This window comes from Diadema setosum, chromosome 18, assembly GCF_964275005.1.
Source record: "Diadema setosum chromosome 18, eeDiaSeto1, whole genome shotgun sequence".
NCBI lineage: Eukaryota > Metazoa > Echinodermata > Echinoidea > Diadematoida > Diadematidae > Diadema > Diadema setosum.
This window is the reverse complement of record NC_092702.1, coordinates 24,865,850-25,009,029: the sequence shown is the minus strand read 5'-3', so window position 1 is coordinate 25,009,029 and position 143,180 is coordinate 24,865,850. Positions and strand designations below refer to the sequence as shown.

General features: G+C 38.7%; 1 protein-coding gene and 1 long non-coding RNA gene across 2 annotated transcripts; one reads left to right on the top strand and one right to left on the bottom strand.

Annotated features, from left to right (window-relative positions):
• Window positions 1-22,344: 22,344 nt before the first annotated feature.
• On the bottom strand, window positions 22,345-69,705 carry LOC140241846 (uncharacterized). The gene is made up of 2 exons (XM_072321599.1): window positions 69,642-69,705; window positions 22,345-24,479 (listed from the first exon to the last, which is right to left on the bottom strand). The coding sequence occupies exon 2, from the start codon at window positions 24,424-24,426 to the stop codon at window positions 22,366-22,368; it is 2,061 nt and encodes a 686-aa protein (XP_072177700.1). The 5' UTR covers window positions 24,427-24,479; window positions 69,642-69,705; the 3' UTR covers window positions 22,345-22,365.
• Window positions 69,706-111,697: 41,992 nt separating this feature from the next.
• Window positions 111,698-114,165, top strand: LOC140241965 (uncharacterized). The gene is made up of 3 exons (XR_011902117.1): window positions 111,698-112,059; window positions 112,788-112,924; window positions 113,302-114,165. It is a non-coding gene; the product is annotated as an uncharacterized lncRNA (long non-coding RNA).
• Window positions 114,166-143,180: the final 29,015 nt, after the last annotated feature.

The window sequence follows — 143,180 nt, the reverse complement described above, 5'->3', positions numbered from 1 at the left end:
TGTCCGATTTTCCTCAAACTTTCAATGATGTGTTCTACTAATATTGCTACATTCTCTCAATCCTTATGTTAATGAAGGTGTACTTGTCCTTTAAGTATACAATTACTTATCATTATTTTCCCATAAAGAGCAGTGCGACTTTATTTTTCATGTGGACTGGTGCTATATATAGATTTAAAAATAACCCCAAACATTTGGTTTTCTTCAAGAGCAAATTTGTATTACTTCAGATATTAACCCAACCTTCAAACATGTTCCTGATAAAAGGCTGAATGTCTCGACCTTTAGAGAACCAAAACTGACACAACACATGCTATTCTTTTTATGTTAGTTTTGTACCCTCCTTTTATGTCTTGCTCTTTAAATTGTTTTTCAGTGTATTTGGTATAATTGTGTATGATTGCGGATGATTCTATTGTCGATGGAGGTGTGACATGAATGTCTAGTCCAAGCGTTACAAGCAAGCGCTTGATCTTATAGTGGTCTTTTAATCCTAACCTTTATTTTGTGCCATTTTTCCCAATGTGAAATTCCATTGAAATCTCATGAGATGATCTCATGAAGATGCAATATGTCTCTCTGACAATTCCAAGGCCTTTTTTCTGGCCACAAAAATTTATATCTGTTTTCCCCCACAAAAATCCTTTTTAAATCCTCTCTGAATATCACGAGTTCTTAAAATTACCTTTCTCATCTAGACTGAAGCCTCTTTCCCTGTAGCTGATGATCAAAAATTCATATCCAGAGAAACTAGACCTCGCATATTGAATAAAGAAAGGGATCAAACGTTCACTGAGGCGGTCTCACGGCTCGAAACATGTACAAAGCCATTAAAAGCTTTAATATAGTGACAAATAATTTTGATCGTTGATCTGAATGCACGCACTTTTACGGTTGTTCTTGCGCACAAAAACCAGGTCCCCACTTGCATGTTTAATGAGATTTAACTTTACCACCTACAAGAACAAATTTAACGAGCTCAGCCTCGAAACTTTTATCGTGCTTTCTGACGGTTCCTCGATCATCCCACCTGTACATATATCTTTTCCTTAAAAAACAAAAAAAGGGAGAAGATAAACAAGAATGAATTAAAAAAAATCGTATCGGCTTCTTCTTCTACATCATGATACCCTGGCAGCATCCTGAACAGTGGATTAGCACTCTTTATTTATATTTTTAAAAAAGAGAAAAAAAAAATAGCATACAGAGTAATATTCCGTCAAAAGCACCCGACTATTTCAATTCTACAGTCGTCTGTTAAATTACTTCAATGGTAATAATGATGTAACTTTAATCATTTGACTACATCTAAATACATACATGTGTTTTATATACCCATTTATTTACACAATTACATATATATATGTATATATATATATATATATATATATATATATATATATATATATATGTATACATATATCACCAAAAACAAAACTGAAACAAAGTTCATGGTATATTCACCAAAAGTTTATTTCGGCACAGAAATTTTCGAGCGATTCGTTCTTTCTAAAGTGTTGAGTTTCGTTTCCAATATTCTTCAAGAGACATACGGTTGCTGAAAACAGCTGGCAAGCAAAATTCCCAGTACAGTACGCAGTGAACATGCCAAGAACAACTTGCTTCGTTAGGACTCGTTCGCAAGTGAAGGTCTAAAACTTTGAATCAGCTTTGAAACGTGAGTGAAATACCACATACGCAATAATTATTCCTAATCTAAACCAGAAACAAATGTTATAATACGCTTCGTGGGATTCCCGATGCCAAAATGACGCTTTGTCTTAAGTACTCAATACTTGCATGTATGCGGAGTATCACTTGAAAGATTTACATTTCCGGGTTTCTGTCTGAATAATGTCATGCGTTTTGGGATGTGATCTGAGAGCTAGCTCTATTCCTGGTCCTATGTGGAACGCACGTGATCACAATCATTCTTACCTCATCGCAGTTTCAGTTACAACAATTGAAAGCGATATAACCTTTGAGGTGAATTGATTCCTTGAACGATCTCCATAGATTGGAGAAGACACTGCATTATAAAGTAGAAAGTCTTAAAGGGTGTATACAGTTCTTGTCGAAGTGAGGATTTAGCTTTTAACGTTTTGCGAGATATTCAGAAACCACTCTATGAGATGTCAAAGAGCATGCAATTCTAACGGGTATCAAAAGTTTATTTGATGAAAATCAGTTCTGAAATGGCTGAGATATCCAAAAACAAGGTGAAACAAAGAGATCCTAATAAAATGCGTGGCCTGTCGCCTTTTATTATTATCACTTTTTCTTTTTTTTTTTTTTTTGGATAGCTCAGCCATTTGAAAACCAATTTTCATCAAATAAACGTTGAATCCTTCTTAGAATTACATGCTCTTTCATATTTCATAAGAGGTTTCTCATTATCTCATTCAGGAATGTTCAAAACATGAACCCCCACCTCACCAGTACTGTACGGTCCCCTTAAATATGCCTTGGCTAACGGAGAGCAACGTCAGAAAACCACATGGTATAATTTCATTAGATTAGTCCTAACAGATAGCGATAGCATTCCGAATAGAGTGTCCAATGATTTCACGAAAATCCCCACACAGTAATATCGATAACCATTACAGTGCAAATAAGATGGGTAATTATGATGACGTCACTTCAATTCTCCGATTCGCTCTGAGTGAAATAATACTAAAATCATATTTTACTGATGATTTAGTAACTACAATACCAATTTTAAATCCACCTTTGTCTAGTTATTACAACCCTACTATCATTATTTTGATTTGATGGATAATACGGCTCGAACATCAACAATTTGCGAAGATCAATGACTTGTTGGGGGATGACAGCATCTGCATCTAAGAATATGTACATATTATGAATGTGAACAATGTTACATGTTAGATGCAAAGCATCTGCATCTAAGAATATGTACATATTATGAATGTGAACAATGTTACAGTTTGATAAAAGGATGTAAAAGATTACACAATTATCTTATTTAGTGTCATTCTTTTGTGCAAACAGTATTTGCTTCTACGTTCGACGGGAAAGTAAACGACTAAAAATGTGTGAAGAATAAAATTTTATAAGTACAACAGTGGAAATTTGATCACAATCAGATAAAATCAAGGAAGTCACGAATTTGTAAAGTTTTGTTAAGTTTCACAAGACTCTTTTTGAAGAGCCGATATGAATGTAAGCTGAAGATGCTATCACTTCATGGCTTGCCAAATTAATAGCTTGTACGCAAAATCTTAACATTTTCAGATTATTTTGCTTTTGTTCAAACGCAACTATGTCCAAGTCTCAAATGATAAATAGATCCGACTGATCATAATTGTGATCTTACTCAACCATGAGTAACAACGTTTACACGTTTATAGCAGAAAAGTTCATTCTTTCTTTTTTTTTTTTGTACACGATCAATGAAAAATGTAGGGTGATGATATTATCAGTTGATATGATATTCATATCAACTGTTCGAGAACCGCTTTGGAAAAAAAAATAGTGATACAATGTACTTCACAATTTCAAAATTTCCCTATACTTTCTGATATAGATAGAATTGCACTGTTGTGCTACCAAAATTCTACTTCCTTTTCAGACCAACTTTTAAGTGCAAGGTCCAGATTATTTTGAAAGGCGTTTGATTGCCACTCTTCTGAATATTAGCAACTAATTTGACCATTGCAACAGATGAAGAATTCTTATCGGGTCCTGGGGGCCCGCTGCAAGCTAGATTTAGTATTTGCCACATGGTATGTACCTCAACTATCAAAGCTATTTTATTGGCAGAACCTATTCATTTCATCAATTTTCAGTTTTCACAGATGTTGGTACGTTGTATCATTAAAGTGTGGACCACAACTGAAGACAGTTTTGTATGCCTTTCCTTTTTCCTCAAACACCATCGTATTTCTTCGTCTTCTTCTTCTTCTTTTTTTTCTTTTGCATCAGCTAACTTTTGATAGAAACCTCCAAAACTATTCGTTCTCGCAATTTTTATAATCGTCTAAACTTTGAATCAATGTTTGTAACATATTTACCGGATATTATGCAATAGGTTCATATTTCTTTACAAAAGATCCCACTCCCCCCCCCAAAAAAAAAAAAAAAAAATCCCACCTATTATCTTGCAATTGAAGGTTATGTTTCTTTAACAAAGCATCAGTTGCTTGGAGTACCGCCGTTGATTAGCCACCCAATGAGAACTCTTTGTGACAATAACTGAAGTAAAAATGGAATAGTTGTATCCATGGGAGATTTTTATTTTTATTCTATTCTACTTCTGTGTGTGGCTGTCTTCTGGTCAATAATGTGTCAAAAATTGTTTATAGACCCCAAAACTCACACACGCACACGCACTAACACACACACACACACACATCAGGGGCATTTTCATTTTCTTCCACCACGTATACACCAGCTGGCGCATTGGCAATCGAGACCATCATGTGTGAAATACTTGCAATCACAAATTGCATTTTTTTTTTTGTTTAATAAAAAACGATAAAGTTCTTTCTTTGTTGAATTATATTATAGTGTTTGTGAGTTGATGGCTAATGAGAATGATAAAATGTACCAATTATGTGGATTTGATATCATCAAATAAGAACCAGAAGGGCCTCGTCGCAACTTGGGGAGTTTAGATTGAGTTATTGGTATCATGTTGTAGAGCTCGATCTCTACATTATGGTGTCAAGTTGGAGTTATTTTTATAATCAGTAAACTGTTCAAAATCAAAAGCACTATTTTACCCTAAATTTGGAACAATGGTAATAAATCTACCCACTTTTGATTACATGAACTTTCTTTTTCTTTGAAAATGATGAAAATTGATTGTTCCTTGTTTATTTATGCTCAAATCTTAGAATGCGTAAACGCCCTTCTGGTTCTCAGATGACGATTATTATGTTAATTGAGACAGGGCTGCCAACGTTCACACATCATTAGCAGTGAGACTTCAAAGCAATATCAGGAACATACTTGTGTGTTATATGCATCTCACTGGGCAATACAATACAGGTTTTCTCAGTCATTTTCATTGTTTTGTCATTAAATCTCATAATAGAAGCATTCATTTTCGTCTAAAATGCTCATGCATCGATACATCATCATTCATTACTATTACTATTGTTCGTCCCTTAAATTAACTAGTATGGCAATCGATTTTGCATTTGCGCATTCAAATCAATGGAATGTGAATACATTTTTGGGCAATGTTTTTTTTAACTTCATCTCCACCTGTCGCCAGCTCATTCCAAATATTCAAATGTGCATACAGGCAAACTAGTTCACAACAGGAGCATTTAAACTAAATCTGTAAAGTGTCCACTGAAAAAGTAAATTACTTTTCATTGTTTTGTCATTAAATTTCAAATTAGAAGCATTCATTTTCATCATGTCACATACTCTCATGCATGGATACATCATTATTCAAGATTGTTTTCAGCCTTGAAATGAACTACTGTGGCAACCGATTTTGCATTCACACATTCAAATTAATAAGCGCATAAATTTTTTGGCAATGGTTTTTCAACTTTGTCTCAACCTGTCGCCAGCTCATTCCAAATATTCATATTTGCATACAGGAAAACTAGTTCATAATAGGAGCCTACAAGCTAAATCTGTATATAAGGTGTCTATTTCACTGTTTTGTCATTAAATTTCATATTAGAAGCATTCACTTTCATTATATATGCTCATGTATGGATACATCATTATTCAAGATTGTTTTTCCTCCTTAATTAAAGGACAAGTTCACCTTCATAAACATAAGGATTGAGAGAATGTAGCAATATTAGTAGTTAACATCATTGAAAGTTTGAGGAAAATCAGACAATCCATTCAAAAATTATGAATCTTTAAAGTTTTTGTGCAGTCACCGCTGGATGAGAAGACTACTGCATGCAGCGTATGATGTCACATGAGTACAACAATACAAGGAAAATATACAGAGAATTTCACAAAATTTCATCTTTTGAAAAAAGTACACATTCCCCTGACTCATTACTGACATATGTCATCGGTAATATTATTCCCCCTGCCTTTAGAAAGAGGCAAGGCAAGAGCTCTTTTATTATGCAAAAAAAGTGGAAATATGATGAATTCTCTTTACATTCTCTTTATGTACTCATATGACATCACGAGGCTTAGTAGTCTCCTCATCCAGCAGTTCCAACACAAAAATTTTTTAAAAATTCATAACTTTTGCATCGATTGTCCAATTTTCCTCAAACTTTCACTGATGTGTTCTACTAATATTGCTGCATTCTTACCTATACTTATTTGCATCTAATTCATGTGTGATCCACAGGTAGATGATTTTAATATTCAGTTTAAAGTACAATACAGAGTACAAGTATGTAATTTACTTTTTCATCGGACACCTTACATATTTAGCTTAAATGCTCCTATTACGAACTACATGTAGTTTGCATGTATGTGAATTTGAATATTTGGAATGAGCTGGCGACAGGTTGAGATGAAGTTGAAAAACCATTGCCAAAAGTGCATGCGCATTCAATTAATTTGACTACACGAATGCAAAATTGGTTGCCACACTAGTTAAAGGACAAGTTCACCTTCATAAACATTAGGATTGAGAGAATGCAGCAATATTAGTAGAACACATCAGTGAAAGTTTGAGGAAAATTAGACAATCGATGCAAAAGTGATGAATTTAAAAAATTTTTGTGTTGGAACTGCTGGATGAGGAGACTACTACAGCTTGTGATGTCATATGCGTATACAACAGTATAAAGAAAATGTAAAGAAAATATTTCCACTTTTTTCGCATGATAAAAGAGCACTTGACTTGCCTCTTTCTAAAGGCAGGGGGAATAATATTACCCATAACATATGTCAGTGACGAGTCAAGGGAATGTGTACTTTTTTTCAAAAGATGAAATTTTGTGAAATTCTCTTTATATTTTCCTTATATTGTTGTACGCATGTGACATCATACACTGCAGTAGTCTTCTCATCTAGAGGTGACTGCACAAAAACTTCAAATATTCATAACTTTTGAACGGATTGTCCGATTTTCCTCAAACTTTCAATGATGTGTTCTACTAATATTGCTACATTCTCTCAATCCTTATGTTAATGAAGGTGAACTTGTCCTTTAAATACTATGGAAGTTATTCAATCCACAAGGTTTTGGTAAAATTATGGTTGCCATGGCAACGCATTGTCCGACAAACACAAAAAACATGTCTTGCACATCTATACCTCAATATCATCATTTACCCTAAGTTTCATTTAAATTGCTTCAAAACTGTAGGAGGAGTTCGCGACCCAAGATCTTGCAAAAGACCGACTGCCCGCCCGCCTGACCAACATCACGGTGATTCCTATATACCCTCTTCACACTATGTGTGGCGGGGGTATAATGAAAGAGGCAAATACCACCAGCAATATAACCAGATAAACACCACCTACACATTCACTACACACAGAGAAGCCAAAGAAAGGATGACGACACAAGCTTATCTTACAGAGTATCTTTTGATTTTAATGTGTTTCTGGTCTGTACAGAAAAGGTATCGGCACTTGCACTGTATAAATATATAAGTTACATCTCCTTATTCGTGCAATAATGCCAACACCTTTCAGTACATGAATAGACAAAAGAAAAAAAAAGACACAAACATGATTCATCAACTTAGCTCTCAGAAAATGAAAAATACAACAAATGTATAACAGGAATAAATTCAGAATCGAAAATGCACCAAACGCCACACCTACCCGTCCTGCATCTCATCGCACATAACCATCTCCCCTTGCAATGATTAGAACTCATTCCTAAGACGGAGTGCGGAATAGTGCGGTCACTAATAGTGTGAGACGCAAAGTCTGTACACAGTCCTTTCACCACTTTCCCCTAGGCCTGCTGAAGGAGCCAGGGAGAGTCTGAATGACCACAATGTATCTGGCATGTCTCCTGACCACAAGCTTTTGATTGTGTCAGAATTCCTTCCGACTCTCCTTGCTCAGGAAATTAATGCTCCTGATAAAAATACTTTAGCAAGGTGGTAATCCATATTTCCTCACAATCTGTGAGTAATGAGAGGAATGGTGATAACCACCACATTTCCTGTCCCACATGGACATACAACTCTTTGCATCTCAAAAAAAAAAAAAATCATTTTTCAATGCAGATTTGTCTTTTTAAGGTTGCAAGATTAGAAATCAAAAGAACAATCCAAATCTTCGATTTTTTTTTCCTCGACCAGCTGTTTAAATATGATCAGAAAAGTCACAAACTCAAGAGACATGCCAAAATCAGTGACAGCAGCGAGACACTGGACGTTGGTGGTGTATAAACTCAAGTGGCAGGTTTACGAAAGTTACAATTTTCCTCACAACCGCTGATGTTACCTCTGGTAGAGGGGGTTATAACAATAACGTGAAGAGAGAGAGAGAGAGAGAGAGCTGTGGAAGATAATTATCAACCAATAGAGGGCTGTGATAAATGGTGTACGTAAATATTTCCTCCTGATTTGGGGGGGGGGGGGGGGGGGGGCAAGTGATAAATCCCTGAGAAATGCCATTAGTGAGCAAGTAGCTCATTATCTGGGTGAGGGCCCCCCTAAGATGAAGAAGGAAAGTACTAGTGAGTTTGGTGTCCGCCACTGGAGTTTGAAGCGTATGAACCTCAACCCACAAAGATAACATGATCGCTTGCAGATACACTGGCACATGAAAAGTACATCGTTATTAGTTATGCTACAACTATACACAGCATTGATTTTTTTTTTTTACATTCCAATTCACAATCATAATCTCTTCAATTGAATCTGAAATGTTTTAATTCTTTAGTTTCTTACATAATATTACACTACTAATACATGCTAAAATGTATTTACTCAACAACTGTATAGTCACTGTGGGACCTAAAAGCACTAAAACTGCAAGAAGCTAGAAAATGAATTAAAGAGAAAGTGGAGAAATGGATTAGCAAGCAAGTTACACAGTATAAAATCGAATATATTTAACAAATGTACATTTACAATAGAGAAAAACCAAAGGTTCTGTGCTTTCTGACCATTCAAGCACTGCACCTGAGCTAAATCCCTGATAGTCTCCGTTCCACGCCATTTCGTTCTTCCTCACATCTTGACAATGATGTGTGAAATAAAAGCATGCATATTACACACAAAACAAAACACAGCTCAGGCTTTCTTTGTTTGTTTTTTTTCTTTTTCTTTTTTACTTAAACATATATTTGTATTCCCTGAGAATAGAACGATGTGGGGGAGGGGGAGAGGGGAATGGCCAGCTTAAACACGACCCGTCATATTCCCGACACACATTTGTATTCGTCACGCACATCTATGCATCACCGCCACCCACATTCCAATAGTAGTGTACATACTTGATAAATGAAGCTACCATCTTGCTACATTCTGACACGAAAAAACGGTGCACAATCAATCTAACACATGGGGCAATCACCCTACTACAGACAGTCAGCAGAATTTGCAGAAATCTGATTTTACTTGTCGACACCCTTCACCACAAAATGCCCGCTCAATGCGCCCCGATTTTGCTCACACGGCACATATGAGCAAGGGGTGGTGCTCACACGGCACATATGAGCAAGGGGTGGAGGAGGAGGAGGAGAAGGAGAAGGAAGGGGGAGGGGTAGGCATTGAAAGCTTCCAGACATACAAAGCCCCAGATGATGACCAGAGTGAGGGAGGTGGACCTCCTCAAGCCGCACCTTACTCAGAGCTTGGTAGACAGGTTTCAGATGCCATATTACTATTCCAACCATGAGTTGGGATAAAATGGATGTTCCACCCCACTCCAAATAGCTGCTTCAAAATCATCTGCACCCCAAGTCTCCTCATTTACTTATCATTCAAGAGACGACACAGAGGGCGTCTCTGAATACTTTAAACTCCTTCATTCTCCTGCAGAGAAGTCTCTGTATGTCCAGCTTGTGAGTGCCCTTGAGAGCTTGGCTGCATTAAGTTTTGATCATAAATGTTTACATTCTTGTGAGAATTTGTGTCTCTGAGTACTCGTTCAAACTGGCAAAGTTGTGTACAAAATTATTTCCGGTAATCCCCATGACAAGGACACATGAAATGGAATAGCAGCCAGCTTTTCGGGTGGTTCACATTTTGGACGAGTCAGTGTGTAGGGCTTCACTTTCAGATCTTCATCGCCTAGCTATAAAAGCTCAGTTTGAGGGTAGTTCCCGAGACATACATTATATCAGTGTATTCCGATCATTGATGCTTCCACATACAAAGGAACACATTATGGGAATACTAGCATGCTTTGACTCTTGATTTGGACTCAAAGAGAGGTCTTGGGTGCCCCCCTATTGAACCACACCCATACCAGCACAATGTGTGCAGCCACATACATCTGACTACTCTCAAGGATTTGTGCAAACACCAAAGACTTTTAACTGACAATGTTCATGGTTATTTACTCTACGCCTACTCCACATCCAAATACATCACAGCTAATCTACAGTCCACATACATACAATAGCCATATCATACACTACGATACTACTCTCTCAATACATACGATGGGCATGAAAAATGAGGGGAAAATACAAAGAAAAAAATGAGAAATATCACAAATTCATGATGATTATACATATATTTAAAGAGGTTACATTACCTTGCCACTCATTTGAAGGCTTTCATCCCTCATATTAAAGACAATCTGAGACCATCAACCATTCTTACAATCTCTGAATGTATATATGCTATTCAGATACAAAATGCACAAGTAATTTTACAACATTCCCTGCAGGCTACAATGTCAACATTGTCAATACATATAGACCATCCCCGACGAAGACCAATTAGTTTAAGACTCTGCTACATACATACAAACAAATAAACTATTTGGCTGTGCAATACAGTAACACTTGACCGAGGTGTACAACAGTCAGCATCTAATTATTTCTTTTTATTAGTGAGGTAGATACTTTTTCTTTTAAACAATTCCATTAAAAATATTTACAATGGCTTTTATGCAGTACCCACAGGCGCAGGAAAAAAGGAAAGAAATGCTGTAGCATAACATTGTATCGCACAACTCTATATATCTACACTTAGATTGGGTACAGCATGCATATGCATCATAATCCATAAAAATTACAACAAGGGCATAGCTTCATGTACACGAAATTACCTGAATTTGCTTTCTCTTTTCGTTGAGTGAAAAACTTGGCACAGATTTGCAATTCATATTTCACATTGGAGATCTTTCCAAGACCAATTTTGTAGATGACAACAACCACTCAAGTACAAGGCATACCTTCACCAAAATGTACACAGATGCATAATAGCGATACATGCCATGGCTGGATCTAGCCTCAGCAGTGAGGGAATCCGTGAAGTAAATATGGCTACAGCATTTCACTAACCATTCGCAATGCTTTTCTACAGACTGGCACATGTCTGAGGAACTGGTGGGGGGGGGGGGGAATTGAGGAGGCAATTTGGATGGATTATGCAGTCTACACGGGCCATCAGCTTCGACATAGGTCTGACAACTCATCAGTTCTCCCATATCAAGTAGATGACAATGTATTTATTTCTTCCTAAAATCCCATCATACACACCTTCCCCCAACGGGGACAGACCTGCCTGCCTGTCTGCTGGCCAACCAATGGGTGGTGAAAATTGCAAGATGACAAGAGGTAATTAAAACAAATAATGCACGAAACAAACTGTGGCTCAAAGAGAGTTTTCTACTTTTGCCTTACATGCCAACTATGTACAAAGATCACAAGCCTGAGGCACAGAAAATCATAGCGTTGTGGGTTAGTGTCACGCCTCTGCAAGAGAAAAAAACAAACAAAACAACAAGACTCTCTCCTGCCTTCCCTTAACTCTGTATCCTGTTTGAGGTAGTCACATTATTTTCAAGCAAAGATAGAGTGAGCAATGAAGTATTTCTTAACTAACAAAAATAATAAAAGGGAATCCCTTACTTCAAGATATCATAATTTCCTTTCAAGGGATGAGTCAATCAATAGTACTAGGTAACAAATGCAGTTGTCTAATTTGCAGGGTTTCTATTTGCAAGTTTCATCATTGCAACATGGCAATATGTGGGGGTGGGGGTGGGGGTGGGGTGTACATTTCTAAAGGGAGGTGCAAAAATGGTGTGCCAGGATAGCTATCTTGACTCTGCGAACAGTAGAAGTCAATGCACTGGTCATTCATAAGATACTGCAAAAATTAGAGAAAGAAACAGCGTGTGTAATGTGTGTAATGCTCTCAAAGCAAAATGCAATGACCCTAAACTAATTTCATTTGACACTTTCTGTAGAAAGAGAGTGGAACAAAAAACACTAGTTGGATACTTGCACATGACAGCATGATTAGCATCAGCAAAAAATATCATATTCATAAAGATATATTTATGTTATGACCTTGCATTTACTCATTTGGAAAAGCGCTAAATTTCAAGACCTGGGCAAGACACTGCATCCGTCAGTGCTAAAGAATGCTTCAAACCCTAGCATTCTTTGAATACAGCCTCATGGGGGGCTCCAAAACCCTCCTCGGTCTTTGATTTGGCAACTTGTGTAACCCGTTACTTCTCGAGAGAAAGTCAGGGATGAGACAACACTGCGAAAGCCTGCTGGGGTACACGACCTATCCAAAAGTGATTGCCTGTATTAAAGTTATAGGCTGTACAAGAACCTCCTTTCACCCAAGGCATGCCTGCCCTGTCCCACCAAAGAGGAACGGGAGTCTTAAAGCTGCAATGTGTCTGATGCCCATGAGGGGACACAAATCTGATCAGTCTGGGAGAGAGAGAGAGACATTTGCCAGCACCAACAATCATGTGCGGTTACATACAGCTGAGGTAGATCATCTATAGCATGACATGCAGTGCTAGAAATGCAAGTCTCTTTTTTTTTCTCTCTTGCTTCCTTTTGTCACATATTGGTACTCGTTGTAAATATTTAACAAGACTAGGTTAAAGGTATAGCATACTTTATGATAAAAATAAATACACCTAATATCTGTTATGAGGTATCACAAAAAATTTTCTTGCTCTTGTTTTTTTTTTTTTTTATTTCACATTCAACAACATGACAGAAGTTTGGACAGTTTGACCCATTTTCGTACGAACGACATTTTAATAAAGAACCTGACAGATTGCCAATATGAGGCGTATGAGGTCATCAAGAAAATTGGAACACAAAAATAAGTGAGGGGAAGAACGGACAGTGAGCTACATTGCAAAAAATGACACGGGTACAACCAATATAACATCAGAAGTCAAGCCTGTTTGTAAGTTCCCCCTCCACTCAAAAACTTTGAAAAAAAAAATTGCGATAGTATTGTCTACCCTGATGTAGAGCATAGATAGCATCTATAGATGAGGAATGTCGCTGGTTTCTGTCTCTCTGTGCTACTCAATCAATACGAAGAGGTGGATATGACGGGGTCATCCCACTAAACTGACACCCGTGAGTCATACAGCCCACGAGTTCGACATTGAAAACAGGACCATGAGTCATAGTACAGCTCACGAGTCATACAGCCCATGAGTTCGACACGAGGCAAATAAAGCCCATGAGTTCGACACTAGGTAAAAACAGCCCACGAGTTGGACAGATACAGCACGGGGCTTAATGTGTCGGTCTCGTGGGCCTTGTTAGCTTAGTGTCGAACTAATGGGCTGTATGACTCGTGGGCTGTATGACTTGTGGGCTGTATGACTCGTGGGTGTCGGTCTCGTGACATGCACCCGATATGACAAGTGGTCAGCAGGAAATAGTACACGTCACATTGCAGACAAAGTCCCAAAAAAGTTTCAGAAAGACTTTCAGACAGCGCTTTTATGTCCTGTTCAGATAAAATCAAATCAAATCAAATCAAGTAAAATGTTGCAAGAGTGTATACCCACCACATACAACACAGAACATTACTGAAGTGTCCCTGTCTTTTCTCTCTCTTGCTCCTGCCTGTCCAAATAAGTATCTTCAAGTGATGGATAATGCCTCACTTCCAATTTACCATCCTTAATTGCAACCCATAAAGATGTCATTTTTGGGTTGGGCGAGTAACTTTTTTACCTGGTGGTCTGTTCAGGCCACCAATATATTTAAATTTGATATTTTGGTAGCCGGCAAAAGTAGTTACAGGCATAAAGTAGAAGAAAACATAACAATCTATTTTAAATCTCAATTGCCCAATGGGCCACCAAAAGATAACCTTTCTGGAAATATATAGTGGTCCAACATGAATATTTAGTGGCCCTTGGCCCTGGGCTCTGGGCCACCAGACCACCTCTAATGTCTCACACTGGGTTGAGTTGCAATTTGTGGATGATCACAGGAGGTAGACATGTAGGCGAGAGACTGCTTTTGCCAGAAATGTATTTTTGGCGTGACGACTCGCAGGTGTTTGGATGGTTGCTGAGAAAATAAGCAGCTTTGGAATACACGCATGTGCAGAAAAAAAAAAACTGCAGGGATATGCAAAGCTAGGTAAAGATGGAACAGTTCTTGCAAGTTTCTGACATTCTAGGAGCAGCATGAGGACAAGAAGCTTTTCCAGACACAGGCACAAGAGCATGAGGCGTACCACAAAGTATGACCAGAGGAAAGGGCAGGGTTTTTTTTTTTTTTTTTTTCTTGTGTGTGTGTGTGTGTGTGTGTGTGTGTGTGTGTGTGTGTGTGTGTGTGTGTGATCATTATATGAAGTTACAGAAGGGGGATAATTTCTGTTAATGCAGAGATAAGGAAACGACATAGCTGAAAGAGGTTATGATAAACCAAAGCTGTCTTAATAGTTATGGAGATGTCTCGTAAAAAAAAAAAAAAAAATAAAAAAAAAAAAAATATATATATATATATATATATATATATATATAATATATGGGGGGGGGGGTGGGGAGAAGAACTCAACCAGCACTCCAGAGGCAGTTGGCAATTCGTAGCATACTTGCTTTGTGATGCACTCATCTGAAATGGCACGTATCCCCTGCAGGTACCCAGATCGGAACATTTTAGCAGGCGGAAGGATAGATTGATTATCATCTTGGCACATTCGGGGCATGATTCTGGAATCCATGTATTTGCTCATCCGCCCTGCATGAATCCATTATCATCCAGACTTGAATAAAGTAAATTGGGAGGTGGGGGGGGGGAATCAATGACATCAATGACCATAATTATATCAATATCAGGACAGGACTTTTGACATCCCAAATTTACCGACTTTACCAAGTTATTCTACATCTACCTCACCCCCCCCCCCCCTCGGACACTTAATAATCTAAGCAGCAAATAGAGTGCATGCAGCATAACGTATATTTCCGATTCATAACAATGAAAATGCAGCTAAACAAGAAAAAAAGTCAACAAAGAATATCTAATGCATTACAGAACGGTTGGGGGAATGCAAGACATTCAGGTTCCAGTACATTTCCTGCAAACTATCATACACAATACAACTTAGACCTTCACACCACGTGATGCTACATAGCTTTCGGATGACCCAAGTGGCCATTATTTAATGCAAAGTGCTTTTTAGCATGATGGCCCCCAAAATCCATGCACATTCTGCCATAAAATTGGCCAAACCCTCCACCCCCTCCCCCCCAAAAAAAAAATCCAAAAGGCAAAAATGAGATAAACAGTGAAAAAACTTATCAATTCTTGACATTACTCTCCATGTATCTACATTCATGGAGAGTCATACTTTTGCATGAGAATCACAATTCAGGGAGTTCTTGGGTACTCATATCAACAGAATTTGCATCCAAATGAGAGAGTGGAGGAACAGAAAAAAAAGAAGAAGATATACAATCAAGCGGGATATGAATTCACAACCAATTCTGTCCATTTATATCAGGCTTGCTACTGAATAAGAAGAATGCAGACTTAAAATAAAACAATCACTCAGAGGCTGGTCCTAAAAGTGGTGCATCAAAATGCAGCCCCCAACACGTATTCAACCTTCCTAGCTACAATATATCCCTCCGTAATTCCCTTTGTCATCTTAGGTAAGGTAGTCACAGCTCGCCCTTGAGCCTGACCAAGACCTCTATGATGACCACTGTCAGACTGACCATACATGCCCTATGGATTAAATGTCTCATACTGAATGTTGTATATGGCCACCCATTCTTATCCCTTGGCTTTTGGGGTAGGTCTGAAGTATGATAGCATAATGTGGCTTGTAACTCGACGTTACCACAAAGAAGAGACTGAACAACTGTTTTTAAGTGTCTGCATATCATTCTTTCTTTTTTTTTCACTGTCCTTTCTAAGGCAGTATCCCTCACATAGTTATGGGGTATAAGGGAGAAGGGAGAAAAAAAAAATGAGGGGGGGGGGGCTCACTATGAATTAAAGCGATGATTCATAAAGTGAGTATGTCTAAACATTCATTTCATGAGTACAATGCTGCACTTTGCACTATGGCTTTGTCAAATTGTTCTAAAGGAACTACTGCAGAATGATGTCTCCGACATTCAAACGAGAAGGGGAAAAATTTGTGACACGCTTTCGAATTCTCATCCGGCGATAATCGCCAGCAGAAGTCTGCGACCACAACTTGATTCATAACGTTCTTCTATTACAAAATAGCCACTCAAGAAACAAGTCCTGTAGACATTAGAACCCTGTGTGAGGGACACTGACTGTGAAATGTCAACATTTTTATGGTGACGTAAATCATGTGAATGCAAGGGAAAAGCAAACAAACTAACAAACCGCCTCCGATTTCTTTGAGCTGTCTTCTTTGACACGAATCAGAGGATAGACTTTTGGTATCATTCCTAACAGCTATGTAGCATCCGAAACATGCAGTAAAGCCTTATTAAGAGACAGGGATTGACTTACATTGACCCGACAACACACCGCAAAGAGATATGACAAAATCCTAATAGCTTACTGTGTCGTCACAAATCAAAATCACATACACATTTAAAGTTCATTCAAGAAGTACTTTCAGAAAAAAAAAAAATCTCATCTTTCAACATTGGCGAGCCCAATGTCAACTTATCATCTATACATACATATATAACATCAAATAAATTTCTCTTCCTCTGTCACTCACAAGAAAACATCATAACTCAAATTTAGTGAGAATACCATTAAAAAGGTGGTGGTGGTGGTGGGGGGGGGGGGGGGGGGAGAGAGTTGGGAAAACATACAGGGCACCCCCAAAATAGTAATTGTATGACCTGTACCCACTGATAAACTTTTCAGATCTATTTCTTTAAAATCAAAGATACCACCTGGATGTGGGGGCAGACTGTGTTCTGTGCCCATACCATTTATGGCTCTCACACTTGGGAACTTATACTTTATATTTCAGTTCTTTTTGCAGCCTGAGAATTTGTATGGGGGTGAGATCTATAAGGGAACATCAATATTGATATAAGCAATAATCATTACTATAATAATAAGCAGAAGATTGGCTTATGTGGTACATCTTTCAACAGTTTGGCCCAAATTGCATTAAAGACTCACTACGATGATAATAACAATAACAACAACAATAATAACAATAATAATAGTAATGATAAAAATTCACTACCACAGCAACAGCAACAAATTATGAGAGCTACTTGGCCACCACCACTATATGGATTGCTGGCATGGTGAGTCACTGTCAAAGCAAGTACTCTGTACAACAGGGCCTGTATCCATTATCGTTTCAACATCATTACTATTGAGGCTGTCCCATAACGCTGACAGTATCATAATCACACAGGGATACAACAATTACAGACTATCAAAGTCATATCATGTGACTAACAGGTAGCCATCTGAGGTAGAATGAACATTAAACTACACATAGCATCAGTATTACACACCTCCGAGAACCAAGCAAATCCGGAAATGCACGACTATACACTATTTGCAAACATAAAGTACAAATATAACTATCCAATAAAATTGTGGTAAGTTTGATTTAAATTGGCAACAACAACAAAAATCAATCATTCATGACGCAGATTTACACATCATCTGAAAATTTCTCAGAAGATTTAAGAGGTAGATTTGTTGTTTTTATGTGAGATTCCATTTTTTTTTAAAGAGAGAGAGAAAAAAAGAAGAAAAAGACTGTGATAAGTGAGTTGGGTTTTGCTGGATGGACTAGCAGTCGAGTTTGAAAGGTGGACAACAGTCAATACACCTCACAATCCCAACCACTCCCCTCAATGGGACTGTTCATTGATAATTCAGTCTTTTATTCAAGGCTCTTTGTACGTAAACAGCCATTAAGTTAGATTCACTCCAGTTTTCTGGCCTGATGTAATAGCTCTGTCTGTTACTGGGAGAGACTACGCTGGACACTACACTGGTCAGGAATACCCTGCCCCTGGGCACCAGCTGGACACCTAGGTGGACTACAGGTGTGATGAGTGTCAAGATTTTTGCAGACACACTGACCCCAGGACCAATCAGCCACATACTGTTACCCTCATGAGCAACGAGCAGTTGAGAAATAATTACAGAATATATGCCACATATTTTCGCTGTGGTTCTATCGATTCCAAATTTCGCCCATGAACTGCTACTTGCAAAATTAACGACATGCCAAAATGTTATCTCCCAAGAATAATCCTGAAATGACTACTTAAGCTTTGATATTGAAAGGGAATAATGCAGGCTTTCTCAGCATGTCCTTGATGTTCTTTATCCCTAAATTTCACTGCTGGTGAAATATACGGTTCTCTTTTGTTTCTCGCTGCGGGAAATGCAGGTCTGTTTTGACCTCCGTTGGCCCTCCCCCACTCCCAAACTCCCTTTCCATAGTTTCTCTCACACGTGACAATGTACATGGGCTTTAATGATGCACATCTGGCTGCATCTGCCGTTGTCGTGGAAACTAAAAGATGAGTTGGTGTTAAAAAGGTGGAGACACGGTTAAGAGGTTATCTCCCCTACCAGCCTTTTTTTTTCTTTTTCTATAAAGTGAGAATGCACTCATGATTCAATTGTGAGGGCACGAGTTAGAGTCTTCTCTTTGGTCTGAGGTGATCATCCCAAGAGGAATGAATCGGGGTGAAGGAATGAAGGGAAACATAATTATGGGTATGGTCAATATGGCCGGAAGAGAATGGGAGTGGACAATGGATGGACAGATAGTGGAAAGGAAAGGAGGATGGTACACCAATGGAGCTGAATAGAGTATAATATAAGAAGGTCATGGTATCAGACACTCTACACTAATTAAAAAAAAAAACCAAACAAACAAACAAACAGCTCTCATACACCCTGCCTTCACACACTTGAAGTTGATATATCAACTACAGAGCATGATTTGGAAAAGTGACATATTTCAGTTGACTCAACGGCAAATGGCAAATGAGCTATTTGAAGCAGAACAGAAAACTGGCCAGTTTCACAGTACTCAACATGACCTTTCTTGCATGAGGTAGTAGGTTAGCTTTATACTGGGCTCGATTCTCTTTATAGTAAGTAGCAAGGTAGTTTGACGAGGAAGAAATTACGGCCAATCGAGGAGGTACCCTCTCAAATCAATGTTCTACTTTGCTGGTGGTCAAATCCACTCTCTTTCCACAAATGCTGGATGCTTAAAAAAAATATTCTACGCACAAAGAAAGCTATCTTTGCTTGTTTCTATATGAGTGTGCTATTTGTTTGAACAATGGTGAGCCTGCATGGGGGTGGGGGAGGGTTGGGGAACGTGTTGTTGTTGTTGTTGTTGTTTTTTTAATTATCTAACTCACATGAGTTAGATGTGAGATTTCATCATCAACTGCTGTTTGGAATGTCCACTGAGAAAACATGAATAAGAAACAATGCAAAGAGTCTTGAGGTAAAGTAGTAGCTTACTCTCCTTTTAACCAAGTGCTGATACATTACTATAAGCTATTCCCTTATGACAATCCTACCCCCCCCCCCCCTGAATAAAACTGATGCATGCCCATGATCATAACCTTTAGAGCAAGAGTACGTTTTGCAAAACCTTGGGTTGGCATACAGAATGAACACAGAGAAGCGCACAATGTCTAAACAGCAGCACCGCCGTTTTAGTTTAGAAACAACCATGCCATAAATCAAATGACATTTTGAGGTTGCAAATCGTGGGAAGATATGTAAATTGTATGCTGAGCTGATATACCATCCCCCCACCCCACCCTCCCCACCATCACCACCTCCGAAGATGTGGATTTCAATCTGATGGATTCAGCATCCCGAATTATTGATGAGAAATCACTTTTGCCAAACCTTACTTCTTAGAGAGCTTATGCACTATCCTCAGGGGTAGCCGTGACAGATATATTCTTAAAAACATTTTACGACATATGCATTTGTACTAACATTTATTTCTTTTTAGCACCATAGCAATAGGAAAGGAGACAAAAAGAGAAGAAATCTTTACCCACCCTGCCAATAATCCAGTCAGGAAATTGGGTTGAGGACTCAATCTCCACAGTAAGAGGATTAGGTATCTGGGATCTGAGTGTTAACATGCCCATGAGCATTGAGAACGGGGAAAAGAGATATTATGCATGCATATATATGCAAAGCCCACAGATCAGCAATGGATTGCATATCTATGCATATATTATGAACCCACTCATCTTGGGCCAGGATGAGCGGAGTAAACGGGAGTGAGAGATGGAAAGGGGGTTTGCGGGATTGTCACGGTTTAGCCGAAAACCACAATGATGGTTGAACATGATGAACATATGACGAGGGAAACGCATACATTTAGAGCAAGGGAGGGGGAAAAAAATGACAAATGGCCTGCATCTGGGTGAGAAGATTTAAAGCAGTACAGTGCACAACTTCTTGACACAAAAAAAAAAGGAAGAAAAAGGAAGAGAAAAGAATACACTGCATTCTATCTAACCCAACACTGTATCAAGAAAACCTGAATTTTTTCTTTGTTTGTTTGTTTGTCTGAGGTAAAAAGTAGAATTTCCTCCGAAGCCATCCCAATTGTTGTTTTTAGATTGTTCTGCATATCTGGCATTTGTCGTGATGCAAGAAAGGCTCTATAAAATTGTTTTGTTCAGGAATGCGTGTTAAGATGAAAAGAGGAGGGCCTGAAATCCATCAACACAAAGCTCCTTTGTACATGAAAAAGCCTGAACTTTGAGACTGCCAGGACTTTTGCCTGAAAACTGGCATCCCTGTTTGTTCTTTATGAGAATCAACTAATACTTCAGAGTCAAGTTTGCAGGCATTGACCAGAGCAGAGTGTAAGCACTTGGGACTCTGCAATAGATACCCAGGCCTTCCGACCACAGCATCATTACAACAAAGTGAGTACATCCAATCCCTCTCTGGCAAACATGATGTTGCATCATATATTGTGACATTGAATATAATGAGGGGAAGAAAAATACTGGCCATTATAGAACAAATATAGGCACCATCCAATGACAGAGAGACATAGAGACAGAAAGACAGAAAGATAGATCAATAGATAAGTAGTAGATGGACAGATGAAATAGAGAAGGAGAAAGATAGATATATATAAGATGGAAATGACTTACGAGAACATGAACGATATCAGCAGTGTCGGCACCTAGACAAGAAATCTTTTTTTTTTCTTTTAACAGTCAAGTGGGCTATTTGGTTTGAATTGGAAGCAGCAGGACGAGCAGAGTAATAGACAGAACTACTACAGGACAGAAAACTGAAGTTTTCATCGGGAAATCAGTCTTCCTTGCAAGGCATATATATCATTCTGTCCAGAGATCAACTTGTCACTTCTCATAATCTCTCTTATTTTTTTTTTTTTTGGCAACAAAGATGAATGTGAATTAAGTCCATCCTTAAGAAAGAAAGAAAAAAAAAAAAGACACCACATATCTAAGGATAGAAATCTATGGAGACACACTACTAATGACTCCATAGATAAACTGTACATGCTTAATACTACAACAAGATGATAATATGTGACTGGCCTTGTTTGTATGAATCAATGAACATAATGAGGGAAATAGTATTCCTGACTGACAAAATTGTGTAGATGCACTCATCATTCCCCTGATTTCAAAGTCTCTCATTTCTGGATATAAAAGTATAAAACTATGATAATTTCACAAATTCTAATGATATAAGCTTTAGGTTGAATGAAATAAATGCACTGCAAGTACAACTTTCTTTTGAAACTGTCAGAACATTTTACAGCAACAATCTGACTAGCTCACTCCATAGCAAAAACAGTTTGTCGTATAAGTTTGTGCTCAGGAAACAACATGAAAATTTCAACACAAAATACTTAATAACACTTATATTTCAATATATTTTGCACCCGCATCATAAAGTGTTTTGAGTTCAAAGCTTCAACAGCTACTTTCAGTTTTGAGAGGAAAAAAAAAAAAAAGAAGAAGAAGAAAGAAGCCCCAAACATCCACAAACCTTCCCTGAACACATTACCTGATGTGCTGGCTTCGGGTCACATGACAAGTGAACTCGATCTTGTCACGGCACACATAGCCACAAATGCTACACTGGAAGGGGTGCCGAGCCCCATGGCAACTCATGTGCAGGGTGAAGATGACGTGGTCTGTGAAGAAGGTCTCGCAATGGGGACACTTGACAGCCTGGTGGGGGATCCCAACCGGGTCACCTCCGATCCACTCCGTCTGGGCCTGGCTGTCTGCCTTCCCGTCCTCCTCGTTCGTCCTACTCCCCTTCTCCGCCTGCTTGGCCGTCGGGAGCTCGCCGTTGTCCGTGATCTGGTTGCTCTCGTGCGAGGCCTGTTCAAAATAAGGCCTGGAGTGCCCTGGGTTATCGTCGGAGTCGTCTGGCGTCATGTCGTCCGGGGATTGGGCATTCTGGACAACTCCATGGGCGTACTTGTACATGGCCATGTCCCGGGGTGACCCAGTCATGTCCATCCCGTTGACAATGGCTTGGTGTGGGAAGGGGGACACCATCTCTTCACCTTTGACCCCCATGGGATGAATTCCGCCAGCATAGGCTGCTGCACCCTGCCCTTCTACCAGGGGAATGTCAGATCGTGTGTCGATCCACAGCTCTGTCCCATGGTCGCGATCTGGTGAGAGGAGCAGCTCGCGCTTTGGGAACGGGGTTCTCTTCCTCTTGCGTGCCCCACCTTCCTTTTTACGCCTGAAGATTGGGAAGTTGGCCCAGTGGGTGGATCTATCGTTGGGAGGCAGGGCCTGTTGAGGTGAGATAGGTGTGGCATTGGTGATACTGTTGACAGAGTTACTGGAGACTGCCAGCGTGCTGGCAATGGCAGGGACTGATCTAGAAGGAACACTTTGGTTGGAATCTCCGCTGTCATGGACGTCAGGGTTAGAAAGGTGAGCTACAGCGCTTCCAGAGAAGTCTAGTGCATCATGTGCTGGTGCTTCGTGGGGATGACCACCTGTACTGGAACCTGGACTGGCCTTTTGAGGGCTGAGTGTGTCTGATGATGCCATTTCTGATTGAGGTAGTGATACGCTTGAATGTTGTGCTATCTTGCCATTACCCATCTCCGATTCTCGGCCGGCGTCGTCCGAGCCATCGTACGGACTGCCTTCCCTGTTGTGCAGTGCTTGGGTTAGGGTGGGAGGACAATTTTCTTGGCTTCCTGAGGTATCTGAGAGAGATTTGCTGTCATTGTTGTAACGTGGGGCCTTGTAAAGCCCATCTTCTGAAGGTGCAGAGGTATTATTGATTGAGTGGAGGGTGGGTGAACTGTCACCTGCCATTGAAAGCGGGGGCAGGTTGGCATCAAGGGTGGAATGGCGTTTCCTGCGGTGAGCTTGAAGGTTGCATTTGTACGGCGTCTGGTAGTGGCACTGGTCACACTTGAACTGCTTACTGGTGCCCGTGTGCACGATCAAGTGGCGCATGAGGCTGCTACGGAAGGCACTACTAAAGCCACAGACCAGGCACTTATAGGGCTTTTTACCTGAGTGAACATTCATGTGTTCATTTAAGTGGGTCTTGGTAGGGGAAATGTGAGTGCAGAGCTTGCACTGATAGACCCGTCCATGTTCGGAGAATGGGGGTAGGGCACTGAGAGAATTGAGGCTATCCATGGTTGGGATAGGGGCTGAGGTAGCTACATGCACGGGCAAGCCGCGGCTGACTTCTGGCAGGAGAGGTGGGGGCAGATCACGCACTTTGTTAATGTCCGGCATATGACGGTCAAGCAGTACAGAGCTTGTCATGTCGATCCTGTGAATCGCTAGATGCTGCTGAAGTGTGCTGTGTAACGAACAACTGAAGCCGCACTCTAAACACTGATAGGGCCTTGACCCTGTATGAATGTTCATATGTTCGTCGAGGGCGCTTTGCGACGACGCAATAAACGTGCACAGTTGGCACTGGAAACCAGAGTTTGGCTTACGAGGAGGACTTAGGCCAGGAGAGGTAGCTGGTGCTTCTGGGGTCCCTGTGGAGTCCTCGCCAACACTGGAGTTACTTGAGCTGCTGCGGGATGACCCAACTGTTCGTGCTCCGTCTTTATCAGCCATTCATGATCCAGTTCAACGCACAAACATTCGAAACTAGGATTGCAACAGTATTCCTGCAGGAAGGGGAAAAAAAAGGAGACAAACAGAATGGAAGAGTGGTTGAGATTCAATTAATTTCAAAGGGGTGAAGAGATTACACTTTTATCAGCGTTTTCAATCAAACATGATGCAAGCTCTTGATTTGCCTGAAGCAAACTGATTTACAAGAGATATACTGACCTAATTCCATATCAGCAGTACACAGGATAAGCTGACGTATTGTGTATACTCTGACAATTTCGAACTCTTTTGACATTTCTTAAAATCATGCATGAACTATGGGCAGTGCTCAACTTCTGTATTTCTTTAGAAAGAAAATCTACAATAAAGAATACTAATCTAAATTGTAATACTAACATTTTGTATTAGGTAAGAAGTTAAAGCTGACATAACCTTTACATTTCTTTTCATGTAAAAAATGTTGATTCACATAAACATTATGTTGTGTTATCTATTTTCCACCATATCACATGCACACAATGAAGAATTGAGTTTTCAAATCATACTCAATATCTTGACAAATTTTTGGTGAATTCATTTTCGAAGTGAGTTCAAAGCCCATCAAAGGTTCAATTGTAGCTATCTATTGCTCATCTTCCCATAATAATGATGTCATTTCAAGTACTTTCTGCCAAACTCATCATGGTCATCAGCAAAAATTTTCAGTTTATGCTCTGTCTGGCTAAACTGGTTTGCATTACCAATGATGTATTCATGGGAATTTGTGCCATCAATCATTCAGAAATCAATTTGATGAGCAATGTACAGAAACAAAACGTCTTCCTTCAAAAGGCCATTTTTGGTGTCATATTCACACAATAAGAAATCACTTGTGAAACAAATAATGGCCACATCCACTCATTATCAGGTGCATGTTGTCACATGCTGGTATACATTTGTTAATTGTGGGTTTTTTTTTTTTTTCATTTACATTGTGGAAAGGCAGTGCTTCAGAGCGTAGCTTACGATACCGATCCTCACATGATACATACTAGAGTAGCATGACCTTCAAATCTTTCATTATTCAGCCCCTCATCAAAGATCTCATTTCAATGAATGCTACCGAGAGTGTCTAATGATATCATACTTTCAATAGTCACAGATTCCCCCCACCCCCCCCCCACAACACTTTCACTACAAAGTGTGGCTATCCACAAAAAGTGCAACATATTATGCTGAGATAGCAAAGCCCTATCAATTTGCTATGTCAGAACTCAAAGAAAGCAAAATGTCATATATGCAGCTTTTTTCTTTTTCTAATGTGGTATCTGACAGTTCTTGCAAAAGAGATCTACATGTATATACTGCACATTGTTGCTGTTTTTTATATACCCAGCAAAATTAGCACACTAAATATATCAAGCAAGAGGAACAAAGGCATTATGCTCCTGAAATATTGGTGATCTTGCATACATTCATCCCCGACCGTGACCGAATTGATGAAACAGCTGGCACAGGATAGTAGCCACAGCCAGTACTGCACATTCAAGGAGGTGACTGTGAGTGCCATTGAGATTTTACATGTATTATAGACATCCCTGTGAATATAGCCCTCGAGGTCCGCATACAAACAGGGCTTGGCTATATCACTTAGGGTACAGCCTGAGCCGCTATGATGTGGTGCATTTAGTGCAGAGATACAAGATTAAAGGCCATCACATTATCATTCAAAGTTCAACCTTGGTTTGCATAATGCCTGATGGGTCACACAAATGGTCCACCAGTAAAAGATAACACAATGGCCAAGGTGCTGTAATCAAGTCAATATACAGATGTTGTATGACTGCCCCCCTGCCCCCCCCCCCCCCATATACTCAACAACAAAACCACAAGCAGAAAAGAGATATATTGTGGTCATAGTAAAAAAAAAAAAAAGCAGCGTAGAAACATGTTGTAAGCAGCTGGATTAGATGACTCCAAAGTACATCCATACTATATGTATAGGCCTACTTCATTTTCATGGGTAACGCATGACAACTCAAGAACTTGCCACTAAGCTTCAACATATAATTTCAACTAGAAATGACAAGGAAATGGCTGGGAATGGGAGAACATAGAATAAAAAGTACCTCTGAATTCTAAAAAGACATTGCTACTACATTGTAGCCTTGCAATGGCTATAATGTCATGCCAATGTATGTTCACTTCTGTCTAATGAATTCATATTGCACGGTCACTCGCATACGCACCACTAGGTTTGAGTCTGAATTGATTTTCTGAGGCCTTTGAGGTCTATGGAAGCAATCATATACATATTTATAAGGGAGGTAAGCATGAAGCTTGAAGTCAATGGCTATTAAAGGCTAAGGCCATGACGGAGATACAGTAAATATATTCTAGCTAACAATCTTCCCTTATCTTTGTACATCATGCTAGTAAGTGTGGTCTCCTCTATCATACCTATTCTTCTGCTCCCTTTTTAATGGTACCGAGTGTTACTTATCAATGAGTGGGTACACCATGGTCAAAGTGACGCTTCAAGTTTGCACACCACTTGACCCCCAAACCCCCCAAGCCTGGGGGAAGCTGCAAACTTTCTGACAACAGAAAACGGAACAGTTTAACCACTAACATATCAAACCCCATCATGTACTACTGGGAACATACATAATGTGAAGGCAAACTGCATTGACATTTTGACAATGGCGTCTCAAGCATATATATTAGCTGCCTTGGGAGGGGACAACTTCTACGGCAGTCCATAATCAGCAGGGTGCAGAGATATGCAACATTGAGTAAACAATGTCATTCAAACATGACTTGACAAGAACATGAGCTTGAAGGTTTTGTGATTTAGATCTAGACACCTATATTTACCCTCGTCATTAACTGGAGAGCTCTTTGCATTTTATGCCATTATACACATATGCACCAATTTGAATTTCAGTGCAATGTTGTCATCCTACACACAGCCAGACTGGAAGAACATTCTAGACTTCGAACAATAAGGAGCAAAGAAAGCCAGGTTCCATTTTGCCATTGCAGGGTAGTTTCTCATGCCAGTATAACTTAATTTAAAAAAAATGTGACTACAAATGAAAGCCTCTCCTCAGGATCATGATATTCTCAATTCTAAATCAACCTACCCTACCTTCTAGGGTGCAGTTTCAATGTGGAATGCTTGTTTGGTAATGCTGGGATCCCTAAAAAAGGACTGCATTCTTGTCCAGTTGTACACTGTACATAATTATTAATCATATTACATAAAATCCCAGTGAAGTAAATCAAATGGAAAATATTCCTGTGAACACCTCACACAGGTACACAAGACGTGCATTCATACTTGACGGTGAAATACAGTGGTATTTCAAAATGTAAAAGCAAATACACCACAAACTACCGTGGTATTAAGGGTAGTAATTAAACTTCACACAAAATATGCATGAGAGATTTGAGTATGATTGTATGGTGGTGCATTTCTTGTGTGACTTCACACACTTCGTACAGGGATGCCAACATTATAAACAGCATTGGTATACTGAAGGCAGAAAAGGCATATTTTTGGGTGGAAAAATAGCTTTTCCATGAAACCTGCAGTATTTTTGTCCCCCCCCCCAAAAAAAAAAAGGTGTAAAATACTGCGAAAAAGTAGCAGTTGGCATCTCTGTTCATGTCTTTTCCCATTGGAGGTATGGATAGGCACATGCCCAATGTTTACCAGAAATACATGTACCATGAGCATTTTGTGAATGAGAATGGTAGCAAGTGAATCCCAATATCGTTTTACCATATTTTGCTTTTTGTCAATGAGAAAACAGAGCCAACGCAATAATATGGCATTATACCCCTCTGTTATTCCAGTGTGAATGTACGTAAAGCTATTTGCTAAACTGTGTCAAGTCAAAGGGAAAGAATGCAATTGCCTGATAATAAAATCCAAAATGCTAGTCACATGGATGGGAATGGGGATTGGGACAGAAAAAAAAATAAAAAAGACAACCAGAAAATCTTTAAAAGATGATGTGGTTCCTATGAGAAATCACAACTCATATAATCAAAGGGCCAGGGGATGTTTCATAGTGAATTGAAGTCGATCTTAAAAGTTACGATCGACTTAAAAATCATGGTATGCCATTGGTTTTCCTGCTTAGTTTTATTAGCCTTTCATAACACTCTTCACATCTTTATCAAAATTTACAGAAAAATGTTGATGTCATTTGTTTTCATTTTGTGTATTAATGACTTGGCTCCATGTGGAAAAAGTCAATTCTAATTTTCATTGGGAAGTTAACATTGAATACAAATGCAGCGTACCATAATTCTTATTTGTTCTGAACATTTAAGAATGACTTAAATTCTTTGTGAAACCCCCCTTCCCCCCAGGGAAGGTAGAATACTTCAGTACAACAAGGAATCTCTAATGTGACTCTGAAGTGAAAATTTGGACCCCTCAAATCACAGGAACACCTAAATTGATACATGCAAGTTTAATTTTTTCCACTTCGTAACATCAATACTGCAAACAGTTGAAAGAAGGGTTACTCAAAAATTTGTGAAGAATTTTAGATTTTGTATACCGTAAATATATAGACAGATGCTATGCAAAACAAAAATGGTGAATGATATCAAAGCCATCAAGTCAACAGGTTTACATTTCAAAACTATTGCAACGCTAGCACTTTCACAAAAAGTTTGCACAGCACAAGCTGACTGTAACATTTGTTCATGTATACTAATAGCATCCATTTTTATCAAAGCTGGTGGGCGTGATAAGTAGGTCCACTCCCCCCCCCCCCCAATCTAAAACAAGCTACAGCCTATATCCAAAGAGAAATCAATGGCAAATTTGATAGAGTGGCCTCCCTGTCACACATTTCAAAGGCCATCCTTTGGGACTGACTCATATTCAAACACAGAGAGAGCAGACTGCCAATACCAGAAGACAAGTTCCAACAGGAAACAATTAAGTTACTATGGCAACACATATATTTAAATAGGAAAGATTGCTACCAAATGAGCAGTGAGTCTTGAAATGCCTGCTGAGAAAGCCCTTCAAGTAAGTTAAGCAGTGTGATTTTCCCCTGAAATGCTCTCTAAAAAGCACCAACAAGATTGCAAAGTCAAATGAATGAATACCCGAACATGTTCCACATGTGACCATAAACGTCTGAACACTGTAATGAGGCAAATGTCCACAATTAGTCACTGAATTCCTCTGAGCCCTGAAGGGAAATGGGCCTCATGGTCAATTATATAATGGGATCTAAGACCAGATCAATCGCATATCAGCTATTAGAGCCTTCTTATAGGACAATGGTCACCGACATCCAAAGTCATGGAAATTTTAACAACATTTTGTATATATAAAACTTTCAAGTGGGTTTGAGAGAAATTATTCCAAGTTTTCTATTGATGCATCAGAGACCAATTAATGAATATAATTGTAATTTCATTTCAGTAACCATGAGTTAATTACATCCTTCTTAAATACAGGCAGTCTTCAGTCATCTGATGAGAAAACAAAGTTCTCAAAACTATAAAACTGGCTTTGACACTGCATTCCTATCAGTACTGAAAAAGGAATGAATCATAACATTAGTGGTTCTCGTTTTCAAAAAGTGCACTGTCAAACACAAAAAAGACTCTTGCGAATCAAGCTAAGATATGACAACTTATTGATATATCATTTTATCATAATTATAAAATATCACATACAAGTGTTGCATTGGACTATCATATAAGGGATGTATTCTCACAAAAGAGGTGTGTGAAGAATTTTCTTCCAAATCTGTACACAGAATATGTATACTGATCGGATATACAAGTGTAGAAGGAAAGAATGAGAAAGAATAAAGATAGATAGATAGATAGATAGATAGATAGATAGATAGATAGATAGATAGATAAATGGATAGATGAAAAGAGAGAAAGGGGGGGGGGAGGGAGAGAGAACCATTTCATCATTCACTGAAATTCATCACTAGCTATGTAGTCATTTAACTAGATTTATGCAATTATGTTGAAATGAATTCCTGGAAACTTGTAGGCCTACATACAGAAACGATTACTCATTCAAACTTCAAACAAAGTGAAAGAAACACTACAATAGTGTGAGTCGCGCACCCTGTGCAAACAATGAGCGAGCCCATTAAGAGCCACATGATTTGGTGATTACATAATACCTACATAATACCCAATTCCTGGTCTGCTGATTATTACTGTGTTTTGATTTCCCCCTGTGGGTTTCATTTTACCAATCAAGCCAGGATGTTACCCATCCGCCACAGATCAATTTTATGCAACGCAATACAATTTAGTCAATACCTTATTCCCCCTTTCTTTCCAGATACAGAATAGATAAGACAAGCTTTCTTTCATCCTTGTTTGAAAATGTTATGACACATATTCCACTAATCTTCCAAGAATAAAGTATGAGGTACATTGTTCGGGAAAATAAAATATGGGGGATTGGATCTAATGAATAGTCAAAATTTCAAATAAAAAAGGAAGAAAGCAACAGGATAACTCAATGTGAGAAATGACATCATCTAGGAAAATGGCAGTTTAGAAAAAGAAATATCCAGGCTACATCAATGTTGTCTTACAATGACAAATCATATGAATCCAAGAGGCACCTGTTTCTTTTTTCAGTTAGCCTCATGATGCACTCAAGATACGGGATGATGAAAAACGGAAGAGATCAAGAAACTTGAGAATTGTTCACATCATACATACGCACTGACTAATACTTTGGGTTTGCTTTGCACACGAACATAGAGCACTAATGTATTTCCCAAGAGACTGAAATCTTGTCCTGGACTTTTGTTAAAGGGGATGGCTAGTAGCCGATCAGTGGGAATCAGTGAGAATGCTGAGGGATGATTGTTCCAATCCTTGTGGGATTCATTTAAGAGTACATTATATATCTACTGTTGTGTGAAAATTATTTGCTTCAGAACGGTCTCATATTCAAGTAATGTGCAGATTAATGCCCCGTCACTGACCAGGCACGCTAACGTGGAAACATTAAAGTGCACATTAGTTGAATATGAGACCATTCTGAAGCAAATAATTTTCACACAACAGTAGATATATAATGTACTCTTAAATGAATCCCACAAGGATTGGAACAATCATCCCCCAGCATTCCCACTGATCAGTTACTAGCCATCCCCTTTAAGAAAAGCTTGTTATTTCAAAAGTTTAAACTTGAGTGGTGCTGGATACCCTATGAACAATCACATACTGAATGGGATTCGGAAGTGTTGACAATACTAAAAGGCGCGCTAGCAAAATAATCGGCATACACAATAAAACATTTGTGACGTGAGAAAACATTCCAAATTCCCCCACACACTACAGGTGACAGGTCACAGCTCACCATGAAAAAAAGCATTAACTGAATGGATTCCAGCGGTTTTGACAACACTGAAAGGCAGGCTGGCAAAGGTAATCAGCACACACAAAATATTCATGGCGTGAGAACATTCCAAAGTCCCTCAAAAATGGGCACATGATCCGCATCAAGTACTTTTTGTACATTTCCCCCTCTGACTCAACAAATGAATCCCGTCATGCTTGCAGGATAGCGAGTGACTCGGTCATTGCCAAGCCTGTCACACACAAGGTTTGCCTGCCTTCAAGGCATATATCATCAAGTCTGACCTTTTGCATACAAGTGCACATCATTTAGCAGCAGTACAGCGTATGTAGCATCCCTGCACTTGTACAGCAGGCATGCGTTTCTAACTACAAATGGAATGTAGAATCTATTCACTCCGGGATAAAAAGAGTACACTGGTATTATATGCCTGTGTCATTTCTTTACACATGCTCATCTCTTGAAAAAAAAAAATACAAATGATAACATTACAACAATAGCTTCAGGTATAAGAACAAAATGTAGTATAAATATATTTGCATACATGTACTATACAACAGGCATCATCTAATCTAACTCACTGACATTAAAACTGATGTGACATAATAAAGAAGCCTTACAAAAAAGGGGGTTCTGATATGATAGTCAAAGAAAAATAATGAATTTTTTGTATGTTTGCTCCAAATTGACAATGATATAGTAAAATTGGACCATTTGGATCAATGATGGCAAATCATTATCAAGAGTTTGGACTATATGGTGATTTCCTAGTTAAAAAACCTTACCTTTGCACATGTTATGTGATGTCTTCTTTCGTGTGACAGAGTAATACCAGTATAGCTTTGCCTTGGTTCTGTTTTTTTTTCTGGTGCTTTTGACAACCTGAAGTTGGACTGGCAGCATCACGGTGCCTCAGGCGTGACATGTGAGCCAGCATGGGTGATTCCGCTTTGTTCATTGAATGACATGGTGGAATGCTTGATCAATGTGTACCATGGGGGGGCACTGCCTTGCTTACAAGTTTCAGGGCGTTCGTCTAGATATATGGATAGGTATACACCAGGTCCTGCTGTGGGCTTTTGTTGGTATGAAGGGCACAAACAACGTGGCGTGTGTGTGTGAAGATCATAAATGCTGCATCGCGTCTTTCATGACTAACGGAATACACCGACCACATTTGGCAACCACGAATGGAGGGAGAGATAAATCCTGTTCGTCACATGCGGCAAGCTTCGGTATTCACCCTGACCGCACTGTGGCATCACACATTGGGCCATAATCTCTGCACGGCAAACATTTACACATGCATTGTGCCGAATCAAGAGTGGGCACCTTTAAAGGAGACTTCATGCACATCTAGTCATAGCCAGATTCACGGCAAAAAAAAAAATTAACAGACGACAAAGTTACTGCTTAGTGGCAGTCATTCCTCTGTGCTTCAAATTCAATGGTAAAATTGAAATTCATTTTTCAAGTTCAGAAAAGACAAAGTTTGATCACCTTGAGTCAGTAACTGCGTGGATTGGTTCATGAAAGGGAGCAAGCCACGCGTACAGCTGTGCCCAACTCATACAGTTAACCAAAGAAAAGCACTACTATAGGACTGCTGTATTAGCACAACTCAATGCTCAACCACGGGCAAATATTGACCTGACTGACTGCATCACATACTAGAAGGTTCACATTGAACTCTTTGGGCTGTGATGTGTGGTAAAAAGGGCCTGCAGAATGCATGTGTGAGCCGAAGCAGGAGTGTGTACGCTGATGCGAATGTGTGTATGTGTGTGTTTGCGTGTCAGTGTGTATATATGTGAGTGTGACTGATAGTAGTGACTGTGTGTGTTGTGTGTGTATGTGTGTGTGTGTGTGTGCATGTGTGTGTGAGAGAGTGCGTGTGCTGGTAAATAGGGCTATGGACTTGAGCTATAGACACGCACACTGCATGCTGCATAGAGAGTTGCCCAATACCTGCGCAGTCCACATACAACATAAGCAGCTATGCAGCGGATTGAGGCCCATGGTATCGCCTATCGCGCCTAACGCGTATGTGCATAGAAGGAGAGGAGAGAGAGAGAGAATGAAAGAGAGATAGAACGAGAGATCCAAGGGGAATGGGGAAGAGAGAGAGAGAGAGAGAGAGAGAGAGAGAGAAGGTTGAAAGCCATTGCAGCAACAGATGTATTTCAAGCCACTACTTCGCAACCACATACATACACACACACACACATATATATATGCACACAACACAGTTTACACTGGACGAGAAAATGAAGAAAAGGAAGGGCAGACTGAAAAAGTAAAGTTGAAGTAAAAAATCACAACATACCCTTGTTGTGGCCTGCCAAGAGGCCATTTTTGCTCCGAGAAAAACCCCCGAAGTGGAGTGGACAATGAAACTAGCGCTTGTTTGAGCAGAGCTCTCCTCTGCGTGTTGACTGACTACAGCATTGGCTGGGATGAAGCTGCGGTACTAACCACACACACACATAGTATTCTCATTATATACACCACATACGATTTGTATGCTCACTGGCAATGACCTCACACTCCACTGCTAATGTACTTGTTTTGTGCGCAGCATTTTCTCTCTGTCATTATGGCTGCTTGACCATGCATGCATGGTGGAGGCACAGCCGCATGGTGGGAGGCGCGAATGACCCCAGCCCAGGCCGACCCTCTGGAACAATCGAGACCAAGCTGCTGCTCTTATCACACTATGCGCTTTTTATTGTTGTTCCCTCTTCTTCTCTGTTCTAATTTTTTCTTTTATCTCCCCTTCTCTCTCCCTCTCTTTCTCTCTCTCTCTTTCTATCTATTTTTTTTTCTCTCTCTATATATATATATGTCTCTTTTTTTTTCCTCTCACCTAATTTCAACCATATTTGCTCTCATCCAGTCTCGCACACCGGATACTCCATGCCCAATTCTGAATGTGTTTCCTAATGAGAAGTGGTCAAGGCCTCCACATAATGGTACCAAGGATATATGCTTCAAAAGGCTTTCTTCACTTATTGCACTTTTTTTTTTAATCATTCCTTCTCCACATAGCCTCACTCCCAAATAAAAAAAAAAGAAAAAGAAAAGAAAATAAAGGGGTGGGGGTGGCACAGGAGTCTCCACCCCTCCCCCCCCCCCCACACACACACACACACACACAAAAGGGTTGAAGAACATCACTGGAAAAGAATGAGCTTTTCATGCAGGCAGGGAATGCTATTGTGAGGGACGGCAATGAACTTCTTTGCACAGCGCTATGCTTGTGTACACACTCACACGCTATTTCTATGCATCAAGTGTGTGGTCACCCATCTTCTATTATATCGCTAGGCCTGCCTGAGCCTATGTGCGCATGCCTGACCTATATTGGATATATCTACTTTTTTTTCTTGGTTTTGTTTTGTTTTATCCCCCCTTCTCCTAATTGCTATTACATTTGCTGATTGGATATAAAGCTATGGACAGACTGATGTAAACAAAGGTATCAGCATGAGTTTGTTAACCCTTTGCCATGCTTTCAGATCGAATAACCAACTCCTCCCCCCCCCAAAAAAAAAAAAAATTCTTTTTTCATCCACTAGATGTATACACAAAAATGACATCAATGGCATAAATTTGCGGATGCCCTCTATACAAGGAAAGCAGCAAAATGCGTCATGATAGATATCCACCCATGGGAACATCACGCTCCCGAAGTTTCAGTTTTTGTCGGTAAATGACATGTCATTTGCACGGCGATGGCTAGTTCTAATTTAAATGCGCGATGTCATTCAGAGTAGCTTGTGACTAGAAATGATATTGTATTTCACATGCATACACTATATGCTATCTTGCATAGTCTTCTAATGAAATGCATTGTAACTTGGGATTCTGAATTTAAATACTTCTCGACGCATTCAAGATCAATGACCAACATTAACTGTTTGTATGCCATGGTGGAAACCCCCTGTATGCGACATCATTTTTAGACAGCAATGCACACGTGCCTTTGGAACGCATTACCATTTTCAAAAGCCATGCACCTTTTTTCACACGAGCATTTATGCCAGAAATGCAGTGAGTATAAGTTGTAGAGAAAATTGCAGAGTTTTACTCTGATATAAACTTTATAACAAAGCTATTGACTATTGCTGGTTTTAATGACCTGTGGCATATTGATACACAGATACTATTACGTGTTTGAGGAAAAATATTGTATTTGGCACATATTTAGCGAGTCTAATTTTCCCGCAAATTGAGCCTTCCCAACAATTTTGCGAGTCATTGAATATAAGATTGTGGAGTACACTGACCAAATAGAGAAATGTATGTGTGCACATTGCATTCATGTCGAGATCAAAGTTAATAATTTTGCACGTTCTAGTTCGAGAGTAGCACTCGACTCAAAAGATTGGCAAAGATAAAAGTCTTGCAAAATTTATGGTGTATACAAAATGAAGAGTTGGCAAGCCGTTGACTGAGGTGATACACTGGAGCAAAATGCTGGAATGAGTTGCCAACTTTTATTAAAGAGAGTCCAACACTGTCATCTTTTAAACGTAAATATAAAATGTTATTAATACAAAGTGCAATTGAGTAATTATTGTAATAATTTTGCCACTTTCTTTTTTTTTCTTCTTTTTTTTCTTTTTTCTGTGATGTTTCTTTGTTGTTTTTGTTCCTTGATGTATATCTGATGGAAATTGCGTACTATTTATTGTTTGTAAGGGAATCGGCCTCGATAGGCTTCATACAGCCTTTACTGATCCCTCACGTGCTATGTTGATTGTATATTTTTCTCTTCTGTTTGATTGTGAACGTGATGTTTTCTTTTTAGCATGTGAAATAAATTTGAATTTGAATTTGAATTTGAACACATCACACGGAGAGTTTTTTTGAAAAGACACTGGAAAGAACAAACCTGCATGTCTACTGTCTTAGAATAACCAAAATCCATCATCGGCCAAGTGAAATAAGACTGGCACTTTACTGTTCATTGTGATGGATACCTGCCATAATGCCTCTTTTGTGGAGAAAACACTCGGTAAACTAGAAAATAATAACAATTGAATTAAACCAGAATGCCTGTCACTCTTTCCGTCTGTTAATAATGTGTTCTGTCATAACAGACTGATTACGGGGTTGTAAATCAACAGCGTAATTATGGGTAAGAGCTTTCTTGATGAGGTCTTGAATACTGTTAGATTTAAAAAGACAAAACAGTTGGGAAATACATACCAAAAAAACAAACAAACAAACAAACTTGATTCATGCTTTCTAACCCTCCCTCAAGAGACAAACAAACAGACAACCAAAACCAAGCAAACTATTCATGACAAAACAGTGGTAAAGTAAAATCCTACATCATTCTTCCTTTCTTTCTCGACGATGACAATACAATGATTACCCTAATAATGACATAATCATTGCTGGCATTAGAAGTAGATGTAACAATAACAATTACAATGATAATGATGATTATAATGATAATAATATTAATAACAATAAATCTTATTTATCTAATCAATATTATTCATTATGTAATGCCTAAATAGATCCTTGTCATTTGATTGGTTGTTTGACATTGATCATTCATCCCATTCCACTTTAAGTCATCATCTGTGCAATTGTGGCCCCATTTACTGTGCAATTTCGGAACCATATGATTTGCTCCACTGCATGCATGCTGAGAGCCCCGCACATTGCACATAGTATGTAAAATGCTTATAAATGTTTGCAGTGTGTATGCGACAGCGTAAAAAGCACTCAGTGAGCACTCTCTCGATCTCAGATCCCGCATATTCTCTCTTGTTTCTAAATTCATAAAGCATCAAATGACAAGGATCTATTTAAGGCGCTATATATAAAAAAAAAAATATATATATATTTTCATTCATGCAATGGACAGAATATTTCATTCGCTGAAAGATGATATTTTTGATCCATTTTTGATCCATTCACCAGTTCACCTTTCACCAGTTAATCTTTTACCTCATGAAATATTCTGTCCATTGCACTCATAAACATTCATTATTTGTATATTAACACTGTTTTCAGGACAGCCTTTGACTTAAGAATAATCTTTGCATCTGACGGCGAACTTTGGACTCAGTCCTCGCTGACTATTCGATGGATCAACTGAATCATGTCTGATCTCAGACGAGATACTGCTAACACTACTACTACTACTACAACTACAAATTCAAATGTTGACCTTGATCTGCAACCTTCACAAACCTGTTCCCAAGTCGTACAGGTGAACTCTCGCGAACAAAAGCCCAAACCTTTTCCAACTACATGGGGAAGGAAAAAGAGTGCATGTGTGCATCAGAATGCACTTCATTGTCAGCTCTCAAAACTTTTTTTTTCCCCTTGCTATTCCAAGCAAATTCTACATTTTATCTATAAACTGATTGTAATGACAACAATTCTAACCTCTCTAAAGTTTATGTAACAATCAATACTGTGAAACAGTAGCCATGCTATATATTTCACAGGCCTTACACACACAGAGCAAAACCGAAAAACAGACATGTTGCTCAATAAGTTAGTAAGCAACCAAGCAGGGTGACTTGTGAATGGTCAATCCTATTGACCCTTACTCAGACTAGACTTAAGAGGGCTCACCACTTATTCTCAGTACTGCTGATTCTCAGAGTATGCCTGTTGGTGTAAAACTCCTTCGTCCAGCTGATACGAATGCAGCAAAACATATTCATCATGCAACAACCTATTTAGCCCAATATCCCACCGAACAAGATAAAAACTATTAATTATTTTCAAACTCGAAAAAAAAAAAGAATAAAGTGCAATTCGAAAACTCTAATGTCAGTGTTTCATAACAATAATGCACCTTCTATATGTTCAACTTGAACCAAACTTCTATATCAGCCTGTTAGTGTTAGCATGGACCTACTTCAAATTAATATTCATCACTTGTTAATTAACTCAAGCACCTGACTCCATCAAAAGTGTCACAAAGTCACTTTCCTGCCTTGATCTCATCATCACTGCCAACTGCCGGCCTAGATAAAAACAAGATGGTGCTTTGAGAATCTAAAAATTACATGCTCAGAAGAAAGTAACTCTCTTAAATCAAGAAAAATGCATGTGCTGTTGTAGTGTACACTGGGAATCACTGCTCAAGCAATTTCATTTGTGATATTCACATACTTTACAAGAGAAGGCAAATAATTTGACAGGTTCACTTAAAATTTATCATCTCTGTCATGAGTCATTTGGGAAGCCTTGTCACTGCACAGCTCCACTGAACAGTTTGAACTCTCCATTTGTTTTGTATACAAAATTTTGCCACTTCCCATTTCCCTCCAATATTTGGGCACAGACTGAATTCATCCCCTGAGGAGGATATTTGTCAAAAAGGAATTACTGTTATCATACCAAACAGTTCTAAAGTTTGTTTGTTTTTTAATTTATTTTTCCTTGAAGAAAAATCAGAACTGGTGAATTTTGTGTAGACACTGAATGGAAAGCTGTTCAACACCTATATAATATAGATTTGACAATTTGCCTTACTCTCCAAACTTTAACAGTTCAAAACTTTACATTTGTTTCTGTTTTTGCCCAAATTTTCACTGATTTAATTTTTTTTTTCTTCTGCTTTTATATAAAGCAACATGATATGAGGATGGAATGTCCCTTTAACAGAACAACGCATCCCATTTAGACTTATGCAATGATTGAGTAGTCTGACCCAACGATGTCAGCTGGAGTCACTCAATAAGTCTACCATATCACTGCTAATATGTGGAATGATGAATGCATCCAACATAAAAATTAGAACCATGTATTATGCATGCTGAAAACTATTACAATAATAATGTCACATATAGATATATAAACATACTTGATCAGAGCACTGGGATATTCATTTCACAGAGTGACTTCATTATTTAGCACAAATGCATCGATCCATGAGTATAGTGGCACACTAACACAATCTTTTAGAGTTGTGCATTATTTGGGTTGTATCTTTAGGTTGTGGATACACCTATGCGAGTATACAATATATATCAATTATATATACACACGTGTGTGTGTGTGTGTATGTGTGTGTGTAATAAAATTTACAGGCATTTGCTTGCAAACACAGATATCTAGAAACATAAAAATACCCCGACATGCCATGACCTTGACACTGAAGTTGCCCCATTCTGCGGGCTGTTTGTTGTCAAAGGGGAAGGAGGATGCAAAATGCTATACTTCCCTTGCCTTTGCTATCAGCATTAACACCTCCAGAGAAAAAGGGCTTTTAAGCTTAGACCCCTGCTGCTGTAATGCGTGGAACAGATATTCAAATCACTGGAAGTCTAACCTCATGATTATGAAAGGCAAGAGTTGTATGATTCATTTCTGTCAATAGGGTGGCAGATGACAGCATAACTCTAACCATGCCAACATCATCAAACTTTTTGTTTTTTATTCAAAAAAAAAAGAAGAAAGAAGATCAAGGTTTTGCAGTTGCACATTAGTTCACGCAATTCACATCAATTTGTATCTCAGGTCTAACAGGCATGATGGACTGATCTGGGGTGTATGCTACCTTCAGCTATGCTTTTTCCAATGCACTGCTACCACTGGTGATAACAATAGCATCTCATAGACACAGATTTCACTGAAGGATAAATACCTCTATAGGGCAAGATGACACAAAAAAAGGGATTACGCTACTGCATATAACACAAACATCTCTCTCATGTTTGACGTGCACAGCGAGTCACTTCCAAGGGCACGCTGCGGCCGAGCGACCTCGACGCAACGTGACTTTCATGACGTTGGGGCAATCTTGACCTAAATAATGTGTACTTGCGCCGCACATCGGCATGACAACTGCTGCACACGGCTTTTATGCTCCCGTTGCCGTCAATGTCACCTAAACGCCTGCCTGCTCTCAAAACAATTTCCGCATGGCTGAGTCAGTTTGAATGCATTCAACCAGTCAGGAAGCCAGGATATAGCTCGTCATCTTCATGTATGATTCCGAGTCGTGTCCTGAACGATGATGCTAGTTGTGCTATTTAATTTTTTCTTTTTATTGTAGCCCACAACTGGCACAAAAATAGCCTTCAAAACTACTAAACCAAATAAAAGCAAACTTCATCCATAAAAAACACACACAATCACACACACAATGATAATAAAAGTTTGGGCAGGTTTTCCCATGCCATAAATGCTTCTAGGGTTGCAATCAGGGTGGGGCAAAGAATGATCTGATGTGGCCGGAATACATACCATTCCATCCGAACTGCAAACTCTAAATAATGATGACCAATAAAAATCAGATACCCAAATTCTGCATAGAGCAAAAACTGTGGAGATAAACATTACCAAGATACCATCATGTGCTGGTAGGAACCCATAAAATCATATCATTCTACTTCTATCACCATTTTCTTACTGATATCAACTTTGCTTGGTATGTAGAACAACTGAGAATATCATTTTTTATTCTCACACATAGCTCAGTTGTTTAATTGACTTTGCCAGGTAAAATACAAACAAATCTTTCAGATTTTTTTGTTTTGTTTTCTGAAGAGGTTGATATGAGAGTAGTCATAGATGATCATGAAACCACAGAAAACACACACACACACACACAAATGGCATAGGTTATTACATTTGTAATTGCATATGGACATATAGATATGTATATGACTGTGATAATGAGTCGTCATGTCTCAAGGAGAGAGAACGTGATGTCACAGTGTGGGAAACATAAACCTTGAAATACCACCTGTGAAGTTACTGAGCTGGGGGAAGGCTACCACAAAAGTGGTATGCTGCCCTCTATGGCTACAACATCAACAGTCGCAAGCACTTGCTTCTGTTCAAAAGTTTGTGATTTTCAGGTCGGAAGAGACTTGTGGTTATAAATAAACCTTACATGAGAATCAAAATTGTAACCCAGATCTCTGTGAGTAAATATCTGATTTAAATATAGATGGGTGTATTAGAGTTCCCAAAGTCATATTTACCATAATGATTACATTCTGAGGTTGGTGGTTCAGAAGGAATTTTTAAACTTGATGTGAATACTTGAATTTAGTTGCTGTTATCAGGTCGATTTATTTTGTTTTCTTTGATACACTGTCAAGTTAGATACCTCCTAATTGTACAGGCAAATTTTTCCCAACAGCAGATAATATTTCCTTCTTAAGTTTGTTTCCATTATCACTTCTACTTACCTCATGAACATCCACATTTCTTGCTTTCTATGTTAAATATTCTGTCATCAATCAACATATTTAGTTCTTCTTTTTTTAGGGGGGGGGAGGTGGGTGTGGAAAGGGAGAGGGGGAGGGAAATTAAAAGAATAAAGGATTGGGGGGATAAGGATGTAAGTGACACAACTATTTAAAAAAACATTTTATGAAAGTAATCCATTTGATATTACAAGTTCTTAATGATATTTTGAGATATTCTTATCTTGTGGCAAATTGCACATCATGACGACCTACTTCGCATCTACTCCCACAAACATTTCATGCATGATGAGAGCTTCCTACCCTGGAAAAGCACCACACATTTTGCCGATTCTCAGCGATTCCAATGTAAATGAAGGTCTGCATGCAAGCTTCACTGGCTGGAATTCTACATCCTATATCCTGAATTGTCACTAATGTATAAATATTCATTTATGAATCCTGCTGTGTGCAATTGGACTGAAAACCGACTGAATCACATCCAAAATCTAACTTTCTCTCTCCCAAATTCATCTCTGTGGTATAACCTGCACAAATGTGCCACGGTTGATGGTGTGCCTCAGTAACAGATTCATGACATCAGCACTGAGATGAAAAAAAGAAAAGAAAAAAGGAGAGACCTGTAGTATGAAAAAAAAAAGTATTGTTCATATATCTAGCAGTCATAAAGATCCTAGCCTAGTTTCTATGACAGATAATGAAAGAAATATAGAATATAAAGAAAGTAATAGCAAAAGGCTGTGAATAATTCATTGAATTGACTTTCAACAGGTGGGAAAGTGTTGAAACGTCTCCTCCCCCCCCCCCACAAAAAAAAAAAAAATAGTTGGTTTTTCTTCCTTCTCCTTTCTCCTTTTCTTATTCTCCTTCATCAATTTATCTGATTTCATTTGCATGGGAATTACTAACGAAATTTGTAATGGCTCATTGTCTTGCAATAAACCCTCAACATATGTCGACATTTAACGACATAACAACCACAATGACATTGGCTCTGAATAACACTAAATAGATGCTTCGCTCAAAAAATGAGGACCTTCCGCCTTTCTCAATACCGACCCGCCTGGGTGGTCTTGTTCACATTTAGACAGCTTTGCGGATGAATGCCACTAATTCAAAAATTAGGCCATCATACTTGGAGATTATTGTAGGTCCAATGAGTTCCAGAATATTTCTAAATACACGTCATACTGAGCAGCACAGCAATGTAGCCAACAATCCCTCTTTTTCAGTGAAGAGCTAAAGATGAGTTGGACCCCGTTTACAGTGCGGGGCTGGGCCGCGGCTCGGCCGTGGCCGCGAGCCCTCCTTCATTTCAGTGTAAACGCGCAAAAGGCCAAATGCGGGGCCAAAATTGGCCACGCATTTGGACACGCTCTGGAGGTGGCCTCTGCCGCGGCCAAGCCGCAGCCGAGCCCAGCCTTTTCTCAGTGTAAACGCAAACTGGGCCAAATGCGCGGCCAATTTTAGTTTGGCTTCCAGACCATCTGCCTGCACTATTTCGCTATTCAGAATATTAACCCCCTCAACGTCGAAATGTTGCAGTAACTTTTGCCAAATTCTACCCTGACATTACCCCGACAACCCTTCTGTTTAAACGTTCTCATGGTAACATTCCTCTGATACGCTCAAATCGCATGCACAATAGTCCAACTCCTTCAGGCAGCAGAAGAATTAGGATCCTTGGTTGCTTGGGTGCAGAGCTAATTTCTTTTTTTGTTGTTGTTTTCTTTTCCTTCTTTTTTTTCTTGCATTCTGGGCTACTGCACGATAACAAACCACACAAGAACACTATGGCTGTGTTTATCATCTTTCCTATGTTTGAAATGTGTTTCAAATGCGTTTGTAAAGGCCTTTCTGATTGGGTTTCTCGAATTGTTGCATTTATCATCTCTGTCGTGAGTCAATTGGGAGGCTTTGTCATTGCGCAGCTCCATTGCGCAGTTTGACCTGAGGAGCAGAGATTTTCCCCCAATTCAGACGCATGCCATTTTATACCAAAACTCGATATGGAAACGACATATAAAGAATCATCGTATAGCCGACAGACCGTTCAGACACGTTATAAACATGTTCCAAAATGACTTCATGTTTATCAACTCAACAAAAATGCGTTTCTGGCTCAAATGCATTTGCAATCGCATTTTTTTTTTCAGTGTTTCAGAAACATGTTTCTAACCCTATAATCAAAACAGCTTTATCAACTACCTAAAATTCCTTGAAAATTGTCTGGAAACCTTCAGGGAGTTGATAAATGAATCCATAGTGATATCATCATTTTGCAAGTAAGTGATATAAGATTTAATGCTTGGCACTAGGGGCAGGGCAGAAAACATTCAAAATTTCCATCCAAACAGTACCTTGCCATGCTATAGAGGGATCATATAACCTCCAAGAGATAGATGCCACAGCCCAAGGTTAGACCACTCAAGTCTGTTCTTCCCCAAAACAAAGTTGTCACATGCCATATCATATATCTGAGTCTGAAGCATACCCTCATCTCCAATGAAAGCAGCCATTTACAAGGCAACATCACAAGGACCTCAGCACAGCTCCAGATGGCTGTACCTCATCTGCATAATACATACCCAACTTTGCTCTCTTAATTCTTAAAGGACAAGTTCACCTTCATAAACATAAGGGTTGAGAGAATGCAGCAATATTAATAGAACACATCAGTGAAAGTTTGAGGAAAATTGGACAATAGATGCAAACGTTATGAATCTTTAAAATTCTTGTGTTGGAACCACTGGATGAGGAGACTACTAAGGCTTGTGATGTCATATGAGTACAACAGTATAAAGAAAATGTAAAGAAAATTCAACATATTTTCACTTTTTTTGCATAAAAAGAGTACTTGACTTGCCTCTTTCTAAAGGCAATGGGAATAATATTACCCATAACATACTATGTCAGTAACGAGTCAAGGGAATGTGTACTTTTTTCAAAAGATGAAATTTTGTGAAATTCTCTTTATATTTTCGTTATATTGTTGTACGCATGTGACATCATACACTGCAGTAGTCTTCTCATCCAGCGGTGACTGCACAAAAACTTCAAAAATTCATAACTTTTGAACGGATTGTCCGATTTTCCTCAAACTTTCAATGATGTGTTCTACTAATATTGCTACATTCTCTCAATCCTTATGTTAATGAAGGTGAACTTGTCCTTTAATACACACTGCCTCCTGTAATATCAATCTAATACATTTCCTACACACATCATAAATCACCAGTCACTCAGTTTTTGCTTTTTGTTTGGTTTTTCTAATCATACTGACAATGTCATTGTTTCGTCTTCGAGGTATCATTTTGCCGCTTGTTTGCGCAAACGTGTTCTCCCATGCGAGAACATGCCATCATGTTGTGCCCACGGGAGAACGTAACAAATGATTCACCATCGCATGATCATGTTTATCCAATCACCCACCGGAATTTAACGAACCCACAAATAACATCAGCCCACATGATTTCTCCGGTTGGTAAGTTTCTGCTTTATTTCCCCAGTTCTGTGCCCTTGATCTGCATACTACACTGTAGTCACAGAACAAACACAACTCTCACAGATATACATGTAAATTTAAAAAAAGAAAAGAAAAGAAAACAAAACAAAACATAAAAATGCAAACAAACTGTGTGGAGGGGAAACATGAAACTCATTCATCATTTCCCATTCCGACAGATCAATATTCGCTGGTAATAAACCACTTTCGCTCTTGTTTTTCCTGTGGAAATATACACATATCTGCCTACCATAGTGTTTGATGAAAGGTCATTCCAACACATGTCTTTTCTTAACTCCATGGGGGGGGGGGGGGGAGGAGATAGAGTTGTGAACATTTGGTGCTACTCAGATTACAATGTCAAGCCTTAAAGGATAAGTATGCAGAAAGTGAATGCGGCAATATTAGTAGAACACATCGGTGAAAGTTTGGGGAAGATCAATCAAGCCATAAAAAAAGGAATTAATTTTTAAAATTTCATTGCCACTATCAATGGATGAGAAGACTACAATGGCTTGTGATGTCACATGTGTAGAACGATTTATAGAAAATATCAAGAAAATTCAACATATTTTTACTTTTCTCGCATGATAAAAGAGCACTTGACTTGCCTAGTTTCAGTGGTCATGGGGGAATAATATTACCCTTAACATACTTCAATAACAAGTCGAGGGAATGTGTGCTTGTATTAAAAGAATAAAAATCACTTTGGGAGAAGGGGAATTCTCTTTATATTTTCCTTATATCATTCTACGCATGTGACATCACAAACTGTAGTAGTTCAAATTTCTCATCCAGCAGTGACTGCACAGAAACTTTAAAAATTCATAACTTTTAAAACAGATTGTCTGAATTTCCTCAAACTTTCACCGAGGGTGTCTGCTACTGATATTGCTGCATTCTCTCAATCCAAATGTATACCAAGGTGAACTTGTCCTTTAATGTATTGGTTTTTTAATATCATTAGAAACAATGGATTTATATGGCTAAAATGTGTGTGTGTTGGGATAGTGGGAGTGAAACAGCAGGCAAAAGTACAGCATATATCATGTGACAACAGAGAATGAACTGCGTATTTGCAGCAAGATTAATGTCCTAGGCGTAGCAACATACGGCACGGCTATGTTAACCAATATGCCTCTGTGTGCTGTTATTCAACCCATGTACATTTCACAGCAGCTGTGACAGACAGTGCATGGAATGTACAATGACCATCACAATGGTGTACTTTTTATCAAAAGGCCACTCTCTTCAGTTGGCAGGCCTAATACCTCTCTGACATGACTAAATACAAACAAAACTAGAATTATCACTGAAGGTGATTAATACCCCCGCCCCTAGTGTTGTTTTATAGTATGTGATGTCGTGAGGGCAATGACATTAATACCAAGTTTGTGCATTTGTCGAATTGGAAACAGAATAATTTTAGTTTACTTTACAATTACAGAGTTGACACTGAGTATAAAACTTACAGCAAATGGAAACATGCTTTCCCCCAGCATCACTACACTTAAAGACCATCATACACACCAAATTTGACCTTCATAGCTTGAATGGTTTATTTTGATACAAAAATGAGTGGTTACCATGGCAACACATTTTCCTTAGACTAACACATTGGTGTCTTGCAAAACTACACTTCTAGATCATGATACATACTAAATTTGACTTTAATTGCTTGAATGATGGAAAAGTTATTCGATCTGCAAGGTTTGGGTAAAATTGTGGTTACCATGGCAATGGCTTGTGTGACAAACACAAAAATTATGTGTTCCACATCTATACCTCAGGGCCATAATGCCTACCAAATTTGGTTTTAATTGCTTGAAAACTGTGGAAGAAGTTCACTCCACAGGATTAAAAAAAAAAAAGCGGTTACCATGGCAACGCTTGTCCGATAAAAATACAAAAGACATTTTGCATAACTACACTTAAAGAGCATCATACACACCAAATTTCACCTTCATAGAATAAATGGTTCAATTTGATACAAAAATGAGTGGTTACCATGGCAACAAATTTGTCTTATATTAACACATTGGTGTCTAGCATAACTACACCTCCCGATCATCATACATACTAAATTTGACCTTAATTGCTTGAATGATGAGGAAGTTATTCAATCCACAAGGTTTTGGTAAAATTATGGTTACCATGGCAACGCTTTGTCCAACAAACACAAAAATTATGTGTTCCACATCTATGCCTCAAAGCCATAATGCCTACCAAATTTGATTTCAATTGCTTCAAAACTGTGGAAATTGTTCACTCCACAAGATTTCGAAGAAAACATGTGGTTACCACGGCAACGCTTTGTCAAGTACACACACAAAGAGTGTCTTGCATAACTACACCTATAGATCATCATAGATACCAATTTTGAAATTGATTGCTTAAATACTATGGAAGTTATTCAATCCAAAAGGTTTTGGTAAAATTATGGTTACCATGGCAACGCATTGTCCGAAAAACACAAAAAACATGTCTTGCGCATCTATACCTCAATATCATCATTTATCCTAAGTTTCATTTAAATTGCTTCAAAACTGTAGGAGGAGTTCGCGACGCAAGATTTTGCAACAGACCGACCGCCCGCCCGACCAACATCACGGTGATTCCTATATACCCCCTTCCCACTACGTGTGGTGGGGGTATAAATATGATATTCTTCCTTCGAAATCATGCTACAGTTGTGACACCATGGCAACATAGACGTTTTGAAGGGGAAGAAATTTTGGGCTCTAAAATATATAGGCCTATATATATATATCCCCCCCCCTGAAAATACCAACAGGCATATTTGTCCCTTTTAATAATGTGAAAATTTACAATTCCATTGCTGTGTTTGTTTTGTTACATTTCCACAAAACTTTTATTCTTCTGCTTGTTTGATTTTAGTCTTTCTGATGAAGTGAACTTAAAGGACAAGTTTACCTTCATTAACATAAGGATTGAGCGAATGTAGCAATATTATTTGAACACATCATTGAAAGTTTGAGGAAAATCGGACAATCCGTTCAAAAGTTATGAATTTTTGAATTTTTTGTGCAGTCACCGCTGGATGAGAAGACTACTGCAGTGTATGATGTCACATGCGTACAACAATATAAGGAAAATGTAAAGAGAATTTCACAAAATTTCATCTTTTGAAAAAAGTACACATTCCCTTGACTCGTTTATGACATATGTTATGGGTAATATTATTCCCATTGCCTTTAGAAAGAGGCAAGTCAAGTGCTCTTTTATTATGCGAAAAAAGTGAATATATGTTGAATTTTCTTTACATTTTCTTTATACTGTTGTACTCATATGACATCACGAGCCTTAGTAGTCTCCTCATGCAGCGGTTTCAACACAAAAATTTAAAAAATTCATAACTTTTGCATCGATTGTCCAATTTTCCTCAAACTTTTACTGATGTGTTCTACTAATATTGCTACATTCTCTCAATCCTTATGTTTATGAAGGTAAATTGTCCTTTAACAAAGGGAAGAAAGTGGTGGCATTCTCCTAAAACTCATACAGAGGCGAAGATGCCTTGACAGGGCACATATTTTGTATTGAAAGATAGAATCAACACATTTCTAAACCCAACTTGAAAGTGGTAAGACAAAACTTCTTTTAAGATGTTCACCATTTTCAGTGAATGCGTTTTGGGTGAGCTTAGAAAAGAAAAACACATGAAAACAACAGACACCAACCTTACTGGAGGAAGTTTCATAGAAGGGATTCAATCATCCCCCCTCCCCCCCCCCAAAAAAAAAAAAAAAAAATCCTCAAAACCACACGCATTTTCAGTAAAATTAATAAAAACAGCCTGGAGAGCAGGCTAGGGGGACACAAGAATGTGTTCCAGCTCTGTACCAAGCCCACTGCTGGGTATGTATACTGGTCACTGAGGGGGGCATGCAAAGGGCAAGTGGCCGCAAAAGATTGATGGACCCATTCATGCTTTTATACATAGAAGGAGGCCATGGCCATGGGGTAGAATTAGTCTAAGACAAACAGACCTCAAGCAGACACAAGCATGGGTCAATAGTTGTTTGAAGATTACCAACAGTTGAGTATCGACACCACCAAAAACTATTTTTCACCTATCAGAAAGCAAGGAATATCGCACTATCGCAGCAATAACAGGGATACACTCGTTGTTTCATGGTCTCAGAAGTGCTGCCTGTAGGGCAACACCCATACAGAGTCTGGTTCAGCAGACCAGCTTCATTCAGCAGGGATCCAGAAAAGAGGTCAAGTCCGAATTCATTGTTTCAACACAAAGGAATAAACCATAAATAGACAGAAATGTAGTGAACCATCCGTTCAGTATTGCACTTTGAAGGCCTAAGCTCTACATGCAAACTACTTGATTACAGTGCTAAAGTAATCTATAGCCTTAAATTAGAAGTTTTTGTCATTTCTTTACTACTCAAAGAACTCATAAACCCTTTTGAACTAAACTACAACTCAAACAGCTAACAATTCTTTTCTAAGTAGACTCCTTAAAGAATAATTTCTACGAAGAACAAGGGAAGAATGCAATTTTCTTCTTTTTTTAATGAGAGAGAGAAAGAGAATGATACAGAGAAGCAAAATATTGCATGGGAAAGGTAAATTCACCCTTTAACAAAATCATTTTAAGATATTACAGATTTTTCAGAGTCGGATTTTTTTTCTTCTGAAAAATATAAAAGACAACTTAGCTGCCATCTGAAATAAAGTAGGCCTGCTGTGAGTACATCAATTATCTACAATAAATTTCATGATGAAATAAAAATATGTTGTCTGTATGTGTGAAGGCAAGAAGGAAACTATAATATGGGTCTTTGTGTATGTGTGCATGTTCCAAGGTAGAACAATATAAAACAATATAAAACAATATAAAGCTGTCAGAACTCCACACCAATTACAATTCAGTCTGAAGAGTAACTCTTTACAAGCACAACAGTGACAACTTTATCAAAACTGTTTAAAATTTAGAGAGAAGTTATGGAATTTTTATAATTTCAATAATGTTAACAAAATGGTTCTCAAACAGTCAATATGAAGGATAACAATGGAGTTGATGATATCATTGCCTCACAACTTTGTACATAAAATCTTAAAATTTCTTTTTTTGTTTTTTGTTTTGTTAAAACACAATTATACCCCTGTCTCAAATGCGTGGCTGTCTGGTCATTACTTTGAAAATAAAACAACAACAACTATCAGCCAGGAATAATACTATGTTTTACACTTTTATAGCAGAAGAATTGAATGTTCATATCTTTTAAATACACATAATCAATAGACTAGAAATGTCGCTATGGCGACTGGTATGCCTCCGCCATAATGCATGATTCTCCTAATAGGTCTATAGTACATGTGGACAATGTGTGATTACATTTTCACAAAACTGGCAAAATATCAAAATGACATGTTTGTCACAAAAGTGTTGAATGTTCACCTTCCTTGACATAGGTTTAATTGGACGAATAGGAGAGCACGTATTTGGGGATTGAAGGACTTTAACTTGACTTTGACCCTTTCATAAGTTTATGCCTTGAGTAAGTTTCAAGGTATGGAGAAAAAATGCAATTTCTGTATTGAATAGTAAATTGTTACCATTTTCATCTGGCCATTGACCCTAAAACTCATAAGAGAATTACTGTCAGGCAGAACATGCATAAATATGTACTAAGTTTCATGATAACTTGAGCCACTTCCGAGATATGGAGGAAGAAGCAAGTTCAGCACTTTCACTTGATCTTTGACCTTTTGACCTTTTTGGCAAAAAACAAAAAACAAAAACAAAAACAAAACTTTCTAGAGAATCACTATCAGGTTAAAAATGCATACACCAAGTAAAAAAAAAATCCTGCTGGCATTGCACAAATATGAGGGAAATAGTAAAATTTTGAAGTGTTGCCCTTGACCTTTGACCCCTGACCTTTGACCCCATGAACCCCAAATTCCCTAGCTAATCACTGCCAGTCAGTACATGCATATATACTATGTTCCATGAAGATACCTTGAACTATTTCCAAGATACGGAGAAAAAAGTTAAATTTCACATTTTTTACTTGACCTTTTGACCTTTGACCTTTGACCGCACGATCCCAAACTTTCACTAGAGAATCTTGATTGAGTAATACATGTATACACTAAGTTTCAAGAAAATATCTTCAGGCATGGCATAGATATGGGGGAAATAGTAAAATTTTAAGCATTTGACCTTGACCTTTTGACCTTTGACCTTGAGCATGTGCACCCAAAAGTTGATAGGCACAACTTCACCCCCTAATACACATACATGCCAAGTTTCATTAGGATACCTCAAAAGGTTTTGGTAGTTACCCTGTCCACAAAATTCATTACGGACGGACGGAAGGACGGACGGACGGACGGACGGACGGACGGACAACCCGAAAACATAATGCCTCCGGCACCACTTCATGGCGGAGGCATAAAAACTGGGTACCTACTGATCCGACAGGGACAACTTGGACCAGTAGAAAAAAAATGGGTTATTGTGCAGTCCTGTGTAATACTACAACTACATGAGAATAAGTTGCAAATAGCTATACTCCCTTTCATAAGAAACCCCAACCCCAACAACACTCAATTGTCGACATTGTATGTGCAACACTGGCAGTAGCCACGGCAACATCATCAATGATCAAAAATGACTGGTTTTCACTGCACCCCTGCCAGGATAACTGCTACATTTGAAAAATAGAATAATCACACCCTCCTTCACTATGTGGGCCAAAGGTGCAATAATTGACGACTGACCCCCTGGGCACAAGCATATTTAAGCCTGGGATAAAGTCTAGGCCTATAAATTTCTCGGTGACATTCTACCAGCAGCAAAATGAATCAGCTTGATCGCACATTCTAATCATCTCTCAATACTGGCAGGAGTTTATTAGCAGATGACCTTGACCCCTGACCTCTGAACCTTGCTAGATTTATCCATGACCTGATCAGCATATTGCCTTGTCACAGTCAAAGGTGTTGGCTCTCTTCAGAGACATGACCTGTTCCCTGGACACAGGACAGGCAAAATCTCTCCCTGTCCTACCTTAAAAGCAGAAAGAGCTCGTTCCAACACTGACCAAAGGAGAAATCCTAACCAATTTCAGGATTATAACGAATCTTCACACCCTTCAACCCCTTCCCCCATATGTGCCCCCCTTTTCAACAAAGTTGGCCACTTTGACACAAGACCCATATCTCCTTCTTTGCATTTTTTTTTAAACATTCTCTCCAGATTGGTAAAGTGTCTTTGCAGTGTTTCCAACAACACACATTAACAGACAAATCCCAGCTCAATCATTATTGGCTGCCTCCCGAGACACGGCCATTGCCAAGGTGAGGAGATCGAGCTCCCTCCCGGCTTGCTAGTAAAAAATTTCGCCAACTTGAATGGGTCTCCAGCATTCCTCTATCTATAAAAACTTGACCTATTGACCGTGTGGGGGTCAAGGGTCGTGTCAGGGGTCAGGACATCAAGATCTCATTCAGAATGGGATACAGCACTCCAGAGGATCAAGGGCTTCAGTCTAAAGAATGAGTGAAAATATCCCATTTTGACAGATAATGCTTTTGGAGGTGCCTTAGGAGATCAGTGACTGATTGCAAAAGCTGGACAATTTTGTGTAATCTTACGTATATAACATTATTGAAAGTTCAGAAAGAAGCAACTGAAATTTCCATTCATTAATTACAGTAGGACCTCGATTATCTGGCCACATTGCGACTAGCCTTTTGTCTAGGCCCTCTTGCTGTAATGGCCGAGCGAAGCGAGCCCAGCCGAGAGCGCCAGCGCGAGGGCCTTTTGAGATCTGCTTCATACATTATTATTCATGACACGTGAACCCTTCTGAATACTCATTTTAATGGCTTCCGGTCAACCTATGGAATGGCGCGCTCCCCGCATCCTCAGCCTTGGTGTTGTCATGCCTGTTCGCATGCATCACTGACCACCCGAGGTCGAGGAGGTCTGCCACGGAACTCTTCACACTCTGTGTGTAGAGTTCTGTGAGGTCTGCTGCAGCGGCGCGCATTCGCTCTATTCAAATCGGGTTCGAGCAGACAGACACGCTGATTGGTTGACTTTTGCTCCCGAAATCGGAGAGCAAAAGTCGGTAATTCAAAGGGCTAACAAAAGGATGAGAAGCAGATCTCAAAAGGCTCTCGCGCAACCCCACTCAGCTATTTGCAGCTCTCTTCACCATACAGCGAGAGGGCCTTGACAAAAGGCTACATTGGGACAAGCGGGCCTCCGGATAATCATTTTGGCTGGATAAGAGAGATATGTTCAAATACAGTGCTTTCTAGCATATCATGCTAGGGGTATACACATGTTCTTACCAATTTACTAACATTATGATTACCTGCATGGCATTTCAAAACCTCACTCAAGACTCACATTTTTCACCAGGTATTGAATTGCTAAAGGTGCAATCACACATCGCCGGTTTAGACGGCGGTTCATGGCGGTTCAGCAAATCGCCGTGCTCCGCCAAAGACCGTGTTTACACCGTACACAAGCCGTGGTCATCCGTCACTCATCCGCCATGAACCGCGAGAACCGCGGGGAACCGCGGGGAACCGCGAGAAAAATTAAACATGTTTAATTTTTCGTGGCGGTCTTGGCGGTTTGAAATGGACCGTGTTCACATCGCCGTTCATCGTGTAAAGAACGGCATCCTCCGTGTTTGCACCTCAAGATCCGTGATAATACCGTGTTAATACCGCCATAATTTTCGAGCGAAAAGAAACAATGAACTTAAAAGAGAATAATGGCTCCGGCGACACTTTGCGGCGGAGCAATAAAAATGGAGAAAAAAGCAAAGATGAACCCATAATTCAAGATCGGGTATTATATTTAATGTTACAGTTTCCTTACTTCTTTAGCACATATACAGTAACAAATAAAGTTTAATGTTCAAAAAGTTGTTAGGTATGTTCAATTACCTTATTTACATTATAACCATCATTTCATACGTTGAAAGGTAACTTCATAATTTTACTTAAGCGTAACAGCTTTTAAGATGGCCAGCCACTTGAACCTGATAAGTTATACACAGAAGACTTATGTAAATATGTAATGCTGATACAGATAAAAATATTATGTTGAAACTTAAGAGAGTAGAGGGAAATGCAATGTTGAAAATTGAAAAAAAAAAACACCATTATTATGTTACGTGAACCTGTAAGTAAAGAGGAAACTATGCACACATACTGTATATGCTTGTTTGATAATGTATAATGTACATAAATGTCTTTTTATTGACTGTTGTTAAAGGTATTATTATTATTGTTATTATTATATTATCATCATTGCCGCTCTAATAAAGCGCATATACATTTGGCAAGGTCTCTATGCGCTTTAGAGGGGGAATAAAAGATAAACAGGAAAAGGTAATTTCAGAAACAGCAACATGCTCCTTTAATCATCATCTACAAACACTATGTTATTATTTTAACAGATAAGTTTTTAAAAACATTTTGGACTTATTGATGGAACTTGCATGTTTTATCTCTTGGACTGCTGTTCCACAGTCCTGGAGCGGCGTAAACTACGTTTGCCATAATAGTTTGTTGTAATGGATCGAGGGTATCACATATACAGATTCCCCTTACGATTTAGGAACTCTCGTAGGCTCATATTTCACAAGGAGCACTGAAAGGTAAGAAGGAGCAATTTTGTGAAAACGTGGATAAACAAGCAACAAGATCTTAAATTCAATACGCGAAATAACTATGTGAACACTAAATGAAAAAGAGAGATGTTGAAACAAGCAAGTACTTGTACGTCACTTGATGAATAAACCTGCAAATGAACAGGAAACTTCGGAAACTTTGTTGGATTCTGCTTTGATATGTATATCTTTTTAATGGCAGTTAATACAGATATTTCAAAAATCAAAAGAGAAAGAGAGAAAGCACGTTGAAACTTGAAGATAAATTGCTTGTTGCATCACTAATATCAATCTGTAAAACATAGGGGCTACAACGATTCAAAATTTCTTTAAAATTGCGTTTACCTAACAAAGCAAAACGCTCCTTGTTGAAACCCATTGAGGACTCAGTGAAAGGGCTCTGATTGCATCCAAATACACGGGTTTGGTATGGATTCCTCCACCTTCCGGGGAGATCCGTGTTACTACCGCGTCAATCCGCGTTTGCTCCGTGTTCAGAACGTGTTGAGAACGTAGTCAAAGTGCTTTCCGCCATCATTGGGACACGGTTCACGGCGGTTTGAGAACCGCCATGAACCGCCATCTAAACCGGCGATGTGTGATCGCACCTTAACTCTCTTGGAGGAGTCTGTGCCTTTGAATGTTTCTATAACAGATACATGGCGCTATACAAATGCTGTGGATCATCATCATCATCATTTTCATGTTTCATACATCAATACATACAAGTATAAGTGACATATATCCCTTCATGTCCCTTCATGTATTGTTTGTTTGATTGATAATGACCGACAATGAGATCGATATTGTGACTCGTCAAACACTGCCGCTGCACTGTACTGTAACCACTGCAGTTAACTCATTGTCAGTGATAAGTGTGGCACCAGTCATTGACATCGTCTAACGAACTGACTTAAATATTATGGTTTACTGCGATGATTGAAATATGCCAGTCATGCATTTGCATGATGGTTAAACATGTGTTTGTTTTGAGTGAGATTTGGCACTGAAAATATATGACAACATTAAAAAAATGTCAGCCAGCCGATGTCCACATAGCAGAGAATCCAAATAATCGATGGTCGGACAATCAAGGTCCTACTGTAGTTGTTGCTTGCTTGTTGCCAATAAAAATTGGCCTCCCTTTATCTGTTCTGTGTGTGTGTGTGTGTGTGTGTGTGTGTGTGTGTATGTATATTTCATCAAAATTAAAGGACAAGTTCACCTTCATGAACACAAGGATTGAGAGAATGCAGCAATATTACAGTGAAACCCCGTTATAACGAGGTCCGTGGGACCGGCGACATTACCTCGTTATAACCGGTACCTCGTTATAACCGTACGCATAAAAAAAACAAAGAAAAACATAAGCATGAAGTCATATACCCATCAATGAAACTTAAGAACATCCTTTGCGTTCTTATAACACAATTATGGATCATTATTATTGAGAGAATAAAGGGAAATTATTTGTGAATCACACGAAAAAGTAGGGGTTGAAATGAGTTAATTCTTTATTTTTCTTCCGAAAATCTCTTCGCATAATAGTTGCGCATTATGTTTTTGTGAAGTATGGGCCTGTTATATTCGTGATTCTTTCTACACCTATCTCTTCATCTTGTGTTGAACCACTCTGAAAGAATGATATTTTTTCATTTGTGAAATTCAGTGTAAAATGATAATGAACAAAATCAGATTGTATAAAATGCGTTTGTTAAGTAAAACTTTTTCTAAACAACAGCGCAAATAGAGTAACATACATGCGTTACCGTAACTTGCGAGGTATTTTACGCTGTATGTGCCCAGCGGGAATTCATGCGATGATTTCATGCATCATTTCGGCTGTAATCTTAAACAGTACAATGTACATGACTACGTATGATCGTTGCGCCCGAAGTTATTAAAAATGCGTTCTTTATTTTCTGCCAAAAATCTCTTCGCGTTTTGTACATCTGTTCTTGAAAAAATATGTGACAGGACTGAATGTGGAAGGTTGTGATCCTTTTTATGCAAATCTGTACCTTGTAGATCATTCTGAAATAATAATAATTAAAAAAAAAAATCTTAATTGTGAAATGCAGTGTTAAAATTTTGATAATGAACAAACCCAGATCTATTCAAACTGTTAGACGTGTTTGTTTCTTTTCCTGAACACCAATTAAGTAACTTTAGATGCGTTATTCAACTATTTGTACGCTACTGTCAACCGGTGAGATCGCGATGATTTCAGAGTAACATACAAGCATCGTTTACCGTAACTTGCGAGGTATTTTATGCTGTTGGTGCCCAGCGGGAATGCGATGATTAGGTCCTATATGTTCATGAATCATTTCGGCTGTAATCTTATACAATGTATGATCGTTGCGCCCGAAGGGATTAAAAATGCGTTCTTTATTTTCTTCCAAAAATCTCTTCGCATTTTGTACATCCGTTCTTGAAAAATATGCGACAGGATTGAATCTGTACCTCGTAGACCATTCTGAAATAAAGAAAAAAATCTCCATTATTAAATGCGATGTTAAAATTGTGATAATGAACGAACCCAGATCTATTCAAATTGTTAAATGCATTTGTTTCTTTTACTGAACACTGATTAGGTATCTTAAACTATTTTTATGCTACTGTCACCCGGCGAGATTGCGATGTCATTAATTATTTCGGCTATAATCATACTCATATTTGCTAACCAGCGAAAGAACTGGAAGTCAGAACTAAAAATGGAAAGGACAATGATGAGTTGCACACGCATTCCAATTTTTCATTTTTGGCCACGAGTGCCGCTACATGAAAAGTTTTTGAGTGCGTTATCTTTTTCTTTTTCTCGTTGCGTTGTGGTTTCGTTTTTGACCTAATAATTATCACGCACGCATATCTCGCGAAAAAGAAAATTGAATAATTATGTTCAATAATTTAGTAGGAACATCGGAAGGTATTCCTGTGTCTTATCGCCTGGTTTAGAAGTAAACGTGGAAAGAACGGTTCTCTGCAAAACGGGAAAAAGACATGGATAGCGTGAATTCGGTTTTCCATGTTTCGTTTGTCGCGTGTTTGAAAGCGGTAAGTCAAGAAATGGAACCTCGCTATATCCGACCAAATTGCTTATGTTTTTCTTTATCATGATGCACCGAAACTGTCCTCGTTATAACCGGAATTTTGTTATAACCGATTCGTTCTGCCATAGGTTTGCACGCAAAGGAAAACAGGACCGATGTGATCACCTCGTTATAAGCGGTACCTCGTTATAACGGGGTTTCACTGTAGTAGAACACATTAGTGAAAGTTTGAGGAAAATTGGACAAGCGATGCAAAAGTTATGAATTTTTACAATTTTTGTGTTGGAACCGCTGGATGAGGAGACTACTAAGGCTCGTGATGTCATATGAGTACAACAGTATAAAGAAAATGTAAAGAAAATTCAACATATTTTCACTTTTTTTGCATAATATAAGAGCACCTGACTTGCCTCTTTCTAGAGACAATGGGAATAATATTACCCATAACATATGTCAGTAACGAGTCAAGGGAATGTGCACTTTTTTCAAAAGATGAAATTTTGTGAAATTCTCTTTATATTTTCCTTATATTGTTGTACGCATGTGACATCATACACTGCAGTAGTCTTCTCATCCAGCGGTGACTGCACAAAATCTTCAAAAATTCATAACTTTTGAACGGATTGTCCGATTTTCCTCACACTTTCAATGATGTGTTCTACTAATATTGCTACATTCTCTCAATCCTTATGTTAGTGAAGGTGAACTTGTCCTTTAATTACATATATACATGATGAATGCACATAGTCTCTGACAGTAACTGGAGTTGAGAGCTAAAGAGCATTGGGAACTCCCTGGTGCTATCTTAGCCTCATTAAGATTATGCCACAAAGAAATAGCCCGCAATTATAGGCAATGTTCAAAAATATATTAATCACAAAGTGAAAAAAGCTTATGTCAGCATGTAACTATCATGAAAAGATAGATGCAGTATGACAAATACACAAGGTCCCCTTCTTTTGCTCACTCATTACTTAGCAATATTTTTGACACCACAAAGTCGTGCCCTGTTTTGTGAATTGTGTTTGTAAGCATGCGTGCACCACTGCCTGTTTTGTTTGTTTACCTGCACATGAACGAGTCGATTGTTACACCAAGACCCATCTTGTCTAGTTTTAACCCCACTTTACTTTCTCAATTAACACATGTCCATAAAGCCGCAAAAAGCACATAACACCGCGTTCTAATTACGTGCTCATTGCCACTCATCTAACCCAATCCAGGGGTCCATTTTCAATATCTGATGAGGGAAGAGTATATCTCTACCATCACCTTAATTGGTTCAGGTTGATGCCATTAATACTGCAAGAGTTTACAAGGAGCTCTTCAGGGCCTTCACGATAAAAACTACCAAAATTTGGTGCCAGTAGATTCATTAGGCTTCAATGTCATGCATCGTCCTCCCTCCCTTTCTGGCAATGAAAAAAGAAAAAAGAAAAAAGAAGAAAAAAAAAACAAAAACAACCCAAGCAGACATCTCATATTCACTTTCATTTTCTAGTAACTTTACAAAAGTTTTATGACAGGCACTGCGTGGGGAAGACCCGAGCAAAGTTCTCTTTGTTCCGTTTGGAGACAATCACAGCTTGGAGGAAGTGGTAAAGATTTGGTAGAGTGGTGAATTTAATGTGATATGCTGATGAAGGCTGAATTTCCAGGTACAGTTCTGGGAACATCTTAAACAAAAATCTTTGAAGTTTTTTTTTTTTTGTTTTTTTTTGTTTAAAACTTAAGTCATTCAGATGTCATTTACAAGTTGATGTTTTTTGTCGAATAGGTTTTGACACTTATGAGAGGACTGAAAAAGTGAAGTATCACATTTTTTTCTGAGCCTGAAGTAATGAAAAATAATAGATCTTCATAAAATCAAATAGAGATGTATTATCCATGTTTATTAGTTGTTTTTTAAATTCTCCCATGTGCCTGCTGGTCCACAAGTAACTATAACTCAGTCTAGCAAGTCCAGCAAGATGAATGGGTGCTTGCCTGCTAAACATGTATATATACAAGTCGCTTGCTCAAATATTCGAGCAAGTAAGAAAATCTTTCTTCTACCCCCCTCCATATTGTGTGTGTGTGTGTGTGTGTGTGTGTCTGTCTGTCTGTGTGTGTGTGTGGGTGGGGGAACTGTAATGTCCCATGACATATCCCAACGTGCTCCCTTGCTGATTAACTTGATGTAATTGTAATGAATTAAAAGTTTGAACAGGCTTGAGTGGCACTTCTCCATCACATACTCCTCAAACTTTGCTGTGAATCAGAAATTGAGAAAAAAAGGGGGAAAAAAAGAAGAAGAAGACAGGCTACTGATCTTACACACATGATTGGGGAAAAAGGAAAAGGAGAATGAAACCCCTGAAGGGGGGGGGGGGGGGAGGGGGAGAGAAACAGGCTGGAAAGGGGTGATGGATGGACAGGGAGGGACAGGGGAGAGACCGAGACATTATGATTAAGAGTGTGGGAGTAAACTCCCTGGAACTCACACCGGAAGATCGACTCTCAGTATCCAGACTTGCTAAGGCCCATTTCCCCTGCGTCCCTGACGGTGTCTGGACGACTGGGCGAGCAAACTCTGGGTAGTCATGTTTTCACTCGCTAAAAACAGACCAGAATCTATTTTTGAGCTTTGTTTTCTTCTCCCCCCCCCCCCCACATCTGTGTAACAGCAACCCTACTGTTCTACAAAACTGATGAAAACATAAAGGGGAGAAAAAGCACTTCAGAGCATATATGTTGGTAAAAATTCAACAAACTGTGCTTCAAGCGCAAGGAATATGGGAAAACTGAAACGACATGAAATCAATAAAACAAAAAAGTAATGAGATATGGATAATTTAGGTGGCAATAATAAGGTGCTCTATGTTCTTTAAAAGGTATCTTAGGGGTGTCTAAGTAACTTTTTTTCTTTCTAATCATGAGACAATTAAAGGTACTCTTTACCATTGGGAGCAGTGATTTAAAAAATGTTTGAATTACCACATTTGATGCATATACGTAGGTCATTTGTATCACAAACAATCCTACCATATAAAAATTTTGTAATAAAGCCTAAAATATACGGAGATATCACTATTTTTCTCACTAATCTATAACTGTAGATGTTTAGTCTAGAAACAATTTTACCATAACTATTTTTCACATTTTGTATATTCAACAATGTTTTACATTGATTACATTGATAAACTTTTTACACTAGTTGTTTCTATCCCTAACTCAGAATTTTAGAACCATTTTGAAGAACCAAATCTGGGTTTTTGTTTAATCTGCAAATGGTAAATAATGCTTTTAAGTTTGTCCTCTCCTCCACACATCAAACTCTATGAAAGAGAATTAAGAAAAGAAAATGTGGACAATTACACAAGAAGAGGGGTTAATTGGCTTTAGAAAAAAACCTCATATCAGTTGCACAATTACATTTTGCCCTCTTGTATCATTTTACTTTTTGCATCCCTGAAGTTAATGCCAACATTAAAGGGACTGTACAGTACTGGTTGAGGTGGGGATTCGTGTTTTGAACATTCCTAGGTGAGATAATGAGAAACCTCTTATGAAATATGAAAGAGCATGTAATTTCAAGAAGGATTCAACATTTATTTGATGAAAATTGGTTTTCAAATGGCTGAGATATCCAAAAAAGTGATAATAATAAAAGGCGACAGGCCACGCCTTTTACTAGGATCTCTTTGTTTCACATTATTTTTGGATATCTCAGCCATTTCAAAACCGATTTTCATCAAATAAACTTTTGATACCCCTTAGAATTGCATGCTCTTTGACATCTCATAGAGTGGTTTCTGAATATCTCGCAAAACGTTAAAAGCTAAATCCTCACCTCGACCAGAACTGTACACACCCTTTGATTTTAAACTCAAATGATATCCTTCAAACAAGTGTGGCTGCACTCATCTAATCTCAAAATGGTAACTAAATTTGAAAAATTGCTACTTTGGTACTAAGTAGTTCTCTGATTGCTTTGGTATCCCCTCAGGCAACAGAAACAATGTTCTCCTTTCATATGTTGACAAGTGACAATGAAAATTAATTTTGTGACTACAGTATTCTCCGCTTAATCGAGTAGTGTCTGGCAGAGCATTTTTTTGCCCGATTAAGCGAAGTACCCAATTAACTGGAAAGCATATCAATTCATTTGTAATGCAGATACCACATACTCTCAATGGAGTAAGTTTATTCTTCATTTTTCTCAAGAGCTAGCTTCAGGCACATGTATAGTGACAAGCGTGTCACAGTGTGTTTGTGTGTGTAATGTGTGTGGTGCTAGTGCTAGGGTTCTACACGGCATGCATGAATGCGCCTACTTGTACCATGGATATCGGTCGTACACTGCACATTTAACATTTTAAAACATCAACGCAAGCTCTCTATCAACTTTCAGCACCTCTGAGTTACATTATGTATGTTTACACACATTTTAAAGGCTTTCTGCAGGAAACTACGGAAATAGATCACGTTAATCTGGAAAATTCCTACCTGATGAACGGGTAAATATAACATGCACTGGAAACTCTTTTTCAGCTTGTAAGTTAATTAAGCGGAGTACCAGATTAAGCGGTACCTGATTTAAGCGGAGAGTACTATATCAACCTCTGAACCATGGCAAGATGCTCACCTCTCTTGAAGACGAGATTGAAATAGAAGTTTTTATCCTGCTCATAAATTCTGTGGTACCGAACAATGTCAAACAAAAGGAAGGTGATGACAGCTATCTGGAAATGCTTTTGAAATTATCAAAGTCAAAAGAAAACTCACCAGTGACCAAACTTTTCGGAGTACTGCAGGCTCCAACTCACTGAACTGTGAATACGTATAACAAGCCTTCTCCCTTGACTGAAGTGACCATATGCAAGCTCCTCAACCAACATCTGCAACAGACTTTCACTCGACAGGACGGATGTACGGAGCCATGCTCTCCTTTTTCCCTTGCCAAAATGTTCTATGGAGAATTTCCATTCAATCACCCGTTTAGACATACACAAGTACCAAACATGAGCCATACCAGTATCCAATTCATTGCCACAAAACGGCTTCAGCCAGCTCTGCTATCCCGCCCCTCCCCCCATCCCTCTTGAAAGTGAAACCACTTTGACCACACTTGCCTTCTTTCTGCTCTGTGGTGGTCACAGCAAAAGAAAAGCAGAATGTGTTCACCTTTTCCACGAATTCAATCACATTCTTCTTTTTTTTTCCAATCACATTCTTTTCAGGGATTCATAGGCAAGTCAGGTTCAAAGTTTACCATGGCTAAGTAAAGGTGATGAAGTGGTAGTGGGGGGGGGGGAGGGGTTAGGTACAAAAGGGTATAAAATAGGTATAAAAGGGAGGGTGGGGAAGAATGGAATGATGATTCAGGAATATGACATGCAAATCACAAATACCACCTAATACACCACATAATGTTGTTTGTACAGATCATTATCACTGCATATTTCCCTTTTTTTCTAAGTATGTGCATGATTGAGGAGAAAAATGTGTGGAATCAAAGAAGAATATCAAATTTGGCCTGTTGGTTTATGTCTGGATGCTGATCTGTGATAACAAGCTGAAGTCATGATTTACAATGAATGTCAAATCATTCTACACACACAGAGTATAATACAACAAGAAGGCAAAATCCTGGGTTTATCTTGTTTTGTTTTGTTTTTTTCATTATCTATTGTCTGGAATGACTAAAATTTCTTGCCAAAGTTCCATCACGAATGAAGGTTATACAATGGGAGAGTGTGGAGTAGTATACGGCACAGCTAAACTCAAACAACCCACAGACGCCATATTGTTCTCATTGGTGCATCCTCACTATGCAAACTTACTACACAGTCCCACATATTCAATATCATGCAGTATCACTTATGAAGTTGTTGGTCTCTCGCTTTGCGAACTCTATCCTGCAAAGATGCATACAGAATGTCTTTTAAAGTTTTTGGGGAAAATTCAGTTAAAAGGGGCCTGAGCTTTAGATCCTAGCAGAAACTTCTTCAGAGGAAAAATGCATGACCAGAGTTACTGGACAGGCCTACAGCAAAGTTTATTCTGAACCCCACAGAGGTAAAAATGTTGATGGAACATACTTGTGAGATATAGTAAGATCATGAGAAATTATGGTTTGAACCCAACTTTCCACCCCCCCCCCCAAAAAAAAAAAAAAAAAAAAAAAATCACAGCAGAATGAGGTTAGCAGGGACATACTCTCTAGGTTTAATCAATGTCATTATGGTTTCTCTGGCATTCCATAAGTTTAGATTCAAGATTTGGGGAGGAAATTCCAAACTTTATTTTTCTACAGCTCAGACACTGCGCTCCCAACTTTCACTTTCACAGGACCACCAGTACCTGTCATTGACAGAGTCAAGGGCAATCTCTCAATCTTGGGCCTCTGGAGGTATTCTCAAGGAACATTTCTAGCATGCCTATACATTTTTTTCTTCTTCAATCATTTCCACTGTATTTTCCTCATTTTAGAACCTCTTCCTGTTCTTAAGATCTGATGATATAAAGCTTCCTTACAGGTATCATAAATGCCACTTAAATTTCAGCAAGAATAACATATAAGCTACCTAACAGTCACGCCTATTCCCCCCCCCCTTATTTTGGAAAATTTTCAGCACACTGATACTACAATTACCACATGAACTTTGCATGAAAGTATTCATGTGTATATGAATGTATCTACGTTACCTATCTATGTGTATGAAAGAAACAGATTAGACAACTTCGCTTTTCTGTTACAGACAGTAGTCTGATCAAGCGTTCATGTCTCGCAGCAGGAAATACTCGAGGTGACTGGCAGTGAAGGGTGAAAAGTGTTCATTATGTATAATGTCAGGGCGATGTCATTGAGTGATGCCACCTCCCTTGATGCGAAACAAGATGTTTAATGGATGTGGCTGTGTGCCCAAGGAAGTGTCATTGGAGAGCCATACTTTCGAGAGAGGCAAAGTACAACATTGCACACCGTAACCTTCCACCAATTTTGAATTCCATGGACACATGGACATAAAGGCCCCCCCCCCCCCCCAAAAAAAAAAAAATGACAAAATGAAGATCAACAACAATTGAACAAGCATATGATTTAAAAAAAAAATGCAGTTACACAATCACAACCTTATTGTCCCAGAAATATACTTGATCTTCTGCCAAGGGAGAGGTTTTTTCCAAACATGGAAAGTCCTCATCTTTAAAGGGGCATTCCAGACGATTTTCATAATTTCACACCATGTAGTACATAAATCGTCAGCTCGATTTATAGATTCGTGGAATTTATTGTGGTCCTTGAGCAGAGAAACCAATAAACTGAAAATCTTAAACAAATTACACTGAACAGTGTTGATGACATCAGAGCCTCACATATTTCAGAAATGTAGCAGTGTAATTCCATTACAATAAGGCATGCTCAACAAGTTCACCTGTGAAGAATCTATGCATGCCTTCTTCTTTTGTTTTGCTTCCTTGAGCCCCAACTGATGCATTCTTATGGCGAGGCTGCCATGTCATGATCCTTGTTCATTGCAATTTGTTCTAAATTTTGAAAACATTCTCATTTCTCATCCCAATCACTAAAAATTCTGAAACTCTGTACTCGGTATAACTAATTTATAGTTGTTCAAATGTAAAAGTCTGAAAATCATCTGGAGGTCCCCTTTAACAAGAGTACCAAGTCTGTTTTGTATAAAGAGTTAAACCAATGAGGCTGGACAGTCCAGAGCTGTCAATAAATGCCAGACTAAACTACCTACACTGAGGGTCTGAAAAATACAATATTTGAAAACTTCTGGACATTCAAGTGATCATTTATGCCCTCTGTCTCAGTTTCTATAAAGTCTCATTTGTTTCACTTTTTTTCATGCGAAAAAGCTTGTTGAGTATAGTTCTCACTGGAGTGGTCAGCAAATGCACAGTACATAAAATCTAGTGACCATTTGAGTTTCAAGGACCCATCAACAAAACATACCACTAATATCAAAGAAACCCTTGAAAAGTGAAAGTTTCAGTACAAGTATATACGCATATTGGCTCCTTCCTGCCTTGAAGATCTCTTTGTAAAATCTTTTAATTGGTGTTACTATTCAGACGTTAGAGAAAATGACCACTGCTGGTAAACTGCCATTTGTCTTGACAAATAATTTCCATTGGACAATTGATTAACATTGGACAATGCATATCTCTAGTAGCCCCCCCCCCCCCCCCCAAACACACACACACACTGAGTAAGTCAGGTAGAAGTAGATACATAGGGCTATCACACTTGGGAAAGATTTTGGTTAAAAATGTGTTTAAAACAAGGAAAAGTAGAAATTACGCGATGCGTAATATATGTCCCCGCCGGAAGTAGCATTTAGTAGCAAAATGTACAATATAGGTAAAAACTCAAGGTCAAAGGTCAAAGAAGTCAAAGGTCAAAATTCTGCGTAGAAGTTTTGAAGCCCTCACCTAGTGCCATCACATAAAGCAAACGAAAGTGAAATTGTGTTAGAAATGGCGAAGGAGTAGTATTTTGTAGCCAATGTACAATATAGGTAAAATATCAAGGTCAAAGGTCAAAGAAGTCAAAGGTCAAAATTCTGTGTAGAAGTTTTGAAGCCCTCACCTAGTACCATCACATAAAGCAAACGGAAGTGAAATCGGGTTGGAAATGGCGAAGGAGTAGCATTTTGTAGCAAAATGTACAATACAGGTCAAAAATCAAGGTCAAAGGTCAAAGAAGTCAAAGGTCAAAATTCTGTATAGAAGTTTTGAAGCCCTCACCTAGTGCCATCACATAAAGCAAACGGAATCGAAATCGGGTTAGAAATGGCGAAGGAGTAGCATTTTGTAGCCAATGTACAATATAGGTCAAAGGTCAAGGTCAAAGGTCACAACTGAAATTCTGTGTAGAAGTTTCAAATCTCCCATGTAGTGCTATCATATAAAGCAAACAGAATCAAAATTGGCTCATAAATGACAGAGAAGTAGCAAATTGAACATTTTGATCACACACGGACGCACACACAGACAGACGGACGGACGGACACACGGACACACACATGTACGGAGCCCGTTTCATAGTCCCCTGCTCGAACTCGTCGGCAGGGACAAAAAGGGGTTTTATGCTATCCCACACATTTTTTTTTTCAAGTCTGAATAAAAACAACAACAACACAAAATCGGAATTATGAATTTCTAAAACATGTTTCTAAAATACTGAATAGTCATTCGGGGTCCTGAGGTTATTTCAAATCTATTTCTTTTTTTTGAATTCTGGATGGGCTTCAACACAATAGGCCGGTTTACTAACGCACTCAAATTTATGGATGTTTCTTAGATCCTGACATAAGTTACATTCAGGTGATGATCCTTAACCTCAAGGATAAACTTACTTTGAGGATAAGCACGTAGTTAAGGATGGGTGTCGCATGGTCTTTTTTGTCACAAAATGACAATTTCATGACAAAATTGTTTTTTCCATTGACAAGTTGACAACATCAATTTCGTCAACGAAATGACAATTTTGTGACAACATTGTAATTTTGCAGACAAAATTGTCATTTTGTGATGAAACTGTTATTTTGTCAAAGAATTGTCATTTTGTGATGATAGAGACCATGTGACACATGGCGCCCCATACTTATCTTCAAGCTCATCCTTGAGGTTAAGGAACACTGTCTGAGGCTGCGTTTATCTAAAAACTTTCAAAGGCAGAATCAAGATCCTAAATGCGTTTGAGGCATTTTCAGGGGTTAGATAAACGCAACAGTGTTTTCAAACGCGTTTAGAAATGCCATTTTGAAACGCCTTTCATAGGGCGTTTTGAAACAAGTTTGAGACCACGATCGCAGTTCTGTGAGTAGACAAACGCAATGCCGTTTTGAAACGCGTTTATATCTCTAGGTCAAATCCCAGCTGTTTACGGTTGTGCTCTCTACCCATTACTTTGTGTGTGACTGAGGAGGCATGTTTGGTGGTATGTAGTTGACCTTTACTTCCCGGGTCAAACGGCGCAAAGCAGCTGCGCAGTGACACCACTCGAATCGCGATTGTATGATGGTTAGATAAATGCAGCTTCCCGAGAATCGCGTTTCAAACCACGTTTGCAAACACCGTTCCAAACGCGTTTTGAAACGTGATTCTCTCTCTCAAGTTAGATAAACGCAGCCTGAATGTAACTACTGTAACAAGCATTTCTATTGACCTGTACCTCAAAAACACTTTTCAATAATTGGAATTTAATTTGCATAGACATTAGTTTTTGCTACTTTGGGCAAATGTTGCCATGCTTTCAGGGTTGTCAAGAAGAACCACTGTCACCACTGGTACAGTATTGGTAGAGATGAGAATTGGGCTTTTCACTTTTTGCGAGATACCAAGAAAACACTTATGATATAGTACAGAGCATACCATTTTAAGAGGAATTCACAAAGTTTATTTGAAGAAAAATTGGGTTTGGAATGACTGAAACATCCAAAAACAAAGCAAAACAAAGCGATTGTAATAAAGTGTGGGTCCCACACCTTATTTGAATCGCTCTTTTTGGGATATCTAAGCCATTTCAAAACCAATTTTTGTCAAATATTATGTTGGATTCCTCATAGAATTACATGCTCTTTCATATTTCATAAGAGGATTCTCATTATCTCACCAAAAAATGTTAGAAACATGAAATTAGGTCTCAACCAAAACTATACGATCCCTTTATATTTGTTAGTAAACCTGTCTATTCAAAAGGGAAAACTTAGCACAGCTATTTAGCTCCACTTCCACTGTGATGCAATTTATTCTTCACTTATTTGTTTGTGATGAATACATTTTCATATCTGAAATCCAATTTGAAAACACCGGTTGTCGCTGTGTTCAGCAAGCTTTGTGCAAACTTTCTGGTTGCATCCTTCAAATAAATGGTATGCCTGAATATTTAAATCATATGGGATGTGGTTCCATTTTTTGCCTAAATTCTACTTGAAAAGAGAATAGTTGAAGATGAATTAAAAGTAATGTGGTTATAATTGAATTATTTTGTTGTAACATGCTTCAGCTGCAATATCTACATTTGTTTTTATTGTAACTGATTGACAAATTGCCCTACATCGACGTAAATAAGCACTGAATTGATCAGTGTTTTTGTAGTAGCCATGATAAAAGAAATCATGGGCATACACACTTGAGCAGGATTTGAACCTATTACCTCCTGATCTCCGGACAGGCGTCATCTCCATAAGACCAACGAGCTTCTGCCTGACAGCAAGTGTTGGTTCTAATCCTTATAGCATGCAGCGGGTACTGCGTAATTATTCAAATTCATGAATTTGAATACACTCGTTTTGTTAAAAAAAAAAAGACTTCATTCTGTTCAAATGTGCCTTCTAATGACAAAACGGATGGTACTCCTGCCTGCAGCAAATAAAGCCAGATAATTTGCCTGTTTCTTACCTTGAAATATAACAGCATACTAGTCTTTCGCTTCGGGCCAGTTGGATCATGTAGTTGATACCTGTAAGAGAGAGAAAGACAAAAAAATAAATTATAAATTAAGAAAAAACAAGCGCGATTTGTGACATCATTGTTTTGATTGAACGATTGCTCTTGGAAGGGAATTTACCCCAGACATGTGGAATCAGCGAATGCTGATATATATTATGTAGTCGAACACAATGAAGTTTGAGGACAGTTGGATATGCTGTTCAAAAGTGATGAATTTTTGTTTCATTTTTTCTACCATAATGAAAGATTCAACTCCTTCAGAAGACAGTGGCAATATCATTCAAAACATAACATTATTTTTGCAACAAGTCAATGCAATGAGTCCTTTGCATAAAAAAGAAAGAAATTCTGTGGAATTACACACTTCCTTTTTACTTTTTTACTTTCTTACATTTAATAGAATTAGATTTCATTGCCTTTTATTATGTTTTCATTTTACTTTACATATTCATGCTACCCTACATTTTCTTTATATCATTCAATTAATGTGACATTCAGTCTTTTTTATCCAGTGAAGCTTGCATGAATTTAGCCAAAACTTTAGGATTCATAACTTTTGAACACGTCTTCTAAATGACGTTTCACCTGTACTATTTCTGAATTCATTGGATTTATATGTTTATGATGTTAATATCTATTTAATATAAGGGGGATCCTATGACAACCTAAAGTTTGCCTAGAAGTTTTACAAAGTTTTACAAGCATAACATAGTGTAAGTTTGGTAAAAATCAGATGAAAAGTAAGGAAGTTATGAAATCGTTATGTTTCACTAGTCTTCACGAAACAGCTCACAGAACAATGATTATGCAAATGGTGTAATGATGGTGTCATCCCCTCACAATGTAACATACAGTTTATACATAAATTCCATAAATTTCCAGATTTTTTATTAAACAACATTATGCCCCAGTCCCAAATCCTGATGAATTTGACTGATCATTACTTTGAAGTTGTTAAACCAGGAATAATATGCTTTATACTTTGAGACGGGAAAGGTTTGTTTGTTTGTTTGTTTCTTTTTAATTTTTGGGCGCACAATCAAATGGACATTGCACGCAAATGACATCATCAGCTCACATGCTTACATAATATATCAACAGTTACTGTTTAACAACTGTTGTACAAAAACGAGCAAATCTTTGAAATTTCATAACTTCCTTCTTTTAATCCAATTTTGTGCTTGTTACATTTTACTCTTTCTTTCTTTTTGGAATAACTTCTAACTGGTCTGGAATTAACTTTCTCTATAAGAGACAATTACACACTGCGAGAACTGTTTCATCAGCTCTATGTCTGTGCATGCATGACACGAATGCCTGGGTATGCTATAAATGCCTGTCACTTATGAGATTATAGTGGACACTGAAGGACAACATGTGAATATTAATGAACTGGGAGCAGTCACTGTCACTGTAAAGGTGACACAACCAGTGGCTGAAATATCATTGTGGGAATCCCTCTCACTGACCACTTCTGGACATCCCTCAATTATGGGCTCAAGGGCGCCACAGGGAGGGAGGGGGGCATATATTGGTTGCAAGTGGCTTCAGGGCATTAAACAAATTATAAAAAAAAAACGAAAAAAAACCCGAAGGCATTAAAAAAAAATTCATAGGGAGATTAAAAAACATTTTTCCTGTACGACATACATCACTCAGGTCAAGTTTTTCATTTCAAATTCCATTCACACTACAACTGCAATGCTGACATAGTGATTGGTTATTTCAGCAATCCCACTCCAGTAAGTCAATTTATCAAGCCAAGACATTAGCAGGTGAATTTTTTTTTTTTTTTTCATGACTGCCATCATCACGCTGAATTCAGAGGGATGGACGTTCCATCATTCAAACAAGACCAAAGCGCCACTTTGATGTAACATCATCCAGTGAAAACACACCATCCGGGGAAAACTTTGCTGTTTTTGAGCGAAGATGTGCTGCAACACAGATAACAATATTATAAACAAGTATATAAACCCATTTCTTTGTTCCTTCTCCCTTCCGACCTCATATGTTGCCACTTTTGATTTAAACAAAGGAATATACGTGGTATTTGAATTGTGCATCATGTCGTTTTGCAATTGAATTGTAACTTATGCCGGTAATACATGAATCTGTATCATCAAAAAGGAAAACACAAGCGTCAAGATGTAACTTTATACCGACAACATCTCAAGAAATTCCTAAAATTTGGACTTATGTTCTCCTTTCCCTGGGCATGATGCATACACCATCACATTTTATGTGTGTGCCTTGATGCTGATGTATGGTAGTATTTGCAGAATTCTTTTTTTTTTTTTTTTGGTCCACAGTAATCATAATGCTCACTGTTTACTATTTTGAACTAATTCAATCATCAAATTAATCACCCAAAAAACCAGCCATGGCAATCTACAGGCATGGAGAACAAAAGAAACAAGCAAAAAAAAAAGCCTTCCCAACAAGAACTAACTTGTTCTTCCACTTATTTACCAAGCCTTAGATAGTGTGTGTATTTTAGTTATTGTTATTTCCTTTCCTTCTTTGGGAGGGTGAGTTACTTTTGTTTTGTGTTTCTTTCATGATTATAATAACCAAAAATTGCATGTTAAAGATAATAAAAAGTTTTGGTACCTCAAAAGCTTCCCTGAATTTCCTTGTCTTGGTTTGTGTTTCAGGTTAAAGTACGTTGTCTGTGGGAATTACTCGCCCCAAAGTGCTCTCATGTTTTAGTAATCATGCAATAATGGTTTCGTACCAGAGCCGACGCTGTACAGCGTCGATAAATACTGTACGAAACCACTGACTGCGACCAGCAGCGTGCAGCCCATTGTACGCATAGCTAACTGCAACCAGCAGCCCCATACGCATAGCGTAATGGGGCTTCGCATTGTAGCATTCAGGATCATGACAGAATTAGTATCGCGGGTAAATGTCAACTTAAAATCCAAAAATTTCTTCGATTTGAAGACTTACCAATTAAGTTGAAGTATTGAAAACAGGCTTCGATCAACGTTTGGTTCTGCCAATAGTCCCTTTCTGTTCGAATTGATGACTGAATGTGACTCGGTCGAGAGGACCTTGGGAGAGCTACATACAGTGGATACCATGGCCAGCGCATGCGCACACAAACATCTTATCCATTCATGGATTTGAAATTTGTGTGCATGTGATGTGTTCGCATGCACTGGCTGTAGTATTCAGTGTACTGTATGTAGCTCTCCTAAGGTCCTGTCGACCGAGTCACATTCAGTCATCAATTCGAACAGAAAGGGACTATAGGCAGAACCAAACGTTGCCCGAAGCCTGTTTTCAATACTTCAACTTAATTGGTAAGTCTTCAAATTGAAGAATTTATGGGATTTTAAGTTGACATTTACCCTGCGATACTAAATCTGTCATGATCCTGAGTGCTACAATGCGAAGCCCGATTACGCTATGCGTATGGGACTGCTGGTCGCTATGCGTATGGGGCTGCTGATCGCAGTTAATTGCATGATTACTAAGACATGAGAGCACTTTGGGGCGAGTAAGTCTGACAGTGTTAGTTATATGAAAGGTACTTTAACCTGAAACACAAACTAAGACAAGGAAATTCAAGGACACTTTTGAGGTACCAAAACTTTTTATTATCTTTAATGTCCAGAGCTGGCATAAACCCTACGATGATAAGCTGAGTATGTAACTTATACTTGAAAAAAGAAGAAGATATTTCTATAAAACAAACTTTTACACCAATAAATATGTTTCCATGAACTACCTTAATGCTAAAATTTACAAACAATCTTGTTTTGTTTTTCCCACAATGACTTACAGAAACAGGCTCTGAAATGGCTATTTTACATTCATTTTCTTTTCTTTGAACTCGCAGTATACGCCACTTTTACTGGTATGTGAGGTGGAATGCTTGCTAGCCCTTACTATTCTTTCCTGGCTAACCAAGACATCACTCACTACCATGCTTCCTTAAAGGACAAGTTCACCTTCATTAACAGAAGGATTGAGAGAATGTAGCAATGATAGTAGAACACATCATTGAAAGTTTGAGGAAAATCAGACAATCCTTTCAAAAGTTATGAATTTTTGAAGTTTTTGTGCAGTCACCGCTGGATGAGAAGACTACTGCAGTGTATGATGTCACATGCGTACAACAATATAAGGAAAATATAAAGAGAATTTCACAAAATTTCATCTTTTGAATGAAGTACACATTCCCTTGACTCGTTACTGACATATGTTATGGGTAATATTATTCCCATTGCCTTTAGAAAGAGGCAAGTCAAGTGCTCTTTTATTATGCGAAAAAAGTGAAAATATGTTGAATTTTCTTTATATTTTCTTTATACTGTTGTACTCATATGACATCATGAGCCTTAGTAGTCTCCTCATCCAGTGGTTCCAACACAAAAATTTAAAAAATTCATAACTTTTGCATCGATTGTCCAATTTTCCTCAAACTTTCACTGATGTGTTCTACTAATATTGCTGCATTCTCTCAATCCTTATGTTTATGAAGGTGAACTTGTCCTTTAACTGAACAGCAGGAATCACTATAATTGACCTGTCTCCTTTTCTTTTGGCCATGTGTGGACACCAGCCATTGAAAATCAATTTTCTCATATGTGAATGGGCCTAATAACACACCCATTACTTTGGTAATCAACTTGCACATACTCAACACCTAGGAGCATGTAGGCCTACATATTGAGTTGTTGATTTTTCGGCAAGTGTGAAAGTACTGAAACACTTGCTGGTAGTTAGTTCTTGATTATGTCCAAGTGCAGTGACACAGAATCACATTGTTTCTTTGTTGCATGTGACTCACGAAAAAGAAAAAAAAAATATATATATTTCTAATAGGCAACAATGTAGTCAAAGTCACTGCTGAAGGAGATATAATAATCATGTGCATGGGACTATTAAACAGGCCATATAATCATAAATGTTGCTACTGTTGCAAAGACATTTCATCACCCTCATTTTGACCGTCATGATGATTTCAACATGTGCACTCAGTATGTCCTAAAAAGGAAGTGTAGTGCTCTCCCAATTCCACATCCACTCTTCCTCAAAAAAAAAAATGATAATAATAATAAAGATAAATAAATAAAAAATACACAGTGAGTTTCCTGCCTAGCATTCACATTATGTATGCATTGAGTAAGTGCCCTCCTGGTCCCCCCCCCCCCCCCCCATTTTCCATTTTTACCACATCCCCTCTCTTTTCCTGCACCATGAAGTACACCTCAAACAGGTGGCTTTCTCTTTCTAATCCTGCAAGAAATAACTCTTATCACCCCCCCCCCCCAAAAAAAAAAAACAAAACACAACAACAACCAAAAACTCTGCATATCCACCTTTCCCTCCCATTTCTACTTGTCTTGTATACTCACTTTATTTCTTACTTTCACTTCCTTTTTCTTTCTCATATGCAGAGCTTCAGCTTTAGTTTTTGATTCAAATGAATTTTAAATCATTTTGGTATATGCTTTGTCACCCATCAAGTTTTCAAGGACCTAGTAATACAAAGCTGAGCTTTTAATGTAGGCCCCACACTTTTGTCCTAACTACTATTTTGCATTACCATTTGTCACTTAAGTATATGTTATGGCTCCATCTTAACTTATGAAAAATTTAATTACACTGGATCATTATAATCACTGTCATTCAGTTATGTCTGTTTTGTGAACACAAAGATGATATTGATCCATATGAATGAATGAATGAATGAATGAATGAATGAATGAATGAATGAATGAATGAATCAATCAATCAATCAATCAATCAATCAATGAATCAATCAATCAATCAATCAATCAATCAATGAATCAATCAATCAATGAATCAATGAATCAATGAATGAATCAATTCATCAATAAATGAGTGAATAAATCAATCAGTGATTACCATGGGCAATGCAACGACCATCCAGACTTCATTCAGAGAATGACAGGCATCAATAACAATTCTAGAGCATTTCCCCATTGCGCACATTTGCATTATCTATTCAAGAGCATCTCCTTCCACAGGTTGGTGTGAATAATCCATGCAGATAGCTGTCTATAAGGGTAAAAATCTCTCCTTAGCGTGCAACTATTGCGAGGTGAAAACCAGAAGTCAGGAATATGCATGGTGGGCTTGGGACAATTCAACTTGATAATAGTTTGATGATTTGTGCCCCTGAAAAGAATATAAGGGTGGTTACCTTATCAAAGGTAGGGAATCCCATTTGCATGCCTTAAATGAAGAGTTGTATAAATACAGTGGTATGTTGAAGAGAGTATCATTTTAGAAACTCCTATAAAGTATTGAAAGTGGAAGGTAACATTTAGTACATTTTTATTGACCGTTAAGATTTTGAATTGAATTTTTTTCGGGGCTCACCGTAAATTCCAGGACATTGCTAGGCTACCTTTGCAGACCCATGCACTGCATGTGTGTCCATCATGTATATTTTGTGAAGAAAGTTCATCAAAACTTACAAACATTTCTATATACAGTCTTGCCACACACTCTATATGTTATTGCATCAGCTCTTATACTTTTAGATTTGTGTTTATTGATAAAAAAAAAAAAAGATACAGAAGACTGCAAAAAAAAAAAGGAGTAAGTGTGGCTGACACACAGAACTACTGAGTAGTTGAATTTTGTGCATTATTCAAATTGTAGATAACTGTTGACTTCCAAATTTCTCAGTAGTGGCCTAAACAAGTCCCCCGAGGTTCATATTTAATGTTTTGCTGCATTTTGGGAGGTCTGTAAAAGGTATCCCCTACCTTTAAAGGGATCGTACAGTTTTGGTTGAGACCTAATTTCAGGTTTCTAAAATTTGTTGGTGAGATAATGAGAAACCTCTTATGAAATATGAAAGAGCATGTAATTCCATGAGGAATTCAACGTTTATTTGGTGAAAATTGGTTTTGAAATGGCTGAGATATCCAAAAAGAGCAATTCTAATAAAGTGTGGGACCCACACTTTATTACGATCGCTTTGTTTTACTTTGTTTTTGGATGTTTCAGTCATTCCAAACTCGATTTTCATCAATTAAACTTTGAATTCCTCTTAAAATGGTATCCTCTTAAAATGGTATCCTCTGTACTATATTACAAGTGTTTTCTTGGTATCTCGCAAAAAATTAAAAGCCCAATTCTCATCTCCACTAATACTGTACCATCCCTTTAACACCCGATCTCATTACCATGATAAGTGAACAGAATGTTCTCTTAATATTTCTTATTTGTGTCCTTGTTTGTGACTGTATTTCCCATAATGACCTCAGCATTTATGATATCAATGACTGATTTTGTGTGACAAATCTATTTGATGATGCATATGAGTAAACAGTAAACATGACTCAAGATACTGTTCAAAAAAAAAAAAAAAACAAGTCAGAGCATCGTATAACCTCACAGTAATTCCATATCAAATGAGTCTTTTCTGGTCTTAAACAAAAAGGAAACAAACAAATTCACTGATGCAATATCTCAAGACACACAGGCGTTCAGTCTATCCGATGGCATATTTCTCAGGTGATCAAGAGTCTGCATTTTATGTCAATGTCCATGCTGAACAACCTTCAAACAAACGAAAAAGTAATCACCGATATATTTGGTACCTTCAAGTGATTGTAAATGAGATCTATAGATGCCAACCTATGCTGTCAGATCATTGCCAGTGTGATGCCTATTCCTGTTGAAAAAAAAAAATATATCAGCCAACAAAAAGGACACAACCCATTTTCACAACTCCACTCCGAAGTGACCCTGGTTTATCAAAACACTTGTTGATTTTGTCCTGCGAATGTCAATATCTCTCATCATGCAGTCTTTGATATTATTTGTATCTCTGCCTTAAAAATGTGCTCTCAGTTGGAATGTATTATTACTCTTGTGTATACAGATTCTCTGGGAGCCAAGTAAGAGAAAATGATTTTGCTGAAAAAAAACAAACAAACAACAACAACAACAACATTCTCGGTTTCGTCAAGTCAGCCGAATGGTTATTCTCACGACAGAATCTCACTCAATATGATCATGTGGCCAAATCAATATGGTTTCAGATTTGCATGGTACTACTGACACAAAGCTGATACAATATCATCAACTGAGCAGTGACTAATGAATCTTCATTAGTGTATACTTCACATTTCTTGACTCATGCAAAATATACATGTATATATGATATATGTTGCAAAAGGAAAGCTCTTACCTTCCTGTAACAACTCTTTTTAATTTGTTTGTAGTTCCTCACTCATGTGATCCAATGAAACAAATAATGCACGGATTAAGATTCCATCCCACCACACATCGTAATTATAAACTGGATATGTACAGTGACACAGTCAGCAAAAGAAAGCAACACTAACTTTCCAAGATGAAACCACGGTATCATATTTCATGTCAATCCACTTCTCCAACCATATGATGTCATGGTATAAAAATGACTTCCACAAATTCTCCAAAGTCATGGACATGTCATGACAATAATGTTGTATTGCAAAAGAAAACACATCACCTCAAAATACCCACACTCACCCTTTCATAGGGAAAAGAAAAACAGTCGAGTAATCTAAACATTAAACACTAGAAATATTCCTGGTGACTGACACTCTCATTCCCAGATTTAAAAAATGACAGAGCACAAGAGAATACAACGCCAGTTTCCTAAAGAGAGAGAGAGAGAGAGAGGGATGGGGGGGGGGGGGTAGAGAGAGAGAGAGAGAGAGGGAGATAAGGAGCGGACTGCAATCACAACATACTCACATGGATACATGACACAAAGGAACATGTTTTTCTTTCGGGTCTGTATCAGCACTTGAGCATTACAATGACTTTTGAAACCCATCCATTCATGCCAGCTCCATAAATCCCAAGGTTAACAGACAATGCAGCGTGATGATCTTGCTCCGGTCCTCGTGAAAAGCGCTTGGCAAAATATTGGGATAAGAAGTTACTCCCACGGGACGGCCTGCCGAAGGACTCTGTGACACATCTCTGGCATCATATAACTCGAGAGACAACATAGATCAGGAAATACAGGCTTTTTTCTATTCATGTTGAAGATTTGGGGGGGGGGGGGGAATGGATGGTATAGGGAACATAAGGCAGAGATCACTGTGCTATGTGAAGGAGCTATATGATAAGGTAGAAGAGAGACATCCACCTCCCTGATGATAACCATTGAACGACAGCTCTTTCTGGTATCGAAACACTTCAGGAAACTATTGTTGAGCATATGTATACAGACCGTACTTCGAAAATGACTGAGTCAGAAAAAAAGTTTTTCATGTCCAGAGATCACACGCAGCGGGTAGCATTCACTATCAGCCGTTCAGAGTTTGGAGCTTGTCACCATCACCACAGAGGCATTCAACACGCTATCTCGGCCTGCACATTCCGTTCCCCTCGATTCCCGGAAACCTCATCTTCACGTCGCATTATGGACAACATGACGGCACTTGAGCGATGTAAATGGAACTGCTGCGGCAATTAGCTGCACGGAGAACTTGAACTACCGCGTGACCTTTCTTCTGAGTTCTTTTGCATCCTTCAACGATCGGGAGAAGCGTTTAACACATAATGACAATGACACACTGCCAGGGAGACTCATGTAGCTTCTACATGGCACATTAGATGTATGAGTCATGCCAATAACAATGAGCTCTTATCCACTTCAAACATGTTTTGCAACAAAGACATGTCAGGACTACCACAGGAGGGGGAGGGGGGAGGGAGGGGAGGGGTTAAAGACTAGTGTACACCAGCATCATACAGTGAAATATGTACTGGGAACAGGAAATCATAACAAGGTAATGCCAGTAACAAATTGATAGAGTGATATTGGAAAAAAAAATAGAATCCTCTCTTTATGTCAGTGAAACATTCAGCATGCAATCAGCAAGCTGTGAAACTCTAGAATACACCGGAAAATGCATCTTTTGCAAACTGCATTAAGATGGCATTTTTGATACTCCTTGTGCAAAACCATCTCACCTCAGTTGTTAATGCCTCTGGAAAAAAAAAAATCATATTTGAGCAGATTAGATTCTATCTGCTTTCAGGGTTCTCCACTAGCGGTTTTACCTGGGGGCTCTGCCCGGGTAAAATGTGAAAACCCAGTTTAGCACCCGGACAAAATTTCCCCGCCCGGACAAAAACTTGACGCGCCCGGATATGAAAATTCATATATTTTCACGCACAGACGAAACGGCATCAAAATCGTGCTGCATTGCGCAATCAAGCATCGACTGAAAATAAAAACTTTACTCGCATGATCATGTCGGAAACCCGCACGAACGCATAATGACACATCGCATCAGGGAGGTGGAAAGAGCATGCGCCATGTTATCTGTACTCGGCTGGGATATTGATGCAACACGTATGCACTGTATGTGGAAAGCGCTTAATAGAAAAGTGTGAGCACACGCAAATCGCTGCTTGCGTACTGTATACACCGAACGGAACTTCGCGCGCGTGAATCCCTGTCGCCTATGGACCCTGGTGTTTACATCGATCACCTTTGGATCCCCATGTACATGTGTGGCCGGCCGGCCGGCTGGGGGAGCACGAGTAGCTACGCTGTAGCTGTAGCCAGCTTCCAGCCCCATACCCTAATTCGTTTTGAAGCGGGTAGAAGGCATTCCGTTGTACAATGTCTGCTGCTTTTTCTCTCTTCTTCATCCACTTTTCCCCTGCCTCCCAAGTACGAAATGATTTTTAGAGTGTTTTGTGGTTTTTTTTTCAATGTCATTGCATCATTTTTCTGCAAGTATATGTACTATACAGTGTAAGCAGAGGTGAGTTTCTGTTCATGTACTGTGCACTGCAGTAGTGCAGGTGAAAAGCGTTCGAACTTTAATTCTTTCCCGTGTATCGTGGAAACTCGATGTATTTCTAGGCCTAGTATAACAGAATACTTATAACTATTTTCCATTCCAAATGAATTAATTGGCTTTGTTTTGCATTATCCCAAGAATCTCGTCGCAATACCGAGTTTCCATTGTGTATTTATTTTTGCGTAGCTTCGGTGCTGCAAACTTCTACTACATGTAGGGCCTGCTACACTTCGTGTTTTATTTTTGTCGTTTTTCATACCTCGTTTGGTACGATTTCTTCCGTTTGATATCACATTATCCGTTCCCTTTATACCTTGAAGTAATTCTTTCAAGTGTCTCGCACTGTTTTGTGTAACGGCGATTTCTCCGCTTTGCTGCAATACTATGTATTTCGAAGCGAGTTTGATCCCAACCGCTTCGGTGTGCTGTGTGTTGTCTTTCGTAATGTTTGTGTTTCTGTTTGTGTTGTTGTCGGATACTTTGTATTTGTGATTTATTTTCCTAGGTGTTTATCTCGAGTGATGATGGTGATCGTGTTTCTAAATGTTGATAGGAAAAGGACAAATGATCTGAGTGATACCTGGTGTGGTGATAATTAACGATGCTGGTGTAAAATACGGCTTGCTGTGAATGCTGAGCGTACTTGCCCTTCGATTTATTTCATTTTCCCTCTTACTCTTCTTCCCCTTGCAAGAATGATAAAGAAAATACATACAGTACACCTTAAAACAAAAAGAACCAGGTGCTAGCAACCTTCGTAAAGTTAAATCTAAATGTTCATTACCTCAAAGAATAAAGAAGCGAAGAGATTGTGTACATGCAGTCTCTTCGGCTCCAAGAAACTGACACCCCACCCCTCTCCCCTTGTGGAAATTACCACATAAGCAGGTACCACAAAAGCAGGTGCCACACCCAGGTGCGTGCCAGACGAAAGAATGCGCGCACTGGAATAAACATCGTGTAAATATCCTGGAAATATCATCGAAGAACCAGCTCATTAGTTGAATTAAAGAATCCTCACAAAGATATCGTGATTCTATAGCCTTTCTTTTGGCACATAGTAGGAAACATCGAACAGTCGATTATAGTGTACTTGATCGAATATCTTATATGTTCCCTAAACAATGTAAAAAATAAAGGATTGATTATTCAGTCGATTAAATGCAATCACAGAAATACCTGTAACGGTCTCGTATTACAAATTCACTACGAGTAGGTCCTATGAGATGCAGTCATCACCTGGTTAGACAGCAAAATCATGACAATTTCACGCTCATCAAAACTGCTTATTACTTTTCAAAGTTTTGGTTATCAACATATTTGTTCGCGGTTTTTTTGTTTGTTTGTTTTGTGTGTTTTTCTCTCGTGAAAGACGTAATGATTTCTTTGTATCGAACGTGAACTGCATGTTTACCGCATTCGATCCATCAAACTTGCAGTAACCTCTTCAGCAGGAGCACATGGCGCATTCCTTTAAAAACCACGTGTTTCACACATCGGCACATATCTACACACAGCGCGGCATTTAGCGATCATTGATATGGCAGACTTTCCGATTCCAGTCAGGGGAAAAGAAATGGGAATAGTTCGGAAAATGATGCCTTAAAATCCAATAACATGAAAGAGCCAGAAAAAATGCATGATTATGTTTTATGATAAACAATAATTGGAAACACCCAACAGAGTTTTGCATTCGCTCACACAAAAGCTCTCTTGAGAAGAAGAAAGCATTCCCCATCCCCTGCTAGGTAGTGGAAGTTTCCATAACCAGCCCAGCAAGTTTTTGGAGGTAAATACCTGCACTAGTACACATTCATAGTGAGTAAGGCAATCAATCATCGCTGAACATTGCGTAGTTGGGAATCTTTATCGTGCTGGTGTCCAGCTCGGTGTTTCGGCATGTTATGTTTAGAGCCTGTAGGCCTCATAAGTCGGCGAGTTTGATTCCAAATAGCAAAAAGCACTCTCAGACTGTGAGATCTGTACTTGAATCCTTGTTGATTCACTATTGCAGACAACCACATCTGAGATTATGTAGCATTGGAAGGTCAATATTTCTTTCATCTCAGTATCTGAGCTGCTTGTAATGTTATATATCCAGGTAGAAACTTGAGCTTCAAGATCTGCAAGAAAATAAGACTTAACAGATGCATGGTGAAAAATGCAAAGTGAAATATGGCTACAAATGCCAAGATTGGAACATAGCAGCTGTAAAGGGTCATATCCCCTTTCATTACAAGAGACTGTAGATTGCACCATTTGCAGTCCAACCCCTTTAAAATGCATCTTTTTTTCGTACAGAAAGGGGGAGCCTTTGCTCCCCTTTCTCTGTGGACATAATGTGCACCATCTCCACGCAGTGCACTATAATACGTATGCCGTCACGAAACCATAAAGTTGATGCTGTCGCGAAACCGCAAATGTGACTACGGAGGCCGACGAACACAAGAGCCCCCGGATAAAATACAGACCAGTGGAGAACCCCGGTTTTCATCCTAAGGTATTTTTTGCTGGGGTTTTATCTTCTTCTTTTTTCCCCCCAAGGTGACAGCTATTTACAGAGTTTGACATGGCAAAGCTTTCAAAATTCTCCATATCAAAATACTTTGAAAGGCACTCTATACAGACATAATGATGATAAATAAGGATCTTTAAATATCCTAACCCAGAACTGAACAGCAGCACCCCCAAGAGAAGCCCCACTGGGTAAAGTCTATCAGCCTATTTCGGCTGACAAGCGAAGGAAACATTTAAACATGAGCATCCCCCGCCTTGCCATGCCAACATCATGTGAGCTGCATACAGTACTAGGTCGCTAGTTGCATGTCAGTCTTTATGAAATGACATTAGTTCTCTTGATCGCTGGAAATTACCCCCTAGTGTCCGTACATTAAACCTGCCACCGTGTGATATGATTTTCGTGCCCAGCACTGAATGATGTATAAATAGAGGTCCTCGAACGAGACCTGTTTGTTCTTTCAATCCCTTGGAATAGAATGCTCACCAAAATCTCCTTCATATTTTCTTCTCATTCTGATGAACCCCCCCCCCTCTTTTCCATCATCATCATCATTTTTCTCAGATCCATTTGTGTTTTTTTCCCTTTTTAAGACACAAATCTCCTCGGCTGTTCGCCCGTGCACAGCGAGTGCACGATGAGCGTACGTGGGATAAGCGTGGGAGATAATGGCAGGGGAAGAATTCACTTTTGACTTTTAATGAAATCATACTCTGAGATCAGAGGCATAACCCTGCATCTCTTTCCTTCATTGGGCCATGTCCACAGGATTAGATACACTGAGCACAGCAGATGTACGGTATAATCCTTGGGACACTTGGTGCATGCCAAATTATGCTGTATTGCATTCTTCTTCTTCTTCTCCTCCTTTTTGAAGTATTTATCTATTTTTTATTCATTATTCTTTTTAACTGGGAACATATGACTATCTTTACTTGCAGCTTGTGTCGAGGATAACTTTGCACAAGGGAAGATGGAGAGAGGGACAGGGAAAGCTTATAATGTTTCTGCTGAAATAAATTGTACTGCCAGCAAAACCAGTGCAGCGGTAATTAATTAATTCATATCAAGTCTTCCATCCAACTGGATATGCATTCTGGAATGATGCTGATGCACACTACCAACAGCAATGAAGAGAAATGAAAATAGCTGTAGTAGTAATATTAATGGCCATCCGAGCATAAGTAACAAGGGAACTTACAATAATTCTCCCAGGATTAATACTTCCATTACTACCACTATCACTGTCAATCATAACAACAATAATAATAAGGTTGGAACATGTATACAATTATAATGTTAACAATAATGACAATGAAACAATACAGAAATAAGCTTCTAAGCTCACTGAGGCCGATGTGTAATATTGTGACACCAAGATAATAACTCTAAATTCTCACAGGACATCGGATCTTGATGTTGACAAGAGAATAGTATACTCCTACACGAATGAACAAACTGGTATTCATGAAAAACTGGTATTCATGCAACAACATTGCACTGATCCACAATGCCTAGTAAATAGCATAATGTTTTCCGAAAAATTCTCGCGGAATGATTAATGAGTAACGGTTCTGATATGACACAGTTTGATAAATGTACCACCAATGACTCTAACTGCTTGCTCTTGACAGGAATTCAGGAAAAAAAAGAAGCGAAATGTGACTTACTGGGATGATGATTTTTTTTCTCCTTTTTTGTGGCTACTGTACATAAGAGGTCCGTTATCAATTCTATCATTCACTTTACTTCAAGAAGTGCTGATTTAAATCCAGGCTAAACTGCAGATGGGAATGCAGACATTGGCCTGTGAATCCATACAGATGGAAGTTCCCTTACCTCAAAGTCACAACGGAAATACCCAGCGCTCGGAGAGAACCACCGTTCCTCGCATCCACTCAAGATCGACAGCACCGTATCCTCCCCTCATTCTGTCCCTGTGCCAAAATCCGACTCATCGGAGTGCAGCTTGTCACATGACATGACATTCTATGTTCGCGTCACAGCCGTGCATCACAGCCTATGTGGCCTACACAAGCACGTGTAGCCGTGACAGCCCGCCGAGCGTTCACCTTCCCCCCGGAGAAGGAACGAATGCAACTGCGTCTGAACAAAGAGGGCGGAGCATGGGTGTAGCCAACCCACTGTCATGCGCAGAGAAACTAGACCTAGGAGGGTATCCACCAATAAGTGGACTTTAATCTAGCGAAAAAAGGGGCTCTGTACTTCGCGAGACTAAAGTTCTTTGTGCGGTAGGTTCTGCCAGACGACTCGTACAAAGGATAATGGAAAATCAAGGGCAGGAACATCACCAAGAATAGAGCCACTACATATCCCCAATATCAAACAGCACAGAGGTGTGGCAAAAATTAGGCCAAACAGTCATCAAGCTCGTTGATGATGATGGTGATGATGATGATGATGATGATGATGATGATAAATGCATCGATGCAGCTGATGAGGCCAATGATATGGCTGCATATGATGGATGACAAATAAACAGACAACCATCCATCAAATTTGTTCAGGTAGAGAACGCTTCTTGATACCAACTGTGTACGTTGTACTCACAGACGCTCAGAAACCCAATAAAAAAGAACTAGGCTCCCATCACCCAAAAGGACTTTCATCATACCTGCACAACATTCCATGCTCCTCCAAACCGTTTCTTGTACCAGCAGATAAGGGGGAGGTGACAAGGCAAAAATCTGGTAGGATTTCAGAGATTTCCAAAGGGAATGAAAAGAGGTCTTGTTGATGTGCAGGCACTTGTGAACAAACACCAAGTAAAGGATAGGAGAGTACAGACTTACACAAGGTGCCAATGTGATGTAGCCGGAGTAAGTCATATGACAACAGGAATAATTCATAATCCATCTGACTGGAAATCAATTTAAGACCTATCAGAACACTTGATAAGTTGCGAGCAATATTTGGGATGGGCATTGACTGATGGGGCTTCCAGTGCTACCCCACTTCCACTAAAGATGCTTTTCCTGATCCTGACTTTCAGAGGGGGGCTGGTCCTCAATAAGTACAAAGGGGAGGGGGAAGATGTGGAGGAGGCGGAGAAACAAGGCGGTTGGGAGGGGGGAGGGGTGGTAGGAGGGAGAAGAAGAAAGGGGGCGGGACTTCTATCTGAAACATCCAACTATGGAGTTCAGTGACCCCTGCAGTATTTTCACACTGTTCCAACACAGCACAGGAAATGAAGAGCCGGACACTAGTCTCGTTAATAGGCTGCTGGCTGCTCTTCTTCTTTACCCCTCATCCCCTTTACTCAAGTTAAATTTGCATATTCACAGCAATTTTCGGATACGACTAGTCCCATTCACTCACATCACCCTCTCAAACTTAAATACCTACTTAAAGTTGAGGCACAGAAGATGATACCAGTCTCCATAAAAAGAAAAAAATAGCACTACTATAAAAGTGGATATTTTCACCTAAAAATTTTTTGCACTCTGCCAAGTAAGATGAATTTTGCATGTTTTTAATTCCACTGAATCAAGACATTACATCGTGGTAAATACAACAAGCAAAGATAATTGTGTGCTCTTATTTTCATGCTTGTTTCTCATGGCATAAAAAAAAATCCACTTCTACAGCATTTTGAGTTGCTGAGGTTGGAGAATACCAACACCTCTTCCTCAGTCTGGGAAAGAGGTTAGTCTTCTGTTTGGGGCATACAAGTGGTCAACTTGTTGGGTTGGCTGGCTAATTTGTTATGATACCACTAATGATGAAATAATTCCTAAGCAATCTACTATGCTTCTGGACAGTCAGTCAAGATGGCTGCCGTATAGTACAATCTCAACTCAGTTGCTATTTGAAATCAATTTTCATCGGCAATGAAAGATGCTTGTAATCTAACGTGTCAATCCTCACCCTATGTGCAGCCACTTCAGACAGGGCATGCATTTATTTCAACTCGACCAAATCAAAAGCTAAATGGCAAATTAGCTGACAAGTGAAGGCTGCCAAGAGAGAACAAACGACCTTCGTAATGGCTTTCATATTGAGAAACCTTTCATTTCCAGGTAATGCACTCTTTTCCACAGTCCATATGATAACGCCCTGAACAGCTATTTGTACAAGTGCACAAAAGCTTTAGTTCTCGTCCAAAGTTAGAACATTTCCTAGAAGTTTACACTGTCAATATTTCCATACTCAACACTCAAAAAGTGAATTTTAGCCATGGATCCAAGTTCTCCCATTTACAATACCTACAGATCTATATACAAATTCAGTTTTCTTTGCATTAGGTACAGCTGTAAGTTCACAAGACATTACTAACTTAAGAGATTACGTCAAAGTTTTAAAATTCAGTGATGAGCTTGTAGTGTAGCTCCTTGAAGAGTCACTAGAAAGTTATCAGAACTACAAGATTTCTTTTGGTTTACGCTCTATCCACAAGTCGCAGTTCAAAAGGGAAGCTCTTATCATTGATGATTAGTCTATGATAAATGTACTTATGGCAAAACTGGCAAAACTGGTTACTTACTTAGCCCCTGGTTACTAAACCAATAAAATAAAATCATCAAATCAAGTTTAATACCATTATTTGATATTTGCCCATTGACTTGGTCTGAACATCCAGTGGTCTGGTAAACTTTGCATTAAACCGAATTGAGCAATGCTGTCTAAGTTTGTTCTGACTGGTTCACATGACTGCTTTCCATATTCTATATAGTAGACATTTATTTGGTACTCTTTTTATATTTACTGGTTAACTCAAGCAGTAAGTAGTAGAGCTTCACGATAACCCATGAATCCTTAAAGATTTTGAAAGCAGTCCATAGAAAATGAATAAAATTAAAAGAGCCACTTTTCGTCTGTGCGCTAAATCTGCTGGCTTTGGCCTGCGAAATTGCACGCAACTGTGAAGAGCAGAACTGGCAGGTAACCGAGGGTAACCCCCAGCTCTTCCACGGAGACCAGTTTTAGCAATTAGACAAAGTTGAGGGGTGTGATATGGACAGGTTAACAGCATTGATGACTATCATCAGCAACGGCTCTTAGTCACTGACATGGAAGAAGGAGGACAGCCAATGCCACAGAAATCTTCTCTTCCACCACATCTATGAGCAAATAAGGAGGTCAAATGCAATTAGACTCTCAGGCCTGAGACAGATAGAAAACATGAGCAGTGATTGAGCCCTTTCCATCCCTTCCCTACCTCCTACCCCCTACCCCCCCCCCCCCAAACCCTACTGTTCTACTACCCATTCCATTCCCCCTCGCCCAACATGCACGAAACTCTTGATGAAATTTCAGCACATGTAAATTGGTCATTAGAACTAATGACATAGCCAACTTACAAATGAGGGATGTGTTATGCACCACACATGAGACAGACATCCAACCCAACTAAACAGCTGCCATGACCCATTTTTTTCCTTTTTTTTCAACAATGAAGTATGAAAAGAAAAAGGCAGTCTTTTTTTTTTAATGTGTAATCTCTAAACCTAGTCCCATGTTCAACCAAAGGAAGTGGTAATGAAAAACAAGTGGAACAACATTGCGCCTGGTTAAAACAAACTTCAAAGTTAAAGGACAAGCTCACCTTCATTAACACAAGGATTGAGAGAATGTTGCAATATTAGTAGAACACATCATTGAAAGTTTGAGGAAAATCGGACAATCCGTTCAAAAGTAATGAATTTTTGAAGTTTTTGTGCAGTCACCGCTGGATGAGAAGACTACTGCAGTATATGATGTCACATGCGTACAACAATATAAGAAAATATAAAGAGAATTTCATAAAATTTCATCTTTTGAAAAAAGTACACATTCCCTTGACTCATTACTGACATGTTATGGGTAATATTATTCCCATTGTCTTTAGAAAGAGGCAAGTCAAGTGCTCTTTTATTATGTGAAAAAAGTGAAAATATGTTGAATTTTCTTTACATTTTCTTTATACTGTTGTACTCATATGACATCACGAGCCTTAGCAGTCTCCTCATCCAGTGGTTCCAACACAAAAATGTTAAAAATTCATAACTTTTGTATCGATTGTCCAATTTTTCTCAAACTTTCACTGATGTGTTCTACTAATATTGCTGCATTCTCTCAATCCTTACTTGTCCTTTAATTTTGAGTATGGCATCTAAACATAAATGTGTGTATGTGTGTGTGTGTGTGTGTGTTTATGTGTGAGTGTGTGTCTTTGTATTTTATAAATACGGTATTTACATACCTTCCCCCTAAAAGAAACAACAAATCAAAGCAGCCAGTAATTACAAAACATTACAAGTCCTTGACTGAGTTCTTCACTTGGTGCTGATTGAAAAGATAAGATATATGGTAAACCCCTCATGGTTAATTCATTTACTAAGCAGAGCAACTCTGACATAGATTTATACAGCATAAATTTGCAAAGTATTAAAAAAGATTATCTGTTTTTAATCAGAGGTAGTCAAACGATAGCTTTCCTTCCTATCCAAAGATCAAAACTAAAGAGTTTGAAACAGAATCGACAGTGGTGAAGCTTGCATATAAACGCTCCAAGAAAAAGAAAGAAAGAAAGGGATTGGCATAATTATTTCAGCTGGCAAAACATCTCCTGTGAATAATGATGATGACTACTGTTGGACTGTTGGATACTACTGGTATGATTGCGGCAACATGTCAACTGGTGAAAGCAGAGAGTATCTTTGATTGCAGCCGAAACCATTCCATCATTACACGGACGACGCACTTAGTCTTCAAACCAAGCAACTGATGCTCTGCTCCAAAGTGACGTTCACATTCGATCATTACAAAAAGAAAAAATGAGCATACGGACAAAAATTGATAAATGATATTCTCCGATTCATAATGTGTAGTGACTGCTCAATTCCTTCACCAGTGAGACCTACATATGTGTGTATAAGTGATACAATTCAGCCTTGCCCTTCCATTTTCACTGGTGCTATTCTCACAGCGATCAATCAAAAGATTCTAAGGTTTGGGCTCACAGCACTATCATCTCCACTTCAACTGCCTCAAAATGGTGCATTTGAGGACAACAACCTTTTTGTGTGTGTCTGGATTTGTGTTGAGATTCAAAAGTCTTGTGACAGTTTGTGAGAGTAAGAGAGAGAGAGAAAGAGAGAGAAGAGAGTCATATTACTAAACACTATATGCCTGTAGAAGCAGATTCAAGTAACAGTGCCTACGACTAACACTTTTGATACTTACTGAAATATCAGTGAAAGATGTAATTGAAATGAAGACTCCACAACTGGGTTTATCATCACCTTGATCAATACGAGCTGATACTGATGTACACTTCCATGGATATAGTCTGTAATGCTTTTAAGTGGAAATAAAACGAACACACTTTATAGCACAAGTACAGGGATCTAAATTTGCAAAGTAAGAACAGTGATGCTTTGTTCGCACATGCATCTAAAGGAGAGTCATAGACTTAAGATAGTATGAGGTTAAAGGTGCGTTTGTGCTCAATCTGTGGAGGCAGAATCAGCATTTTGAAATGTTGATTCAAAATGCCGTTCACCCGAGTCCTGTTTAATTTGAATTGTTGGGTTTTTTTTTTTTCAAGCTTGAGAAAGAACGTTTGCAGTTGGTACATTGATCTTATGAAGCAGGCATGTCAAAATGGAGTGCGCGCTTTCTTGACATTTCTGAATCGAGTGTGTGCATTGTTCACATTTTGTGCGAATTGTACGTTGCGCAATATTTGAAAGGGCTGCTGGTCGCTTGCGCACACTTTTACATGAAGAGAAAAGGTGCTGAGATGATATCATTGTAAACATCTTTAGATGGGTCTTGCATTCATGCTTCCCCTATAAACATGATTGGAGAGAAATGCTAATGTTAAATGCATAAATTTGTGCGTTTGGAATCAGCATTTTGAAACACTGATTATTTTGAGGTGAGTCCGGATGCAACCATGTACTGCAGTAATTACATTTCAAAATGGCGATTATTGCCCCCAAAATTTCCAAGTAAATGCCCCCTGAGGCTAAAAGCAATCAGTGACAAAAGGTGCCACACAAATGAAAATCCTGCATGGCTAACACAGTTGGTAAAAATCAAACACAGAAAAGAAAACGCTTGCCAAGTTATGAATGACAACTTACCACCAAAGAACTTCCCATAGAGATATCAAAGAGCTGCAAATGATCAGAACACATTGAGTGATAGATGCAGAGTGGCTCTGGAGTTTTAATCAACAGTAAGATATTTTTGCCTACTGGAAATTTAATAAGGTCAACCTTGTCTAAAAAAATCATTAATTGAAACGTTCTTGAGAATCACACACAAACACACACACACACACACACACACAAATAAAAAACAAAAACAACAACAGCACAGGAAGTACAATGTACAATTTCCACATCATGGCCACTCTTAATGTCATTGCCATGTTTGACCGAATATGCCAGCAAGCTGGGACACTAATGAGAGCATAATATGTGCCAAAACTCATGTGAGAGATGAGAAAGGAAATACAGGACATTTGCCTCTTCTGAGTGGCAGAGCTGTTGCCCCATAAAAATAAATGGAATGATCTAGCAGCCTATCCATCACTTGATTGGCCGGTGGATACAGAGAGGAGGTTTATTCCAACCAGCAGCCAGTGAAGGGAAGGCCTTGTGAGTCGGGTCCTTGCTCTAGATACTTCATGTGTCACTCATGTGTGCGTCACATTGATGGATCACATACACAGCTGGCAGCTTTCATGTTACTCTCTTCTTTTCCTTTCCTCTCTCCATCTCTCTCCCCCCCCCCCTCTATCTTCCTCCCCCCCCCTCTTCCTCCCCCCCCCCCTCCCCCTCTCTCCCTCTCTTTCGCTGCATTTATCTAACTTGATAGAGAGAATCACGTTTTAAAATGCGTTCGGCATGGCAATTGTGAACACAATTTGAAATGCTATTCTGCCGGTGCCACATTTATCTACCCATCATCGAATCGCGATTCAAGTGTTGTCACTGCGCAGCTGCTTTGCACAGTTTGACCCGAGAAGCAGCCGTTAACTGAGGCCCATGTTCTAACCTGCGGGTTGTTTGTATACAGCATGGAAGGTGACCTTGGCAGCTCGGAGATTATAGATGCATTTCAGAAAGGTGATCATGGTCTCAAATGTGTTTCAAAACGCCCTTTGAATGGCATTTCAAATCAGCATTTCAAATCTGCATTTCTTCAAATGTTTGAAAACATGTTAGCTTTTATCTATCAACCCCAAAAAAAATGCCTCAAACGCATTTAGGATCGTGATTCTGCCTCAGAAAATTTTTAGACAAACGCACCCTTTCTCTCCACTATTCACAGCACAATTTCTCTCCAATACTTTGTACTGTAAAACGAGGAATGTTTGCGCGCATTTTAATTTTGCGAATTTTGCGAGCACCAAGATTCGCGAAATTAAAATGCATACGAAATTTCTTATCTACACTATATGCATTGAACACCAGTGGCTATTCGCGAAAATTTCATGCCACAAAAACGGCCATTGGCTCCAATTCGCGAAAATTTCGTGCTGCGAACATATCATGTTTTACAGTATTTACTTTCATAGAAGGGTGGGGTTCAACCATGATGAAGGTTGACCCTCCAGCCCTCTACCCCCCCCCCCCTTCTCCCTCTCCTCACCCCCTACTTGCTTCTTTGCTTCCATGTTTTCCCTCAACATACTACATACATACTCAAAGGCAGCTTCTGGCCAACTGTTGAGGGTCACAAACACATCAGAAGTTATCAAAATCAAATTTGAAGACAAATTGCTTATGAAACTCCACGTTGACTAGTGTGGTAATAATCACAATTTGCAGAAAAGTGTCATTGAAATCATAACAAATGGTTTGCAACGTCAGACTTTTGCATGCTTTCATGAAACAGTGCTAATAGTCACAATCATGAATGCACTTTAGATGATGAAGTTATACTAATGCCTTCAAACTTTTAAAGTTAAATAACCTTTTTGATAGGAGTGAAAAACACAGAAAAAATTTTAATTCTCGAAATCAAATAACAAAGATTTCATGAATGACCAACGACAATTTATTACGGAGACATCTGATGGATTGATTATCATTTTGGTATAATATATAAGTGATTTCTCACAGCATACGTATCATACTCCTTCTTTTTTCAATATACTGTAAAAGTGGATATTTTCGCGCGACTAATTTTTCGCGCTAGGCCGGGTCAGTAGAGTTTCGCGTGTTTTTAATCCCGCGGAATCAAGACATCACGCACAGGAACGTATGGCAAGCAAAAATATTCGCGTGTTTTTATTTTCACGCTAGTTTCTGGTTGCGCGAAATGCGCGAAAATTTCCACTTTTACAGTATACATGTATCTCACATCAACAGAGAAGACAGAAATATGCCCAATTCACACACATGAGTTTAATCAGTTTTTGGATGGTGAATACAAATGAATACTGAAACCTGGAGTACACTCCCTGGTCTCATCTCCATGCCCCCCTCCCCCCCCCCCCCTCCCTTCATAGGTGCTATACCAACTCTCATGAATGAGATGCCTGGAATGATGACCACCCATGGCAGCAGGTGCGATGAGTGAAGTTTAAACCCTTCTGAATGCTCTGGTTCTGTCACCATCCTCAGCAAACACAGCACTTGATATTTATCACATTAAGGGCAGGTGTGAAAAAGTGACAGGAAGAAGACAGATAGATAGATAGATAGATAGGAAGATAGATAGATAGATAGATAGTAAATGGGTAGACAGATAGATAGGATAGATAGACAGATAGTTAGATAGACAGACAGATAGACAGACAGACAGACAGACAGACAGACAGACAGACAGACAGACAGACAGACAGACAGACAGACAGATAGATAGATAGATAGATAGATAGACAAGACAGATAGACAGACAGACAGACAGAGACAGACAGATAGAGAAATAAAGATGTGAGCAAGAAGACCTCCATAGCAATGCCCTGCAGGTGAATAGACTCCTTTTAGCATTTACATCCCACTCCAGTCATGACAGTCATACCTAATGACATTTTGTTTTACCTTGGGATGAGGTACACAGGCAACATTTCTCAACTGGCTATGAATTAATACCAATGTCAAACAGCAATATTGCAGTTATAATTCCAACATCTGTGCTTACCATTTTTTTTCGCTCTCTCTAAAGATTTGGCATCATTTGAGGCACAGTGTATTGTTGGGATTTATGGTGACATTCAGTTATCATTTTACTCCCACCATATGGAAATTCACCTTGCATACACTATTGTGTATATATATATATATACTGTAAAAGTGGATATTTTCGCGCGACTAATTTTTCGCGCTTGGCCGGGTCAGAAGAGTTTCGCGTGTTTTTAATTCCGCGGACTCTAGACATCACGCACAGGGACATATGGCAAGCAAAAATATTCGCAGGATTTTATTTTCGCGCTAGCTTCTGGTTGCGCGAAATGCGCGAAAATTTCAACACCGCGAAAATTTCCATTTTTACAGTATGTGTATATACATATATATATATATATATACATATATATATATATATATATATATATATATATGCATATGCATTTATTTTTTCAAGAATATCATCAGATTCATGGCAGAAGTAAAATTTATTTCAAGAAGAAGAAAAAAAAACCCACAGCATGTATGAAGTTTTAAAAAGTATAATTAATCAGCGAATCTCACATAGGTCATATTTGTCACTAATATATCTTATTTCTGTCACGACCTCATTTCCTCTCTGATGGGTTTAAGAACATGGTTTTACTCAGACATATGAGTACAACTCTATCCTATGTCTGCCTTTGGGGAAAAAAAAAAAAACATTTCACATGTAATTATGCCATTTCTCCATTTTCTCCATCTCCCCCTGCGTCCATCTTCATCCCCCCCCCAAAAAAAAAGAAAAAAAAAACACAGAAAAGAGGAAGAAATTCATAATCGAATAGGAGGGTGGCATGCTACTATCGAAAAGAGCATGCAACTTTGCTGGTAGCAGCCACGGAGGCAATATTTCACAAACAAATCGCCACTAGGTAACAATGAAGAGGAGTATCAGTGATCACAAGCCATCACTGCATTGTTCTGTGCATATTTGTGCTTTGTTTGTTTTGTTTTCTTCCCTTGATTACATAAGCCTAATGCCAAGCAGGATGGAGCGATGTGTGGCGAATGTTGGTTGAGAGATATGTTTCCATCCTGTGCAACATTAATGAATGGAGATTTGAAGAGGAAGGTTTGGGTTGATGATGATGATAATGATGATGATGATGATGATGATGACGATGATGAACAGCACATCACAGTGCCATTTATCTATAGAGAACATTCAAAATTCAAATGCACCAGGCTGTACTATTCCCGAAATTAAAATGAACCCGAAAGTTCTCGTCGACACTGTATGCACTGAATGAAAGTGGCAATTCACACAACTTTCATTCCACAAAAAAGGCTATCAGCTCCAATTTGGGAAAATTTTATGCTGCCAACATATCATGGATTACAGTAATCAAGGCCTCAATTCAAAACATAAGGCTTCCTTCTTCTCCTACACTAGAAAACCTTTTCAACAATTTATAATGCATTTTACTTCCTTGCTCTTATACTCTGCAATACTTTCCTCTGGATCGATTGCATTCCACTCTCTGCTCTCAGCTGACATGGATGTTAACATAATCCCAACACTTCAGTTTCCCTTCCCACAGCCAAGTGAGAGAATGACAAGGGTACCCCTCCCCCTCCCCCTCCCCCATCTGATGGATTAGACAAGCCAGTATAATGCTGCTATCAGTGTACAACAAGATTTTCATTATTAGATTGGCTGCAATTTTTTTCCACCTAAATGACCCAGTTTCACCAAACAGCTGAAAGAAAAAACATGTTCACTGCATAATGGTTACAACAGTCAAGTTCTTAACACAATGAACAAAACTTGGGCCAGCAAAATGATTTTTCACCCCCCGCTTTTTTTGTTTGTTTTGTTCTTGACTTCTCTTGGCAGAGTCAACCTCAGCACGTCATTGTGGTTTACTTTGGCCCTTGTTCATGGCCCAGATGGAAAATATTAACACCAAATCCAATCTTTTATCGTGCAGCGTGGCTGTTACATTACGCACATGAATGACCAGACAGGGCTTCGCACAGACAAGAGGGGAAATGCAAAAATTCAACAAATGCGCACAAACATTCAGCCTTTCCTGTCGTAATCCCCTCGTCTGACAGCAAGCAAGGGAAGCCCGGCCATCTGCACTTTTTCGAGTTGGGTCAACGCCTCGTAATAGATACGTCATGATATTGAAAGATAAGGTAGAGATTAGACAATAGGCTAAATGGCACATGGACAACAAAAAAGTGTTGCCAGGGATAGTCACTTGAACAGGAACGCAAAAATTTGCTGATACTCAATTGAGCAAATCTGATGAAATACAAGTGAGAACTCTTGTTACTGTTTGGGAATTATCCAAATTTCATTCACAGATGGTGACTAAATGGCATTAAAACAGAACTTGTGCATTTGTAGCAATCACCTTGTCCCATTTCTCATAACGTGCAGTACAAAAATGTTGACAAGATGGTCTTCTGGTGTGTTCTCTGTGTAACATTGTGGTCAGTACTGTATATGCTGAGTATTTCACAAGATTTTATTTTCGCGAATTTCGAAAGTCAGATGCTATTCTTGAAATTAAAGACACAAGAAAATATTGACCCTGAACTCGATGTGAGTGTGACGTATACATGTACACTTCTCCTTTCAGTAAAGGACTCCATGATCATGAATTTAACCACTCACAAAATCGTCAGGAATTCCCAATTCGCGAAAAATTTAGACTCACAAAATATATGGCGTATACAGTAGGCCCATTTACACTTGATTGGAAAAATCACGATTTTTCTAAAATCGCGACATTTGAGTGCAAGTTGCTAAGCAACTACACCAAAACGCCCTCGAAACATCGCCAGAAAAATTGCCAGCCGGAGTGCGATTTTTTGAAACATCGCGATGTTTGAGGCGAAGTTAGCGAGTGTAAACCCAAGCTGCAGAAATATCGTGATTTTTCATCACGTGACTTTAGGTATCGGATTGCACCGGGAGTTTACGCGTGCTCCCAATCCCTCTTTCGAACGTGGAGAGAGTACGTCGGTCACTGGCCAGAGTACTAGTACATGGTACAGTGTACAGGTCTAAATGGCCGATCCTTGATCGGCTCGTGGTCTCTCACCTCCCTCTCCCTGATGAAACTAGTGTGTGAAAACTAGTAGCAAACCTGAAGTTTTCCAACCACGTATCATCACCCCATGACGACTTATGTTCTCCAGGAAATGCGTTGATTGTGGGAGTGCCCATACTGCTCTCGGTATACGTTGTTTGTGAATACAAGAGTACGTAACAAGTGTTGGTTAAACAATGGTGAGTTCTTGCTGTCGCCTGATAAAATACCAGTCGTAACTTCCAAGTCCTACTTCTCACTTTCGTCATATCGGCAAAATTTCATGATCCTCCTGAATGCTGCTTTCATCAACTTTTCCATACTTAGATGAAGTTTTACACACCTACTACGTATGTGATACGTATGTGTTCTACCGTAAGTAAACACTCTCGAGAAACACAAATTTATGTGTGCATTGTACTGATAAAAAGCCCTGGCTCAACGTTCCAACCAGCTAGCTGTGAACAAAATATACTGCACTGCATTATGCAGTGAAAACGAGCAGAAATAGCGCGCGCTTCAACTCAGCTACCGTGTTGAAAAGAGGTCAATTACACATGCGCACTACCGACAAAAAAATTGTGATGTTTTGTGAAGCTCAAACTTCGCATGCTTTTGCGCAAGTGTAAACGGTGGAACCAAAATATCGCGATTTTAAAAATTGCGATGTTAGTAGGTGTAAATGCGGCTAGCATCTATCAAACTGTACCACAAAACAATTCAACTCTCAGCAATTACGGCAGGCCCATCTAGACAGAAGTTTTCATGATTTATGTATTTTTTTTTGTTTCTGTTGTTGGTGTTGTTTCTTTGTTTCCACACAATGCAGCTTATTCACGTCCATGTGCTATCTTGTCAAACTTAAGGGTTCAGGCTTTTAGGGACATCACTTTGTTACTAATTTGAATATGTGTAAAAGAGCAATGAACAAAACTGTAGCTTTAATCCACTGGGCTTTGGGGTGGGTGCGTAGGTGTGTAGGTGTGTGTGTGTGTGGGAGGGGTGTGTGTATATACATCATGACATCCTTAAAAGCTTACTCAGAACATGACCTGCATCTAAAGAGATAACGTCAAAGAACATCGCCCTCACAGAAATGTAAAAACTACCACATTTTTCACATCTACCAATGATGCCTTGAAATCTAACAGTCGCAGCGGATGGATGCAATAAACACGCCAATTTCATTTTGACGTGACCCCGCTTTCCTCTTGAATGAACACGTTTTGCACAAAAACTGCTGTAACCTTACTATCAATTCGTATTTTTTGATGATCCAAACGGTTATGAAAAGTAAAAACCTCATTTTAACCTGCCATTATGTTACTTTGTTTAAATTACGGCGATAAAATATTCCAAAATGGAGCAAAACTTAACTTTCAAAATGGAAATTGTCAGACATAGTTGCGAAAATTTCACATTTTCATGTCGTGATAAACAAAAAACTTACAAAATATGTTACTAAGTATGTATTTCTTAACAGAATTCTAAGAAATCACATTCGAGAAGTCATGGGTCCGGATATGTCTGGAAATAATCAAAAGAGGTGCACTTTCTACCTTCGTTCCGAGCACGAAATTTCGTAGTCTTTCCCACACAGGAAGACAGGGTACAGTCCCACGTGGGTTTGTGGGTTTTGGGGGAGTTAATTATAGTCGTTCACTGTGACTGCACAGGACAGTCCTGCACACACCAAATATTTTGCCAGGTTTTTATTTTCATTAATTTCATGAGTCAGGTGCTATTCACAAATACAAAAACACGCAAAAATATTTCGTCTGATCCCAACATGAACGCGACGTGCACGCATACATTTCTCCATTCAGAACTGTAGTACACAATCGCGAATTTAACCACTCGCAATATTGTTGGAAGGTCCCGATTGGCAAAAAAGTAGACTCGCTAAATATATGGCACGTACAGTATTAAATACATACACAAAGACTGTTTGAGAGGATGGGATTTCCCAGAGGCAGAAAGGCAGTTGCACACTGGAAAGTGTGGTGAAGTACAGTCTGTCAGGGACAAACATGTGTTCGATCCTCAAGCTCAGGGTTCTGACCATGACTTATCAGAATAAGAATCAGAATAAGTTTTATCTCTCATTTGATTTAACAGGCAAGATGATTTATGGCAAAAACACATGACAAAATGATATCTCACTAATATTGTTTCATTCGAATGTGACTTACAAAGCTGTTGATTCAACCACTTCCAAGTTTTATCCAGCGTAGTGCAGAGAGCTTCTTCACACAGAGATTCCCTGCAGCAACGGCTGATGCTAACCCTACCCCAGCACACCTGCCTCACAGGGAGTGAGTTCCTCAGAATCAACGACCATTTTTTTTTTTTCATCTGAAACTCTCACGATCTATAAGATTTTATTTGCGACTGCTGTACTAACGGCAGTGGGGTCAATTGATGTTGCACCCACACTTGTTGCTGGGATAGTTAACCAAAGATTAACACACAAGCCCTCCTCAGCATGGCCATACACTTCCTTGGAAAATCAGCAACAACCATTAATGACAGCTTCTCCGGTATGAATGTTCTCTTTTTCAAAAGCACTCTGCTGTTGAAGTGTTGCATTTCTATTTAACTTTTTGGAAAGAAACAGGTCATTCCTAAATTGGGCGTCTATGTCTACAGATTCCTTCCCAAAACAGACCATTACATAAATTTGACTGTTTCTGCGGACAGGGTACTTCAGGTTTTGTTAATTTCAAAAACAGGAAAAGGCGGGGGGGGGGGGGGTTAAGTACAATGATTTGCAAAACATTTCTGACAAATGACAAAGTTTCTAGCATTCTGCAGGTATTGCTAAATCCAACCAAGATGACAAAACACATATGGTGTTTGTAATTGATTCACTTAAGTAAATGTCATTGCTCTATTTGTCATCACATATCAACAATTACTTTTCTCTTTTTTTCCCCTTGTCATAGAAGAAAACAAAATTGAAACTTCTGACCAGGAACATCCCAAATGATGGCCCTTCCAACTCATGACTGTCTTTGTAAAATTTATGGTTATCTTTCAATTTAAATAAAAGCCTTAAAGGGATGGTATAGTATTGGTGGAAATGAGGACTGGGCTTTTAACTTTATGCCTGATACCAAGAAACCTCTTATGAAATAGTACAGATCATACCATTCTATGAGGAATTCAAAGTTTATTTGATGAAAATCGGTTGTGGAATAACTGAGACATCCAACATAAAGTAAAACAAAGTGATGGGAATAAAAGGTGGGTCCCACCCTTTATCAGGATTGCTCTGTTAGAATATCTCAGCCATTTCACAACCAATTTCTATCAAATAACCATTGAATTCCTCTTGGAATTACAAGCTCTTTCACATTTCATATGAGGTTTCTCATTATCTCACCATAAAATGTTGGAAACCTGAAGTTAGGTCTCAACCAAAATTATATGATCCCTTTAACCAAACAAATGGTCACTTCAATTCTGTGACTGTCTGCACAACATAATAATATATTATTACCTCTCTCGACTACATCCTGGGCAGATTCAAAACAGAAACTTTTGTTGAACTTTGCCTCTCGCGTGTTGAGTGCACCAATCCTGTCTTGGTTTAAAGGGAAATTCCTGACCTGTTACACACTAGTCTAATAAAAAAGAGAAAAATCTTACAGGCATAACAGTGAATTATTGATCAAAACTGGATGAAACTTAGGGAGGCTATAAAATGTTTAAATTTCACTTTTTTTGGCAAAGCACTGCTGAGACAGTCAATATGAATATGCAAATGATTGAGTTGATGAAGTGATCCCCTCACAATTTACTACACAGTTTGTACACAAAATCTTGAAATTTCCTCCTTTTTTTCAAATGCATTTATGTCCCAGTCTCAAATGCTAATATGTCTGACTGATCATTATTCGAAAGTTATTCAGTCAGCAATAATATTACATCTTACAATTTTATAGCAACGAAAATGAATTTCTTTCCATTTTTTTTTTTTTTTTGTACATGATCAATGGAAAATTGTGAGGTGATGACATAATCAGCTATTTAACTCATATGCATAATCATATCAACTGTTCCAGAACTGTTTTGCAAAGGTTAGCAAAACTTAGCAATCTCATAACTTCAAAAATGTCCATTCAATTTAGATCAAATGTTCACTGTCGTGCTTATAGAATTCAATTTTCTTTTCAGAATAACTTTAAATTGGGCTTGATAATCCTTTTTCACTTGTTGAGGACAGGCTGATTTTGCTGCAACATGCATTTCCCACAGACACCTGCCGGAGTATACTCGGGACTAGTCTTCTACAGGTTAAGAGATTCACATGGCACACTGCATTATATTGCTTTTAGATCTAATTTAAAGGACAAGTCCACCTTCATATACATAAGGATTGAGAGAATGCAGCAATATTAGTAGAACACATCAGTGAAAGTTTGAGGAAAATTGGACAATCCGTTCAAAAGTTACGAATATTTTAAGTATCTGCGTTGTCACTGCTGGAAGAGAAGACTACTACAGTGTATGATGTCACATGCGTACAACTATGTAAGGAATATAAAAAGAGAATTTCACAAAACTTTACTTTTTGAATAAAGTGCACATTTCTTCGACTTGCTACTGACGTATGTTAAGGGTAATATTATTCCCCCTGCCTTCTGAAAGAGAGAAGTCAAGTGTTCTTTTGTTATGCGAGAAAAATGGAATTATGTTGATTTTTCTTTATTCTTTCTTTGTATCGTTGTACTCATGTGACATCACAAGCTATAGTAGTCTTTTCATCCAGCCGTGACTGAGCAGAAACTTCAAAAATTCATAACTTTTTAACGGATTGTCCGATTTTGCTCAAATTCTCACTGATGTGTTCTACTAACATTGCTGCATTCACTCAACCCACATGTCTATGAAGGTGAACTTGTCCTTTAAGGTAGCATAAAGACAGTGCAGTGTTGGGTGCTGCACAGCCTGGCATAGATGGGACACTAAGGCCCTGTCACTGGTCTGCTCTATGCCACTGTCACAATATCCTCCACATCTTGAGTTTCCTCTTCTTTTGATGGCTAGTGGGGAAAGGTTTATATCCCATGAATTTGACTTTGTGAGGTACTCTGGGATGGTTGAGAATGTAAAGACGGAGAAAAATATGCAGCGACATTCACCACACAATAATGGACATGCATGTAGCCTCCCCCTGTGGGTGAGTCAAGGTCAATCTAGCAGAACTGCTTTGAATAGACGCAAAATAGTTTACGAGCCTGCCCGTTGCCAGCCGGTGAATGTCTTTGGGATAGCATGTACTCACGGCTCACTAAACTAGCGTGTGGAAAGAAAGAGAGCATTGACTCATGGAAGAGTCAGGATGTTAAGGTATGTATAGGTGGTAGGGCTCCGCACCGATGCCCAAATACATCAGCATAAAAAAGCAACTCGCAGTTGGTGCAGCATGCATGCTAATCATGCCACTGCCTTTCTCATGCATCAAAACTTGCCTAGGACGCATGCAGTACTATACTGGTGCATTCACTTTTTGGGGATGACGATATTATGCAGGGACTGTTTCAAGAAGAGTGCAAGTTATGTAACAACAAACAGCTGATCCAAAATGCTGAGCTATGTGTGGTTAGGCAATTATATAACCCAATGCTGTATAGGGCATGTCTTTACAAATTTTCCGAATCACAAACCAATTACCTTTACACGTATCTCATTGTCTGTTTTTAAGACATTTTGTTGGAGCTAAATCAACAAATTTGTTCAACTTCACTGCTGCACTATACAATATCAAGAAAGTGGGTAGAAAAGCAAAACAAAGCAATGAAGTCCAAACATGTTTGAGTCATCCATTACATTACTGTGAAGACATTTAAGAACATTAACAAGCTTATGACACTAATATCAATATGAATATCCTAGCATGGCAAACCTGGTTACTCTCAAAGAGATTTACATCTTTGCAAGCATCTTAGCAATCATTTTCAACCGCAATATTTGCATTGCTTCATATTCACACATTAAAAAAGCCACTTGTAGCATTTGTGGCAATTCTGCTTTGTTTTTTTTTTTTTTTTGCATTCAGGCAATAATGCCGATGGTATTCTTTCAGTAATGGGGAAAAAATTATGAACTGCCTCTTTCTCTCTCTCTCTCTCTTTTTTTTTCTCATTTTAAACTTTTAAATATTTGCAGAGTGGTTCTGTGGATCACTGAACCACGCCAAACAACATCCAATCTATGTGAGCCTTTTGCACAAAAGAACAGATCCGCGCCATGCATGAATGGGTTGATGCAACTTTGGGCATGAATGGGGCCCCTCCTGACCCTCCCCCAAATAAAAGGGAAGGTCATAGAAAGGTCAGGTTTAATGAAGGTTGCAAATGCTGCTTTGCATTCTTCTCTCCTTGCGCATGTTCCAAAGTGGCCACACAGAGACTAAGAATGACAATACAGGGTTTCTAGGCACTCACAGCTGAAAGGTTTACTACAAACTGACACAAACAGAAAAAGTATCATTCTAAACACGCCCTTTGTGAATGTAAAGCATTAAAGTTTCATACGGCTACGGGGGAATAAGTGGTTAGACTGTGCAATCGGCAGGATCTATCTGGGATTGGTTGGAAAATGACCCTTATGATTAAAAAATGATATCCCTGTGATCATTTCTGAGCATTTAGTTATCATCTTTAAGCACAGGCAAGAGATGATTAAAGTGGCGCAGCCAAAATATTCCTGATAAAGCGCTTCGTGGTTGTAATTAAGAGGTAAAAATCACACACAAATTTATGTTTGCTACATTGGATTTTGTTGCACTTAAAATCGGCATTCCCACTAAAGCAGATCCCGCATACAGGGTGAGCATTGTCCCACTGGTTTGGAATAACATGACTAAGAACATCCTCCTAGCTCACAATGGACCATCTTTGTTCTATTTTACCACCATACCAGTGACTCAATTACAAATAATGTCCGATTCTGACATAGGCATTTTAACTTTAGAGTAATGATATGTCTCTGTTTTAAAAAAAAAAAAAGTAATAAAGAAAAAGAAAAAAGAAAGAATGGGGGGTTATTCATCCTGAATTCACAGAAATTGCAACCACAATGAGGAGACCAAATGCTAAACTTCTGCACTTACTCTTCAAAACACCCCAATCATTCTTTTTTTTTCCTTTTTTTTTAGCTTTTCATGTCAGGTGAAAAAGATAAAAAAATGTGAGGGCTGAAAGACTTCACGACTAGATTTATATGTCCCACATGAGGCATTCGTGAGTGAACGCGGCCAGTGGCATTTGTGGTCAGGGAAACAAGCAGGCCACATGGCAACATTAACCGCTGCGAAAAGGATGCGTGCACCTAGCACCTACTGAAAACATGAATGTAACATACCAACCACCTGCTGGCGCTGTTCGGTCGAGACCAACAAGCGTGAGTGATTCTCATGGTGCCTATGCGCTCTTTTCCTCCATTTTCTCTTTTATTTGTTCTTTTTTTGGGGGGGGGGTGGGGTTGGGAGCAAGGGAAGAAGTACAGGGAATAGCAATCAACTGCTGTTTTCCCAATGTGTGTGAAGGAATGGTGAAGATTCATGTGTTCGGAGGTTTGAGGCTTCAGGGGAGCTGCAGTATTCCTCAGCTGGTTCTCCCATCAAATTGGGACACGCAATTGGCATGCGCTTTCATTTTGACACTAACCGGCTTTTTGGTGTGAAAAGTCTCAGGAGAATACAAGAAGGAAAACACAAACACACGGAAAAAAAGGCAAGAAATAGTGGGAGAGAGAGAGAGGAGAGAGAGAAAGAATGATGGGGAAACAAGAGAGTGATTAAAATAAGTGGAGGAAGATTTAAAGGAGAGATTAATGAACCTCTGCAAAAGGTTCACGATGAATAAACATCTTTTCCATTTAGACCCAAAACCTTGAAAATCAATAGGTGCGTCTGTGCTTGAGCCCATTCTTTTAGACTTGATCAAAATATTCAAGCAAGACAAATGCAAAGTACAAAATATCAAAAAGACAAATATTTCAAGTTCCTCCTTTCACTTGCACTTCACTTATTTTTTAATTGATCAGGAATACTATGCATTGTATGTGTTAATTCTCTTTGATTTTCTTAACAGATACTGTAAAACATGATATATTCGCAGCACGAAATTTTCGCAAATTGGAGCCGACAGCCTTTTTCGTGGCAGGAAATTTTTGTGAATTGCCACTGGCGTTCAATGCATATAGTGTAGACAAGAAATTTTACGTGCATTTTAATTTCGCGAATCTTGGTGCTCGTGAAATTAAATGCACGCAAACATTCCTCGTTTTACAGTATTAGAAAAAGCAGTAAATCCAGTAATTCAGGTGATAAAATGAAACAATAACTAAAATTGAGATATTGTGACATATAGCATCATCTCTGTTACCTTCAGAAATAGATGTGATCTTCGATTCAGCAACATCTAGATTTTTGGAGGATTCCAATACGAGAACATGATATCTGTAATACTGTGATATTATGAGTCTGGTGAAGTGGATGACTCAAGATGGTTTGTGATGTCATCTCGAAGGTAATCAACTCCCGAGTGGAATGGTTTCTTGGCAGGGAATCTGAACAGGCAAATTTTCACACAGGTAACACTAGCAGTGATCAAGTTTGTGAGAGTTTGAGGAAAAACAAATATATTACTTCTCACTTTTCAAGCTGCATTTGCATTGACTGAAAGCAACTATGAGCAGATTTGTACGTATACGTATCTATGCGCAAACTGTATGCCAATGAATAAATGTCACTGACTTATAGATTGAACACAGAAAACACTCTGTACATAAAATAAGAGAAAATATTTGTTGGAAGTCAGTGAAGCTATGGAAAGCCAAATGCATTCTCATCAGTCACCTCAAGCTTTGACTGCTATTTCTGCTTGATGTTGACAGAGCACATAACAGACCTACAACAATGCGTGGCGCTAACTGAGAGAGCAAGTAGCCATTGTATTTGATGCATGATTGCAATATCACACCACAACTCTGAACTTTGAAGACTTCACGATCAAAGACACCAGGAGACCAGGAGGCATCATTCCTTACAGCAGCAATTGCCCCAATTAAACCACCAGCTAAGAGTCTCAGTGACCAATTAGAGGGACGGAAGCGCCTCATGGCAAAAACTTGAAAGGAAGGGGTGTGCAGCTAGGCATTGCATCCTCTGGAATGACTGAGATTTGTTTTATAAGATCCTCTTCTCTGGCCTATTCTGCCAGAAAGTAATCGGCTTAACTCCTTCTGGACGACCACTGGAAAATGACACTCCTATTATGCACGACAGTCTTGGCTTTGGCTACAAAGGGGTTAACGGAAGTTGAAACTCGACTCTGCTGTTTTCCTGCTGTGTTTCTCTCATTTTCTTTCCTTTTGTCTTTCAATTTTGTCCCCTTTTTAAGGGGGGGGGGGTGGGAGGAAAGGCAGTGAAACTAGAGAATGTAACTCAAAGTGAGGAGAGTGGAATATCACTGTCAGACACATGGGAAATCATGTGGAAGTCACGCATCAACAACAACACAATGAATCGGGACAATGTGTGCGAAGGGCTCCCTCTATTTCGGTGGCTGATAAGGGGGTGGGGTGCCTTCGCATCCTGACGTCAAGAAAGAGTCCCGAAACACATATTAGCGGTGCCCTGAAGGATATAATAACCCTATAACATATCAATGGCCCAAGTGCTGATTTCTGATTGTACATTCTTTAGTTTTCTTACTTTATTTTTTGTGGTGGGGAGAAAGGGTTTAAGAAACATTTCCTCTGTACAGTTATATTAAGTATATTCATTAAGAAAAAAGGAAATATCAATATTCTTTCTACACTAGTGCTCACAATTGGAGCAATTTGCATAGAAAGAAAGAACAATTTTGAATGTAATAACAAATATACAAAACTGCATATTGAGAAAGCTGTTCTAACTTCTATGCTGGAGAAACATGGAATATGGCATTCAGAAGCCACTGCATGTTAGGCTACTTGACTATGAGACCACATTCTGCCTGCGTAAATAAATCTCTTTCCATACTTGTTATCACGCCATATCCTATCTTGGGCATTACAGCTTTTGGTAAAGTAAGCTGAAAAGAAATGTAGCCTGCCTTATATCAGCAGTAGATGTTGAAGTAGAGGGAAGTATCAAAAGCATCACGATAAATTGCTGACCATTCCATGCACTGATTTTCTTCCTGAGTGCATAGAAAGGATGCCAAAGGAGAACTGATAAAAATCTCTGTATGTCTGCTGCCCTCATACACTGAGAACATACACAGTCTCACAGGTCAAAATTCTTATACATAGTTTAAATATACGGTAGCATTTATGTTAACTTTCATTATGCGACGCTTACACACATCATTATATACACCATCAGGGGCCCAACCATGGATGCATGCAGGGGTAAGGTATGCTTATTTTGGGCTTATAGCCAACCATATGTGTGATTTAAACCACCACTGTGAATTTGGGTGACATACATGAGGGCTAATACACACTTCGAGGAAAATTCCACACAGTACACACACTGCAATACTCAGTCCAGAGGCACAGTTTGTAGTCATAACAAGTAAATTTGTTCATGGTAATAGCAATAATAAAGAGTTAGAATACTGTATACGCCAATATTTTCGCGTACAGATATTTTCACGAATCACGGTATCAGTGGCATTTTCGCGTGTTGTTAAATTCGCGATTGATACAAGTAGTAGGGTCTACTGCCAAGCCCGAGAAACACGTTCAAACACTTGCCAATGAACTCGTAACATTTTTCCATTTGCATTGTGACTTCCCAAACATGACAATAGAAAAGACACAGTAGAAGATTTATAAAATGAAACAATAATTACGGGAACTCGCATTCACAAGTACTTACCAAATGTTGCAACAAATAGACGGAGACTACAAAGTTTCAGAGCTGCGCTAGAGCTAGCGAAAGTTTTACATGCATCCCTAGGCCTCACCCAACCACTTTGAGCCGGTGTTCATTCGCGTAGGGTATAAGGTAACGTAGCATGGAGATTGCACATTTTAATGCACGTTTATCATCGTACTGCACTTCCAAAATCGGTCGCACCGTACGCACTCGAAGTGGAAATTAGCGTACTAGTAATAGTATGTGTATGTACTGGCCGGCGTAACAGCTGCGTTCTGGTCTGGCCAGCGTGGGATGCATTTTGTCATCAGTTTGTACATAAGGTATGATGGGGTAATATTTTCGCGTGTCTTTAATTTCGCGATCAGCCCAAAGCTCGCGAAAAATAAAACCCTCGCAAAAATAACAGCGTATACAGTAAACAAAATGAAATAAAAACAAACTCGGCTAAGAGTCACAATAGTCGGTCAAGAATCACTTGCTCAGTCAAGAATCACAAAATTCAGTCAAGTTTCATAATATGTGGTCTTGAGTCACAATTTCTGGTTTAAAGTTGCAGCCATATGTATTTCAATAGGATTGTAATATATCTCCAGCATTCAAAGAATGCACAAGGGGTTTCTGAGAACACTTTCACTTTCATCTGTTCTGTTGAGTGTCTTTTTTGTTTTTTTAAACAAAATTTACTTCGTAAGGGCAAATTCGACAAATGTAAATTGAGCAGGAGGGCTTGTAAAACTACTTTCTGCCTTCTAGTATCGAAATTCTAGGAACAACATCAATATCTCTTGTCAAAAACATGAGGTCACAATTGTGAGCAAAATGCTATGAATCGTTGTACAGTACTGGTTGAGGTGGGGATTCATGTTTTGAACATTCCTAAGTGAGATAATGAGAAACCTCTTATGAAATATGAAAGAACATGTAATTTGAAGAAGGATTAAACGTTTATTTGATGAAAATTGGTTTTCAAATGGCTGAGATATCCAAAAAAGTGATGATAATAAAAGACTACAGGCCAAGCCTTTTATTAGGATCTCTTTGTTTCACCTTGTTTTTAGATATCTGAGCCATTTCAAAACCGATTTTCATCAAATAAACTTTTGATACCCGTTACAATTGCATGCTCTTTGACATGACATAGAGTGGTTACTGAATATCTCGCAAAACGCTAGAAGTTAAATTCTCACCTCAACCAGAACTGTACACACCCTTTAAAGAGAACCAAAAACAAGGAACAGCAGCCTTCTCAAGGGTTGTACAAGGACACTTAGAGTGCAAACTCATGAAAAGCTACAAACTTGTCAGGATTGTACTAAATAATAAGAGATTGTCGATACTTGGAAATGATGTGAGAGAAGGAAGTAAAAATGGACTGATTGGTAGAGATAAGTGGTCTGTTTGGATGGTGTGCTCTTAACTGCAAAGACAATGAAAGCGTCTAAACGAAAGCAACAGAATGATTATGGTCTCCATATTATGTAATATGAATTGAATAGGCTCGCATTGGACACAAAGCCTATTGAAAGCAGACATTCTTAGTGGCATATGCCAAGTTGTACTTAAAGGGACTGGGGAGGAGTGTTGGAACCCAAAATGCAAAAGTACTATTTCATGAAGTGAAACAGGCAAAAACAAGGGTCAATGCCTATGAAAGGACTAAGCAATTAAAAAGAATCGATGAAAAATACGGCATTATGAAGATATCTATGATTTTGTGAAGAGCGTTACATGTAACGCTTGTCAAAATCACAGGGGGTCGGCTTAGAGGCTCTCCGTTCAAGTGTTGTTTTTGCCTCCCTCTTTTGTCCGATTTTGGCACAGCGTTGATTTGTTGCCTTCTCCTCGGCGAAAAGCAAGCCCAAGATAGAGTGTACAGCTGTACATCGACGCGCCGCGATCGCGAGGCGAAACCCGGGTGCCTGTTCACTGGCTAGCGAGCGTTATCGGTGCATTTCCCGGCATCCGCCCGGCAGCTAGCTAGCACGGGTCCGCTCGAACTCTGCTGGCTGCGTATATAGGCCTACTTACCGTACCACTCCATCCACACAACAATGGAGCCGCAGCAGGAGAGCGAGAGATCTGTCTCCAAGAAGAGGAAGACCATGAAAACCAGTGACAGAGTGTGGAGATGGCGACAGAAAAATAAAATGAAGTCAATCCCAATTCCCCTCAAGACACTAGGGGCTGAACGACAGAGATGTCATTTCACTTCTGCTGGATCGGTAACAAATTTGTGAAACTCGGAAGACTTCATTCAGTTCAGTGTGAGTAACAGTTAACTTCAGTTAGGACCTACAATGTTAGTGTATATTGCTGATAGAGATGTCACTTAGAGGATCTACACACACTATACTATTGTTATAAGTAGGCCTAGATTAGTTGTTTTGTTAGGTGTTCTATGCCCCACCCGGAAAGAGTTCCTTATGTCCCCCCCCCCCCCCCACCAACTTGCACAAAACAAACAAACTAACGTTAGGCCTAACATTCCTTTTTACCGATAATAAACTAAATAAAGGTTATGCCATTTATGGGAAGACTTCCCATATTATTAAACCTTTATTAAGTCCACCATTAGCAAAAAAACAAAAACAAAAAAAACAAAAAAAAAAACAACAACAGCAACCTATCGAACCATTATTTGTGCAAACTAGTGGGGGGGGGGGGGGGACATAAGGAACTCTTTCCCCACACCCTAACTTGTTTCTATTATGGTAAACTAAAAGATATATCACAATTTGCCTGAGATTTTACTCACATATGAAGAAAGGCCACATGCAGATTCACAAAGCCAAAGGTGTACCGGTATTCAGAATGCGATTGAGGTAGTATGGTAGGTATCCTAGACCAATGTACTACCATTCCTAGTCCGAGGCCCTTTTTCTCTGCCAATATATTAGATAACTGGAATTTTTTTTTCTGCGTAATGACATATCCCAAATTTGGCTCAACAGTTCTCCTTTTTGAAATGTGCTTCTGGCAATTGCACAAAATCGCTGTTCACATTAAGAAATGGCACGCTAAAGTGTTTGGCATGTAAATACGCGAATTCCTATTTTACCATATTCTGGATTATGTTGCCCTATTCTACCTTCATGTCAAATTATGGGTCTCAAAATTTCGAAATAAGAAAGTTACGACACATCAGAACTGCCGTTTGTTACAAATCGGCGATAGGCGAGAAATCCAATTTTACGAAACGACACTGAATGAGTGAAAGTGTCAGCGAAGAGCTGCGTAGAGTGATCATCTGGTCACTCTCGGTTTTTACAAATAGTTTGTGGAGAGTCAACCGTGTATATGTTGTCACGGCAGCTATGATCGCGGACCAAAAACGTGAATTCACATGTTTGGTAAGGTACCTAATTATTGTCTCCGGTACACATGGCATTGCAAAAATGTTGATTGAAGTGTATCTATTGTGCGTATACATAAGTGGCTAATGGCGTATATGCATTGCAGCGCAGTTAACTCAGTCCCTAGTGTAGTGGTTAATGGTGTATGCTCTGTAACACAGTAGGTGCTAGTTGTTGAGAAAGGTCTGTCAGATATTATTGTGGCAAATGTGGGTATCTTTTGTAGGGCAACAGCCAGCATCACATTCAAGGACAATCCTGACTAGGCAGCTCAGTGAAGCCAGTGACATCCCCTCTCGTCAGTTGAGACCAGCCCTCCCAGCTACCGAGCTTGATGTCAGAAGCCAGTGAAATTCCCTCTCGTCAGTTTCGACCAGCTACCCAGCTCGGTGAAGCCAGTGACATCTCCTTTCATCAGTTGAAACCAGCCCTCCTAGACCTAGCTAACCAGCTTGATGAAGCCAGTGACATTCCCTCTCGTCAGTTTCGACCAGCTATACCCAGCTTGGTGAAGCCAGTGATGTCCCCTCTCATCAGTCGAGACCAGCCCTCCCAGCTACCCAGCTTGATGAAGCCAGTGACATCCCCTCTTGCCCATTGAAACCAGCCCTTGCACTGGTACAAAAGGTTTGTACAAACTGTCTTTAATTACCTGGTACATTTTGTTTTAAGACACCTAGATCCAACAATTGTTTTGAACCTGCAAATGAAAATTAATGTTGACATTTAGTAAACAAAACATCAATAAATTGTTCGATTTAACTCTGTGTTCTCAAACGATGCTGTTATTATTCTTGCTGTAATAATTGATGACATTTTTTTTTTTTGAACCCATAGCTGTGGTAGTGGTTAATAAGATTATGGTTGTCTTGATCATTACTTTTAGGGTTACAAGTTAGATAGTTTGTACATTGCAGCCACATATAGGCCTCCTATATGATTGTATGTGGAATTACAGACCCCCAAATCCCATGTATGTGGCTGGATTTAAAGACATAGGCCCTATATGAGCTTGTATACATAGGGCCTACTTTGTAGATGCACAATGAGAGGCTGAGGTCATCCCGACGTCATGTGCAGTGTCAACTCATCAAAAATTTGGCTAGGGTCTGTAGGTCTTATTTTCCTTTTTGCTATTTAACTTCTACAGTAGACAGTCTATTTCTAACATATTTCATGGAGTTTTCTCTGTTGCATATATGTGAGCACTACAAGATAAAGCTACCTGGTAGACTCTACACTGAAATAAAAGGGATAGCAAGTTCTGTGACTAAATTTACAGAGTGGTGAAGAACTAATGCGACTATCCTAATTGTAAGTCAGTGTTAATGCCTTTCATTGTGTCTGATATACAGATGAACTCCTGTCCGGATGCCCCTGTGAAATGGAAAAGGACAAGTTCGTGAATGCTGTTGCCTTCTCCAATTAGTTGTGGAGGAAAATGCTACTCTGAGGAAAGGACTTGGATCAGATTGAAGTGGATCAAAACCTGGTGAGAGTGCTGACAGATATTGATTTTATCAGAGCCTGGGCAGATGTTAGAAGATAACAGGTTAGATGATGAAGACGTCCCTTTGGCATGCATATTTAGGAATTTTTATGTAAATATCATAAATAAAGTGGGCTACTAAGTATTTTCATTGGACTTTCAGCATCTAACATAATTACTTTCATCGGTACTAAACTTGTCATTGCTTGAATGTTAGTCATTAAAGAGAATATTTACTATGTGTAATACTGAATAGTTAATTGAGTCTATATGAGTAGTAAAATAATTTTTCATTGTAAATGTGCAGTAGTTACTATATTACCAACATTCAGTCATTAGATGAGAGATCAATAGAATGTGCTTGTTGGCCTCTATTGCAGTGGAACAGCTAGCATCACATCCAAGTGCCATCCCAGATATCCAGGTTGTTGAAGCCAGTGACACCCCCTCTCGCCAAATAAGACTGCCTCTTCTAGGCTACGCAGCTCAGCAAGACCTGTGACATCCATCTCGCCAGTGGAGACCAGCCCTCTCTACCACCAAACTCAGTGAAACCAGTGACATCCCCTCTCATTAATCAGAACCAGCCCTCCCAGCTACTTACATGTAGCTCCATGAAGCCAGTGACATCCCCTCTCATGTTCTTCTTTGTGGCTGGCAAATGTTTGAAAACTGAACTTGGATGACGTCAATATCATAATTATGTTGAGTGCATCCAAGTGATGGCAATGATAATAGCTCTGACACCAGCTCTTCCTGTAGGCCTACTGTCAATTTATGCCTTCATTGTGTATAATAGCAAAAGACATGTTAGTAATGAAAAAGCTGCACCTTTGTACCAGGATTGTTGGGGATTCTGATAAATGCACATTGAACATGAATAACATCAATTCCAATCATAGACCTACATTCATGTGATGGCAATACTAACTGATATGACACTACATTCATATTTCTGAACTCTCTATTTCTGTCTTTTCTGTGAGGTAACAACAAACATGTTAGTACTCAAATGTGTGAATCAGAATGAAACATTGAATTGATTGCATAGAAAATTTGTTCTTGCCCCATGTGGCAAGTAGGGAATATAAATCCTGTAAACTCCTAAACTGCATGTGCTTAAATTGTTACTGGAAACTGAAAGGGCTGCAATATCCAGGCACAAAGTGTTTTGTCCTTTTATTTTTTCATTTGGTCTTTTTTCCCCCTGTGTTTCCCAGGTGTTTCAGTGGTGAAAAGCTACAATTACTCCGTTACAATAAAATATTGCATCAGTGTTTTAAAGTGAACTTAAGCAAGGCTGTCATGCACAGCAGTGTACATCACTGAAAGGGCCTTTCACACATTTCATTATTGCTCTAATTGTTATTATTATTATTACTACAACTACTATTGTTGTTATTGCTAATGTTTTTATTACTATCATCATCTTCATAATGATTATTATCCTCATCATCATTTATGTGATCACTAATATCATGCCATGTGTTACATTCAAGTGGCACAGCAGGTCCTACACAGTAGCATTGTCCATCAGCATTTTGGAAGACACTTTTCAGCACATAATTTTGTGATAACTCTATCAAATCACATTATTATGAGGACAATATTTTTGTGGTAAAATGGAGTTTGTGCCCTTGTAATATTCATTGCATCTATATTTTATAGCCAAAAATAGGTATGAATTTTGATAAACAAATGTGTTGGAAGTACTTCAAACAAGATGTTCAGTTTTCATTCACATAGATATAAAAAGACATTGTAATATACATTTGTTAGGTCCCTACATGATGTTCTACTGATATAATTGTATATGCTAAAACCCTAAAATGAATGTGTTTTGACAATGCAATATGTAGAAGGTCTCCACACTGAAATAGTATAGTGTTCTTTGTACTTGAAGTCATTAAACCATGTGACATTGATTCTTGGACCTTCACTTAATTTTTTTTCTCCTGCAAATGTGCAAGTTATTTGAAAGTGGTTGCATTTGTTAGGTTTTTTTAATTTACATGTTATATTATTGTTATCATAATTGTTCAATATGATAGGAGTATAATGTGTAGATGCCAAAATTGACTAATGACAGAATGCTGAGCAGTGTTTTTTTTTTTTTTTTTTCAAATGACTACCTTACCTGTGTAAATTGGCAATCTTTGCCATACAACTATTTCTATTATGACATTTCATATTTAAAAGATATAGGCCTACATGCAAGTCGTCAGCACAGATTTGTTATCTCTACATTGTATATCACATCACATTACTGTGAGAGCAGTTTCTACATGTAGCACATTTGCAATTAGAACCTGTGCTCATGATGCAACACCAAATGCAAATATTCATGCAAAGATAAAAGAAAATGTAAGGTCAGTGTACCCTGGTACACACAACTTCTAATGTAGGTCCCATGTACACATGCAATTCATATGTACACATGAAATTTGTATATGTATGCATGGTAGTATAATGTACAGTGTAAGTGTAGGGATTTACTTTGAACCATTTATTATAAGTGTATCCCCCTTCTGTTATAACAGGTACCACCCCTCTACACATAAATACGTCAACCCACACATACAGTAGTATTCACATTTACATTCATCCACGCATCCCACCTATCACAGACACACCACATAATTATCACATGACATTTTCCACTCTTTCACTTCTCACCCATTGTTCCCTGTAATACTGAAATCATGCCTAAATCACCCACGCCTACACACCATTTACATATTATGAATATTTAGTTTTAACCTTTGTTTCCTTATTTGCATGTTTTATGTTGATTTTGTGTATATTTGTTACAACCCACATTTACATGTAAACCCATGCCAAATTATGTGTAGAATAAACTGGCTACAAGTTAGTTAGCCAAGGGACTCCTTCTAAGTAACACGTGTGCTGCCCTAGTTTGCTTTAAGTGTGACGAGTGCTAGAGAGCTAAGCGAACCCGAGCCCTTACATAAGAAATGTGTTAGATTTTTATTCACTGAAATATCAGAACAAGATATTTATACCTGTGTAGGTCTAATTGTTAAGCATCAATTTACCACTGAGAAAAAAATGTGTTCTGATGATAAAAACCTAATCAGGGTTCTAGATAAAACTGAGTGAATGTTGTTGGCCTATGTGGAAATAATTGACTTGAACAGATTATTTCTTGTGTCTTTTCGCCTTGTAGGTGAACGAGACACATTGCATCATGCGTGGTTGCATTGCATGATGAATAAGAAAATGTGTAAGGTAGCCTCAGAAATTGCTGGATTAGTTATTAGACTATTACAGGTGTCACATTATTCAGTCTAGAAGACTGAAAATGATCTGATTCCCAACATTTTTGTGTGTATCTGTGAAATAATTCCAATTAACCCTATTCATACAGAAAGAAATGGTAGGCCTCAGCCATACCAATGACCAATTTTCTAACCTATTCAGTGCATGTGTCAGTTGTGAAGAAAATCATCCACAATAAATGTTACAACTAAGTCACATTTGAAATTACGAATACATGACAAGTTGTACTGGTAATAAAAATGAACTATTGGTTAGATCCAATGCAAGTTTAGATATAACATGGTACCTGGTACTTCTCTAGCCTACTTAATTGTGTTTCAAATCTTTGAAGAACTAAAAAAAAAAATAAAAAAAATTAAAAAAATGGGTTTGCCATGAAGATTGCATTTCTTGACAATGTGCATGAAAAGTTTGATATGTATTGAATTACATGTACATGTAATAACACAACCCGTTTGTGTTTCGTGTAATTGTAATCAATAATTGAGATTTCGTTGATTTTTTTTTTTGGATTTTTTTTTCTTCGTAGCCCGACCAGGTCACCAGACGCCGTGCGAAGAGTGCTGCGTGCTGGGCTGTGTCCTTACCCGGAAAAGTTTCTACGTACAGCTACAGGCACAGCCCAGTCGATCTCTGTATAAATAGCCCGGCATCTGGTCGGGCTACGTAGTACCGCGTTCACCTATCCCGCTTTCGGTACTCGTACTTCTCAATGAAGAATCTTGTAATGGAGTTTGATGGCTTTTAGGATACGTAGCCTACCGAGTCTTCCGACGATAGAACTATCTCTCATAGTATCTTGGAAGAAGGACATGTGAATCAGAATCGGAGGATCTAGGAGTCCTTTGATTTTAGGTTAGTGCTCTCATCAAATGAAAACACAACGCGAACTCATACACTCGTACACAGCATGCAAGATCGCAAGCTAGCTAGTAGCTAGCTCTCGAGCTTGCACTGCTGCGAGTTATGGCAAGTGATGCGGCCAGCGCTCGCCGCCGCGCCCATAGGCACAGCCAGCCGTCAGAGCTAGCTTGCTCTAACTAACGTGCTCTAACTACTAGTACAGCTAGTAGTTCCGCAGCTCACTCGGCATGTTGGCTTGATTTCGCTGTAAGTTGGCTTGATGTCCGCAGTCAACAAGCAGTATTCCGCAATTCAAATACGTATCGCCATCGTATCGAAGGAACTTTTTCCAGAAAAGTATGTTTTGTTTTTCGCTTTTTAAAACATTTGAGAAGATTTCGATATCCAAGATATTTTGACACATGTTAAGTTAAATATCTACCTTTCATTTTATACCCAAAACACCTTCTCTTTCGCATGTTTTGCACAACCGAACACTCCTCCCCAGGCCCTTTAATATTGTGCCTTCACTCTGGATGCGCCATGCACAACGGCAGAAACATTCAGCTGTCCCAGCTGCTGTGAAACAATATTTTTGCGGCATGAAATTTTCGCGATTTGGAGTAAATGGCCTTTTTCGCGGCATTAAATTTTCGCAAGTTGCCTCTAACATTCAATGCATATAGTGTAGACAAGAACTTTCGCGTTAATTTCGCGAATCTTGGCTCTCGCGAAATTCGCAAAATTACAATGCACACGAACATTCCTCGTTTTACAGTATGCCCACCACTTATGCTAAAGTCGAACACCACAGTCTGTATGATCCAACTCCTTTCATAGTCACGTATTAGAAGCATGTTGACTTGCCTGTATGAACATGCCCACGTTTGCAAGACATGCAAAGCATGTTCATGTGTGTGTATGTGGGGGGTGTTAGTGTGTATGTGTGTGTTTGCACTGGAAACAAGAGTGATTAGCAAGCATATTTTTTTTTTGCAAATCAAATAACTTCACAAGTGGTCAAATTGCGATCATGGCGTACACGTAATGAATGGAGAAATCCATACTTGCATGTCACATTCGTGTTGGGATCAGAGTTGGTATCTTAGTGTGTTGTTGAATTCACAAATAGCATTGATCTGACTCCCTGCGCGAAAATAAAAACCTTGCAAAATATACGGCATATAGGCCCTACTGTATTCTAGCTCCATCATTGGCAGAGTGTGGAGGCCAATATGGTAATCCTTCAGATACTCCCTTTAATTTTTCATTCTAATAATAGCAATGTACCACCTCCCCTCTTCCATTCTCGCTGCTAAATTTTCTGATTTTTCTGACGATCAAAAAGCTACTCTCTAGGGTGGGTGGTTTAATAGTGATATATGCATGACTTCCCATTAACATGGAATCCACAGAGTTTGACCATTAAAATGTTTCAGAACACAAAATCAGACTTTATGATCCCTTTCATCAGACTAACAAGTGAGAAACAACTTCCAGAATGTTTGGGCATTACAGGTCAATGTGCAAAAGAGCATGAAGATCGTTTCACACAAATTTCAGAACTTACAACCAGGGGGGCATTTCATGAAGCATTTTGTGTGACAAAGTGGACGGACAAATCTGCTCTCAGCCAATCAGACGCAAGGATTTCAGTAGCTTGTAACAGTTTGTCAGCAAAATATCCAACCAAAATGCTTCATGAAATGCCCCCCACGGCTTGCTTGGAGCATTTGTTGTTGTTTTTTTATTATTGAAAATTGTGTTACCATGAAGAACAGAATTCATGAGATCTCATACTGTAAAACGAGGAATGTTCGCATGCATTTTAATTTTGCGAATTTTGCGAGAGCCAAGATTCGTGAAATTAAGATGCATGTGAAAGTTCTTGTCTATACTATACGCATTGAATGTTAGAGGCAAATCGCGAAAAAATTTAATGCCGTGATAAAGGCCGTCGGCTCCAATTCGCGAAAATTTCATGCCACGAAAATATCATGTTTTACAGTACATCTTTACTTTTGACAGGTCGACATGGCACTCACTTGAGGGCAAGCACAAAGCAGGGGCATGGGCAGCCTCATGAGATCTTCAGCGCATAAGGGGATTATGTGTCGTATGCATTAACCTTTGCAAGAGACAAACATTTTTGGATATGATACCCATGACTAGATTCTTGGAAGTGGAGCTCATCCATGCAATCTTGACTGAGCTTGAATTCAATCAGAATTGACGAACACTCAGAGCATGGACACCACCGCTTGCATACCAACAATCACATCATGAGTACATCCCTGCAATTTCCCAGGCAGAATTAATAGAAGCCCAACGATGCCTACAAGCCTCTGTGTAACTGTACAGACACATGCTTGCTGCGTGACTTCCCCTTTAAAAGAGCCAATTGGGGGGGGGGGGGGGGGGAGAGAAGAAGAAAAAAAAAAGGCGCCCATTCACTACAGCTCTGCACTGGTACTGGCCATCAATACCCCCACAGTCATCGAGCCACGAAGGAAACCACTAAAAGAATGAAAAATTAGGGGGAAAAAAAAAAGAAAAAGAAGAAGGGAGAAAGAGAAATGCATGCGTGGATACATTATATCGGGGAAAGTGTTCACCCTGCCTCATCTCAATCGTGTTGACGGCGGTTGCCGGCGATGCACTGTGTAGGAGCTCGTGTCATCCATCATTCTTCATCCGAGAGCTGGTCCCATCCCGGTGACAAGCGGAGGAGTCCGCGAGCCGCTAGCTCCCTTCACACACTGCTCCCAGAGCAATTTACCTCCACATTCGCAATGAGAGGGGAAATCAGTCACACACAAGCCTCTGCCGAGATCTCCTCCTTCCCGCTGGCAGCAGAGCGTTACGACGACGCAATCATACCGCACCAGAAGACCTAGTGACTAGACACTCGCTCGACCCACTCGCTTTGGCTTGGAGAAGTCCAATAGTTTTTATCGCAGCGTGAAAAAAAAAGAAGGCTAATGCAGTTGGAAAGTAGAAGAAATGACGATTTAATCAGGTAGCGTAATACATGGAGAAATCATAAAACCCTCACAAACTGTTGACGGCATTTTATGGACAGCTGAGGCATGCTGAGTCGACCGAAAAGTCACAGCCCCTGCAAAACCTGTCAACCTCCTCATTAATAATGACATTCATTCCACTGCAGGGAGAGATCTAAAACACAAATTTCTCACATGCTAAAATAGACACAATAAAGAGGTGTATAGATAACCTCAATTCTCACATGGAAACACAGTAAAAATAGTCCTCACACTCATGTCATGGAAAACGGGCTCCACGAGTTAGCTTATCTATTATAAATAATGTCAGTTTGAAGTCAATTTACTACCACGATATATTACGGCATCTGAACTGGGTTTCGCTATTTGGCTTGAAGAAGTCTACCTGGAAATGTAAGCCTGACATGTGTTCCATCCAGCTTATTCTCAAGCATGTACTAAATAGATGTAATATTATGTATAAATTTTTCAGTACAGCTCCATATCTGATATATGTATGCGTATGTGTGTGTATTTGTGTGTGCATGTGTTTGTTTGTTTGCGTGCGTGTATTTGTTTGTGTGTGCATGTGTTTGTCAGTTTGTTTGTGTGTGTGTGTGTGTGTGTGTGTGTGTGTTTGGCAATGGGGCACGGAGAGATATGTGAAAAATTGATTTTTGGAAGGCATTCAGTGATCTCGCTGGATGACATACTACAGTCAGCCTGTCATTTGCTTGAAAGCCATCCCAGAAAATGGGCCATACTTGATGAATACACCATGGCCGTCCATTGGGGCAAAATTCAATAAGGCACAGAACATGCATGCATTTATTCAAGTAGAAAGGACTTCACCAAATCAACCATCCCCCTCCCCCCAATGGGCGTATGACACCCTGCATTAAATAGCCCTTAGGGCATCTTGCTCCCCCACTCAATAGACCCCCCCCTTTTTTGTCCATCCACCTGCAGGCCTGATAGTCAAAGGCATTCCGCAAACAAAGAAAGTATTTGTGTTACTGTCATCTTTGCGCAAAGTCATGAATCCAAGCCAAAACTCAGATCATTAGGCCCGTTCACACACAAGGGAAAAAGTGCGATTTAAAAATCGATTTTCTTATCGCGATCAAAATTTCGAAATTTTTTCCCGTGTGGACAGAAAAATTTCAATAATTTTTGCGATCCTAATCGAGATCCAACTCGCACTATTAGTGCGATTTTTCAGAATAATCGCAATTATTTTGCCAAGCGTCGTGTGTGTGAGCGCGATCGAGATTCGGAAATCGGTATTTTTAATCCCATCGTTCGTAGCGCGTGAACGTCAACATTAATGGGACCGGTCATGCAAGTTTCGCACATGCGCAATTTGGCCACTGATCGTTCTTTCCTTGCTGCGAAGTGGATTTTTCCTTGTGTATGAACGGCCGAAAAAAAAAAAATCGAAATTTGGATTGCGATTGTAATTTCGATTTTCGTTGTGTGTGCACGGGCCTATTCTGTGAGGATGGGAGCTATGATACACACAAAGAAAGGATCCACCAAATGTTCTCATTATACACTCAAACTGCAGAGGCATATTTCACAACTTCAGGGTAACAAAACATCTCCTGCTTAGTTCAGCCTTTCAAATCAAATCCGCATCAAATTTGAGCAGATCATATTAATCTCTTATGTACAAAAAAAAAAAAAAAAATGACAGCATGGTAAAAGCAAAGGCTATCCAAAATAGAACAAAGCAAAACAAAACAAACAAAAACAAAAGACCCTAAAACAAACTCACATATATCAAAAATTCATTTCCAGTCTGCACAGAAAACATGCACACTCTCCTTCATATATAGAAAGACCACATAATGCCACCTAAAAGACAAAATTTGACCTTTATGAAATAGTGATAGAATCTAAATGTAGCAGTAGAAGAGCAGGCGGATTTGGGAAGAGAATAAATTCAACTGGCAAATCTTGTCATATCTACCTGGAAAATAAACAATGAAAGGAAAGAAAAAGAGGTTTGCACAATGTTGTTGTCAGTGACTATTGTAAATTGTAAGCTGTGGTGATGAATGGTAATCTCTGCTGTAAGGCCTCTGTCACACTGAAAAAAAAAAATATTCATGTTTTCCACCAAGAGTTAGCAACAATATGGACACAGCGGGTGCCCATTGAAAGTGAAGTATGAGACTCCCTCCCCCCAACTCCCATCCCTCCCCCTCCACCCCCCCCCCAAACACATGCACATCTTAACTGAAATCATCATGTCCGGTACAGTTTGTAAATATTTCATAAGGGTCAAGCCTCGATGATTGTGTGCATGTGGGACTGAGCAATATGTGCATTAGTCAAATGTGGACAATATCTGACAGCTCTCCATCCCCACCCATCTTTTTCTTTCTTCCGCATTTTTTTCCTTCTTTTTCCCTGCTTTTTTCCTGCCCGGGCAGTGTTGTTGTCGCCAGAAGTAATTGGCCGCACGAGAAATGTGGGTGTCCTATGTGACACTCTAAATCCTTCTCCTCTTCCCTCCAGAAGCCGTATCAGATAATACCCTGAATAATATGCATCAGAATAAGTTCCATCATATCTCCCCTCAAAAAAAAATATAATAATAATGATAACAAATGAATAAAACATCTGTTGGACAATACTGTTATTCCATTTTCTTCCTTTTGCCATGAAATTGCACAGAGAGCCACACACACACAAAAAGTAATCACTGAAAAAATACACATCAATTTTTTTTTTTTTATTAGCTCTTTATCAAATAGAATTGACATGAACACTACGTGGAAAGCATAAGACACAGGACAGCATATATTCACCACACAAGATGGCATTTGGGGTTTACAGCAACATTAGCAGATAAATTTCCCTGCAATATTGTTTTGATACAATTTGTTCACTTTACTGTCACTCATGGCAAATACCTCTTTAGTCCAATAAGCCATGGAGGAATTTTGCTGTCAAACAAAAAAGAAGGTTCATCTGGACATCATCAAATTGGTAGCTCTGAATTTCACGGATTGCTGTTGTTGTGTTTTTAATCAGAAAGGGGGGGGGGATATGAGAAAACTGGTCAAACTAATTTCAAGTTGTACAAAATCACTCAGAAATTTACGAAAAATTGAAAAGTCATGAGATAGATTCAGTAACTTTAAATGAGACCTCTGCATGATTTTCAGAATTTTACATTTTTGCAAACATAAATTGGTTATACTGGGTAGAGTTTCAAAAGTTATAGTATTTGGGATGAGGAATAAGAATGTTTTCAAAATTTATAACAAATTGTAATGAGCAAGGATGATGACATGACAGCCTTACCATATGGATGCATGAGTGCGGGCTCAAGGAAGCACAACAAAAGATCTGGTAGAAGAAGGCATGCATAGATTCTACACAGGTGAACTTGTTAAGCAAGTGGTATTTAGAGAATGACACTTTTGAACAGAGCATTGGTTTTTCTGCTCAAGGACCACAGGAACTATCAATTTATGAACTACATGATGTGAAATTATGAAAATCATCTGGACTTCCTCTTTAATCTTCTAAAAATATATTGCCAATCAATCATCAGTTTAGCAGTGAAAAGGCTTTTAAAAACTTCTCTAAATGAAACAAAGAGAGATGTAGACAACATAGGGTTCATATGACCTTTTGAAACACTAACAACAAAGTGTAGAAATTATGGTACAAAGACACAGCACCAAGCCACAGATACAAAGCTCCTGGGGTTTGATGGGTTTAAAATGAATACACAGTACAACACAAAACAAAAAGGACCCTGTCACATGATACGATATGGTATTGTTACCTTGACATGCTTAAATAAATAATTTCTTTCTTCTTCTCTGAAACTGACTCCAGTGTTTGCTCAATCACCTGCACATGAATAACTTTAGTCAATGAGCAGAATTGTTTTATCTTTTCATTTTTATGATCAGTGCCTTTCAGCAGTGAACTGGAATAAACATGTGTAGGAAAAGAAGCATTCTAGCACTTCAAATGGTTAACTGAATTCCTTTGATGTTCATCAGCCAACTCAGACATGCAACGAACCATTTCGTTTGCACAATGTGAACTCCCATATCATAATATTCAGCCATTTGAGGCATCTACTTCCCATCAGGTCTGCTGGAGTGATAAGTTTAAATTTATAAGTGGAAAAATGAGCAAAGAAAATGGGATTCCATCAGTACTATTTGAACCTGAAAGACCTCTGGATGCTAGCCCGGTGATGTACCTTCTGAGCTATTACTCCACATTTGCGACACAAGCATGTAAATGCTATACTGTACCATGTTGCACAACATCAGGCATATTGTATGCATAAATAAATCCACTATTCTGAACATATATCCCCCAATAACTAACTTTCTTATTACATATCAAAATGATACACAAATAACCGATACGGAAAGACAATCATATTCCTGAAAAATGATCATTTACACCAAAGTAAAACTTCGACTGTTACAGGTAATAAGTATTAGCAAGATTGGGAAAGGGCTGGAGAAGGGGGGGGGGGGGAGGAAGGGCAGGCCAGGGGATGGGCTAATTCAAAACACACTTTTAAACAATGTCACTTGAAACATCTTGAGAAACACTATTTGTCCTAACTTTCGGGGATCCTGCCCAAGTCTTCGCACCTGGTCGGGATGGGCATGCATGGCCCTAGTAGGTTTCTGTAATTTGTGTTTATTTCCTTTTTGTCAGCATGATTAAACATATATAGTATTAACATGACTGACCAAATCTCCACTCCCCCCCCCCCCACCCCCCAAAAAAAAAGTCAGTCAGGGTGTTCAGACACAAAAAAAAATATAATAATAATACCAAAACGGTATAGCTATCCGATGACTTTAATGTCTGAATGCTGACTACGACATATAACGAAACAATGTTTAATGAAACAACGGTCAGTGCATCGTTTCAAACTAGAACTTGATAGCAAATCAGCATTCCATGTACGTCTAAATGTATGGTGAACATAGAATGGTATAACTGGGCAAGGCTTATGTGAGCGTGCACGAAAGGCGACCCTATTCCTCTCACTAGCGGTGACGTCATGACCACAACAACCCGTGCAGTAGGAAACTGAGCGTCTATACGACATTTTCCAGATCAGTCGAGATTAGCGTCTGAACAGTCTGTCGGCTATGTCAGCTATACGATGACTCTTTATACATCGTTTCTTTATCGAGTTTTGGTCTAAACTGGCTAGCGTCTGAACAGGGGGAGTATTTCTCTGCACATCTGTCACAATCCACAAGTTTTATCAGAAAATGCCACACTGGACATATGGACCTCATCAGCAAACTTTTCAAGATTCCACTCAACCTGTCTGATTGACGTCACGTGCAAATGTTTGCTGATGTTCACACACACTTCTGAATCGAGAGCCACATTCCTAGCCTAGCACTGATGAATGAGAACGAGCCCCTCACCTGTGCAACTTGACTGCATGGCCTGCAAGTGTTCTTTGGGCACGCACCCTCGTGAAATTAATTTATGAGTGGGATGGAGAACACACAATGACAACATCAAAGGTCACATATTTACAGTATGCCATTTGCAAACATGGCACAGGAATGCTGGAATCATGTCATTAATTATCTGTATGGGCACAGCTGAATCTCATTTGTCAATGTGAATATCTTATCATCCTACCCCCCCCCCCAAAAAAAAGAGAGAAAAAAATGATAATCATGTATGTAACCAAACTTCTAGAATGATTTATTAGTACTCACTTTCAGCTGCTTAAACAATAGAAAGGGTCAACAGAGGATACCACAGACTGAAATCAGACAAGATTCAAATCGGGCGAAATTTTATTTAAACCACACCTCACAAATTTGCTTTTTGTTCACATGCTTACTGTGGCATTTCATGCAAATGCTCTATGATGTGAATTCATATACCTGGCAGGCTGAACATTTCTCATGGCTGCTAACGGTACAAAATCACCACTTAGTCCACCAACGGTTCATCACCCACTTTCCCATCTCATCACTGCCTCGGTGGCAAAAGTTGATCTCACCAACACACTAATCACCTGTGCTTTCATATTGATGCAAACAAAACAAATCAAATCCTGCCCTTTGTACTTTGCACCTTGTGTGGTGTTGCACGCAATTTCCTGCATTAGTTTTCAATGCAACTCATTGACACAAATATGTAGAAGGTCAAAAAAAGACACCCTGTGTGAGTAAAAAAGGAGAAAAATTACCATTGGATTCTACCAGGATCCCATAGGAAGGTTTTGCTTTGTTTTGTTTTTTCTTCACTTTATTCTCTCTTTTTTTTTTGTATAATACTTTGCTGTGTGACAAGAATAATGTCAATATCCCAAAACACTGGACATTGTAGTGTATGCGCTTTGGAACTCAACTTGATTTCAATGTTGTGGTCAGAACACATTGAAATATTTCAAATGTCAAACACAGCGTGTGGTGAGGTAACACCTTTCTGGCTGAAGTCCCAAAACTGAACCCTTAGGCCTATAACAGAGATCACTAAATATAACTTAGTTAGCATGACTGCAGTTTTAAAATGGGATATCTAGGAATGCGAGCATTGGCTATTACAAGAAGGCCAAGAAGAGTATGAGTAGGAAACTAATATTTTGAAAGAAATCATAAAAATGTCAACAATTTCAATTTTTTACTGTTGATCAATTTTACTACATGGGGAAAAAATCAAATAAATCTAGAAGAAAAGGCTGAGTTCAAGTTGCTTAGAACAACAAACATAGAAAAAATAAGCATAGGACACTGTGTTACACAGCCACATTTTATTTTTCTAAGTTGAAACAATTATCAAATCATTAATATGATGAATGATTAAACTTGGTGTGAATTCTTACTTTTCATTTAACTTAAAAGACTTAACAGGAGATAGAGTTGTATGTCTTGTATGATTTGATTGTGATTTTTTTGTGAGGTTGATGAAACACTGTTGCAAACAATTACTTGGATGAAAATAACCACTTTTACAGTATCTTCTCCTCTTAGAAATGAGATGCAACAAGCAAAAACAGTTCAATTAATAAAATATTGTCATGTCAGCCCACAACATGCCTTCTGTTTGCAGAATGTGGACTACTCTCAATGAGAAAAAAAAAAAAAGAATAAAGTGAAAAAATGGAAGAATGCCACCTTTCCTTTGTCAAAATATGTCATTATAATAAATCTCCTACATGATCCATATAATGTGTAAGAATGGTGGGAGAGAGAGAAAGAGAGATAGATAGATAGATAATAGATAGATAGATAGATAGATAGACAGATAGATAGATAGATAGATAGATAGATAGATAGACAGATATATAGATAGATAGAGAGATGGTGAGAGATAGATACAGTTAGATAAGAGGGTGCACTAATGGGAGCAAATTTATAGAAATAGTTAATACTCTTAAATGAAAGAAAGATATTAATACTCTTCTTTTCCTCTTGCTTTCTGAGCTAAGAATCTCCATAGTGTGTGGTGGACAGCCTTGAAAATCTAAGGACAGAAGAAAGAGTGCACCCCTCAATTAATGATAATAGCATCACGGCGAAGTTTAATGTATCAAACCTGACTTGTCGGTGAACAAGTAGTGACTGAAACTTCTGTAGGCAATGGTAGAGTGGGTTTGTCAACTCATCTTAGCTTTGCATACAGGCTGTGAGCCATTCCCCCTCCCCCTTTCTTTCCTCATTCCTACCACCCCCCCCCCCCCCATATCTCCCTCTTCAAGCCAGTGGCTTGTTCCATTCAATACATGCTTCAGCCTTGATAGAAACTAGTTCCTTTGAAAGAAGGCCAGTACCTTACTATGTACTTAGCAGATGAACAGGGGAAGTGCACTATTGGAGGGGGGGGGGGGTGGTACAATTGATGGCAGGGGTTAGGAATATTGTCTCCTCTACAGTGAAATACTGAACAAGACATGCATACATGAAGCTACGCAAATCTAAGAGCTAAACCCCTATTGCCCTACAGAGGGCCTCCCTCAAAATGTAAATGAGAATCACATGCAACTTCTGTCTCCTTCCCTTTTCTAAATTTCATGGACTTGCCCTGAAAAAGAAAGAGAGAGAGAGAGAACACACACAAAAAAGTGAACTTCTGTTCTAATTTTAGCCACAGTACTACTCCATGCAAGATTCACAAATAACTCTCCATCACAATGTACTTTTTTTTTTGGGGGGGGGGCATTTTCAAACTCATATCACAATCATATTTGTCATCAACAATCATATTTGTTATCAACATTTTCTAGACATACCTCAGAGTTGTTTTCTTTTTGTCACAAACAGGTTGAATGATAAAGAAGCTGATCTCCCCACCTACTTAAACTATGGGGGAAAAATGGTAACTTATCCATAGATGGTATTATGAGGAAACAAAATTAATCTTTCTGAGGATCGTGATGGAAATTTCCTAGGCTACTCCAGAAAAGGGTAATTTATTTGTTGCATACATTGTCATTTCCTTTAGAGTCTTTTTCTTCTTCTTCTCAAAAATTACTGCCTACTGAAATGCGAGCAGCGTACTCTAGTCTTACTGCTCCTCCTCTGCACACCACTCCCGACTATGCAATACGTGCATGCGTGATATGCAGCTGTGAGCTAGCTCATTACAATACCATACCATGACACAATCACAAACTTGGCGTTTATTTCTCACATTGTGTGAGAAAAATACAGGATTATTTTCCTGCTGATCTTTATGCTGCTACAAAGCTTTGCCTTTGACAGAACCTTGTCATGAATGAGATCACTCTGACTTGTAACCAAATATAACATGACCTGTTTTGTGTAAATTCAGGAACCTGTGACTTTTCTTTCACACTTCAGAATGTATATTTAAAAAAAAATGTTGCTATGGCGACTGGTATGCCTGTGCCATAATGCATGATTCTCCTAATAGGTCCATAGTACATGTGGACAATGTGTGACTACATTTTCACAAAATTGGCAAAATATCAAAATGACATGTTTGCCTCAAATGTGTTGAATGTTCACCTTCCTTGACCTAGGTTTAATTGGAGGAATAGGAGCTAGAGCATGTATTTGGGGATTTAAGGACTTTTACGTGACTTTGACCCTTGCATAAGCTTATGCATTGAGTAATTTTCAAGGTATAGAGGAAAAGTGCAATTTCTGTATTGAAAAGTAAATTGTTACCATTTTTTTTTTCTGGCCTTTGACCCTAAAATTCATAAGAGAATCACTGTCAGGCAGAACATGCATAAATATGTACTAAGTTTCGAGATAACTTGAGCCACTCCGAGATATGGAGGAAAAATTAAGTTCAGCACTTTCACTTGATCTTTGACCTTTTGATCTTTGACCTTTTTGGCACAAAAAAAAAAAAAACAAAACCCAAAAAACAAAAACTTCCCAGAGAATCTCTACTGGGTTATGCATGCATACACCAAGTCAAAAAAAAAAAAAAAATCCTGCTGGCATTGCATAAATATGAGGGAAATAGTAATATTTTGAAGTGTTGCCCCTGACCTTTGACCCCATGAACCCCAAATTCCCCAGATAATCACTGCAAGTCAGTACATGCATATATACTATGTTCCATGAAGATACCCTGAACAATTTCCAAGATATGGAGAAAAAAGTGAAATTTTAACATTTGTACTTGACCTTTTGACCTTTGACCTCATGACCACAATTGGGTAATACATGTATACACTAAGTTTCAAGAAAATACCTTCAGGCATTGCATAGATATGGGGGAAATTGAGAAATTTTAAGCATTTGACCTTAACCTTTTGACCTTTGACCTTGAGCATGTGCACCCAAAAGTTGATAGGTACAACTTCACCCCCTAATACACATACATGCCAAGTTTCATTAGGATACCTCAAGAGGTTTTTTAGTTATGCTGTCCACAAAATTCATTATGGACGGACGGAAGGATTGACGGAAGAACGGACGGATGGAAGGACGGACGGACAACCAGAAAACATAATGCCTCCGGCACCACTTTGTGGCGGAGGCATAAAAAAAAAAAGAACTAGAAATGTCGCTATGGCGACTGGTATACCTCCGCCATAATGCATGGTTCTCTTCTCACCTCCCTGGTTCTCCTAAGAGGTTTACAGTACAATGTCTTCACAATGTGTGCTAACATTTTCACACAACTGGCAAAATATTGAAATGACAGGTTCGTCACAAATGTGTTGAATGTTCACTTTCCTTGAACTAGGATTGCTATATTGCCTAAGTGTGCAGGTGCGGGGTACATTGTACATGGGGATTTGAGGATTTTTACTTGACTTTTTACCTTTTAAAAGTTTATGCATTGAGTAATTTTTAAGGTATGAAGAAAAAGTGTAATTTCAGCATGAAATAGGAAAATCTTTGCATTTTAGCCTTGCCTTTGACCCTTAACCTTTTGACCTTTCAGCAGGAAATTTGGCAGAGAATCTCCATTTAAGTAATACATGTATACATGTATATTAAGTTTTGGGAAAAATCTTGCAAGCATTGCATATATATGTGAGAAATAGTGCAATTTTGAGGAGTTGACCTTGACCTTTGACCCCTGACCTATGACCCATGACCCCTAAATTCCCTAGATAATCCCTGCCAGTCAGTACATGCATACGTACCACATTCCATAAAGATGCCTTGAACTATTTGCGAGACATGGAAAAAAGTGAAATCTTAACATTTTCACCTGACCTTTGAACTTTTGACCTTTGGCTTCATGACCTGAAACTCTCTCTGGAGAATCTTTACTCGGTAGTACATGTCTACACTAAGTTTCAAGAAAATACCTTCAGGCATTGCATAGGTGTGGAGGGAAATAGCAAATTTTTAGCATTTGACCTTGACCTTTGACCTCTTGCAAATTTCACTCAAAATCTACTTAATTAATTGACCCATCGTACATCATCCTTGGACCAAGTTTGGTGAAAGTGGCTTCATCCAGTCTTGAGTTATAGTGTTAACAGATAAATTTTAGGATTTGACTTTGATCTTTGACCTCTGTGCGTTTTGGATCGGCGTTTTGAATCAGCGTTTCTATCAAGTGAGCATGAACGCAACAGCGTTTTGCACTTATCACTTCTCAAAAAGCTGATTCTGGCCCGAAAAGGGGAAGTATAAACACGGCCTAATTGCCCCATCATACATCATCCTTGGACCAAGTTTGGTGAAAGTTGCTTCATCCAGTCTTGAGTTATCCCATAGACAGATGCAATTTCAGGATTTGACCTTGACCTTTGGCTACTGGCTGATTTCACCCAAAATCTAATCAAGTAATTGTCCCATCATACTTTATACTTGGACCATGTTTGTTAAAATTCCACTCAGTATTACTCAAGTTATCGCGTAAACGAATGGGGATAGACGGACAACCCGAAAACATAATGCCTCCGGCACCCTTCGGGCGGAGGCATAAAAATTGTGCTTAAAAAGGAAATTACACATAATGCATTATTGTACACATCACATCTAGATTGTCTAAAATACGGTGCCACACTAATACTACATGTACACAAAAAAAGGATAATATACATACATATATCATTCTATCTGTATAGTGGTGTTATCACTGGGTTAAAAGAAGCATAAGAAAGGTATAATCTTTTCAAGAAAGTAAAATGGTAAACAGTGGACAGAAAATCGCAAGACTCACCAGCAATTACAAATTCATAAATGATGACTGATATAATTATCTATGAATGAAGCATCAAATCCCCTCATCAAATCTGTTCTTTGTCCAATATCATCCGAACTAAAAAGCACCAACTGATCTCAAATATTTTGATAATTGGCAAGACAGTACTACTCACATGGACACCACAGCGTTTAGGACAGCATCTTGGAGGGTTTAATGAGAATGAGTGTGGACTTTTGACCATTCACATCCAGCAGTTAATGTCAATATTTTATCATCCTCTCAAATCTGCATGATATTTGTCCCTCCCCCCCAAAAAAAAACAAAAACAAAAACACCCAATAACAACACAATCCGACAAACGAATCAATGATTGCACAATCGAGGTTCAGATACGATACCAGCCAACTTCCCTGCATAACCACACACTTTGGCATTGAAACAGACAAATTTGACATCATACACTCCCAAATTGATAACTGTAGTCTCTCTTTCCAAACCCATTTTCACCAATCTATTACAATGAGCTACTGCATCTCATATCATTTAGCATCAAGACATGGTGCACCAGAAGGTGTAAGAATCAATAAGTCTATAAAACATATAATGATGGCTCCTTGGCCTTGGCTTTTTTTTTTTTATTATTGCATTTTGAAAGGTAAGGAAATGAGGACTAAGCTTTCATCTTGCACGTCATGATGATAGATTCTTGATTTTCTACGTATCTTTGAGTCCAAGAGGAGGAAATAGAGAGTGTCTTCAAATTTTCATTTGCATATTCGTATCAGTTTCTCCTCCCTTCTTGAGCCAAAACTGAGGACCTCCAGATATCTCATGGTGTAATGACAACTTCATCAAATCAATAACATGGCAATCTAATCTGTTTGTCTACAGGCCAAAAAAAAAAAGCAAGCACACGGTTACTAAATATCCAATTTGAGGAATATTCACTCCGAAGAGAGAAGGTTGTTTTGGATGAGAGCTGTGAAGGACAGTGGCAAGTTCCTGACAATTGATCACACAAACGACGAGTAAGGCATGTTTGTGTGAAAGTTGGTGTGTCGTCTTGGAAGTCATCCTTTCCACCTATATGAATTGTCATCCAAGCCTCATGACAAGAGCATCATCAAACACTCCTTTGAAATCTGTTTTAACACAAACTTGCGAAACAAAATGCCATTTCCAGACTTTCTAGGAAGGCAATGATTTTCTATTTCAACGGCAGATATCAACAAACATATTATGTTGTTATGACTCCATCATTATGTAGAAGAATGTCCCCGGATTTGTTTGGATTGGATTAATGGAACATGATGCTTGGTTTTGAAGGAAAAGTGAACCACCATGTGGAATTTTGTGTCAAAAGCAAATTCCAGGAGCAGAGCAAATCTGTCTTCATAGCGATGTGGGATTTTGATACACCACCATTAAAGATATTTTTACCATTGGGAGCAGTGATTTAAAAAAAAAAAATGTTTGAGTCATCACATTTGACACATAGGGCCATGTGTAGGTCAGTTGTATTACAAAACACCCTACCATATAAACATTTCGTAATAAAGTCTAAAGGTTATAATAAAATCACTATTTTTCTCAATAAACCATAACTGTAGACGGTTTAGTCTTGAAAATTTTAATCATAACTATTGTTCACATTTTGGGCATTTAATAATACTTAACATCTATTATACTGATTAACATTTTTACATTGGTTGTTTCTATCCCTAATTCGCATTTTAGAACAATTATGAAGCACTGGAAGCTGGGTTTCTGTTTCATCTGCAAATGGTAAACAATGCCTTTATTAAAGGACAAGTCCACCTTCATATACATGTGGATTGAGTGAATGCAGCAATATTAGTAGAACACATCAGTGAAAGTTTGGGGAAAATCGGACAATCCTTTCAAAAGTTATGATTTTTAAAGTATCTGCACACTTACTGCTGGATGAGAAGACTACCACAGTGTATGATGTCACATGCGTACAATGATATAAAGAAAATATAAAGAGAATTTCACAAAATTTTACTTTTAGAAAAAAGTGTGCATTTCCTCGACTCGTCACTGACGTATGTTAGGGGTAATATTATTCCCCTTGCCTCTTGAAAGAGGGAAGTCAAGTGTTCTTTTATTATGCGAGAAAAGTGAAAATATCTTGAATTTTCTAAATATTTTCTTTATATCGTTGTACACATGTGAAATCACAAGCTGTAGTAGTCTTCTCATCCAGCAGTGACTAAGCAGAAACTTCAAAAATTCGTAACTTTTAAACGGATTGTCCGATTTTCCTCAAACTCTCGCTGACGTGTTCTATTAATATTGCTGCATTCACTCAATCCACATGTCTATGAAGGTGAACTTGTCCATTAAAGGTATTGCTTACCACTGGGAGCAGTGATTTTAAGAATGCTTGAGTTATCACATTTGATGCATATGTGTAAATCAGTTATAATGCAAAACATCCTACCATATAAAAACTTCACAATAAAGCCTAAAATATGAGATATTACTAGTTTTCTCCATAAACCATAGCTGTAAATGGTTCATTCTAGAAACTATTAGAATTATTGTTCTCAGTTTGTATATCTAGTGATACTTAACATTGATTATACTGATTAAAATTTCTACATTGGTTGTTTGTAGGCCTAAAGATTCCTTACTCACATTTAAGTTTAGAACCATTTTAAAGCACTACAGCAGGTTTTTTGTTTGTTTGTTTGTTTTTTTCATCTGCAAATGGTAAATAATGTCTTTAAAGTCATGCCAGATTAGGGCCTATTTTTCCATACCCTGTTACATCTGATATCCATCCAAACTGTTGGCAGTGTTTCCCCTGTTAAATGACAACTTAATTTTTCTCATATAAGATAAATCCACTTAGAGCATAACACATACTTTTTTTTTGGTCAATCTTATATTTTTCTTTCTTTTTCATATAAACAATATACAAATATCAAACAGATACAGCCACACACACACACACACACACACACACACATACCCATACACCCACATGCATGCACCAAAGAAAAAAATGGCAACAACAACAATAAGAACAACAACGACGACAACAAAAAGTTGGGCTATTGGATTACATTCTAAGCTCCGGCACAGCGGAATGATGAATAGCCGGCCATTCAGCGATCATGCCTAGTTGTGACACACATAAATAGCAAACAGCCATACAGCTGACCTCCAGGGGGACATGTTGAGTTCAATGTCCACTCACAGAAATACTTTGGATTGTTTGGTGATCTCTCTCCCAATCTCTCTCTCTCTACTTATCTTTCTCTGATTTTTACAGGAAGAAAGAGATAAGGGAAGGACTTAGAAGAATGTAGACCCATGCAGCGACTACATTATTCATCGGCTGTAATATACAGCAGGTAATGGGACTCAGAGATGACTGCTAATGTGTTGTCTCCATTTTGCCCAGGAATTTAATCTCCATACCTCTTCACACTGCGGCTGCTGCTGGGTCGTGCCGATGGTTCATCCTGTTACAACAAACAGACCTCTCATGCCATGTTTCTACTGTTTGCGTTTTCATAAATCAAGGGACCATGCCAGTCTGACACACAAATGAATCGTTGGGGAAAACCACAACAACTTCCCTTGCGCATCTAGGGAGATATGGATATGAATTCCTCGCGCACTTGTCTCTTTCATATAATTTCCATCATTCTACATCCTGAGGATTTGACCAAAATAAGAGATTATGCGCCCATCCAAACATCAATTCAATGCCACAGATGCTTTTTCTCTTGTTATCACAGGGCATTCTTAAAGGACAAGTTCACCTTCATTAACATAAGGATTGAGAGAATGCAGCAATATTAGTAGAACACATCAGTGAAAGTTTAAGGAAAATTGGACAATCCGTTCAAAAGTTATGAATTTCAAAAATTTTTGTGTTGGAACCGCTGGATGAGGAGACTACTAAGGTTCGTGATGTCATATGAGTACAACAGTATAAAGAAAATGTAAAGAAAATTCAACATATTATCACTTTTTTCGCATAATAAAAGAGCACTTGACTTGCCTCTTTCTGAAGACAATGGGAATAATATTACCCATAACATATGTCAGTAACGAGTCAAGGGAATGTGTACTTTTTTCAAAAGATGAAATTTTGTGAAATTCTCTTTATTATTTTCCTTATATTGTTGTACGCATGTGACATCATACACTGCAGTAGTCTTCTCATCCAGCGGTGACTGCACAAAAACTTCAAAAATTCATAATTTTTGAACGGACTGTCCGATTTTCCTCAAACTTTCAATTATGTTTTCTACTAATATTGCTATATTCTCTCAATCCTTATGTTAATGAAGGTGAACTTGTCCTTTAAATTCATTGGTACGGTATCTACATGGTATCTCTGAATGCTCCCCAGCAGAATTTCTCTTGATCTTCCGTATCTTACTGCCTCCGTTACCCCCCCCCCTACCTTTCCACCATGAGAGGGATTCCGAGTACTGTCATCAATCTTGTGAAACCAATCCTGATCCTCCAAAGCCCCTTTCTACCTGTGTATCTTGACACAAGATGATCCCCTTGAGAAGAACTTTGCGAAATGTATTACTCTGTGCTCCTTAAGCCTGGCATACATACATACATACAGTGTTGCACACACTCTGCCATTATTGGGCCATTTACAAATGTGTGTGTATGGGGGGGGGGGGAGGGGGAGGGTTGATAGAAATTGACCCAATTTTGGGTCCACTTTAGTTGTGACAAGCAAGCTGGTGACAAGACAGAAGAAGTCTATATGCTGTCCCCAGCTGCGTCCTGCCAGGAGGGTCAAGTTCGTGGAACGTGTGTGTGTGGTTGGTGAGGGATGGTAGCAGACTGGTAATAGGGCAAGCGCTCGTCCATTCATACCGCGGGATAAAACCAGGTGGAGAAATGTGTTTTATGTGGTGGTGGTGGTGTGTGTGTGTGTGTGTGTGTGTGTGTGTGTGTGTGCTGCTTACTAGAGGGAGACTAGGTCAGAAGGTTGGGACAACTGGGATGGGGGCAATGGAGGATGGAGGAGGATGGAGGAGGAGGAGGAGGAGGAGGTGAAGGGGTGGGGGTGGGGGACTGGGGACAGGACAAGATAACAGCTCCCACAGTCGAGCTGTCCCACAAATTATGCACGAGGGTCAACATATAATAGATGGCTGTCGTACATCGTGCTGCCCCCAGGCACAAGAGCTGCATGTGTCATCCGTGTTACATCAAACACTCCTTTTTAGTTTCGCCTCCGGTACCACAGAATATTCACATGCTAGCCCAGCTCTTCCCTCCATCACCAAACTCCTTTGTTCTCATCTTTCTATTTTTTTTTTTAACTCAACATTCTGCCCTGATGATTGCAAAGCTCTAATCTAGTTCCAATCACTCCAAAGCAGCTCAACTGTTTGCTTTGCACCAATGATGGTATTGCAGAAGGTAAACTTGCAAAGTTATCATGCAGACACCCAGGAAAATATTGTAAAAAAATGCAAACAAAGGAATCACAATCTGTCAAATGTGTGTCACTTCTAGAAGTGACCAAGTCTGTATTCTAAATTCTTTCACAAACCATGCTTAGGCATGTGCTGATACTAGTGGCAATCCAACATAACTCTACACTGAGATATAATATTTCAGCTACCTTCATTTGCGATTTCTCATTAAACAGCCTCTTTCCAGACAGGGCTCTGAACAGATGACTTCTCTGAAAGCCAGTGTCTTACCTGAAATGAAAACAAGAGAAGAGAAAATAAATGGCAGCATTAATCAACATGGTAATAACAATCATAAAAGCACTAGAAATACCAAATAAATTCTGATAAAAATACACAATCAGTGAGCTTTGGAGGCCATTGTCATCTGTGAACTTTGGAGCACTGACATAATGGATAAGAGTTAAGCTGACCATACATGACATATCAACAGTCTTCCTAACAGGGGAAAGGGCAAGTCAAAGTAGGCAGTAGCACAAAGTCAAAAAAGGGGCTGAAAACAAAGACTACTCTCTGTCAAGGCATCATGAATGGATGTGTGTCATAATGGGATTGACTTTGGTGAAGATGGGTAGGGTGGGGTTAGTTGAGAACGACTGTAATGGGGAAGGGGGTAAAGGGAATGGGGGGGGGGGGACAACCATTATGTGTAATTGCACCGATGAATAATAGACCATGTCCACTCATTCATTCTGCCTTTGACCACTCCGTGGACTGACATTTTAATGATTTGCCGACTTTTTTTCCCGTTACTGAATAAGCTACCCAGCAAGAGAAATGCATAATGGGTTCAACATGTATCTTAAAGGCCGCGAACACTTTCCACCAAATACCATAAATTATACCTTAGATTCCCAAAAGCAGAGACATCATGGCCTCCAGCGCTTTGTATAAAATCTGGTCATACGTGATGTCAACTGCTTCATCAAACCAAGTGAAGTTACAAATTCCACATCTCTCTCTTGGTCTAAGCTCATTTCATATGAAGCATCCAACACTGTGTTTGTTTGTTTCTACTCACATCAACATAAAGTGGAGTTGCACCTTAAAGAGACTGCACTGGAGATGAAGGGTTGCCTAGCAACGTGGTCATACATAGGCATCATCCCTTTCATTTCTGTCCGCTCCGCATCAATCATGTCACAGAGGATATGTGATTAAAAAAAAAGACTATTCCCTGTACCATAATGGCAATCAACAGGGCGAGCTCTTATACTCATGCTCTCTCCTTTCCATTCATTTAGTGTGTCTATGACTGGATACAAATAATGATATACTGTACGAGCTGAAATTTTCGTGTACAGATATTTTCGCGAATTGCAACTAGGAGGACATTTTCACGTGTTGTTAATTTCGCGGTTGCGAGGTCTAGCTGTACTTATCCTATTCGCACGTTGTTATTTTCGCGCGTTGTTATTTTCGCAGTTCAAAGGCGATTCGCAAAATTCGCGAAAATAAAACCACCGCGAAAATTTCAGCTCGTACAGTACAAAGTAATATCTGAATACTTCACACATATTTCTCAGGCTAAAGAATTGACAAAATGTGGACACAAGTACTACGATACAGATTTCTTATGCATTTTCATAGAAAAAACAACAACAACAAAGTGATGACTATTGACACAGAATGAGAGCTATATTATGTCAGATGCTAGTTCTCAAATTTTCATGAAAGTTGTATGGACTTGATAAATCTAATTTGTGCCCCCTCCCCCACCATCGTATTTAAAGTATGTGATTCCGTCAGTGATATTGCATGGATATATATACTGCAAATGCAACCATCAAGTTAATCAATTTAAGTGCCCTTATGGTCATCTTACAGGGCATCCAATGCTGCAGTAAACAGATTGGCAATCAATCATAATCAGCCTTTGTCTTTGATCTCCCATTCATACAGAGAAATATAAGCTTGGAAACTCCATTCTCATACAGGACTCATGAAACAGTTGGAATCATCCATTTGGTCTTTTATTCCGTTTACCTGGAATTTAAAAAATAAAAACACACCAAAAGACAAAAATACAACAACAAAACAAACTTGAATTATGAAATAAACAAGTTCAACCTTGAAGTAGCCAAGTTAGTGTATTTTACAAGTGTGTGTGCCTGTGTGTATGTGTGTACATATGAATGTGTATACACAACACACACACACACACACATGCATATATACATATATAAATGTGTATAATTTATGTATATGATACACAATTGTGTGCACATAAATGTGTGGTTATGTGCGTTGTGTTATGTGTGTGAATCTCAAAGTGAATATCTCTGATTAGCAAATTCTTTTCAAATCCCGTTCCCTCACAATGGAATGATTGATCATAATTCAGGACTAACATTAATAAAAGTTTACAGTGCAGTTCTTCATAATTGTCATTCTGTGTATTTCAGTCTTAAAAAGCCACAAAACCACAATTTTGCATAGTGCTTGTCTGCTAAATTATTGGTTTTGTTTTGTTCTTAAACCAACCAGATGCGAGATGATATACTGTATAAGCTGTTATTTTTGCGAGGGTTTAATTTTTGCGAATTTCGCGAATCACAGTTGAATCGCGAATTTAACAACACGCGAAAATGTCTCCATGCACCCTGTTAATAGTGCATTAACGTAAGCATTGGCGTCAATTCGTGAAAACAACATCTTGCCAAAATGTCTATGGCCTTGTCATTAGTAAAAATATCTGTACGCGAAAAAAACAGCATATACAGTATGCTCTGCCAACCACGTATTGCTCTATGACTGACACAAAATTGAAAACGTCTCCCGTTTTAATACAAACTTCACTGATATGTTCTGCTAACATTGCTGTATTCATTCAATTCATGAATATATTTGGATCTCAATTCCCTTTAAGAAGAAGTTTCTACTCAGTCTTGAAATATATACCATAAATTGAACATACACCACATATTGCTCTATGACTGACACAAAATTGAAAACGTCTCCCGTTTTAATACAAACTTCACTGATATGTTCTGCTAACATTGCTGTATTCATTCAATTCATGAATATATTTGGATCTCAATTCCCTTTAAGAAGAAGTTTCTACTCAGTCTTGAAATATATACCATAAATTGAACATACACCACATATTGCTCTATGACTGACACAAAATTGAAAACGTCTCCCGTTTTAATACAAACTTCACTGATATGTTCTGCTAACATTGCTGTATTCATTCAATTCATGAATATATTTGGATCTCAATTCCCTTTAAGAAGAAGTTTCTACTCAGTCTTGAAATATATACCATAAATTGAACATACACCACATATTGCTCTATGACTGACACAAAATTGAAAACGTCTCCCGTTTTAATACAAACTTCACTGGCTTGTGCCGAAAGGGTGGGTTGGGTGGTGGCGCGTCGCGTTAATGGGAACACCACCCTTCGTCCAAAGCCCCCCCGGTTTTGCCGAAAGGGTGCGTTGGGAGCGTTGGGTCGCGTCGCGTTGACTGGAACCCCACCCTTCGTCCAAAGCCCCCCCCCCCCGGTTTTGCCGAAAGGGTGCGTTGGTACTTTTTCTCATGTAATATTAAAAGACGAGTTTTGAATTTATATTTAACCTTCAAACAACCATTTCAAAGAGGCTATCGTCCGGATCGGTTTACACTCTATTACCACCTGGTCTACAGCCAGTTGGTCTAATAGACTGTTTAATATCAGTTGGTCTAATAACCAGTTGGTCAAGTCATCATTTCGTCCAATTACTGTTTGGTCTAATTGTTATTTGGTTTAATTACTATTTGGTCTACAGTCAATTTGTCTAATAATAGCCATTTGGTCTATTTTTGGTCTATTATGAGTTGGTCTAATTCCATTTCGTCTAATCATCAAATTGTCTAAAAATAAAACCAAATTTGTCCAATATAAATTTGATGTACACATCAATAAAAAGGCCCCCCCCCCAAAAAAAAAAAAAAAAAAAAAATAGCCCAGTTGGTCATATAGACGAAACAATGATTGGACCAAATGGTACCTGATTAGACCAGGAGGCTGGCTATTAGACCAAATAACAATAAGATCAATGGTTACTAGAGATTGTAATTTGTCATCACTGACAAATTAAGGTGATCCGATTTTTTTTTAATCAATGATTCGAGTCCTGATAGTGCAAAGTCTCAGCTACAGCATATTAAAATCTGAGAGGAATTCACTGAAGCATAAGTAAGATAGTGCTCGATCAAGAGAGTCATGTCCATTTTCATTTCTGAAAAAATTCCCTCCCATAGAGATAACACGTCATAGCGAAGATAGAAAAAGAAGTACATATGACCTTTGACCCCACTTTGCACAGACAAGATGGCATCTGAGCAAAAAGTGGTTATTTTATGAAATGATCCCTGTAACATGGTCTTTACGTGTGCAAAATATGGGAAAGATAGGACATGTATACACCAAGATACAGGATGAAACATCTATGACCTTTGACCCTAATTTACATACCCAAGAACCACCTTTACACCCTCAAGATGGCACCTGAGGAAAAAGTGGTTAATTTGTGAAATGATTCTTGCGACATCGTCTATAAGTGTGCAAAATATGGGAAAGATAGGACAGGTATTCACCAAGATACAAGATGAAACAGTTATGACTTTTGACCCTTATTTACATACCCAAGATGGCGTCTGATCAAGAAGTCGTTATTTTATGAAATAATGTAGGTGACATGAACTAAACATGTGCAAAATATGGTGGTGATAGAGCATGTTTTTCTTGAGTTTTTGCAAAGAAAGTTGCGCAAAGAAAGAAATATTTCAATACATCGTTGATGAGCTTTAATTTCAACCAAGTATTTTGACGTGATATCGACATCGTGTGAAAAAAAACAAAGGGCACTTATATGATAGCACAAAGTTTCAGCTACATCATATTAAAATCTAGGAGAAATTCACAGAAGCATAAGTGAGATAGTGCTTGATAAAGAGAGTCATGTCAATTTTCACATCTAGAACTCCCTCCCATAGAGATAACACGTAATAGCGAAGATTGAGAAAGAAGTACATATATCCTTTGACCCCACTTTGCACACCCAAGATGGCATCTGAGCAATTAGTGGTTATTTTGTGAAATGATCCTTGTAACATGGTCTTTACGTGTGCAAAATATGACAAAGATAGGACACATATTTACCAAGATAAATGATGAAACATTTACGACCTTTGACCCTAATTTACATACCCAAGATGGCGTCTGATCAAGTAATTGTTATTTTGTGAAATAATGTTCGTGACATGAACTAAAAATATGCAAAATATGGTGGTGATAGGGTATGTTTTTCTTGAGTTTTTGCACAGAAAGTTGAAGAAAGAAAGAAATATTTCAATACATCGAAGATAAGCTTTAATTTCAACCAAGTTTTTTGACGTGATCCCGATAACGTATGAAAAAACGAAGGGCACACTCACGATAGCCCTACGTCTCAGCTACAACATATTAAAATCTTAGAGAAATTCACCGAAGCATAAGCGAGCTAGTGCTCGATAAAGATAGTCATGTCAATTTTCATTTCCATAAAAATTGCACTCCCATAGAGATAACACGTAAACTGGTCAAATTTGACAAGGTTACCTTCAATCCATTTTTTCGAGGTGATGTCGTCATCTAATCAAAATTGAGTAATTACATTAATGAAAGAGCATTTCATAAGCTACAACATATTGAAATTTAGGTGAAAATTGACAAAGGATAAGTGAGATACGCTCGAGTGAACTTGAAATTTGATGACGTCATTTTGAAAATTTACTTTTTTTACTTTATTAAGAAATCTGATATCTTTTAATCATTTTGCCAGCACAGCCAGCCCATGAAATGACATGTGCAATTCATCAGCTTTCAGAATATGTAAAGAAAATGGGGGGTCACCGTCCATCCTGACGAGTAAAATCCGATTTAAAATTGGCGGTTTTTTGGCATACTTGCACTGTATATCGCCATTGACGCGCGCGCGGAATTTCAACTTTGACGGGCCCGTTTGACGTCATATT

Excerpts from the sequence above, each read along its gene's own strand:
- LOC140241846 (XM_072321599.1), bottom strand. The coding sequence starts at position 24,426 with ATGGCTGATAAAGACGGAGCACGAACAGTTGGGTCATCCCGCAGCAGC.